Consider the following 138,121-nt stretch of genomic DNA (forward strand, 5'->3'; position numbering starts at 1 on the left):
ACTCATTTTATCGAAACATTAAAGAAGTTTTTCATACTACGTATGTTGTTTTCTTCAACATACTTGCTGTCATTTTCAGAAGAATGAAGCAGAAAACTCATCGTATCTTCGTGTTTTGACTATAAAACCCACTTGGCATTGACATGGTTTAAAAACAGTTGGATGTTTGACTGCAGTCAGGTTTGGTTTTTTTTTTTTTGTAATCAACTTAACCAGATGTGACACTTTTTTTTTTTTTTTTTTTTGCAGCGCGTTGTTAAATATAGGTGATGTGTCCACCATCCCCCTCCCCCTCAACTCCTCCTGCTCTCCCTGCCTCCATCACACTCCAATCTGGGGTTACTATCGGGCAAATCTCCCCTCCTCCTCCTTCTCCGTGCCGGGGTTACTATCGGGCAAACATGTTTCATCCTCCTTTTCTTGCTTGCCTTGGACCATCTTCTCTGCCTGCTTAATTTGTTGCATTTCGACAGTAGGTGCAGCTTACGTCCACATATGTAACGTTTTCGCCCTCGACAGTCATCGTGTCCTGAAAGAGGAAATCTGATAGACGCAGCAGTTTAATTAATTCGTGTTGCGCTCTCTTTGTCAGGGTTACTCTCGGCCAGAGGAGAAAACAAGGAGGCTGGTAATTTACACCTTTGCTCCCTTTTAACAATAAAACACATTTACTGGATTTAGGTCATGTCATGGTGGGGCTTGTTTGTGTTTTCTGCTTTAATTTGTCTTCAAAATGCAGGATGTTATAAAAAAGATACGAGCTTTAAATTCACAAAGATAAGCAGCAGTCTTCTGAGATATCTTATTTATTGACACTTTACAAGTTTGTCTTCCTCCTCCTTTCTGATGTCAAACCTGAGATGAGTCATATCGTTCATAATGCCTCCAAGGTACAAGGATGTAAGCAGTTAAAAAGTAAATACTCAGGAATTTAGAAGGAGCTATTTTACCAGATGGAGACAAGAGAGAAATTATATACTGCATGCCTGAGATTAAATAGGAGTTTGCCTGATAAGACTTGTTTGCTCCAGGACTGTTTTAGCTGAGTGCGGTTGCCCATCTCTGGTAGCTATTAGGTTCAGTTACTTTTTTATTCGTTCAAACTAAACCCAGAGGAACAGACTGTAACACATAAATTAGATTTGCAAAAGTTTCCAACCACCACCGGACAGTGATCTATGTCTCTGTTGCTGCCAGACTTCACAACATTCAGTTTTCAAAAACCAACCTTAGAGCAGTTGTTTTCTTCCCCCCAACCGCTGCTTGACAGAAAGACCCCCTGACCCCAAACATTAGGCTATCACAGAATATCCATTTTCAGAAAAGGAAGTCAGATGAAGACCATGCTACCAGCACAGATCCACTCAGCAGTCCTTCAGCAATGTCTGCACAGGGAGTTAATTGGTAGGCAGAAAGGTGGAATTAGAGACATCAGTGGCGACAGTCAAATGTCTGCCAGGGATCAGAACAGGCGACTTCAAAGCCTACCTGACTTTATGTTCTCCCTGTTTTCACTCTTTGTGTCTCACGCCCAGACAAAGCTGTTGGGTAACCCTTTGTTGAGTCTCAGAGCTTATCTGCTCAGATGTATTTCTCGCTTCTAGTGATGCTTCTGTTTCTTTTTGGAGTGTTTCTGCTCTGTTTTCTGAAACCCCCAGTCGGTTGTGGCAGAAGGCCGCTCGCATTGCGCCAGTTTCTTTTGGAGGCCCCTTCCTCTTAATTCAGAGTTTTTCTTCTGCACTATTGCTGTATGCATGTTCAGTGGGAGGGATCGCTGCAAAGTCAATGACTTTGCACAACCTGCTGGGTTTCTGTAAATAGAAAACTTTGGTAACACTTTATTTGAAGGGGTGTGCATAAAACTGACATAACACCTGTCAGGAACATGAAGGAGTCTTCATGAATGCTTATGACTATAATGACACATTTAATGCAAAGTTGATACCTTTAATGGATTTTTAATGCATATTTTAATGGAATTTTGCTTTTTAGAAAGATCATTATTTACTGAATAATGCAAAATGGACACTTTTAATGGACTTTTAATACAACTTTTAGTTCAACATTACATTAAAATTGTCATTATTTACCGAATGCCACTTCATGACAAAGACTCTTTCATGTTTATGACAGATGTCATGTCACTCTTAAGCACATCCCTTCAAATAAAGTGTTACCAAAACTTTTTAAAGCATCTTTAAAGCAAGGTGAGACATATTGTTCTTAAGGCCTAAAACTGAACCATCTTTACATAAAAAAATGCCACTGCTCTTCCTCCTGGATGGGTAAATGGCCTACACTTGTACAGCACATTATCAAGCCTACTAAAAGCAGTCATTGGCCCATTTTCACACACATTCACACACTGATGGTGGTGAGCTACATTGCCGCCACAGCTGCGTTGGGGCCGACTGACTGAGTGGCTGCCGTTCAATCGGTGCCACCCGGTCCTCTGACCTCCACCAGCAGGCAAAGCGGGTGAGCTGTCTTGCCAACAACAGCAAAGAGACTAACTGAGACAAAGCAAGGGTTTAAACTGGCAACCTACCAGCTACAGGATGAACAACTTCCTCCCCACCACCATAAAACTGCAGAAATACCCAAAGTTTGACCCTAAAAACAGAGTAAAACATTCAGAAGAATTAGGTCACCAGTCCGACATAGGCTAACAAAGAGACACACAAAGTATATAAAAAAAACATTCATTTATATCAGAGAGCTATTTAGAGTGGTCTGTACTCACACAGTAAGCACGCGTTAGTCTGTATGGTGTGATTTCTTTGCATTTAGAGTTCCACGAGAATCGAAAACTGTTTTTAACATCCTGGAAGGCATTAATCTCCTGATCCCATTATCTCTGAGTGTATAGACGTTCTCACGCTGCATCAGCCATAACTCACTATTGTTCTCCAGCCTGCTGAGATAATGGCTTCTGGGAATTTGCTTCATAAAACAATAATGTCTCGATCTGTTGAACCATTTTAATAGACTGATTTTTTTTTTCACACAATCAACAATTGTGCACATCATACATTTGTCTCGAAGTGTATTTTAGCACAGGTCTGACTTCAACCGAGCTACAATCTTAAAGTTGGACATGCATATGAAGTTGTTTTGTGACTTTTAGCGTGTTTCTTTCTGTGCTCTGTGTCAGAGAGTGGAAACTCGAGATTACCCTCGAACAGGACATTTACCAATAAATAAACACTTCTTCTCTATCCTGAATGCCTCTATGTATCGGCACGGTGGCAGATAAAGACTTAGTTAGAAAAACATGTAGCTGTTATGCAATGACGCTTCCTTTGGCAGCTTTATCTCATCAATATTACACGATGATTACTCTGTTACTCAAACCATACCCAAACCACAGTCAGGCTTTAGCTGTCCCCATAGCAACAAAAACAGACAGGAAATGTCACCAGAACAGAAATGCTGTTGTAATTTTCTTTTCTTTTGTCTTTTTTAGATTAATGCAAAAATACATGCATAACTGTTTCAAATAAACAGCTTAGGAAAGAGATATGCATTTTGTTTATGACTTGGCTAACGTTGTTTGATAAGAAACATAGTAAGCTTGTCTTAAGAAACATAACAAAAAAATGGAAATGTGTAAATATTGTGGAAATAGAAAAAAAATAAACTTGTTTTCTGTAATGTAAATAAATGACTTTTACCACGTAAAGTGCAGCTTTTAACCTGGATAATTCTAATGAAAAACAAATAAGTCTGTCACATACGTAGGCTTCTGGTTCAATTTCAGTCTTCTTCAGTTCATACTGATGTTGAGTTGAACTGAATTGGATTAATCTGGTACAGTAGATACAGCAGAGAAGTTACAAAAGGTCAACTGGGGAACAGTTGACCTTTTGTAAGTCATTAGTCAGGAGCAGAGTACTTCCAGACTAAAACAAAAGAAATTTGGTCTGATTTAACTTCAAACAGTGAAGAAAGCATGTGTGTCGTTTTTACTCAGTGTATGCAAACTTCTGGTTTTCTGGATTTTGATTCCACCACAGCAAGACCTTCTTTGGATTTTAGCCACAAAGTAATCTCCAACTGATCTTCTGTAATTTTTTTGTGTTTTTTTTAATAAGACATGTTTCACTTTTGTGAAGTCAGTGCTTGAGTGCATGACATGGATAACCACTATTATTAGCAAATGTAATCCACAGAAAGAAGCCATCAAGTTTACAATGATTTAATGCACTATATTTATATTTAAATTTTGCTCTTTTAAAAATATAGTATTTTGTTTTCATTCTCTATTCTGTTTGTATATGTTTCATATTCTATCATTGTGTGAATTTACTTGCGTTGTCATTTTGCTGCTCTTGCAACGAAATTTCCCCAATTCTATTCTATTCTATTCTATTCTATTCTATTCTATTCTATTCTATTCTATTCTAAATTAGATATTATGTAATCACTGAGTTAAGTTTACATACAAGAGGGTTTTGTAGGTGATGTACAAGTCATTCTTTCACATAACCGTCTGTAAATAATCAGTTATTGCCTTTTTGCTTTTCATAAAATGTTTAAAATCTTAGAAGGCACTCTACTGTGCGTTGCTCTTCGGGTCGACTGAAGGTTTTGGCCTCCAAAACCTTCGAAGGAAACAAAAGGAGAGATTTTAGAGCGTGTTCATGTCGGTTGATTATCATCACTCTTTATTGGTGCAGGCAGATTTGGGGGTCTTTGATGGATTAAAAAACTAATCTGTCTGATTGGGGATTGTGTTTTAATTAAGCCCCATGCTGGGAGAACTTACTGTACCCCATCCACACTGGAGAAAAGAACATTTCTTAATGAACCATGCTGCATTCCAGTTTTATCTCGTTTCAGCTGTCAGTTCCACATAGATCCCAACGTACAGAATAGTTTAAGATATCACACTTCCTTGTTTTATTTGGGTAAAGTAAAACTGTTGAAGTAGGCGCTCTAAAACAATGTTCCACGTGAATAAGAATAGCAGTTATTGTTGTTTTAATATAACATTGCTTCAGTACATTGTTTTAAAGAAATTGCCACATTTGACCATGCACACAAATAAAATAAAATATCAGAAAGATGTCTAAAATAATCGATTCAACTGGAACAATGTACTGACGTCAATGAGAAACACTAAAGTTTTTATTTTTGCTTTGAATTTAGTGACATTAATTCATATTAACTGAAGATATCACAATTAAAATGACAGTTTGGATATTTTTAATGTATTAATTGTGACTGGGTAAAAATCTGAGTTCAAGGCTAAATATTTAAAGCATTTTTCTTGCAAATTTAGAGCACAGTAATAACTTTTGCTTTAAAATGGTAGTGAAGATCACCTCCACTGGTAACTTGCAGTTCTGGTCATCAATTCAGTTAGTTGCAGCTAGTTATATCTACTATGCACATTCAAAGTCTGAAAATTTGCCCTTTTGTTTCCTTTTCATACATATTTATCTCAATTTCAAGATGGAGTGCATCTATGAAAATAAATGTTGCCACAGCTCTTTGGTTGCTTTTGGCTCTGGATTCTGACTTATGTGAATTCTTACATATTAATAAGCTCTGATCTAAGCCATTCCTTTTGGAGCTCTGGATGTATGTTTAAGGTTATTTCCTGCTAGAATGTGAACATTTGCCTGAGTTTTATGTTTTTCGTCCAGGTTTCCCATGTATTTAACTCTTCTGGCCCATCTGTTTTCTGATCAGACCACTTCTAAAGGCAGTTAATACAAATTTGTGTTTAGGATCATTATAGTTACAACGAGTACAAATGAACACCAAACTTTACTGAATCTTTTTGAAGTTTTGCATTGAGCTCTACTTTGTGTACTCCCAATAAAATCCTGTAAGATACATTGAAGTTTGTGGTTGTAATGTGACAAAAAGTGAAATAGTTCTGGGGGTGTGACTATTTTTTGCAAGGCACTGTATGTCCCTTGCAGTTTTTTTTTTTGCTGACATCATCCTCCCCTATGCAACCTTAACTCATCCTAATTTGGTCTAAGTACCTATGAGCCATTCTGACCAAAGCACACGCTGTTAAGGATCCAAACACTGATATCTGAGGACATTAAGTGTTGACAGCCGCTTCTGTACAGAGTATTTGTCGGACAATTGAGAGGTTCAGTTAAACAGTATAGTAAGTACTTGTCATTGTTTAACCTGTTGTCTCTGCACGATTTGGGACAGACTCAGTGATTAAGTAACAGAACAGTGGAGGACAGAGTGGATTTTAGAGACGACAGAGTTCAAAACAAGATGGATGAGTTACTGGGTTAAACTGTTTTCTGTTTAAAAATGCAGTAGATGAAACAGAATTAAAGGTTTTCATCAGTCAGGCTCTGATGACTTGACAAATTGATCGCAGCTGTTGCACTGATTACATTTTTTGCTGAATGATGGCATGGGCTGTAAATGACAGTAGAATATGCTATTAAACACTGTTTAATAGTATATTAAAGAGTGTTTCTGGATATTTATGTCCTGTAAATATCAGGACAGAAATGATTACATTTTGTAATCTTTTGCGGAACAAGATGTGAACGGTAGCTTTTTTAAAAATCCACCAAAATCCACACATAAATCCACCAAAAAGTAGAAAATGCAGTTTAACAACTTAGAGTTCAGACCTCTATCCATCAAGATTTTACTTCTCTTGACTGGAACCTGTTGCACAGAGGATTCTGCACAATAATCATGCAAACAAATTAGGACACCTAAGAGTAACTTTAATCTTAATATGTTCATTCAGTTAATAGATAGTCACATTTTAGCTTAAGTATGATTGTTTTTCTGATTACAACATTCAAAACAGGAATAAACTGGTAAAAAAATAAAATAAAATAAAATAAAATAAAATAAAAAAGGAATCCACCCCATAATAAAGAAATACACAGCACATAAAGGAGCTGTAAGCTATTACTTTATTATAGAATAAATAAAGTACTGGAGATAATTTTTAATAACTTCTCTATAAAAAAAAATCCATCCATCATTTAAGCCGGCTTATCTTTACAGGGTCACAAAGGGGTCATTGGGCACTGGGTGAGAGGCGGGGGGCATCAGACAGGTCATCAGTCTTCACAGAAACTGTCAAATATAATGTACATTTCAAAACAATTAAATGATGGTGTTCTCATATTCATAAGTCATCTCTTCCAATTTCTCCTGTTTTGCAGAAAATAACGTTTCAAAGAATGTATATCTTTTTACACGTGATGGGCTATATCTGAATGTGCCATTCTGAGAATACTGGAAGTATGATTGATGAAAAACAAGAAGTTAACAAAAAAAATTGTCAGGACCCTATCCTGTTTGCGATTCATTGCGAAATAGATTGCACCCATATACAGAAAAACAACTAGATGCTCTGCTATTAATTTTGGGAACAAAAAAGAGGAAAAGAGTGTCAACTTTAGACATTCAGTTGCTAATATTGTGAAACCTGTGGCAATATTGACAAAAGTGAATTATGGGTTCAAAGTTTCAATACAATAATAACGGAGCAAACCACTACGCTACATAATCAGTTCATATACTGTTAACCAGTTGTAAACCAAGCATTGATATTCTTCATCCAACAAACAAATATATAAAAACGTAATGAAATATTCATTTGCGTTATTTACATAACGTAATTACAAGGAGCAATTGAATATGTGCTCTCCTTTAATTGAAAACCAGTGCGATAAAAAATGAGGCTGGCCCTTTAAGAGATGTTTTGCTGCCGCACGTGCTTGCCTTATAAGGGAGCAGCAACAAACTGTGACCGTTAGTTACCTTTGCTGCGCTCCGCATCGAGCTGCGCTATAAAAGCCTGCCTGGGGAGAAAAAACAGTTTTCCTAGACACTGACAAAAGAACAAGGAGGACCGCGGCGTCAGAGGGACGCAGTTGTTAACCTCGTTTTTCACTTCTGTTTGAGAAAAGGACTTTCAATTGATGAGAGGCAGAAGAGCGAGTAAACACATTAAGATTAAGGTTGGTGACTTCACGTGCACTTCTGTGAGTTTTACGCAAAGATTTGGAATTTCTTTGTTAAGACGAAAATGCCGTACCACATATTTCATCGCTTTTTGTCTTGTTGTTAGCATGTTGTTAGGCTAACTGTGTAAATCTGGAACTGAGAAGAAGAAAAAACAGTTTTTTATGTTGTAAGGAAAATGTTGTACTTTAATTGAACTAATGCAATTATCTGCAACTTTTCTTCATTTTTACGTCTGTAGCTTAAACCAAGGGTGCAGTTTACTTAAAATTAAGCCGTTTTGCTAATGATAAATGTCACGTTTTTCTTTTTCTTGTACCCTCTAATTTTCTATTTCGACAGCGTCTGAGTCGGACTCGACTCTAGACGGGAGTCTGTTAGAAAGTATAAGCAAATGGCATCCGGTGAGGGATTACAAAAATAAAAGAGCTGCTGTTGCAAAGTCTTAATTTATTGCTAAATAACAACCTCATAAATGACCATAACTTGAAAAACAATTTTTGTTGCTGCTTTGTCTATTTGCATATTTAGAACAACACGGTCTAATAAGAGACAGACAGGAATAAAACGCTCATAGGACATAGTTTATGTCAGGTTTAGCTTTATTTTGTAGGTTCATTCGCCTTTTTTGTCGCTTTAGTTTGTCTGACTTGACGAAGCTGTTGGTCAGCGCCGCTAAACTGGATGACCGACAGTAACCCCAGTTCAACAGAACAATGAGATGAAGCACAAAAGTCAGTCTGGAAGGCGATTGTTTTTTTATAATCTCATATCCTATTAAATACACCTACCGAAAACATTTCGACAAAAACGTTTGGCTCATGTCTGCTTTAATTTATCTTACATTTAAGTAATTTCCATTCGACAAAAAAAAGTCATACAGTGAATGTCTCTTTGTGTTTTTTAAGAAACTTGTTTAATCCGTTCCACCCTCCAATATTTCGTTTGACATGCATGCATAATGCGATGCTGCCACGTCGTTGAAATATTGTGTTTTCAGATGTGCTACTTTGGAGCCAAAAAGTCGTTTTACATACAACATCGATGACTATATCCCCTCTTTTTTATATACAAGAAAAAGAAATAACTATGTTGATCAGTTATCATTTTGAGGCGCTTTATGAGAGCTAAAAAGACAATGGCGTTGAAGAAAGGGGAAAAAAACATTCTGTCTTAATGTGATGTAACACGTGAGCGAGGAAAGATGGTAAACAAGTATAAATGTGATTTTTGACATGTTTTATGCCACTAGAGGCGCCCTCGCTCTGCACCAGTCACTGAGCTAAAGAACCCCCATTTTTTTCTCTGCATACGACGTGTAGATTTCGACCCAGTATTTGTCTCGTTCAAATGCGTAATGGAGTCGAAAACAATTCGTCGCTGCATCAAATAAAAATGAGTCTCATGCCACAGTGGAAATTAGTAGAATGATGGCAATACATTCATCTTTGTTCTAAGGGTTTTAGTTTAAAACGGATCGGCTCATACATTGAGAAAAACAACCAAATATCCGCATTTTATCAAGACACGACGAGGGATTGTTAAATAAAAAAGACACGGTGCCTGATATGGCTTGCTTTGTTATTCATGTCAAATGACGCAGTAGGCTAAAACATGACCAGATTACTAATTTATAGAGATCTGTGGAGCAGTTTTGCTGTGATTAATATAATTTTGACTTGCTTACTTAGTAGTAGTTGCCACCAAATCAAGTGACTCATTGGGGGGTGAAACAGATGTACCCAAGCAACAGATAATGTGGCTGGATCGCTGTGTTTGTTCATGGATCCCAAAGTTCCTGTTAGTTTTTATTATGAAATGTTAAGTATTTCAGTGGATTTTGTTATACCTTGCACATTTTGTGCAAAGCAGGAACTGATTTTAGGACAAATATAGATGGACATTGTTGCATTGTTGATCTATTAGTCTTTTTTGTAGGTTGGGGGAATTTTCACATCTGTTTCCCTTCAACATATTTGTATCCAAAGTAATAAATTGAGAATGATTGAGTGCTAAAAGCAATCCTTGCATATTTTCTTTCCCTCAGTGAGTATTCATCCAACCCTGATAGTGGTTAAAAAAACAAGACCAAAGTTGTTTGATTTGGTCAAATGCCTTTGACCAAAAGTTATTTGGTCAAAGTTATTTGCTTTAAGACTATTTTTTAAAAATTGTTTTAAAGTAATAGAATGTTAGATTTTACAGCAAATCAACTAATCAGTATGACACGTTATGTTTGAACATCATCGTCCTTGACTTCGCCGTGCTATGGTCCCACTGTCCACTGCAGCCAATCAGCTTTAATCTGTATAAAGGACATTATGCGTGGAAAACAGGATGGCCTCGATTCTTCCGCCAATGAAACGTGAAGTTTCACCACCTAACTCCAAAAAATTTGGAACGTACTGAATGAAATACAGTCTTGAGTTTGTACGGAGAGAGAATTTGGATTTGCTTTATAATTTTATAAAGATTGGATCAGTGAGATGCACCATTCCTCTGGTCTAGGTGAAAGGTCAACATAATGTCAGTGCCACATACAAAGAGTTCTTACTAGAAGAGTTCACGTTTCTAGATTGATGAATAAGATCAAAATACAAATAATTTTCAAAGAAATAAGATCACATTTCACTTTAAAAAATAAAGCTGTTAAATTATTAATTCTGTAAAGAATAAACAAGGAGAAAATAATGAGTTGAAGCCATTCATAAATTTTGAATTCACATCAAAAGGATTCTGAGGTGTTATCTGTCTACTGAAAACTTTTCATGGCTCATGAAAAGTTCTCCTCCCAACACTGGCTCCCCCATCCTCTCCCCACCCACTCATCCTCACAGATGAAGTGCTTGAACTTTGGACAGAAGAGTTTACATTAAGGGGAGCTGAATTTGCAAGAGTTGGCAGCTGTTTTCCAGTCGGTTGGCTGAATTTTGTTGAGCCTCGCTGGTATTTTGGCAGCTCTGCGTTTCAGGTCAGAGGAGTTTTGTTCCAACAGGTGAATGTTCTGGCGTTTTACTATAGTTTGCATCAAATGGCTTAATTTTAAGATTATTTGCTCTTCCAAGAAATGCTTGTCATCCACTTTGAGCCTTCCTCTTGCTGTTTTTTTTCCTCTTATTGTTGCGTGTCTTTGGTCATCTTCTATAGATGTAATCACTTTCTGTTCTGTTTTCAAATCCATTTTTCTGCGTGAGAGCATCCTGTTTTCTTTCACAAGAACACAGCTAAATTAAAGAGACTTAACATGCGTCTGTCATAGCTGCATAACTGTTTCTCCATGACAAGAAAAGTGTAAATTAATGGTTTTGATATCTGTTTTTGAGTCATCTCTGTGTTTTATGCTTGTTGTATTTGACCCTGTGTTTTTTTTTGTGTGTTTTCTCAGTGAGGAGCTGGAGTTGGCTCGTTGAGGTTAGGAAGACGGCAACATGGCGGTCTCCACTCAGCTGGGTCTACTGCTATGGAAGAACTTCACCTACAGACGACGACAAACCGTAAGTAGTCTGTTAATCACTGATTTGAAAGAATCATAAACTCAGCTGAATTATGAATGTTATGAATGTCTGTTATTTTTCTAAATCCTACTCTTTCTGTGAACTTGTACATTTTTGAGCACACATTTTTAAGTATGTCTACTTATGTAACCGAGCTAATATTTAGAGATGCAACAGGGGGCAATAAATGTGGAGCCAAATTTTGCTCTGATTTATCTGTGGACAGCCGAGTCAATATGAAATAAAAAAATATTCATTTCAATACATTAAACTAAAAACTCTCAGTTGACAGTTTTTAAACTGATGCATTTTTTTTTAAAGTTTCTTACGCTTATATTAATCTGGACTACCTTAAAACCTATATTGCATTGCTTTGTGCACTTGGAGCAAACAAAAAAACCCAATACAGTTAATAATTAAAATTATAGTAACACAATTAAGATGGAAAAAAATAGGAAATGCAAAATATATTGCATAATTTAGGGACATGCTTGATATTTCTTTTTTACATCTTAAACAAATCCTTAAGATGTAAAACCTGGATTGGGCAAATCAGACTTTAAGAAATTCCCAAAAATGCACGGGGAAAGAAAAGTCAATACATCTCTACTAATATGATTTTTATTTAAATAATTATACAAAATGTTGAATAATTTCCCAACACTGCTTGGACTCATTCACGTTTCCAGCTGGTTGACTTTAAATCCAACGTCTTTTCTTTTGTGCTTACTCACACGTATTGTTCTCATAAATGGGTAGAGAGGGAGTGATGTTATTGTCCTCTGAGACGTTTGGATGGAGAAGAGTTGCAGTGTGGAGACTGACTGAGTCAGAGATAGATGTGAGGATGACACAATCATCGGTTAGATCTATTTATCTGGCTACTATCATGTGCCGGTTGATGCCCACACGCTCAAAGTTATGCAAATTAAATTCAGTCTGACAAGTTAACATAAGTGCTCCTTTATACAGAGGGGGGTGAGTTAGTCTGCATACAATTAGGTCACTTCTCAGCTCCTCGAAGTGGCAGCTGTGGCCGCGTGACTTCCTCAACAGTCTCCTCTGACAAAAGGGATACAGTGCATATTGTAGAGACAGCGACTCTGTTCTTCATCCGTCACACTGCATGTCTGACCCGCTGCTTAAAGTGGGCAGCTGAAGCTCAAAGGCCATATGGTGCGGACGGAAAATCCCATACAGATCTCCCCGTCTCTGTCTCGCTCTCTAGCAGCTTATGAAGCAATTTACTTTACGCAGATTCATGGTGAGATTCAATGTTTGTAAAGTAAAACAGTCAAATGTAGCTTTTCTTGAATCAAATACTGGAAATGAGGTAAAGGAATCTGCAACGACTGAAGAACAAATGAAAAGGATCAGTCAGGAGCTGATTAACTCATCATTTGTGATTTGTGTCTAGGAATGATTAACGCCTGCCCGTCATCCTTTGTCCCTTAGATCCAGCTGCTGATTGAAATCATTTGGCCCTTGTTCATCTTCTTCATCCTGATATCAGTCCGGATGTATTATCCTCCCTATGAACAACATGAATGTAAGTAAAAAGAAAGTTTATATGGAAACATTTCTTGAAAACTTTATTCAGAAGCTGTAAACCTTTTGAGGGAAATGCAATGTTTTGCTACCCACACAAAAGTTAAATTTTAAGTCTTTGACTCATTGAAAATTTGAGGACCTAGTATAGAAACTTGTAGTAAACCGCAGGTAACCTTCAATGAATTAGATTAAACTTTATTCGCTACCAGTATTGTACTAACAAAACACATGTTGAAGAATGTCATTTTAAAACAATAAAGAGGATGCTGTATCACTGAATTGTTCTATTATGCTATTTTTAGGCAAAACATTTGATTCTCAGAAAGATCAACATGGTAGTCATCTGAGGTCCTTGTTATTGACGCACAAGCAGCTATCTGCTTTGTCAATATTTGTTTGCACTATGTGAATCTGTGACTAAACCATCAGCTGCAGGAAAAGTGCAGCCGCTTTCTCAACCTTCTGCCACGTAACAGTTCAGCGACAGAAAGCATCTAAAAGTTATTAAAATGTGTAACACATAGCATCTCAAAAAGGCTCCAACCTGCAAAATTAAACCGAGCCGACAAAGTGAAGAAGTGTCGAACCTCTTCGACTCCCTTTCTACTATTTTATGAATAGCTTTTTATTTGTACATTTGAAACAACTGCTACTGACAAAACAAAGAAACTAAACATTGAGGTTATTTGCGAGGAATACCATGTATCTCATTATTATTTGCAGTTTGCTTACGTTTGACCTATTCTGGAATTTAACTTATCATGAAAAATGTTTGCTTTTTTTTCCCCAGGCCACTTTCCTAACAAGGCCATGCCCTCAGCAGGTACCCTGCCCTGGGTACAAGGCATTATCTGTAATGCCAACAATCCCTGCTTTCGTAATCCGACCCCTGGAGAGACTCCAGGCATAGTTGGAAATTTTAATGACTCCATGTAAGTAAAGTGGCTAAGAAATGTTTTTCTTTATGCTGTTTAGTATTAACTCTATTAACATTTGTTCAGAACTGCAGAATTTGTTTGTTTTTACTATTTAGAAGACATCTTTGTGTCTTTTTGAAGCTTCTAAGAGCGTTGTGTAATTGTGTTTTTCCTCTTGCTGTCGTCACCAGAATTTCCCGTCTGTTTAACGATGCCAAGAAGATCCTTCTGTACACCCAGAATGATAAGAGCTACGAAGGCTACAGGGGAATGCTGGGAGCCCTCAGAAATCTTCAGAAGAACCCTGCGCGTAAGGACACGCCTTTAATTATCCGCTTGTTGTGTCTTCCAGTTGAGAAGTGCCCTACTTTCAGTCTCACTGGGGACTTTTTATCGTTTTCTCACCATTCATCAGCTGCAGCACCTGTGTACTAACTCAAACTTATTGGAGCCCAAGGTTATGAGTCCAATCTAGCATTCACTGTAGGTACAAATTAATTGCAATGAATAGTGTCATATAAAAGATAAACTAAGTTTGCAGTTTAGCAGCCAGTGTTGCAAGTAATCACCGCCACACTCCATCAACATTGGTGGGCTGGTAGGGAGGGACGGTCTGCTCGTACGTGCTGTCTGTGGTACAGAACAGGAAATGTATGAAACTGTAGACTCTACCCTGGCAGACAAAATGTAATCAACGCATAGATTGGCTAGTTTGTTTTCACTACACTGTCCCTGCTTCCTGTCCCAGTTTAGTTACAGACAGTCTGCTGCAGATAACATAAACACTTTCTTCTAAGCCATTCAGGTCTTTACTGGAACAGTTAGGATTTATGATGAAAGTAAAATTAAATACATTAAACCTTTTTCGTCTCTGATTTAAATGGTTTTAGTTTTTGTTTTTTTTTATTAATTTAATCAACAACAATGAAAGGAAGAAAAACAGAACTGTGAGGATTTGGGTTTTTGTGTGTATTTTGGTGTTAATTGAGTCTCTCTGTATTCGTGTCTACCCCTTGATTTCCAGCTGTCCCTAGTTTCCCCTGATTATCCTCTGTGTGTTTAACCTCACTCGTGTCACCTGCAGCCTGTCGTGTGTCTAAGGTTCTGTATTCCCAGTGCTACCAGTGTCTCTGTGTTTCTTTGCCTCGTCGCTCACCTGTGCTGCCTGGATTTCTGTTCTCCTTCGTGTTTGGCATTAAAATGATCACTTCTCACAAATACCTGGGTCCACAACATCCTATCGTCACCATCTACAACTCCAATTCATGACGAGAACAATATGTAAAATGATCTTGTAGAAATAACATGATATAATAGAAGAAGATAAAATAATTTAAAGTGTAAGACTATTAAACAACAAGGATGGAATAGCTAATTGTTGCTTAAAACTACATTTATACCACATTCTTATGCCCATCAGTATACTTCCTCTATCTAAATGAGAGGACATCAACATTATGTCTCATAAGACATCAATTTAATTTTATACTGAGCAAATTAGATCTTCCTTTAGAAATTATGCAACTAAACTTTTTGTTGTTGTTGTTTGGGCTGCGTCTCAGTTAGCCCGGAGGTAAAGCTAATTGTATAATCACTTCTTGGAAGCTATTCTAAGTTTTAATCAAGTGAGATGTCTCTTCAAAGCAAAAGGCCAAAATAGGATTTTTCAGTCATATAGTGCTCACAAAATCTTTTTTTCATTTGTTAGTTTCCTGCTTCAAACATCGGCAGATTCCAGTTATTGATTATCTCCCACGTTTGAAATGCGTTTGGTTGTAAGATGTGAAACAAATTGAGCAGGAAGCATCTGAAATATTTTTATTGGCTCAGAAAGCTTCTGTGCACTTTACCACAAATTATTTCTAAAGTTAAACCATATTTCTTTCTGCATTTGTCTCAAATCCGCAAGGGAGAATGCACTTATGCAGAGACGTCTCTAACACGATGCATCGCTAAGCAGCTGAAATGGGAAGTTTTCTCGGAAATAGCAGCCTAGATCAAAGTGTTTTCTGCATAATCTCACTCTCTTCTGTTGCTGATAACAGCATTGAGCCACTTTGAAGATGTAAAAAAAAACAAAAAAAAAAACACATCACTTGTTGACATATACAGCACATTCCACACTTCCTAGCAGCCCTTAAAGAGATAAATGAATCTTTCATTACAGAAGCATAACCTCACACAATTTATATGTAAAATAAAGCCGTTAAACTGAAAACATTAGTCTGTAAAAAAAATTCCCCGATGACTCTCCCAGTGATTCCTATGAAATACAAGTACCTGAAATGTTTATATATATATATATATATATATATATATATATATATATATATATATATATATATATATATATATATATTTATTTATTTTGTTACGAGGGTATAACTACAACATTCTACTATTCAAAATGGGAAGTACAAGAGAACATGCAATTTAATTAAGACTGATATGTGTTAATGTTGTTAGCTGCAAGAAAGAAGCTACTTACCAAGGCTTGGAGCAAAAACTGAAATATTTTAAAATGACCAAATCTGAGGCAAGAGTTAAAGAAAGAGCTTGTTTAGTTACTGAGCATTGTGTGAAGGATGGTACAAATTGTCCAAAGCTAACATCACTGTCGTCAGTGCTAAATTATGCTTCATCAGTGAACTTCAGTGTTTTTTTTAATTATTCATTTTACACATATTTACAGAGTCACCAGTAGATGTGGAGTGCACTGTGTGGAAATAAAGTGGGAATTTTTTTTTTATTTTTTAATTTCATCAGAATTATGGTGACGTGATCTCCTGAGTAATCGTGTATTTCACTGGGAGTTGCAGCTTCCCAGTGGGACGCCGATTAGGCTCCATTAAAGCTCCCTGACTGTTAACCGCTGAGGGTTTAAGTCATTAATACTCACACAGAGCTGGCAGAGGCACACAGGGGCACATGAACAGCTATATTTGGAGAAGAAATCTGATGCCAAAATATTGACGATGCTTAATCTTAAATCAGAAATTTCAAAGGACCCACACACTTCAGGACCATTTTTTTTTCAGTCACATGTCTCTTGAAAAACACTCTGTTCTCTTTCACTTCCTCCCTTGGGTGTTTCAGTCAAAGCCAAGTGTTTCCTGTGGCTGTTGGTTTAGATGTCATTTGATCTGTATGCACAAAAGAACAACATGGAGAACCATAAGCAGTGGAGTTGGGAGACGCATATGATTTAAAGAAAAAAAACATGATTTAAAGCTAAAATATAAAATTTAATTTCATACAGTACTACAGAACATCAGAAAAGGAAGTATAAGGGTAGCAACATCTTCTTCTTTTGCGAAACTGTTGTTTATGATAAATGGCTGTTAAAAAAATCTGTTCCTCTTTTTTGTTTACAATTCTCCAAACTGTCTTCATAAGTCCACAAAAAGAAAAAAAATCACTAGAAGGGAAAATAAAAAGAAAATGGCTTCCTCAAGAAACGCTGAATGTAAGAAAAGTTAGTGAGGAAGCCAGTTTGAGACAGAAGGGATAAAGTATTTGGACTAAAGTTGGACGCCCCTTTGTAACCTCTGCAGACTATTAAATTCAGCGCTCAGTGGAAGCGGGAACACTCTGTATTTTTGTGTGCTTGGGTGCATCTCTGGTACCGCTCAGCTGACTCGGGCCGGTTTCAGGAAGGGTCCGGCTTCTTGGGAATGCAGCAAAGCACAAAGAGCTTTCAGACTGCGGGGAAGATGAATTGTGTGTGTATTAGGAGACTCATCAGTATTCAAATGCTTGAAGTGGTTCATAATCATAAGATAAAGTCAGGGATTCATTTCATATGTTGGCTCATTGTTGATGTGTTACTCCCCATTTCATTTTGCAACTTTGAATCCCTCCCCCGAAACATTTGGACAAACATTCTGCATTGTTGAATCTGGCAACTCCCTTTTATGAAATACCAATAATATTTCACTGAGCACATTTCTTTGCAACTTAAAAATGTTTGCAGCTTTCTCCTGTTCTCTCTTCTAGCGTTTCCAAGACGATTTTTAAATCTGAAAGTTTAACTCAATCACCTATGCAATTTTGTTTCCTCTCCTCCCCAGGATTCAAGCTGAAAGACTTCTTGAGAGACGACGAAACGCTTTCTCACTTTCTACACCACAACGCATCGTTCTCTCATCACACGTTGAAGCAAATTTTGGAGGCTGACGTCAATTTGGAGAAGGTAAAATATTAGGATTGTTGCAGATAAATCACAGCGGTTGTGCATAAATCTAATGACCTTGGCTTTGCAGTATCTGTTGAACTAAAGGTTTCAGCCAGAGCACAGCTAAGCCCTTAATACCCGGGGGGATGGAAGTACATTGGGTCGGGGTTGGATGGATGGATGTACAAGCTACTGAGCAGTAGTCCGTCTCCCATTTGTTTGTTTTTTTTTCCTGTATGTTTATCATTATTTTTGATATGATTTTTTCCCCTTACATCTAATTTTCTGTTGTTCCCTTAGCTGAAAAGATAAACTGTTTTTTCTTCAGCGTCCATTTCTTCTTGTTGCGTGTTAAAAGGAAATTCTTTAAACCTATCCTCTTCCATCCATATGAGCTATATCTGAATAAATCGAACCGCGTTCTCTGACCGATTCTCCGGCCCTTCCTTCGCCTCTGCTCTGTGGCTGCAGTCACATGATTGCTTCGTCTTTCATCCCTCCCCCCTCCTAGTTCCCCTCACGTGCAGAGACATAGGCTTTAAATCAAAAACACGTTACACCATCTGATTCTACACAAACCACCCCCTCTGCTCCTGCTGCCCCTTCCACCAGGCGCTCATTGATCACAGACGGGAACGTCTCATAGATCACGTAGCTCGCCATGAACATCGCTCCACCGTAGGAATGACAATTATGAGACTGTTCACATTGCTGTACCCGTTTCTGTTGACATATAATGTAATATAATATTTTATTCTGCAGCGAAAAGGTGAACACACACAGGCCGACGTTGCAGGAAAACGTGTTTTGAATTCTCTGTCTGTCAATTAGTATGATTCCCAATCCTCCCAACCGGATTTAAGCCCTGATGTTTTTTCCAGTGAACAGATTAACAGCTGTGTTATGTGTGTGTTTGTGCAATTGTGTGTGCGCGCATGTGTTATGTTGTCTAATAGATGGGATAGCACAGAGCGGTCAAGGACGTTTAGAGACAGGCGAAGGGAGCTTCTCTTGCTCACAAACACACACATCTTGACTCTGTCGCCAAAAAAAAAAAGAGCCTGTGTTCCCTGTAGGTTCCAGAAAAGGACATTTTGTTACTTCACCTTTCTGCGATTTCTCCCACTAGAACATAACACTTTTCTTTTCTCCAGAGCAGGGGGGAGATAAACAGTAACAAAACAAATGATGATGAAATTGGTTTCTTGGAAGTCTGAGTACATTGTTTGTCCCAGTATTTATATTACCAGTCCTTACTTCTTTGCTGTTTTCTGCTGGTTTTCTTCAGTCTGTTCAATCCACCGACTTTTTTTTCCTATTAGTGAAAGACAATCTCCAAGTAAGCTGCCTAGTGAAGCAAACATTTTGATGCAACATTGCTTTCTAACACATGTGACAAAATGTTATATTAAATGTTTAATATTTGTGTCTCTGAAATGTAAATTGAAATAGTAGCTGACTGTAGGCCTAGTTTAAAGCTATAAATAAGAATTTTCTGGAAAATCAACCTGACTCGCATTAGACAGATTGTCATGTTTTATGGTCAGATTTTCTTTCTGTTTTGCTATTTAGTTGTAAAACCTTAACTATTTAAAATAAAAAAAAACAACTACTCTCTTTTAAACAAGCTTCCAGGCCGAGGTGTCCCTGGTGACATCACATTAGTCAGCTGATCAGAGTTTGAGTGCCTCCATTTTTTATAATTTGTTTCATATTTGAAAATGTTTTAATCACAATTCTTAATAAAAATGTGTTTGTTTGCATTTTATAAATAGATGGAACATTGTCCAAGTCATTTTTGAGAAATTGTCTTGAATATCTGGGAAATTTCTCAACAATAAACCATACAGAGACCATTTGAAGATTATTTTGGCAGACTGGACTGGAATTTAAAACTTCAATCTGTATCTTAAAATCTCCAAAATGCATTGTAATTTGTGGAATCAAGCAGTTTTTTTGTTACTAGGTGAAAAAACACGAGTTTGTGTTGTTAGGCTTTATTTGTGTATTTTAAGAGGAATACATTGGTCTACTTTTGACCTTTTGAATTTAAATAGCTTTGTTTCTGTATTTCAGGTGCTCACGAAAGGTTTTGGATTCCATCTCAGAGATCTTTGCAACGCGACACCGCTGGAGGAGTTTGTCCACATTGCAGACCGTAACGTGTCCCACTTGACTCAAGAGATCATCTGCAAATCACCCAGTGACTGGCTGAACAAGGCTCAGAACCATTTCCTCTCCAATTTGGACTTTCTGAAACCAATTTGGGTGAGTGATGAATTTTTTGAGTTATTTTCAGTTTGAATTTTGACATCCTGATAAAACCATTTTTTCCCCCTGTTGATAATTATGAGTATTTATTCTAACAGCCAATAGTTTAATCATTTTGCTTGGTGCATTAATTTGTTTTTTGTACTTCAGAGTGTTATCATTATAAAGGATTGGTTCAAATATAAAAAAAATACTCCTGACATCTAGATGTTTGTCTTGTATAAGCAATGTTTTCTTTACAAGAATTTCCTCCCTTTCCTGTTTGGTGTTGACTCTCCTCTGTTCACAAACGGTCTCCCCCTTCCCATAAACTTTTGACCTGTATACAAATCATTATGAGGAAGGATGACAAAAGGTGAACAAAATAAGTTTGATGTTCAGAACTTAAAAGCAACAACAAAAAGTCAAGAATTTTGTCAAAAGTCATCATAAAACATAGTGATGTTCAATACGGTTTGTTCTATCAGGTTTCTTATTATTTCAGCATAGAGAAAAAAAACATGCCTTGTTGATGACATGCGAACAAGCACTGACTATATAGGATATGATTCCCAGAAAACAAACTTTGTCCTCAAAACTGAGCACAAACTTTGCAAAACCCTTTTGATGCAATCGTGGACAATCTTTTCAACATGGGCAAAAAATGTTGTATGAGGGCAAGAACTCTTGCAACACTCCCAAATTTTCTCCCATCTCTTCCCTGACTGTGAGAATCTGTAACAAGGAGGAGGAGAGAAATTATAGATTAGAAGTAAGACAAAGGCGAACAAGTCGGGGAGAGAAAGTTGAGAGTTCACTGGAGTATTGTTGGTTTTTCCCTAGAAGGCTGTTCTCTTTTCATTGACACCTGTGCTTTATCAAATGTCCGACATTCCAGCACCCTGCAGCCTAGAGTGATAGGTGAGAGCTCTCAATCACACATTCAAACACCGGCGTACCCAGACCGCACAGAAAAAAAAGAGGAGCTCAAATCCCCTTAAACATCTTTTTCCTTGCCTCCCTGTCTTTATGATTTTCATTATCACAACCTTCATTTTTTCTCACTTCTTACAATTTCGTGACACTTTATCTTGTCTAATCGAACAAACAAGGAAAAACTCCTCCTCTGGAGAATTTTGTAGTAAAAGAAAGAAAGAAGCCATTATTTAAGAAAGATGAACTGAAAACTGTTCATTGTCTTTGGCAGAAGGATGTGAGTTCAGACCCCAAAGCTGTCCAAGACGTCTCAGCTGCGACCAACAGCCTCCTGGAGAGCCTCGGCGCGCTTGGCGTTGAGGTAAATGAACCGCTGACATGTACAGAGAGCACCACCCACACAGTACCACATGCAAACACGACATCCAAATTATTTGTATCCAAAGTTCAGTTGTCATGTTTGTAACTGAAATCAATTCCTAACCACACAGATAAACTGTCAGAATTCAACCAAAGGTAATGGTGTAGCAATTTGTATGCACTGCATTTGGGTAGATTTGGTCAATATTTCTGAGTAGAAACAATGTAAAGGCCAAAAGACACGCAAGTTCATTTATCCAACCAACTGCCGTGCCCCACCCCAAACAATTTTTATGATCATTTTGATATTCTAGTTTGTAATTTACATAACTGAAATAGTGAAAAACTTGTTAAATATATTCCAACAAAGTCAAATGTTAACCTTTTGCCTCACAACCACAGCTAAGATGTCCCCTTCATATGCAATGGCTGCCTCAAATATTGGCTTTACAATTAGCCTTGTCTCTAAGCTAGCAGACCTCTAACACAGAAACTCTACCACATGACTTCCAGAAGATACTAACTATACCATATTGAGATATTTATTGTCAAAACAACCATCAAAACCTTATACCTCACCGCATAATAAAATAAATGAGACAACCAGAAGCAACATCTTACATTTTTCACACTGCTTGAGTAAAAATTAAACCCAAAATATGGTTAATATTAGTAACACCCTCTTACATCAAGAGTTAACCTGACAGAGAACAATCTACAACTGGAAATATGTTTTGTTCTTGAATAAAAGTAACCAGAGTACATGAGACTTGACCCAGTGAAACATTAAGTGTACCATCACTGATGCTGCACGTAGCAGAAAACCATGAAGAGCCACATGTCTGACCCCAGCTAGTGTAACTGAGTCTGCAGTGTTGGAGTGCAATGAGAAATCAGAGACGCAGCAATTGGTTGAGCATGCTCACCAAACGCAACACAACCCCCTTTTCTCTCAAGCTCAGGCTCTGCTGATCTGACAAAACATAAAGACCCAGCTGTCTGTGTGTGGGTGCATGTGTGTGTGTGTGTGTGTATGTTGAGGCTTCCTGTCTAAGCAGCTGACAGATCCCTAAAGAACCGCTCTTTTCTTCCTTTACCAGTGAAAATGTTGCAACTTTGAGTCAGAATTTCCTTTTTCCTCTTTGCACAATATTTAATTCCTCTTTTTGATTGGAACAGCGTAAAGGTGAAGCTTTTGACATCATTGTTAGAATAATTTGAAAATTTAAAGGTCTATGTTTTTCACAACTAAATAGCTGTTCTGTGGGCACAGTGCGGCATACTTGGTTAAAATGACAGAGCAGCTGTGATCAGCTGATATGCAAGCAATGGCATGTTGTTGCTAACAAAATGCAGGGGACCAATCTAATTTGTGGTGTGTGCTTTGGTCCAAGGTTTTTAAATTATTTGTAAAGCAAACTACAGCCTTACTGTAGTTGCAGAATGTTTTGTTGTTTTTTCAGAACTAGATCTTTCACACAGTTGGACATAAGCGAAAGAGAATGTTAAAAATATAAAATTATGGGATTATTTTCTTTTCATATTTTAAGAAAGCTGTCAGAATAAACAGAATATGAATAACAAAGATGTCATGCCACACATTCAGTTCAGTATTTTTTTAGATACACAGCATGATTAAAATCATAGGAAGCATCCTACATAATTCTGGCACATTTAGATTTGCAGTCATAATATCTAAATAATGTTCTTAGCTGATTTATATGTGACTTTTCACAATTCTACCAACAATGTTATTGAGAACAATTAAAACAATGTTTGATTAAAGACTTTTTGAGTCCTTTTTTAAGATCGTCATTCTTGAAATTTACGACTTGCAACTCTAAGTTATAATCAAAGAGATTATTGTAAATCTTTTTAACACCTTGATGAAGTCCTGGTGTATAAAAATAATACTCAACACAGCATAGATCAAATCCAGTATCAAACTGGTTGCTTTCTTGTGGTCATGTGTGTGTGTGTATTGAAAGGGCTAGGTGTGAGAACTTCATTCGAGTCATCAGGTGGACATTTTCCAGCCAGTCACCCCCTAATCAGCAGTAGAAAGGGAATCAGTGTTCAGTTTTTCTGCTGACCATTATTTTGCTTTCCTCTCTGCTCTTCTTATCAAAACAACCTCAGATAGCCTCATTTGCCATTCCTGGTGGAAAAAACAAAATTTCCCCTACACTGCATCCTTTGCAGTTTTATTCAATTTCCAGCAAAAACCAAGTCAAAAAAAGTCTTACATTCTCCAAAACACATCAAAAGTTAACTTAATATACTCTGATTTCTTGGAAAATGTGTTCAGTATCTGTTATGCTTGTTAAAATTTCATTGTGTGATCAGCCTTTGAGAAGCTCTTGTCTACATAGCTGTGTGCTGGAGTGGAAACTTGAACTTTAATAACCTCAGAGGCTGTGAGCTGAGGTTACTCTGGGACAATTCTGTTCTTCTGCCTATCTGCATCCCAGTTTTATTTTCCATGTGCGTGCAGTTCAGCACATCTACATTCTTGTATAGAGCAGATATTACTCATCGGGCCACCTCGCCAAGTTAGTGTGGGAGTTTGTCTTGAAGGGAATGACAAAATGATCTTCTTCCCAAGAAAAACGCTCATTCACACAGACCTACAAACACAGTTTTGGCGTCCAAAGTCACCTACATGCACATGGTGATATAGAGACGCATCACTCAGAAGGTTGCACTTTGTTTGTGTGAGAAAGATTGTGGCGAAGAGGATGTTGGTACTCTTAAGTGGAACGACAAATGTAAGCATCTGCCACAACACACAGAAAACCTCATGAGCAGCGAGTGTAAAATAGCATGCAGCATTTGTACACACACACACACACTCACGCCATGCACTATCTCAGATGAAACTGCAGGAAACAAGGTTACCCTGATGTAGCTGCAGACTCAGCTGCAAGGTAAACCGGGTTTAAACAGTAACAGAGAGACTGGCTCTCACTTTCTCAAGTTTTGAATATCTGTTTTAAGTGCCATGGGCAGAAATAGACCCATAAATATATGAATATGTAAACAGCACTGTTTTCTGTTATGCAACAACCAGGAAACACTGGATGTTTGCATATCATCTTGTCCATATGTGCCTGTGCGTGCATGTGTTTCTTTGTCTGCGAGTGCAGAGTTGCGAATAAATGTCAGGATAATAGCGCTCTACTTGTGGAGCCAGCAGAGGTTTGCCTGTTGGGAGAAATGACCGAGAGTAACCTCTCTTTGTTCTCAACCCTCCCTCTGGTTTCACCTCCTGCTTCTAACACAGCCACTTTATTTCTTTCTTTTACTCTTTCCTCTTTCTTTTTTCTCTTTCCTCTGTTTTTTCTTTCTCTCTTTCCTCTCTCACTCTATTTCTTTCTTTCTTTCTTATCGGGTATAGTTCTTACCCCTCAATCCTTCCACCCATACTTGCTAAATGGGTGAGATCTCCCTGTTATTCATCCTTCTTTCATTCCTTTCTTGTCACGAGTTGAATCCCTGATTGCATGTTTAGTTGAACCGCTAGGAAACATAGTTAAACCTGTGCTGACTTGTCACTTGACCTATGGTAACCTGGCTGTGCGGTGAACTCGGTGATGTCAGAACTCATATGACTGCTGAGTGCTGACGGTATAAAACCCCGCTTCCCATTTCTCACACTGAAGAAAACCAAAATGTGACAAAAACTCAAATTGCTCTCTGTTGGAGACAAACACAACTTCAGAGTTTATGCCAATTTCAGACAAAGACTGCAATTCAGACATAAGTTCTTTTCACGCATTATCAAGAAATCCCCGAACAAAGAGGAGAGCTGTGTGCTGTTTTGTTCCAAACATCAGGATTCTTTCCAGTTTTTAACGCACATATTTCTGCCTCTGCGTTGGCCTACAAGTATCAGTTTGTGAGTTGTTGATTTGCTGCAGAGCAACAACATTGTTGCTGTGGCATAAACACTCGGCATGATGGTTGTTTCTGATGAAAGACACTGTGCTGACTCGCATTACGTGTTATCTAAGCTCTTCCCTTAAAAGCAGCGCAGACCCTCTCTCACACACGCACGCTCGGAGGACTGGGAACAGCAGTTAAATTTATCTTAGTCGGGCAGACGGTCAAGTGTTAAGTGTCTCCACCCCTCAGAGCTGCGCTTCTCTACATGTATCGAATGTACACGCACTGTGCGCATGATGACTGTTTTAAACCGAGCTGTGGCAAACGAGAACCTGCCAGATGTGGATTTTTATGTCTCGCATCTTGACTGCCAACTCAGTACAGGAGAAACTGAGACTTTTGAGGTTTCCTGAAGGTGTGAAAAAAGGTGTGAAAAACTGGGGGAAACTGAAACCGTAAGCACAGAGAAAAAAATAAAACAATGAGATAATCTTTTTTTATGCCTAAAGGGACTAATTTTGGGCATAATTTTTGACTAAAATCATCTATTTTTAAAAACATCGGAAAAAACAACAACTCACAGATATTGAAAAAAGCAAACTTTGAGTGTTCTATCAGTTGTCCATATAGCTCTATGGGGTGCAAAGACTGACCAGAAAAATATCTGATCTCTGAATTTCCAACTGGTCGGTCACCAATAAGCTCCAATTGTGTTGAAAATGACCAACTTATAATCACAAGTAAAATACAGCACAAGTAAAAACATGACTAAACTATGCTTTCTAAGTGAATCCATCCGGTTTAATATTTGGAATTAGCTTTACTCTCTCCCTAAGCTTAATGTTTGCGTCTCTCTCTCGACAGCTTGCCAGCATGAAGAGCTGGAAAGACATGAGGAAGGAGATCCTGTACCTGACTGCAAACTCAACAGGTTCTCCGAAGCAGATGTACCAGGCCGTGTCACGTATCGTTTGCGGACATCCAGAGGGAGGCGGCCTGAAGATCAAATCCCTCAACTGGTACGAAGACAACAATTACAAGGCTCTGTTTGGACACCACGGCAACGACAGCGACAGTGAGCCCATGTCCACCTATGACAACTCTTCAAGTAAGCATCCTGGTATTTGTTTTAAATATAAAATAGTTGTTTTTGTTCAATACTCAAACTGCGGTTTGTGTTTCTCTTTTAGCTCCTTACTGTAACAACCTAATGAAGAACCTGGAGTCCAGCCCCATTTCCAGGATGATCTGGAGAGCCCTCAAACCTCTTCTGATGGGGAAGATCCTGTACACCCCAGACACTCCAGCAACACAGAGGATCATCCACGAGGTACAACAGATCCCTCACAGTAAAGCTCATTATCAGAATACCTCCAGTAAGAAAAAGTTGACCTAAAAGCTTTAATTTTGCAGGTCAACAAGACCTTCCAGGAGCTGGGGGTGCTGAGAGATCTGGGCGGCATGTGGGAAGAAATGAAACCTAAATTTTGGAGCTTCATGGAGAACAGCGACGAGATGGACTTGGTCAGGGTGAGTATGTACACTGACATCATTTTTGTAGACAAAACATGGCTGTGTTCCTAGTGTTCCTTCCTGTTCAGCCCCAAATAAAATTCAGGCAACTTGAGGGCATGTATGTAATTATTTATCCTGAGTGACCCACACAGAGAGTTTGTTTTCTTTTTGGGTCACTTTCAAGTTCTAGGGCAGCAAAGAAAGATGGATAATAATAAAAAAAATAATACAACCAATCCTAAAAACAGACATGTTCCAAGTACAAAATCAAACCCTACATTCTCTGAACACATTAATATCAGAGAGTCAACCACACAGAGCTATTGCTCCACTTCCTCAATTTAGATGAGCAGTTTTTAGTGGGCATAGAGCTCATAATGTGGTTGTTTTATTGATGGGAACTTTTACCCAATTTTCGCCGCCTTCTTTCCTTAACAAACTGCTTAAACACCACCTCCATCTAGTGGTGTATGCTTGTAAAATACCTTGTACATTTTTCTAGGAGTTAAAGATAAACTTCTATTATTTTTGTTTTTGTCCGTAATGTATTTATTGTAGAAGCCCCCACCCCTGGGGTACTTTATTTAACAAAGATGTTTTCTCAATAAAAAAAAAGATGAACTTGTGAAAAATACTTTTTTATTATATTTATCAGAAGAACATGTATCAGAACAATTAATTTGCAATTGGTAGAAAATAGAGCACAAAGCAGCTGCTCTCTGAAACCAGAAGGAATGCAGTAACCATTCAGAGGTTTTCCTTTTTTACACAGTTGCTAGACATAAATCATCTAAACTGTTCTGTTTTTCTTCCAGTCCCTGCTCCAAAGCAACACCGGCGCCGCTTTCCTGGACGCTCAGCTCAGTGAGACCGAGTGGAGTGTGTCCGATGTGGCGGACTTCCTCACAAAAGTCTCAGAGGACCGCAGGCCTTCAGGGTCAGCTTACACATGGAGAGACGCGTTCAATGAAACCGACCGTGCCATAAAGACTATTTCACAGTTCATGGAGGTTAGTGACTTACGGATTTTATTTTACTTTTCCATTGCAAGGCAACAAAACAGAAATCTAGACCATTAAACTACATTTTTACATAATCTTGTTTTTTTACCCCCAGGGTTTACATGGGAAATTATATTACTGTTAGTTTAAGATCCTATCAGTAAATCAGAGATTCATGACTCTTGAAGTAGTCTGAAAAACTTTATCTGTCTTTGGATAAAACCAATAAGAAAACCAACGACTGGGGAAAAGGGCGTTAAATGCCGATTATGTTTTTAGGTCATCTCCCTGTGAAATCGTCATTAATTTTTCCAACGATTTTGCTTGACCTCAAATACCAGCACAGCTGTTAATACAAACCTTGAAATTAAATGTTCTTCTGCTTCACATGCTTCATCAAACTCAAAGCCATGTGATCTGTATCACTTAAATAAAACAAGGTCAGCCATAAATCCTCCCACTGTTAGTCAGCGCTTATTCTCTGTACTTGTTTTGGTCTCAGGAAAGTTCCTTAAATATCCGCTTCCACCTTCATAATGATCTGATTTCTATTATTTCTTTTCATGTCATGTTTGATCACGTATATTTTAAGTTTTATTAGTCTTCCATTTCCTTCTAACATTGTAGATTAAAAACAAATATAATCAAATCCATTTCCAACTTTTACAACCTCTGACTAATGTTCCACTCCAAACAACCCAGTGACCTACTGACTTTCTTTAAGGAGATCCTATAATGCGGTCATTTGTTGCAGTAAAATCAATATTACAGCTCATGAAACTTCACCCTTTAGTGGTTTCTATGTTGTATTTCTCTGAATTTGCTCTTCTGAATGTTTAATGTTTATGAAAGTTGGAATGAAAAAATGTGGTAAAATTCAGCTCATGTTAGATAAACAAATGAAGGGTTGATCTGTGGGAGGGCTGAACAGATCAGGTAAAAAATTCTGTGGTTACTCTGTTTTAAACTCAGAATGAACTTTGTGAACTGTAAAAGGTTCATAAACTGTTTTATCATTAACAAGATAACAAGGATAACTCAATAAAATAGATTAAATGGTAATAACAGTCAATCACCTAACAGTTAATTGGACCTCTTATAGTTTTATTGGCACAACAATATAACAATAAAATCTCTGAATCACTGCAGCGACATTTTCTCATTATATCCTTTCCCTACTTGCCTGATTTCTTCGGCTCTTTTTCTAACTCCCTCCTCTTTTAGTGTGTGAACTTGGACAAACTGGAGTCGGTCCCCAACGAGGAACGCCTGGTCAACAAGTCCATGGGTCTTCTGGATAACCAGAAGTTCTGGGCGGGAATCGTGTTTCCCGACATCGCTCCCAATAGCACCGACCTGCCGCCCAACATCAACTACAAAATCCGCATGGACATCGATAACGTGGAGAGGACCAACAAGATCAAAGACGGGTGAGTGGCGACGGGAAATAGTTTTTTTTAATTTTTTTATCTTAGATTGTTTGTTTGTTTGACAGTTTTCACATTTGCTTTCTTCGTCACTTTGCAGATACTGGGATCCTGGTCCCAGAGCGGACCCCTTTGAGGACCTGCGCTACGTCTGGGGCGGATTTTCTTACCTGCAGGACGTCATTGAGCAAGGAATCATCCGAGCCATCACTGGTATTGAGGAGAAGACGGGCATTTACATCCAGCAGATGCCCTACCCTTGCTACGTTGATGATATGTAAGTGATTGTACTAAAAAAAACTTTTCATCTACAAAGATCTGGCAGGATTGTACCTTAAACATTTCACTCCCTTTTTTTTTTTTAAGATTCCTGCGAGTTATGAGCCGGTCGATGCCTCTGTTCATGACGTTAGCCTGGATGTACTCTGTGGCCATCATCATCAAAGGCGTGGTGTATGAGAAGGAGGCGCGGCTGAAGGAGACCATGAGGATCATGGGACTGAACAACGGCACCCTGTGGCTGAGCTGGTTCATCAGCAGTTTAATCCCCCTGCTGATCAGCTCCGGCTTACTGGTGATGTTGCTGAAGGTGTGTGTTGATGAAGACAAGCACATGCATCATTTCTATCATTTAAAATAGTGGAAAACGTGAGATTATTATTATTTTTTTACTCTTTTCTCAGATGGGAAACCTTTTGCCGTACAGCGACTCAGGCGTTGTGTTTCTTTTCCTGGGATCCTTCGGTGTTGTAACCATCATGCAGTGTTTTCTGATCAGCACTCTGTTTTCTCGTGCCAACCTGGCGGCGGCCTGCGGAGGAATAATATACTTCACCCTCTACCTGCCCTACGTTCTGTGTGTTGCTTGGCAGGATTATGTGGGATTTGGAGCAAAACTTGTAGTGGTGAGTGAGATAGATTTCATTACACCTGAATAAATGCAGTCCCATGCGTTCCAGTGATACCACTGGTAAGGACATGTAAAAAGTAAATTAATATTTTACAGAGCACATGGTTCTAGGTGTTGCTTCAGTGTGATCTTAAACTACTGCAGTAAAAATGATTGTTACACAACGTTTACTTGTGTTTCCAATAAAAGTTGTTGGCACCGTACATCCATATCTTAAACCTAGCGTGATACACAGGGATCCCAGGAATTCCTGCTATGTAAACTGTGGATATTGTGTTTCTCTCTCAGAGTCTTCTGTCCCCTGTGGCTTTTGGCTTCGGCTGCGAGTACTTTGCCCTGTTTGAGGAGCAAGGTGTGGGAATCCAGTGGTCTAACCTTCTAGCGAGCCCCCTGGAGGAGGACAGCTACAACCTGACCACCTCCATATGCCTCATGCTGTTCGACGCAGTGCTGTACGGAATAATGACTTGGTACATCGAAGCCGTTTTTCCTGGTAAGACGCACAAAAAATTTTGATTTTTCTTAAAAAAATCTGATGTAATCTGTGCAATATAAGTCATTTTAAAAACGCATAATTCTGTTGCAGGTCAGTACGGGATCCCCAGGCCTTGGTATTTCCCTTTCACAAGAACATATTGGTGCGGAGAGAAGGAGAATCAAAACATTAATACTCCTCTGTCCAAGAAGGGCAATGCTGACGGTACAGCAAATACAATCCTAAGTAATACCAAACTGCAAGAGAAGCCTTTGCTTATCGCTAATATGTTGTTCTTGATTTCATCACATCTACAGCTGTGTGCATCGAGGAGGACCCAAGCCACATCGACCCGGGTGTTTACATTGAAAACCTGGTGAAGATCTACAGCCATGGAAACAAGCTGGCTGTGGACGGATTGACCCTTAAGTTCTACGAAGGCCAGATCACCTCCTTCCTCGGCCACAATGGAGCTGGCAAGACTACAACCATGTAAGTTCACAAGTTCAGTGCATTTACCAACTGGGAAAAATGCAAACAACTCATTTCAAAGTGGTGACCACGTTCTGTTTGCGATAGGTCAATCCTGACCGGACTGTTCCCACCCACCTCTGGCACCGCCTACATCCTCGGCAAGGACATCCGCTCCGAGCTCAGCACCATCAGGCAGAACCTGGGGGTCTGCCCGCAGCACAATGTGCTTTTCAGCATGTATGTATGCACTTTAACTGGAAAACACTTTAGCACACTTGGGGCCCCCTTTATCGTATTTCAAGCGTTTGTGCTGTTTGTTGATTTGCCGTGAATCAGGTTGACCGTTGAGGAGCACATCTGGTTCTACGCTCGCCTGAAAGGTCTGCCCGAGGAGAAGGTGAAGGCTGAAATGGAACAGATCGTCAACGATGTCGGACTGCCACACAAGAGAAAGTCTCGCACCAGCACTCTGTCAGGTCGGTTCCTAGTTTCAGGTTTCATCACTTATTTTCATCACTTAAATTGTTTGTTTTGCACATGTTTAAATTTGGAACACATGTTTTTTGTGCAGGTGGAATGCAGAGGAAGTTGTCGGTAGCGCTGGCGTTTGTCGGAGGTTCTAAGGTTGTCATTCTGGACGAGCCTACGGCTGGTGTCGACCCGTACGCACGCAGGGGAATCTGGGATCTGCTCCTCAAATACAGACAAGGTAAATGAAACAAATGTTATTTTTGTGTGTCATATATGTAAAAGTCGGCCAAAAGCCTTTAGTACGGCAGTGTTGTAGTGAGCGACCTTGCGTTTTTATGCACGTTTTAGCCCGCACCATCATCCTGTCCACCCACCACATGGATGAGGCTGACATCCTGGGCGACCGTATTGCTATCATTTCCCATGGCAAGCTGTGCTGCGTGGGCTCCTCTCTCTTCCTGAAGACTCACCTGGGAACCGGCTACTATCTGACGCTGGTCAAGAGAGACTACGACCTGTCTCTACAGTCCTGCAGGAATTCTGCCAGCACCGTCTCCTACATGAAAAAGACAGAGAAGGTAACCGAAAAGACATTTTTATGCTTACTAGCCTGCTTTAACAAAACATAAAGATGAATTTATTAAGGTTTTTTTACCCCCACTTTTTTCAGGAGGACAGCGTATCAGAGAGCAGTTCAGATGCTGGCCTTGGCAGCGAACCTGAAAGTGAGACTACCACTATTGGTAAGAACTGGAAGATTAATTTTTCTATATAAGAATTCAAAAATGATATTCACCCACCTTTCTCTCTCTCTCTCTTTTTTTCCTGCTCATCTTTCCCATTAGACGTCTCCCTCATCTCCAGTGTGATTTTCAAGCACGTCTCAGAGGCTCGTCTGGTGGAAGATCTCGGACATGAGCTCACCTACGTCCTGCCATACCAGTCGGCTAAAGACGGCGCCTTTGTTGAGCTTTTCCATGAGCTTGATGATCGACTTACTGACTTAGGAATCTCAAGCTACGGAATTTCTGACACCACCTTGGAAGAGGTAGGGGCTGCTTTCTTAACCCTTTAATCCATTTTTAGCTAACATTCATTGAATCTCAAGTGAACCCTTAAACTGACCTTGTTTCTTTTTGATGTGGCAGATTTTCCTGAAAGTGGCAGAAGATAGCGGTGTTGATTCTGTTGAGCTTTCAGGTGAGATTTACGATGTTTTAAATGCAGCAACTGCAAATGAAAACAAGAATGAAAAACAAATACAAGCACTGAGTAGAGTGAAAATAAGCAAGTATACTTTGGTGTTTTTGTAGATGGAGTGGTACCAACCAGAACCCGACGGCGACATGCTTTTGGAGACCACCAGAGCTGCCTGAAGCCCTTCACCGAGGATGACTTTGACTGCAATGACTCTGAAGGTGACCCAGGTAGAATTTAATTGCCTGCCACGCAGAGCAATGACGAATCTTTCAGTTTTAATACGGAGGGGCATTGTGCATTTGAAAAATATGCCAAAAATCTGAAACATTGCACAGAAACCCAGGCAACCTGAGGCTCATGTGCTGCTGTTACAACACTGGAACAGATGCATGCTTTTAGCAATAACTACAAGTTTCATTGCTGTTGCAAAACCAGAGAACACATTTATCTTGTTTGTACGTTTGCTGACAATGTGTCTTTTCTGTGCAGAATCTCGTGAGACTGACTGGCTCGGTGGAACAGATGGCAAAGGTTCATATCAGGTCAAAGGCTGGAGTCTGAAGAGACAGCAGTTTGTCGCGCTCCTGTGGAAACGGTTCCTGTACGCTCGCCGCTCTAGGAAAGGCTTTTTCGCTCAGGTGTGCTGTGGTTAAAGTTGTGGTGCTCTTATCATTAATACAACTTACTAAGTTAATTATTTTACACCATGCCCATTTTACTGCACTGAAGTTTAAATGCATTGTTCTGGTTCATGTTTTTCAGATTGTTCTGCCAGCAGTGTTTGTGTGCATTGCCCTTGTGTTCAGCCTCATTGTTCCTCCGTTTGGGAAATACCCGAGTCTGCCTCTGCATCCCAGCATGTATGGAGAGCAGTTTACCTTCATCAGGTGGGGCGTCACTCCCATGTTATCAACCTCTGTCCTGATATCTGGCATTCTTTTGGAAAAAATGTAAACCTTCTTTGTGTAATTCTCGATAGCATTTTGTCACAGCGGTGTTTAAGCTTTCGTTTCTGAGAACAAAAGAGGGGAAAAAAGAAAAAAGAAACAGTATGAATGAGTGAATAATGTTTTTCTATTAAGAGGTGTACATAGATGTAAAGGATTACATGGTAAGAATTATTTAAACAAGTGCCGCTAAAAGATGTAGATGATGAAGAAATTATATGAAGGATTTTATAGTGAGCTATTTCTTGTATATTAAATGTAAGAAATGCCATTAGTTAAAGTGTTCTGACTCTGCCTTTGCAGCAATGACATGCCTGAAGAACCCCACAACCACAAACTACTGGCAGCTTTGATGGACAAACCAGGATTTGGAACACGATGCATGGAAGGAGAGCCCATACCGTAAGTGGGAAAAGAGTAACTTTATTCATGGAGATTTTATATCCAGAAAATGTTAATTTCAGTAAAACAAAAATCAAAACGATGTAGTAATTAGAAATGTAAAAGTTGAGCTAAAAATTAAAATGTTGTTCTCTCTGCATGCTCCAGGGACACTCCCTGTGTGGAGGTGGAGGATGATTGGACGCTCCCTCCAGTTCCTCAAAGTGTCAGTGATATATTCGACAAAGGCAACTGGACCATGGAGAACCCGTCTCCACTGTGTGAGTGCAGCTGTGAAGGCCGTAAGAGGATGCTGCCCGAGTGTCCCGCCGGGGCCGGTGGACTTCCACCACCACAGGTCAGTAGAACCAACAAAAATCTGAACACAGACTCAGCTATGGCATCAAAAGTGCAACACGCACAAACTCAACTTGGCACACAGTAATGAAGTACCATGATTTGTCTTTGTATCCAGATGATGATCAGTGACAAAGACACCCTGCAGAATTTGACTGGTAGAAACGTGTCGGACTACCTGGTCAAAACCTACGCTCAGATCATCGGCAAGAGGTAAAGACTCTTACCGTTCTTTCCTCTGATGTCACATTTCTAACTTATAAGTTATAGCCTTTCATTATATCGTTTCCCCTTTTACAGCTTGAATAACAAGATCTGGGTCAACGAGTTCAGGTACATTCTAAGACGTCATGAGTCTTTAAAAAAAAAAAGAAAACATTGATCTGAGTGCTTCTCTGCTGTGAGCAGCACTGATGTAAAAATGTTTGCTCTCCATAACAGATACGGTGGATTCTCTCTGGGCGCCCGAGGTTCCCATGTTTTGTCCCATACAGGTGATATTGATGAAGCTGTTGTGCAACTGAGGCAACTCTTCCAACCTGAAGAGGTAAGAATTAGATTAGAATAATGACATTATTCTAATTATAAAGAACCAGCTTGGTTTTACTGAAGGACATTTCTATTTCGGTCTTTGTTACTGAGGTAAAACAAAATATGCATGGATCCTAGATAATTTTGGTTTATGATTATAGAGATGTAGTAAATCTTGAAATTTAAGCCAACTATGTCAGTTTACATATTTTCTAAACACAACTCTCTGTCTCTCTCCTTTCCTTTCTGCCTCATCCATCTTTTAGGGAACGGCAGCCTTTCGTTTTTTCAGCAGTCTCTCTGGTTTTATCCAAGGATTGGACACAAAGAATAATGTTAAGGTTAGAAACTCTATATGTTTTTGTATTTCACACTTCATTATATTTTGATTGGTGCTGTTTATATAATTATTGGTTATAAACAGTTCATCTCTAAGACAATGGTTTTAAATCCAAGTTTAAAATCCCCTCTTTCCTTTAGATTTGGTTTAACAACAAGGGCTGGCACAGCATCGGCTCCTTCCTCAACGTGATGAACAACGCCATTTTACGGTCAAGTCTCAAACCTGGTCAAGACCCGACGAAGTTTGGCATCACCGCTTACAACCATCCACTAAACCTCACCAAGGAGCAACTCTCACAAGTCGCACTGTGAGCATCATGATCAATTTGCCACATGAACGCAAGCGGAAATTTTCCCGACCTAGAATTCTTACTTCTTGGGTTTTAGGATGACGACGTCTGTGGACGTGTTGGTGTCCATTTGCGTCATCTTCGCCATGTCCTTCGTCCCTGCCAGTTTTGTGGTCTTCCTCATCCAGGAGAGAGTAACAAAGGCCAAGCATATGCAGTTCATCAGTGGGGTGCAACCCTTGCTCTACTGGCTGGCCAACTTTATTTGGGATATGGTGAGACATTACAAAGTCAACACCACTCGAGTGGCAAAATATTCCAAGTGGAAATACTGAAAGGTCCTCCTCTTCCTTTTCCTTCTCGCAGTGTAACTACGTCGTTCCAGCTACGCTAGTGATCATCATATTTGTCTGTTTCCAACAAGAAGCCTATGTTTCTTCCACCAATCTACCAGTACTGGCTCTGCTGCTTCTCCTCTATGGGTAATTTGGACAAACTTTCTACACTGGGGCTTTTCACTTCAACCACATTCAAGGACTTCATGTAAATTTACGTTTTGTTTCTTTTACCAGGTGGTCAATCACCCCTCTGATGTACCCAGCCTCTTTCTTCTTTAAGATCCCCAGCACTGCCTACGTAGTTCTAACCAGTGTCAACATACTGATTGGAATCAATGGCAGTGTGTCCACGTTTGTCCTGGAGTTGTTTGGAAGTAATGTAAGTAAATGTTATGAGTTTCAGACTATAGTTTTTTTTTAAAACATTAGGAAGTTAAATTGGCATTAATTGCATTCCTCTCTCAGGAGATCGGTGGTATTAATGACATCTTGAAGAATGTGTTCCTCATCTTCCCTCACTTCTGCCTGGGTAGAGGACTGATTGACATGGTGAAGAATCAAGCCATGGCTGATGCTTTGGAGAGATTTGGTGAGTCTTTACTTTGACCTGTTATCAATTTTATAGTCATATCATTGACTAGGACAAGAAAAGTCTCATGAAAGGCCACGTTAAAGAGACGAAATGTCTGTTATAGGTGAAAACCGGTTTCGCTCTCCTCTGGCTTGGGACATGGTGGGAAAGAACCTGTTCGCCATGGCAATAGAGGGGGTTATTTTCTTCTGCATCACCGTCCTCATCCAGTACCGTTTCTGCTTTAAAGCCAGGTTGGTAAAACATGTCATCAGTCGAGTTCACCTACCACTTACCCAGACATCACGAATGAAAACATTAGTTGTGGGTTTATATTTCAGGCTGTGAAGCTCAAGTCCGCTGAAATTTGAACTCTCCTATTTTAAAACTCCGCAGATCCTCCACTGGCCATCTGAAACCAATTGGAGAAGAGGATGAAGACGTTGCCAGAGAGCGACAGAGGATCCTGAGCGGCGGTGGACAGTTGGACATTCTCGAGCTGAGGCAGCTCACCAAGATTTACAAGCGGAAACAGAAGCCGGCCGTGGACCGGCTGTGTGTTGGCATCCCTCCCGGAGAGGTATGCTCCAGTTTACAGAAAATAATACAGAGGAACATGCAAGAATATTTGTATTTTCTTATGAGATTAAGCAAGTGTGGAAATAATCGTAGCAGATATACTCAATGATGCACATTTTCCCTTGTAGTGTTTTGGTTTGCTTGGGGTCAACGGAGCAGGAAAGACCAGCACCTTCAAAATGTTGACTGGAGACTCAGATGTGACCAGCGGTGAGGCCTACTTAGCTGGCAAGAGGTATGAAACAAGACAAGCATTCTTATTTCATTTAAAACTAAAATAACATTTGGAGACTAATGTTCTTGTGCGTTTTCTCTCCTTTCAGTGTAAACACAGAAATAAACGAGGTGCATCAGAACATGGGCTACTGTCCTCAGTTTGATGCCATCAACGACCTTCTGACTGGAAGAGAGCACCTCGAGTTCTACGCCATCTTGAGAGGAGTACCTGAGAAGGAAGTCTGCGAGGTCAGCAGCAATACACATCATTGGTCTTTCATGTCCAACCTTCTCCGATAACATGTATATCAAACAAAGAAAAGTTAAGCTTGTCCAAACATTTAGCAAAACTCTTTTTTCCCCACTAGGTGGCAGAGTGGGGGATACGGAAACTGGGATTGATCAAGTATGTGGACAAAGCAGCAGGGAGCTATAGTGGAGGAAACATGAGGAAACTCTCCACTGCCATTGCACTCATAGGAGGACCACCTGTTGTGTTTTTGGTCAGTGAAACTACATATTAATCATAAAACATAAAGATGACAATGTTCATAGTGGCACTAACTGATGTGTTGCTAAACGTATGTTATCACCTTTGTAACAGGATGAACCAACAACAGGAATGGACCCCAAGGCACGTCGGGCCCTCTGGAACGCCATCCTGAGCATCATCAAAGAGGGACGATCCGTGGTTCTCACCTCCCACAGGTCAGTCGAAGCATCTCTTTGAACTATTGGAATCAATGAACAATTTCTGTAGCCTCCCTATGTCTGTGTATTGAATACATGTTTTCTCTCTTTGTTTGTCGCAGTATGGAGGAGTGTGAAGCACTCTGCACCAGAATGGCTATCATGGTGAACGGCAGGTTCCGCTGTCTGGGCAGTGTGCAGCACCTTAAAAACCGGTAGGCATGCACAAATGAAACATTTCATTACAAAAAAATGCCGTTTCGGTAACAAAATAAGGGGTGAAACCTGTAAACCCAAAGCATTTTTTTCATACTCAAATTTCTTTTTCCACCGTTATTCACACTTAAAACAATAAATGTCTTCCATCAGGTTTGGAGACGGCTACACCATCATCTTGCGCGTGGCGGGGCCGGACCCGGACCTACGGCTGGTGATGGAGTTCATAGAACAGGAACTGCCGGGGAGCACGTTGAAGGAGAAACACCGCAACATGCTGCAGTACCAGCTCCCCTCTTCGCTCACCTCCCTCGCCCGAATCTTCTCCCTTCTCTCCAAAAACAAGGAGGCACTCAGCATAGAGGACTATTCTGTCTCTCAGACTACTTTAGACCAAGTAAGCAAGCGAACACAAAGTCAGTGGCTGTTCTTGAATTAACGGGTCCCTCTGCCAGCCATGTTCAACATTCTGAAATTGGATAAAATATGGCGCTGTTCTGCAAAAGAATCAATGAGAAGCAACAGAAAACTTGTTCAAGTTACATTTTTATCTTGTGCCTGTGCTGCTAACCCACACTTTTTTACTGACACCCTCAGAAGCTCACTATAGAAATCAAAAACAGCCTCTGCAAAAAATTCAGATTAGTCTAGCAATATCTAATTGTATTTAATTTTTCATTTCCCCTCTCTCAGGTGTTTGTTAATTTCGCCAAGGACCAAAGTGACGAGGACCACTTGAAAGACATCCACCTGAGCAAGCGGGATGCAGTCGTGGTGGACCTTTCCCAGTTGAACTCTTTCCTCACAGACAGCAAGACAAGAGAGAGCTGTGTCTGATTTCTGAATCATGCTTCACCCTCTCTCCCTGCTAAAAAAAAAAAAAGAAAAAAAAAACGTGGACCATTGACTTGTGGGGGAGACGACCTATGGTCATTTTTTTATTTCTATTTTTTAGTCTTTTTTAATTGTCATCGTGTCTCAGTGAACCTGCGTCTCATCGCACAGCCTCCGACGGAGGCAACGACGGCAGGTTTTTGACAGACGCTGAAACGATGAAAAACTCAATGCAAATCAATGCAAGTAAAATAAACGTATATATATTTAAGATTAGAAGGTAGCTGTGTAGAGGTTGGAGACTGGTGCTTCTCCTCTTCACGACGTGGACTGGAAGAAAGAAGACACTTGAAGTGACGGCAGGATCTGAATTTCTCTGTTCAACTGGAAAGTCCAGGTTACTGACTTCACGGATAAGACACTTTGGTAGGGGATAACGCGAAACGAAATCTGGAAGGTTTTCGTCCCCATTCCTTGGAGCAGACGGCAGCAGTCTGCAGGACTGCCTGTAAGCACGCGACAGCAGAGTTTATGACGTTGTAAAAACAAAGTCATTCGAATCATTCACTGCCAACTGTTGAAAGATGGACTGACTCATTTTTTTTATTCAGGGTCAAACCTTTTCTCAATTTCTATTCGTTACCAAGCGCAGTTGTTTTATAATCCAAGAGATGGTTGAAGGTAAGCATCTAAAAATCCCGTTTTAGTCTCAAATGTGCAATCATCTGTGTTTTAACTTTTGCTAATCTGAAAAAAGAAAAATCCTTTTAGCCAAGCATGGTTAAGTTGTTTCTCATGGTTGTCTAATAATTCAAACTGCTAACCAATGTGGGGTTTTCTTTTTTTTTTTTGTATTTGGTGTCCTTAACATTGTCCAGCACAGTGCCTATTCTGGTGGAGCGTCAAGCTTGAGCACTCCATTAAAAACAACAATGTATGTAGGCTGCCAAGGAATGTATAAGACCAATACCAACATGCAACAAAGCATATGGAAAATAGTTTTGTTATAGGTTATTGTGAAATGTTGTGTGTGTGGGTGGGTTTTTTTAACTGTTGTCCTTCATTGTCAAAATCAAAACAAAAAAATAGTGGTTCCCTTATGTTTGGTTAAGACGTGCATTCTGCTCTTCTGGCTTTACTCATCCTGCCCTCTCTCTCTTTTTTTTTTTTTTTGCACGGCCACAAGGTGGAGTCATCAGCAGCTCTATTTGTGTGAACCTTAGATCTGAAATATGTAAATGTTTTGGATGTGGCCTTTGAGAGGGTATGGTGGGAGCACTTCAGATCTGAGCCGGTGCTGCATGGATAATATGTACAGTTGCAATTTTGTGATGTTAACACTGGAGTGAACTAACTGTCTGTGTGCCAAACAAAGCTAAACTTTAAACCCTGACCGATCAGCAAAAGCAAACGAGTGTTTTATAACGTTTATCCATCAGGTCAGTTTGAAATATATTCCTGTTTCTCTTATCAACTGGGGTTGTTGTAAAAAAAAAAAATAGTGTGCACTCTCCTTCTTTTCTTAACTAGACTGCAAGTTACATTCATCCTGTGGAAATATTGCCAAAGTCTGCCCACATCTATTAACTGCAACTGAGGATGAGACAACAGTTTTTAGCAGCTAAACAACCAGCCAGACTAAAAATGAGGACCATGTAAATTAAATTGTGCTTTTAATACTTTATAGTTAAAAAAAAAAAAAAAGAATCATCCAGGATTTTAATTGATGGTGGATTGTAATTACAGGTGCTCTGTCTTGTATAAAATCTTGGAAGGGGTTTCAATTATCTCTGGGATCCACTAACTACGAACTGAGGATTTTATCCTCTTCCTTGAAACCCCTGATTTTTAAAGAATTTGAGCACTTTACAGGCTTAGCGGGCCTTAGTTTCCATTTTTTTAGACTTGGAGATGTAAAAGTAGAAAAAAAATCTCTCCACTGGAAAACAGACACAACAAACAACAAAGCTACGCCACCCCAGTGAGATGTTTGCTAGAAACTTGAAGTAGAGAACAAAGGCTTGTGTATTTAAGAGAAATGTGATGAAAATAAGTGAAGAAATTGAGAAGCAGAAATAGTTGTGAGAAATGCAGGACAGAATGAGGGTGGTGATTCTTCTCTTTTCATTCTCAATATTATTCTTTGTTTACATTTTTAAGTATTACAGCTGTTTGAGTCTGTTACCCATTGTGAATAGTTATTCTTTACATTAATAAAAAAAATCATGTTTTGACAACAAATTTCTCCCGACTGTAGTTTTTGTTTATTTTATTCACTTTGTTTTTCTGTACGGCTGGCACATCAACATTTTTCTCAGTAGTTATGTTTTCAGTCGGATTACTGATATAAAATTGACATAGCATCTATGTAACAACGCATGTAATTCACACACAAAAAGTGTAAATAAATCAGTCCATGAATTAAGTTAAAGTGGAAAAGCACAAGGAATAACAACTGTATTAAATACTTAGGACACTTTTTGTTGCTTATGACAGCTTCTAGACATTTTCTGTATGGAGAATATTGCCTTTTTTAATTGCTAGGCAATTGAAAAAGCTGTTTGAGGTAACCTTTAAATTAATTTCAAGCAATGCTGCACATGTGCCCTCACAGGCATTCAGGGGTTGCTGCAGTTTAAGCATTTTTAAAAGATGTAAAAGAGATTGCGAACAGTAGTGTGAACAAGTTTTAGTTGTGCTTAAGCATATTCTCCCTTAGTATTTACTGTTCTGCAAATTGGATTTGTACAACAATGTAATGCTAGTGGAGGAAGTGTCATCAATAACCCATAAAATACTGCAATTTTTAAGTAATTTCAGAGTATAGTTTTACAATTGTTGAAAGTAAACAATAATAATATTTTAGTAATTTTTTATTGAACAGATGCTATCTTAGAAATAAAACTTTTAATTTGAACTCGTATTGTTCATATTAAACAATACAGGTTTAATTTGAACACACACATATACTGGTATATGTGGCATCATCTGACTTTTTCGCCAAACAGGCCCAGAGGTGGTTTAAATGGACTACCCTTTCACAAGTACCTAGAGCAATGGAAAATAGTTTAAAACACTGCAAAAATGTGAGAAAAAAAATTAGCTCACCTTAGGTTTCAGATATTTAAAAATCCCCATATACATTTTTCATTTCATCCTTCTTTCGGTCATATGAAATATGTCGGTATGACCTGCCGAGAAACCACAACTGCTCTGCAGAAAATTTTAATTTTGTGCAGTAAAAATGCTCAAAGGTCATGGTAGTTTATTGTATTGCTAAGTGTGTTACTAAATGTTTTTATTAAAAACTAAAGTATATTTGTCAATTTCAGGATTTATGAAGCTTTCTGGGACTTCTAATAATACTCTGTCCTTAGCCCAGAGCCTCTCTAGTTAAATGTTCTACTTTTGTTCTTGTCATCTGTTCTCACTGTACTGGTCTATTCTATTTATGCCTACATCTGTATTTCTGTAAAATCCTTTTTTTAATCTGTGAAAGTGCAATACATATAAAGTTTATTTACTTAGTAACTCTTTAGCCTCTTCGTTGTTAACCTAGCATACAGCATAAATTGTATAATACCAAGAAAAACAACCAGAAGGTCACAAGATTGAAGACATTTAGACTTTATTACAATGTGACTAGAGTAGATATCATTTTTCCAGTTTGCTTCATAGTGTTGATTTTATCAACTGCACAGATCAACAGCGTCCCTCCCTGACGAACATGATGTCCTTTCTGGTTTCCATGAGGAGAGAATTGAGACATGGCATAGCTGTGATTCACTCATTCAGATGCAATGTTATTTATAAAACCAAACAAAACAAAGTAACAATTTTTTATGAACAATTAAAAGTTATTTTTCTTAGGCTTAAAATATATCTAAGGTGAACACTTGTGTGAATGCAGGATAAGAATTGCTATTTTTTCCTTCATTGTAGAAAAACACTAGAAAAACCTTCCTGTCCCTCTCAGGGGTTGATTCACACGTATCCTGTTGTATTTCCAAAGATAAAACCAGAGATTTCTTTACACTTAAAAATATAAATGCAACAATTGTTTTTTCTCCTTTTTGTCATGAGTTGAACCCAAACATCCAAGCTTTTTTTTATACGCAATATACATTGTTCTCTCAAACATTTTTCACAAATCTGTCTAAATCTGGGCTAGAGAGCTCTGCCTCTTTGCCAAGATAATTCATCTCATCTTGCAGGTGTGGCATATCAAGATGCTGATTAGACAGCATGAGTGCACACTGTGTGCTTTAGACTGGCCACAATAAGAGGACATTCTGAAATGTGCAGATTTGTTTTACTGCAGGGTGTGCTAAAAGGTCAGAAAGTCACTCAGTAGCTGTCATTCCATTACAAATGTGTACAAAACCTTGTCTGATATTCTGCAAATGTAAAAAAAAAAACACACACACACAATTTAGCAAATAAGAAATACAATTAAAATCACATGCAAGTTTGTTTATGTGATAAACATGTAAAAAAACATGGCACATTTTTCTCCTCCTGCTAGTTCCTGTCGTGTTTTTTGTTAAATTGGCATGTTTATATTAAGCAAATTTATTTTCTAAATGTCAAATTACATAGCCAGTGGAAGCGCAGCTACTAACACAAATTTAGAACAGTTATGAACTATATTTAAGAGGAATAGTTCTATTGTATACATGGAAAACATTTTGGATGCTTGAGTTCAGCTCACAATCAAACGGGAACAAAAACAAAAATGGCACGTTTAGGTTTTTGTTCACGGTAGAACACCTTTTGGTTTCGTATTAGTTGATCACTAAGTGGTGACTAATGCATTTTCCTCTCCAAAGAGACAGACTAGTTGACAAAATTAATGTGTGAATCCTTCAAGTGTGGAGCGGCTGTGTGTACTCACTTTGTGCATAGGACACACATATTGGAGTAAGTGTTTCCGTCACTGCCACACACAGGGGCAAAGTTCATTGGGCAAATCCTGTTCACCCTTTGAGTAGGACAAGAAGTCTATCCAACATATGAACACAACATCACATCAAATTTTGTTCAGTTATAGTAAGTTTTATACATAGATAATAGTTTAATTCTAAAATGTGTATTACCTTTCTCAAGAGTCCCGACTTTCCAGCAGAATCTATAGAAAATAATAAAGTACGTTTTCTTTTCTTTAATAATCCAACTGACATATAACAGTGCTGGCATCACAGTTCGTATATGATGTCAAGGTTTTAGCTCTCAGGGTCAGTGTGAATTAACCTAAAGTGTATTATGCATTATAAAATGGAATCTAGATCATTTTGTATGTTTTTGTTTGTACTGTAGAATTTGACCTTAACATAGTGATCAGCAAAACAATTTATCAAAGCTGGTTTCATTGTAAATAGAAATGAAATAGTTACAGCTGTACTTTGTAAAGAAACTACTTTCAAAATATACCTTCAAAACAAATGAAACAAGAAAAACTTTCATTTTCCCACCTGCTGCGACACAGATAAGCAGAAACCCCAGCACAAAGAGTGTTCGAGTCATGATGTTGGTGGATGAATAACTCAGAACGGACAAATACTTCTCTGTTTAAAGGTTATTTATCTGTTTGTATATGCGTGCGTGCGTGCGTGCGTGCGTGTGTGCGCGTTTGTTTGTATACCTTGTGGGGACGATTTTCCTGACACATACTATGTTGTGGGGACCAATTGCTCCTTGTGGGGACCGAACCCTGGTCCCCACAAGGGAAAACCCCGTTTTTGGGTCAAGGGTCAGATTTAGGGCTAAGGTATGAATTGAGTTTTGGTTAGGGATGGGGTTAGGTATGTGATGGTTAGGAAAAGGGTAAAGGTAAGGTTTACATCTGTTAACTGCAACTGAGGAGGAGACAATTGTTTTTAGCAGATAAATAACCATCCAACCATCCATCCATCTTCTTCCGCTTATCTGGAGTTGGGTCGCGAGTGTAGCAGCCTAAGTTAGGAGGCCCAGACTTCCCTCTCCCAAACCACTTGGTCCAGCTCCTACATTTCTACACTTAAACAGTTTTCTAAAGTGGATTTTCAATTGAAGCAGGAAATAATACTAAAGGAAGATCAACACCGGAGCTGAAAGGTTTGCTTCCAACTACGAGACATAAGGATACCCTCTGTTTTCAAATGGAAAGAAAAGACAGGCTTTGTGGATGTCCTGCTAGAAACTGCCTTTTCTGTTAAAACTGCCAAAGAAAATGATATAAAGCTTCAGATATCTCACAAATGAGATATTAACATAAATGGAAAAGCCTTACGAGAAACTTGCATCATAGCAAAATGTACGGTGGCCCCTGTGACAAAGATTTCCAGTATTCAATTATGCCACATGAACTGATCACTACATTATTGTGCAAGAACACAAAAGCATTGTGAGGTAACGCAAAAGTATTGCTGGAGAATGCTATATTTTTTAGTGGTTACACAAAAGAATAAAATCCTATTATATTTTAACATGAATGTTAGAATGTTTCAGAAGTGGCGCTCGGTTCACCCAGGCGTTTTGCACAGCTGAGTGGTTTCCATGCAGGACTAAGGGATTTCTCTGACTTGCATGAAGGAATCAAAGGAAAACTCCAGGTATGTTTTTGATGAGGGAAAAACAGTCTGACATGATGTAAAGCTCAAAAAGGTTGATTTTAGATAACAATACTGCCCCTTCGATATTCATTTTAAAATGTACCTGTTAGAGATGTTTTGGTATTATCATTTTGTTTTTACTTTAGTTCATATTCAGTCTAATGTTAATCAATAGTTAATCAACATTCAGTATTACTGTGATTTTCAGTTTAAAGTGTTCTCTTCCTTATGTGTTTATAAACTGACCTGGAGGTCATATCTGCCTGTTCGTCTTCATGTGAAACAGTTAACTGTGTGTTTCCCAGACCTTAAATCAGAGGTTCCCAAACTGTGGGGCGCGCCCCCTACTGGGGGCGCCGTGTCATTGCAGGGGGGGCGCGGGTCTGGATGAAAAAAAAAACATGAACACATGTAATGCGCTGGGATTTTACCTTAGAATGGCCAACTCTCTCTTATTCCTATGTCAATTTGATACAGTAGAGCAGGGATTCCCAAGCTATGGCCTGAGGGCTGGATCTGGCCAGACCTCATTTGGTCTGGCCCCCTGAACAATGCCAGAGAGCATTCACTGTTTTTTTTTCATATATATGTGGATTTTTCTTCAACCACCAGGGGGGCTCTTGAGCAGATATGAAACTTAGTTTCCCTCAATGGAATATATACTAGTCAGTACCAGTCACCGTGTCGCTCACGGTTTTTTTCCATTTGCATTCTGGGTAAAAATCTATCTACAAACGCGAATATGTCGTTGGCAGTAATCCAGCCTCCCCCCGATGCCCCTCCCCCCCCGCCCCTCACACGCGTTGTGTCAACCAGACAGCTATTTGTAATCCATAGGGGGGGCGCAGAAAATGTTTGGAAACCACTGGGGGGGCGCAGAAGAAAAAGTTTGGGAACCACTGCCTTAAATTATGTTTCCACAGGTGCCTTCTTATCAACCGGAATACTCCCTACCTTAGAAACTGTCTGTGTGCAGTAGTATTTTGTCTCTGCTGTCTTCCTTACCTATCCTCCCTCTTTTTACTTGATAATAAAAAACAGCTGTAACAAAGGCCTTTAGAACGCTCAGTGAACGGCTCGGAGGAGCAGTGTGCTAGACTTCTTTTGCAAAAGCTTGGTCATAAAATTCATATACGTTGTCTGTGGTTCTTTTAATGAAGATACCTAACAGTACCAGTCCAACTGGCATTTTTTTGTAAAAAACAAAAATAAAGTCTTATGATTTAGAAAAAAAAAATCTGCCAGTGGAACTTGTACTTTATCAATATTAAGACATTATTGACTTAAAACTAGCTCCTACATATTGGAGAGAAGTTGCTTGTAACATAGTTTTGTCAAGTGTTGTCAGATATTTGCACTAGTAAGACTTTTGTTTTTTCAGTGTGGTGAACCTAATATGCATCACAAATTGATGCATAATATTGAGAAAAACAACCAGAAGGTCACAGTTTGATCAAACTTAGACTTTATTACAATGAGATTTATTTCTGGGCTGCCTCATACTGTTGATTTTATCAACCATACAGGTCAACACGTTCCATCTTTGGCGACCAAGATTTCCTTGTTGGTTTCACTGAGGAGAGAATTGTGACATGACATAGTATTGATTCAGTCATTCAACTCAGATGGTATTTATAGTAACAAATAAAACAAAGTAAGTCACTTTTTCTGGACAATTAGAAGACAAAATGTGTCTAGGGTGAAAACTTGTGTTAAGGAAAGACAAGAATTCATACTTTCTACTATATTCTCTAAAGAATAAAAACATTCAATGGTTGATTTGCACTTTTTTGCTGTATTTTTAAAGAGAAAACTGGAGACATTCTTTTGTATAAACGGTTTTCAATGTTACATTCGGTGACTAGCAGGTCGGGACAAAGGTTTTTTTTTTTATTTTCCAAAGAATCAGCTTAGGTGACTTAAAATTATTATGTGAATTGTGAGTGTAGAGCAGCTAAGTGTACTCACCGCATCTCCCTGCAGAGGAGACACTCATTGCCATAACTCTGTCCATTGCTTCCACACACAGGGATCACATTGAATGTGCATGCAAAGATCTTTGGATCAGGACATTTAGCCTAGTAGATGTATAAAAACCAAACATTACATAAAATTCTGCTCAAACATAAGTTTTATTCATTCAGGAAAAAAATATTTGATTCTAAAATTCATATCACCTTTCTTGATCCAGCCTTGCTTACAGCACCTTTAGAAAAAACAAAGCAAGTTCATTTTTATAATCCAAATTGCATTCACCATGTTGACTTCACAGTTGAAATAACCAGCTTTAGATGACTGCTTTCAGCCATTACTATCAGTATGAATCAAGCTGTAAGGTGTCTATTCTGCATTCAAAAAAAGAATCTAGATAATTTAATATGTGTAGTATTATTATAAGACTTCACCATAACGCAGTGAACAGCATTAACAATTTAAAATATTCTTTGTAAAATGAAATGAAAAAACTTCTTGGAAAAATACTTTCAGAGCAAATTAAACAAGAAATATAAATAAGATTTTTTTTTTTACCTGCTGCAACATAGATGATCAGAAGCCCCAGCAAAAGTCTTCCAGTCATGGTGTTCGTTGGTGAATAACTGAGTGGACAGATCGGTGGGTGTATATATACAGGTCTACTGTCAGTCACCGCCTCTCATTATATGTAGCTGTTTGCTAGGAGTGAGCGACACAAGGACTCACTGATCCACACCTCCAGGATGTACAGCAGGGACGCCAGAATGTAATTTGGTCTGGATGATGACAAAATAGTTAAGATCATAAATGTAGAAGTAATAACAGAGGGGAGAACAGCAGATGCTAGAGAACTCAACCAAGAAACTCATGGGGCGATGAAGTAGGAGTTTGCCCTGTAATTGCTGGGTTGCCGGTTTGAGCATCTCTTCTGTCCAGTAGAATCCAGTAGATAGCTTCCATCAGTGTGTGAATGTAGTGTGAAGTGCTATGGGGTCCTCTTGGCTTGATAAAGCACCAATCAACCACAGGCCATTTACCAATTACCAAAACTATAAGTACCTTGGAATACCATAAACAAATGGCAACCACAAAGAGACCACAAGGAAGGCAGCAACAGACGAAACAAGTAGCTGCACCGAGTAAGGCAAATCCTGAGAAGCCGGCTAAGTGGCAACAGCAAGAGCAAGAGCCGGGTAACTGATATGCCTTGCCGGTGATAAGTTGCCCAAAGAATGAGATTTAGACCTGTGATGTTAAACATGAATGTTACTCAGCACTGCACCCCAAATCCAGTATCTACAGGTTATCCACTAACAGCACAGGAGGGAAAAGAACGCAAAACCCATTGTGAGGTAACGCAAAAGTATTGCTAGACAATGCAATGCTTTGCGAGGTTGCAGAAAATTAAAAAATCCCTTATGTCCAATAGAGAGATACCAAATTTGACTTAAGAGAAATTTGACTTCTTTGTCTTGAAATTTGGGTTTCTGTCTCTTTAATAACTCCTGCTCTTTCTGAAACCCCGCCTTCAGGAAGTCATCGCAACGTTGCTCCCCTGTCAATCCTTTTAACAAAATATTTCCCAGTGTTTCTCTAGCAGGTAGCTCTCATAATGAGCTCAGTAGATGCACACTTCCACCAGGTGTTTGCTAAGTGAATCTTCTGAAGGAGCTGAGTGGAGGAGTGGTGGTGGAGGTTTGCTCTAAGAGGAGGAAACTCAGCTTAAAGTTTCTGATTATATTTTAACATGAATGTTAGAATGTTTCAGAAGTGGCGCTCGGTTCACCCAGGTGTTTTGCACAGCTGAGTGGTTTCCATGCAGGACTAAAGGATTTCTCTGACTTGCATGAAAGAATCAAAGCAAAACTCCAGGTATGTTTGTGATGAGGGAAAAACATCCTAACATGATGTAAAGCTCAAAAAGGTTGATTTGAGATAACAATACTGCCTCTTAAATATTCATTTTAAAATGTACCATTTCCACTGGCAGTTTTTTGTAAAAAAAAAAAAAAAAAAGTCTTATGATTTAGAAATAAAATCTACCAGTGGAACTTGTACTTTATCAATATTAAGACATTATTGACTTAAAACTAGCTCCTACATCTTGGAGAGAAGTTGCTTGTAACATCGTTTTGTCAAGTGTTGTCAGATATTTGCACTATAACTACACAAAAATACTTGGTAAGATTTTTGTTTTTTTAGTGTGGTGAACCTAATATGCATCACAAATTGATGCATAATATTGAGAAAAACAACCAGAAGGTCACAGTTTGATCAAACTTAGACTTTATTACAATGAGACAACAGTGGATATCATTTTTCTGGGCTGCCTCATACTGTTGATTTTATCATCCATACAGGTCAGCAGTGTCCCTCTTTGACGACATAAATTCTCCTCTTGGTTTCACTGAGGAGAGAATTGTGACATGACAAAGCAGTGATTCAGTCATTCAGCTAATATTTATTTATAGCAACAAATAAAACAAAGTCAGACATTTTTTCTAGACAATTAGAAGTCAAAATGTGTCTAAGGTGAAAACTTGTGTCAAGGAAAGACAGGAAGTTGTACTTTCTACTATATTCTCTAAAGAATAAAAACATTCAATGGTTGATATGAATTTTTTTGCTGCATTTTTATAGAGGAAAAACTGGAGACATCCTTTAGTATAAACAGCTTTCAATTTTGTCACGTTCGGTGACTAGCAGGCTGGGACAACAGTACTTTTCTGTTTTCCAAAGAATCAGCTTAGGTGACTTTAAATTAATATGTGAATCATTGAGTGTCTAGGAGCTGTGTGTACTCACTACATCTTCTTGCAGAGGAGACAATTATTGGCATAAGTGACTCCATCAGTGCCGCACACAGGGCGCATAATCTTTGTGCATCCGTAGATCTTTTTTGTAGGACATATGACCTGTGAAAAACGCAACATTACATAAAATTCTTCTGAATCAGTTCATTTTATTCATACATTTAATTCAACTTTCATTTTACCTTATGGTATCGCTGAGGATACATGGCTGCAGCGTCTTAAAAAAAAAGAAAGCAAGTGTCTTTTCAATGCAACTTACTTTTAACAATGTTGACTTCAAAGTTGATATAACCGGCTATAGATGACTACTTTTAGCTCTGATTATCAGTACGAATCGAGCTGTAAGGCATCTGTTATGCATTCAAAGAAGAATGTTGACAATTTTGGATGTGTTTTTTTTTTTCATAATCAGCATACATAGTTAAAATATCCTTTGTAAAAAAAAAAAAGAATAAAATTAAATCTAAAAAAATACCTTGAAAAAATGCCTTCAAAACAAACAAGAAAATACTTAATTTTTTACCTGCTGCAATACAGATGATCAGAAGCCCCAACACAATAAGTCTTCCGTTCATGATTTTTGTTAATGAATAACTCCGAATAAGCAGATATGGGGGTGTATATATACAGGTCTCCTATCAGTCACCGCCTCTCATTGTATCCTCCTGACTACCAGAAGTTCATTCTTGTCCTCTGTAGAGGACATTTCTAAACTTGAATATCTCCCACTCCCTGCATTCTACTGAATTAATTCCTTTTGGTATCTGGAGAGGACGTTTAGGGCTTTTCAATGATACCACATATGAAGGGGTGGGACTTTTGTTCATATCTTTTTCTAATACATAAAAATTGCGTTCATCAGTAATAACACATTTTATGGGAAGAGACAAAGTAAGTGCATAAAACCTTTTATTACCTTACAAAGAATGTGGGATTAAAAAAACATGGTGATTGGACAATATTTTTTTTCCTGGTAGTCAAGAGGATATGTAGCTGTTTGCTAGGAGTGAGCGACACAAGGACTCACTGATCCACACCGAAAGGATTTTTTTTAGCAGGACATCAGACTGTTATTCGGTCTGGAGGGAAGGTAATACATGTACACTCTAGAAAGTGTATTTGGGCTGCAGTTCATCTTATGGACTTTTTTTTTTTTTTACATTAATCTCACTTGATTTGTTTGGTTAGTGATAACAACTTGCTTTTTGGTGTTAAATTAACTTAAAAGTTGCACATTTTAACTTAAAAGAAACTTTTGATTGCGACTGCAACGGCTACAACCGTTGCAGTCGCGTGTGGCAAAGGGATTACATGACCTTTGCCACATGTAATCCCCTTCTTCCGTTACCTACTTTCCTGCCCAACTACTCTTAAATAATAAAGGCCACCACAGCAAATAAAACCTTTTTTTTTTTTAATAAAATAAAATGAGCCTTTCTTAGTTTACTTCTTCATTTGAAGTAAACTACATGACTTGAGTAAGACTGACTTAAATTTGTTAAGTTAAACCAAATGAATAAATTAAGTTGGATAAATTTAATTGAATTAATACTAACTGAAGCAATTCAATTAAGTTGTTTCAATTATTTTCTTTTTTCTGGTGGTGGCCAGAGGGACCAGTGGCACCAGTCAGACTACTTTAGCAACAACTTTTCAGCAAGATATAGGAGTTTGTTTCAACTCACCAATATCTTAAAGGAGGACCTTTAAATACTAATTGAGTGCCCTGAGATCCAAAATGGGATGAAACCCGCCTCTTTTTTGGCATGAGGAAATATCCTTGGTCATCAGCGCAAATGCCTTAAGTGTTGCATTGCTAAAGCCAATAGTTGTATCTGTCCCACTAGTGGCAAACATGAGATGCGCCAAGAAACTGCCAAGGCAGTCGGCACATGCTCCGGCATCGTACGCTTTACAGAGGGAGTCATCTGTAACACAACATTGAGCCCGCGGGCATCGAACATCATCATCGGATCATTTTTGACACTTTATCAGTGTCAACTCAGAGCCTGGAGCAGCTAGAAACTGCTAAAGCTAGGTTTATTGTCGACGCAATGAACCGAGCGCGCAGCAGCGCGGGTTGAAGCGGACACGCAGCGGGACGCGCCGACCCCTCACCGAGCAGATAGAGCAGAGATTACGTTCAAGCCTCAGGGGAATCAACACAAAAAAACAAACATGTCCCACACACAAAAAAAGTACGCAAAAACACCAAAACATAACATTCAGTCTGTTACATTATGTTGTCAGACTTGCTGTCCATATTATGATTATACATTTTCGCTGAACACAGTGGCGGTTGATTAGCTGATTTAAACACCTGCTCTACTGATGACTGGGTGTATGGCCTGCCCTGTTTTAGTGCTAACAGCACATGTTGCCAAAGTCAATGGCAGGGTAGCAACAGTTAGGCTAGCATAACTAACTCACTGCTCACTTTTTCAATATTTTCTTTAAATTAAAACTTTAAAGAAAATAAAACCTGTTAAATGTGAAACCCTTGGACCTTGTTGTCTATGGCTGTCATAGGGTTGAATTAACCGCTAAACATTTCGTCCGTTTTTCAGATTCTTTCCGTGATTGTGGTATTTTCCTGACCACCGATATTCATGACTCAATGGACAGCAATGGCGCATGTCTGGCGCACGATAAGTCACGTAATGTCTAATCCTGTAATATATACCTATTATATATATTATATCCACCCATATATACCAATGCTGCTGCCTCGCGCTCCGTCCTCTCGCACTTGCAGCTATTTAGCAGTAGGTGTCAGATTGCACTGTGTTGCATTCAATGTTGTCGGGAAAAAATATATTCATGTTCTTAATGTCAGTTTTGCCATCACTATTTCTTGAATTCATAGTCGCCAGCTGGAGTGGCAACAGGGGTGGCAAGGCTCTCAGTTGAGGTGGCAACTGCCACCCCCAGTAGATCTGCCCCTGTTTGAAAGAGAGCAGAAGCTTTGAGCACAAGCACTACAAGTTTTGAGAAGAAAGACATGAAGTCCTGCTTTCAATCTGAAAATGTTAGCACAGATATTATAAGTTTTGAGAACAACACTTTTCAGACTGAAAATGTGTGAAAATTTCCCCCATAGTACAGTTGAAAAGTTACCACGGTGCATTAAAGGATTCCTCAAACATCCATGTAAGAATCAAAGAAACATGCCAGGTATGTTTTTGATGAGGGAATAACATTCTAACATGATGTAAAGCTCAAAAAAGTAGATTTTATAATGCTGCACCGTTAATAATTTTAAAAAGTACTAGTTCCACTGGCAGTTTTTTTCACTTAAAACATGGAAAAAATGTTTCATGTGTTAAAAAAAATCTGCCCATAGAATATTAAGAAATTATTTACAAGCTCCTATATCTTAGAGAGAAGTTGCATGTTACTTAGTTTTGTCTACTATGTACTATGATATTTGCACTATAATACAAACAAATACTTGGTAAGATTTTTGTTTCTTCAGGGTTGTGAACCTAATATGCATCACAAATTGATGGACATTATTGAGAAAAACAACCAGAAGGTCACAGGTTGATGAAACTTAACTTTATTTCAATGAGACAACAGTGGATATCATTTTCTGGGCTGCCTCATGGTGTTGACTTTATCAACCACAGGTCAGCAGCGTCCCTGTTTGGTGATCCAGATGTCCCTTTTGGTTTCACTGAGGAGAGAATTGTGACATGACATAGCAGTGATTCAGTCATTCAGCTCAAATGGTATTTATAGCAACAATAAAAACAAATTAAATCATTTTTCTGGGCAATTAGAAGACAAAATGTGTCTAAGTTGAAAACTTGTGTCAAGAAAAGACAGGAATTCCTTTTAAAATAAGAACAACAACAAAGCACTCCATGTTTGATTTACATCTACATATACTACCAGGTTGTGACTAAAGCACATTCTTTTCCAAAGAATCAGCTTGGGTGACTTAAAATTAACATGTGAACTGTGAGTGTGGAGCAGCTGTGTGTACTTACTGCATCTCACTGCAGAGGAGACACTCATTGTCATAAGTGACTCCATTGCTGCCGCACACAGGGTCCAAAATCTTTGTGCATCTCCCAATATTTCCATCAGGACAAGCAGGCTGTCGGACATATGAAAGACCAACATTATGTAAAATTATGCTTAAACTTAGTAAGTTTTATTCATACAGGAATGAATGTTTAATTCTAAAATTCATATCACCTTTCTTGTGGATCCAGACATGTTTGTAGCATCTTTAGAAAAAGAAAAAAAAAACAGTCTTTTTTCAAAATCCAACTTACATTTAACCATGTTGAGTTCAGAGTTGAAATAACCAGCTTTAGATGACTACTTTCAGCCATTAGTATCAGTAATACTAATTATTGATACTGTAAGGTGTCTATTATACATTCAAAAGATAATTTATATAATTTAATGTGTATTTTTATCATAAGACGTCACCATAAAGCAGTGATTAGCATAAACAGTTAAAAATCTCCTTTGTAAAAAATAAATAAAAACTCATTTGAAAAACTGCCTTCAGAACAAATTAAACAAGAAAATACTTAATGTTTTTACCTGCTACAACACAGATGATCAGAAGCCCCAGCACAACAAGTCTTCCAGTCATGGTGTTCGTTGATGAATAACTAAATAAGCAGATATGCGGGTTGTGTACATATACAGGTTTCCTATCAGTCACCGCCTCTGATTATATTTAGCTGTTTAAGTGTGAGTGACACAGTGACTCAATGATCCAGGACATAGAACAGCAACAAGCAAATACCTGCAACGGTAAGACAAATTTTGCGAAGTCAGCTGAATTGCAAGAGCAACGTCCGGAAAACTTTTGTGCCTTGCTGGTATTAAGTTTCCCAAAGAATGAAATTTAGACCCGTGATGTTAAAAAAAAATGGTACTCAGCACTACACACCAAATCCAGTACCCACAGGCTATCCACTAACAGCACAGGAGGCAGATGTATCTACCATACCAGTGAAGAACATTCGTGCAGAATATGAACCAGAAACCACTGGGTCAAAGTGCACATCATCCTCTCAGGTAGTGGGGAAAGACTGAGCTAAGATCCCCTGGGACAGTGGTAGAAGTCAGTGGGTTGCCATGTTGGTCACCGCTCTGTCCGCCACCATCAATGTGTCCTTGTTCAAGACACACCATCTGCCTTCCCATGTAAGATTGCCTCGTACTATATGGTGAATGACAGTAAAGACCAAAAGAACGGACGTTGTGATCATTGATAAGCAGCAGAGGACAGCTGCTGTGGCCATCCCTTTTGATGGCAACACTTTGAACTGGAGATATACCAATGGGTTAGGGAAGAGCATGTGGTACTTGAAGGGTCTTTGGGGAAGTGGTCACATCCAGATACCTGGAGAAATCCCAGTCCCGAAGTCCAAGGAAACATGATAACATGCTGCGAAGAACCCTCAAAGTCTTCTACCAAGGACCCGTTAGTAGAGGACCAGAGCTAGAGATACATCTGGAAAGTATTCTCTGCACTTCACTTTTCCCACATTTTAAGTTACAACCTTGTTTTAATTGAAGTATCAAATAAGTCTCTTTTTTTTACTTTTTCTTTGGTTTTGTCACATGTTTTGCAGTATCTTTATGACAATGCAAGATATGATGGTGACTATTTTACGAGGGAGCCTGAACAGCTGTCAGTCTCCCACACACACACGCCCATGTAAACACAGTTGAGGAACTTGTAAAGAGAGAAGTATTTGTCCAGTCTGAGTTATTCATCCACCAACATCATGGCTGGGAGACTTGTTGTACTCGGGCTTTTGCTCATCTGTGTCGCAGCAGGTAAAAAAAGAAAACAACTAAGTATTTTCGTGGTTAATGTGCTTCGAAAGTGCTCTGAAGACGTTTTGTAGCAAAGAAGAGTTGTAACTATTTTATCTCTGTTCACAACGAGTCCTGCTGTGATAAAAGTTGCTTTATGCTGTTCACTATGTTAAGGTCAAATGCTACAGTACAAACAAAAAAGATACAAAATGATCTAGATTTTCCATGATAGGCACTTTACTGGCACGCAGTGCTGAAAGAAGTTAGTCAACTAAAGCCTTAAAGTTACATGATCTCTGACGTCAACACTTAAATTTATGTTGGATGATACAAAAGGCACTTGCTTTCTTTTATTTTTCTAAAGATGCTGCAGACAAGTCTGGACTTATGAGAAAGGTGATTTCAGGATTAAACATTTATTTGAACTCCCTGTAATTGAGCAGAATTTAATATTGTGCTGTTTTAATGTCTGTCAGCCTACTTGCCCTGCTTTGGAGAAGATCATGGCATGCCCCATGAACTTTGCCCCTGTGTGCGGCAGCGATGGAAACACTTATGCCAATGAGTGTCTCCTCTGCGTCCAGAGACAGTGAGTACACACAGCTACTCCACACTTCTGGGTTTCACAGATTCATTTTGGGTCACCCTACCTGATTCTTTGGAAAACAAAATACTTTAGTCGCCACCTGGTGTCCTGCAAAGTCAAAAGTTTTCTTTGCAGGACAGTTTTAGCTATGTCTATTTTTAAATACAGAAAATTTAAGTGTAAATCAACCATTGAACAGGAATGGGAAGTTTTTCTATAGTGGTTTTGAAAATAAGGGGTGGGAATCCTTCCTTGACACAAGTTTTCACCTTACACACATTTTTAGTTTAGGAAAAATAACTCCAAATCTTAGATGAGAGCATAAATCACTGCAGTCATGTGTCACAATTCTTTCCTCAGAGAAACCAAGATGGACATCTTGATAGTGAAGGAACAAGGCTGCTGACCTGTACGGCTGATAAAGTCAACGCCAGGACGCAAGCCGGAAATCGACAACATCTGCTGTCATTTTGCAATAAAGTATCAAAATTTGTGAGCTTCTTGTTGTTTTCCTCAATATTGTCCAACATTGTGGCTGCATACAAGGTTCATGAGGAAGGCTAAAGAGATACTAGAGAAAAATTTAGCAGAAACCGGATAGAAAAATACATCTTCATTACAAAAGTATTTATAGTTGTTTAAACATTTTGTCATCGTTTGTTGGATTTTATTAAATACCAACACAAAGCAGCACATTACTGTGAAGCAGACAGAAAATGATATAGTGATTTTAAAATGTTATTACAATTAAAAGTCTAAGGTGCGTAGCATGTAGTTTTGCATTCAGCCCAGATTTACTGATTGATTATTTGATCGACTGAACCAACCTCTGACCGGTTTTACTCCTGGTCTGACCTGTATTTAACTCCATCTTCCCATCAGCTCTGACTAGCTCGTCTTTTGCTAACCCTAACCCTTTGCATGATGCTTCCGCCACCATGTTTTAAGATGAGTTGCTGTTTTCAGGGTACCATGAAGTGACAAATTACTTTTATTCTAACAGCCTTTACGTTACATTTTGGTTCCATTTGTTCAGGCGATCTTTTTCCTCATGTTTGTCGTTAAAAACCGGAAACAGGAATTACTATGAGATGCTACTTGAACAGGAACTGCCCTTTTTTGAGGACACTATCATGTCTGTCAGTTTAGGTAAATGTCTTTCCATTTGTAGTAGTGCTGTGCTCTTTCAGTTTTCAGAAGACGCACTGAACAGATCACACACAGCTTTAGTTATTGTATGATTTAACTATTACTTCTTCACAACTTTAACCTAGTTTGTGCCTCTTAATCTCTGTCATGTGTGCTCACTCATGTGTTTAAACAAACCTATAAGGATTTTCTAACCTTTTAAGTTAGCTGACTTTGAAGGGAGTTGGTTGCACTTGATTTTATTTAGGCATTTAAATGAAGAAATTTATTTTTACCTGTAAGAAACATTTTGAAATCATTCGTTCTTGTCATTTCACCTCGTAACTGAGCACTGCTTTGCATTAGTCCGTCACCTAAAATACTAATGACACACTGCAAAATTTGTAATAGGATGTGAAAGTGGGATATGGCTGCATGAGACCCGGTTCTATAAATTAGCCTAAGTCATGAAACCAGCTTCCTCTTCAGAACTTCATTACAGAAATCTTTTGTGTAATGAAGTCTGGCATATTGATCTGTTAAGGCAAAGCAGCTGGTGAATGATTTGCTGGTTATCTCGGTGGCTTAGCTCACTGTTTACATTCCTCATACTGAGAAACACCGCGGTCAATATCTGCTGCGTGTGTCAGAGGAGACACATCTGTGGACAGAATGGGGAAGTGTCACCAAATACTTTGGCATGTGAAAACGCAAACGGGACATCAAAAGAAAAGATGGGACGGGAAAAAAAAAAATCTATCTGTTGAATCCTAAGGTCAAAGGTCAGATCTGTCACGTGGTTGACACCAGGAAGCTGAGATGCGGTTTCTATCCCCGGTCACTTCCCTTCTCTGTACAGTCGAGCAGAAACGAGGATCTCTCGACTTCAATGAGCGGCGTTATCAAGGATGATAAGAATCACAGAGGAGCAAGAGTAAGTACAGAGATCCAGTTCAGAGACTAGAAAGAGTTTTATGATAATGTTTTTCACTTTGCCACGAAAAGCTCCCATTTGATTTAGCTTAAGGTCCACAAAAGCAGAGCTTTATTGGGTGACTCTGAGCTTTAAACAATAATTTTGAACATTGTTAAAAAAATGAGGTCGCCCGATGCGTCTTCAACCATCGATCTACGACGATCAGCTCCACTTATTTTAGTACGCCTGGGATCTGTTTATTTTTGCAATGTCTGCTATAATGCATTACATGTTTATATTTCTACAGATTTCCCAGTGTCACTGCAGTTGTGGTGGACTGTCAAAATAAAATCTCACTGGGCCTCTTCCTGCATCTTTCTCTCATTCCAGCAGTAAGTTATTGGTTACTTTTCCTACAGTACATAAAACAAGAAACAGCAAAACAACAAGCCCTTTTTGAATCACTAGAAAGTTGCACAAAGATCTTTTTTTAAGGCAATTTGTCACAAATAGCTATGACTTTTGTCAGTACAAAAACGGTGCATATTTTTATTCTTTTTGCAGTAAAAATCAAATTAATTATAGGTTTTCAGAAATTTCTAACCTACATTTTTCACTGCACGACCAACCAAGAGACCCAGTTATCTAGAACATGTAGGAGGAGCCTGTTATCTGGTTCAAGAAAATATTAATCCAGCTCAGCATGTCACAAATGATCTTCAGCCTGAGCACATGAAACCAAGGCAGCATCAAAAATCATAAAGTAAAATAAAATTATAATATAATCAGATCTCTGCTGCACGGTGGCGTTGTTGGTTGTTCTGTGCATGTTCTCCCTGTGCATGTGTGGGTTCTCTCTGGGTACTCCAGCTTAGTCAGCTGGTCCTGCAAGGATAACCGAGTACAGACAATGGATGGCTGACTAGTCAAAGGCTAACAGAATTTTACAAAGAATTTAGTGCTTTTTCTTATCTAGGGATGTCCCAATCTGGGTTTTGTCTGTGATGTCAATCACACCACTTAAAGACAAGGTGTTTGATGGTAAAAAGCTCCAATTGTGACATTAAAATTTCTAATATCAATCGCATATGCTTGAAAATACTCAATAACCTTAGTAACAATTCTACATTTCTTTGGTATCCCAAGGAATGCTTACAATCATGAATGTTGAAGGTTCTTCTTTTCTTGCCAGCAACAGATATTTTGTCCCATCTGAGTTTCTACAAGACGCCCTTAACATGCTGCTTAAATATGAGGCAAACAAGAAAACTGCAAAACGCAATCAATTTATTAAAGATAAATCAAACTCAACGGATAGAGATACAATAAACCCCATTGTAGCTCAGAGTTTGAAGAGTTAGCTTAAGTTTGGCTCGTTTCCTTGGTGTCGTCATCTGATGTGTAGATCATTTGGCTCGTAGCATATTTCAGCGTGGCTATCAGTTAGTCATGTGAGCTTTGCTTTGAATGCTAGAAAGTGTTTTAGTTGCTCTCTGTGCAGGTCTAAATTACACTGATGCCTTCAGTAGCCAATACAGTCTCTCATTGTGTTCTGTTTAGTTAAGGGAAATGGAAATTCATTTAAATCAATGTGTTTGTGCTAAGATAAAGTCTTACAAGGTGTTTGCACAAGATGAGTTGATCATCATTGGAAATGGGTCGATCAAAACCTGTGTGGTCAGTCAGCTGACCTCACAGACACACCTCACCGACGATGGTCAGATGTTCCAATATTGATCGTTTAAAAATGCCTTGATCAAAATCTGACCTGGAATTAAGGAGTGGATTCTGGATGTTCTCTTTTAAAACATCTATCTCACTTTTATTTTTTTAGCTTTGTCCCCATACATGACATTCACTTTCAAAACAACAGCAAATGAGAACATGTGCATTCTGTGGAAATGTAAAGCAAACATTTTTTTACAAGCTACTTTTGAAATTTGTTTTTATCATAATAGTCATTTTAATTAGTTGCACTAATTAAGTGTCATCTTGCCTTCCAGGTCCTGATTACAGGAGCGTTGTCATTTCTTCAGAGACGAGCACAGAGACTGGCCATTGACCACAGACTGCCGTTTCTAAAGGGCCGTTTTGGTATTGTGGTGTAAGTCAAAATGAGACTCCTATAATTCAGTGTGCTACTTTGTTAGTAACATACTTCTCTTATATTAATAATACCTTTTCACAGACCTTTGGATACAATAGGCAGCCTCAGTAACCGCTGGTCCTATGGCTTTGCGTTTGGCGCAGTGTCCAGCAGCGTTCTGTTGCTTTTTTCTGAGCGTTACATCCCCTTTACAGTCCCACCGTGGGCCAGAGGTACTTCCTGTTACTGTTCTATGTCATCACCATGTTCTGCATGCAGTGTTCAATTAAAATCCCTGACCCATTGCTGTCTGCTTACCCTCAGCGATAGTGTACCTTGTCGGAGCTTTGGAAGTGGGTCTGGTGTATTTCCCATTTTTCGCCTGCCTGTCCACACCATTCAGAACAGTCGGTGCAGTGCTGGGGATACTCTACTCTATAACCTGGTAGGCATTCAGTACTGTGTAGTAGTAAGATAGATTATGGTAATACTTCGTATTTAATGTCCCAGCTGCTGTTTCTAGGATTGTGATCACCGTCTGGGATACAGCCACCTGTCCTCATGGAAAGGTTGGTAGCTAATAAAACGTAAGACGCTGCAGTGGACCAAACATCCAGCTTCCACTGGGCTTCACACAAACATACACTACCTGCTCCATGGTTGTTCAAAGATATCTGACAAATAGTTTGGCTGTTTATTCTGTGTGATTTCAAAGGTTTTGGGTAAATACCAGAAGATAATTTTCCAGTGGCCCTGCATCCTCTCGCTTGTCTTCCTCTTGGGACGATTTATTTACATGCTGGTTAAAGATGTGCGCATACATCTGCAACTGGAAACAGCGGTGAGTGTGACGAGCTTGTAAACTGAAATCAGTCCATGAAAAACTGTGTGTTTGCTGTGGAGAAAAGAAAACCCAATATAAGACTTCACACGAGTCAGAACACGATGTGATTTCAGGGCATTGTTTTTATTTTTGCATAATTCTGTTTTAAATGTTCTTTTTAAAAATTATTTCTTGTTACAAGAAAGCTCATTTTTTGAAACGGTAACAAACAGTTTTGTGCGTAACTGTGCCTTATCTGTCGCTAGGATTCGGAAGAGCTGATTGATCAACACCAGGTAAACCACATTAAGAGGCTTCTGAGAACACCACAACAAAGGTAAATCGCACATACGGATACCATCTTTACCCTTAATGTTCATTCTCATACGCACAGAAGCAAAACAGAAGCACATTATGAGTAAGAGGCGTGGCAGAACTTTAATGTTTTACAAAATTTGTCTAAACTGTCTACATTAAGTGCAACTTGAAACAAGTTTCAATGTTTGTTAAGAAACAGCACAACAGGTCTTAGTTATCTCTTAGTTCTCTCCCAGAAGAAATCACTCAGACTGCAAACAAATCAATCAGAAAAAAAAACTGTGAACGTTTCACATTGACTTGTTCACACTCCATTTTCAAACCTACTTTCTGTTTTTCAGTAAACCCCTCAGCTGGTTCCAAAAACGAGTGTATGACTGGGACCCGTACTTCAAGTTTCCAAACAGGATCATTGGCACATCCATTATATCCCTCATAGGCCTATATATGGTACAGAAGGAAAAAAAAGAACAATAAAATTTGTAAAAGATGCTCATTTGATCTTGCGATCACCTTCACCAACAAGTTATTTCCGCTTTTATGTGTCTTCTTGGCTATTTTTCTAGATGACGCTAGCAGACTACAGCCTCAGTGACGTTGTCTTTGACCAAGTAGAGTACTGGAAGAATACATTAAGAAACATTACTGACTCTTGCAGCCAGACACAAGAGTTGGGATACATGATAACGCAGATGGAAGAGTTTATCTACGTGGCCAGGAGTGAGTTCCTCTATCGTCATGTCAGAAGAGTGAATTTAATTAAGGACTCTTAAAATGTTTTGTTTTAACATCAAAATCGTTCTGTTGGTGCTTAACTCTACCAGTGTTAATACTGGAAATAAATTGGGAATGACAGTTTGATTAGATTAAATTAATGCTAACTAATAGAGCACAGACACTTTATATTTGTGACTAAATTAGTTGATCATTTTGGTCTGTTGTAGAGTGCTGGCTTGCCACCACCATCTTTGCCAGTTTGAACTCGGTTGCATACACCTTCCATATATTAGAATGTTACAGGTAAGATGGAAACACTTCAATAAAACATTTCCAATTAGAAATAATTAAGCAAAAAATGTCAAGGTAAGTGAATTAATTTGATCAGTCTGAGCCTTGGGAGGTAAATTCATCTATTTGCTGGATCTGTGGTTATTCTCAGTATGATCTTCTGCCTTAGGAAACACTTAAAGAGACTTTGGAGGGGTCAGAAAGGTTTTCTTCCAGAGAAGTTCCACAATCCTAAGTCTGCTGTCAGCGTTGTGAGTAAAACACACATAAACATGAACATTCAATGCCATTTTAACAATAAGGGTCACAGTAATGGTTTGGTTGAGGAACATTTTTTTATTTTGTACAACACAAACAGACTAGAAAGCAAATGATTTGTTGATTTGAGCAGCTCAACTTTGTTTATGTATCTTTTGAGTGTTTTTAAGCTGGTTGCCATTGTTAGATGTGAACTTATTCCAGTCTGGTGCAAAGTGACTTTGGTTTCAGTTCACATGTGTTAGGACATTAAGACTACTTGAGCATGTGGCACACATAAGGTCACTTAGCCTTTTGGAAAAACTTGATTTTTAAGTGTGAACAAGACATTTTGAGCGAGAGTTTATTTAAATGTTTAAGATGGAGAGCTCATTCTTCTCAAAATGCCAAATGTTTAAATTCACAGGCGTCCATTGCGAGATACTCTGGATGGCAAATAGCTTTCACGTTATGGGGTAAGCCTTTATTTGTTTTATAAAAATGGAGACAACTCATGGGTTTTAGACCAAAATCAAAAATATTTCTGTGAATCCTCAGAGCCAATGTTTGTGTTGTGTAATAAGCAAATGATGAGAAAGCCATTATTTTTTTTAAAAGAAAAATCTGTAGGATTTAAATTTGCAGTTTGACAATAAAACTATTCTTAAAAGTTTATATCCCTCATATTTCCCTTTAGGCTACCTGATTGTCCATTTTGTCTACTTCCTGTTTGCCCTTCTGTTTGCCTACTTGCTCGTTCTTCCCATACAAAATGGGAAAGTACTGACCATGCTGTCAAACCTGGGACTCATTCTGTAAGGCCACTTCCCCTGTGGTTATCTGTGCATAATGATGGATTCTCTCACTGACTCTTTTCTCATGTGTCTCTCAGTCTGACCATCGGAATGGTGGTCGGCTTGGTGATTCTCCAGGTAGTTCTGGTTCACATCTTCTTTCTTCAGGACAAAATGTCCCCCAATGATAAGGAGAAACCTCTGGCTCTCAACAACAGGTATGCATGTTTTGGGAAAAAGGGGGGAAATAGTAGCTAAACCAGGATACTTTATTCAACAGTGAATAATAAGTCGGAGGACTGGGAGCGGTTGTTGACAAAGGGCAAACGCTGATTAGATAAACTCCAATGAAGTGAACATGTCAGACGCCATAAAACAAAGACTTCCCCGTTATTGGTTCCCTAGAAAAACTAGATAACTAAAAAGAAAATTCCAGAGTGCCATTGTATATCAATTACATTATGTAATCATCTTGTACAGTCAAACATGTCTTGTTCATCCTAACCAGATTTACAAAACTTTTAATCTAAATGTAATGGCTAGTTATTTTCAATAGCAACAGTAATCTCAAAATCAACTTTTTTTTAGCTTTTTCATCTGAATCATACCTGGAGAGTAAATGTATAACCTCACAAAGTGCTGACTAATTCAACAAAGCTCCACTTTGGAGCTGCAATCTCCAGCTAAGTTTCCACTTCACAGAGCACCTCTGCGATTTGCCCACACTGCTCCTCCAGACTAGCGGCAGCAGCAATTAGCAAACACCTGGTGGAACTGCATATCTGTGACGGAAATAGTAGGAAATTCTTAAAGAGAATTTGCAAAATCAAATTTCTTTTAAGTCTTGTTAATATATACAGGACTTGTATGAAAACTGAACAAAACATAGTTACTTGGTGGTGCTTTAAAATGGCACCAAGTGTTTGGAAAATGCATAATACCACCTCTTTAATACCAACAACCAAAAATGTGGGAGAACGAAAAAAGGCAAAACAATCAAAAATCTGACCTTTCTCTCACTGTGCTTTCCAGGAAGGCGTTCCACTGCTTCAACTACTTCTTCTTTTTCTACAATGTGGTGATGGGGATCAGCACCTGCATAATCCGCCTGCTGTTTAGCATAGTGGTTGGAACGTGGTTGGTGTCCCGCATTGACCGAACCATAATGCAGAGAGGATATGAAAACCTGGATGCCGGTGAGCTTAACTTTTACTAGAAACAAGAGGTAAAATCATGTACGTTGACTTCAGGTTTTTAAGTATATTTAGCTGTCAAATCTAAGTCTAGACGTATTTCATGTTTAAGATTCATTTCCTAGCCTGGTTGGCTGTTGAAGAAAATTATTTCCGATCAAATTCACGTTTTGTATTTGAAATCAATAACTATTTTTGCAAGTTTAAATTTGATCAGAATCAAACACTGAATCATTTCACAGGAAATGAATGCTGGTTGACCCACTTATGGAAACTTGGGGTGGTAATGCAAAAATGTTGAGTTTGTTAAATTTATTAGAGGTAAGATCAACTTTGGGGTGACATCAGTAAAACATGTTTTGAGTGATTAGCTGTAACATGAACTAACAACTTTAAAAAAAAAATTAAAAATAGCAAGAAAGCAACCTCACTGGGTTATTTTTGACCTGCTCAACCATGATTAACCCAGAAAATACTCTAAATTATTTGAAGAACATATATTTCTCTGTATTTAATCCTCACTCTCGCTCGTTTTCTGTGGATGTAACTTTTTGCTTCAGGCTACAGTACATGGATAGGGATGATCTTTGCAGATCATTACCACAACAACCCAGTCATGGTGTGTTTCTGCCAGCTTCTGGTTTCAAGCACAATAGAGAAACACAATGCGACTGCTTACGCCACATTTGACAACGCTCAATCAGGTTGGAAAAGCACCTTTTCGCATCATGGCAGGCCAACATATTTGTACCTAAACTTCATAATCATTTTTGGCGTATTTGCTCTTCAGCATCCCCACTCAACAGCCGAGCCAGGAGGCGTTGGGCGTTGCTTTACACCCTGTTGAAGAACCCTCCTCTGATCCTGCGCAGGAAACAGCATCTTTCCACAGCATCGTCATCATCGCCCACCCAGATGGAGACAGAAGTCCGGGCTTGGGTCATGGCATCACAAATACAGAACCAGCAATCGGCGCCACAGGGAATACCGGAAATAATAATCACAGCAGAAGAAGACTGTTGAAAAAACAAAACAAAAAAAAAACTGTGTGGCTCAACAGAATTTTAAGCTGTTGAACAAATTGGATCAAATTACTTAAAACTGTGGCAGATTCTGACTTATAACGGGGAGTAGGTGTTTTCACGGGCATTTGAATTGCTAATTTATTGCAATTTCTTTTGAGCCAGCGATGACACAAGTTAACACGGCTGCAGAAGTGAGCCGACTCGTTTTAATAATTAACTGTGGGAGATTTCAGAGATGTTATGTTGTTGTCTAAAATGCATGTGTTTGTTCACGGTTGTTGAAAGTATGTCACTTAATTGTCAATGCAAAAATAATTGTGAGGTACAAAAACAGTTTACAGTGGTTTTAAACAGCTTTAACATTTTTCTCTTGTTTGCTACATGAAAAACTTGTCAAATGTGTGGAATTGTGGATTCGTCTGAAACAATCCTGTTTGTAGAGCTGCTTCCTTTGTTAGCCCAGTACTTATAGAAAGGGTCCCACGGTTCTTCCTGGATGTCTTGCAAAATCCATGAAGGAACATTCTTACAAAGGCCCTGCCTTTTGCTAGTTGTAAATAAGAAATTGTTCTTAATCTCTCCTAACTGCAGTTTCATTAAAAAAATGTTTAATAAAAAAATATAAATAAATACAGAATGACAGTTACTTATTAAACTGACAAGGTGAGTAACCTTCTCAGAGAGAGAACCAGGCCTTCAGGGAATAAAATGGAAATAAGAATCCAATGTAAGAATACCATAAGTAGTGCTCTGATTAAATAAGACCAATGTGATCTCTTTTTTTTTTTGGCATCTATGAGCTATGAAATGTGTGACAGAACCAACATGAATGCCGAGACTTACAGATGCATTTAATCTGACTGAATGCAAGTTATTTTGGCCAAAAATGTCAGTCTCTAAATGAACAAAGTATGGCAGAGAAATACCTCAAAAAAAGACTTCCAGCTGTGATACCATAGATGGTGCTGAATAAAACGTGCACGCTGGATGTTCCAGATTTTTACTTGCAATTTTTTTTTTTTTATGTATCTCTCTTCTCTTGATTATTAGCCACAGCTTTGTTCTGGTCCGTCACAAGAAATCCCGAAATAGTAGAAGCTCGTGTTCCATGTGACACATGAAAAGATTTAATTTAGCTAAACCCTGTATCTAAATGTTACTGATAGTTCCCAGAAAGTCACACTGTGAATGGTGAAGCAAACTTTCACAGAATGTTCAGAGAACATTTCCGGAAAATGGGAAAATATGTAATTTTCAGACAATGTTTATTCCAATGAGAGTTGCTTATAGAAGCTATGACAAAGCTTTTATATATAGATATAGTCAATGTTTTTACTTTCAAAATAAGCACAGTAAATGCATTGAAACGCAATAGTAAAACTAAAAGTGGGCTTTGACAAATGTAAAAAAAAAAACATTAGCACATTTTTACATATTAGGAAAATAATACTGTGGTAATGGTGTGTTTTTAACAAGGCATAAAAAGTTAAAGCAAGTGTTTGTTTTTTATGTAAAAAATTATAATAATTTCTTTTAAAATTAAAGTTTAAAATTTTCACATTTAGGGTTGTTTAAAAAAGCAGACCAATCAGGCGCCGCGTCTTTGAACTTTAGGATGTCAACCTTTCCTTCCGAGAAGAGAGACAACCGTTCGGCTTGCTAACCTAAATTAAAACAGGTAATTTTCACATTTAAAATAGGAAATTGCCGCTTTACTGTAATGTTTTGAGTTTCATATTGTAAAACAGTCGGGTACGTTTGTTTAAAATTATCTGTAGTTCGAGATGAAGAAGTTAGTTCCATTATAAGATTGAAACTAAAAATGAGAATTAGCCGCTAAGGAGCTAATACAGCTAGCTAACATTAGCAAACTGCGACGCTATTCACGTGGCAAGCTGTTTTCCCTCAGTAAACCAAGTTTGCTCTGGTTTTGGAGCCGTGATAACGCTAACATCATATATCTTATACACAAATAAGGAGTCTTAAACGTTTTTAAAATAAAATATAAAAATTTGTAATTCCCCGAAAAATAGGTTTTGATGCTAATAAACTACCGCGTTTCTTTCAGGTAGAAACTCTACATAATTATGAAGATCGAGGGTATTTTTGAATAGATTTGTCATTTTCTAAGACTTTCCCTAAAACCTGCAGTGTTCGAAAAGTGTGACAGGTTCTAAATTAATAATTAAAAGCTTTTGGCAGAAATGGCTTAAACCAGTAATGTTAGTCAATTTATGCAAATACAACTCTGTCTGATTGAATTGCCACTGCTTGCATTTCATCTAACAGGGCTGTTGTGTTGCATGTTCATGATGGAAACAAAAATTCAATAGGGTCCAGAGTTTGTTTTTTTTTTTACTGTTGTGTTCGTATACTTTACAATATTTTAGCCTTGTCTTGTTTTTGTGTTTCAGACTTTGCCAATTAAGATGTCAGACAGTGAATCCATAAAGAAAATGTTAATGGCTGTCCTCCAGTCTAGTAAGACTGGTGTGTCAGTCAGTAACCTCCAGTCTGAGTATCGCGCACTATGTGGAGAGTTCATCCCACTGAAAAAACTCGGCTTTTCAAAGCTAGAGGACTACCTCCGAAGCATTCCCTCAGTGGTGAGGCTGGAGAACCGCATGGGAGAGGTACTGGCTCATTTTGCTTTGTTCATAAACAAAGCAAACTTGAACCACTGCAATTGCCAGAAACGTCATAGCCTTATTTTACTGTCCTAATTTTTTACAGTCCAAGTAAATCCAGTACCTAAAAATGTGTTCAAAACACTTTGCAAAGTTACTTGACAACTTTTGGGTAAACCTGTTATTGCATCTGTTCTGTAGCTGAGATGCTTTGCTACTGTGTTGGAGGAAACGGCTCACATTGCTGAGCTGGTTGCCAGGCAGAAGAACTCAAAGAAATCCGGACGCTCACAGTTCGTCAACTGCAAGATGAGATACAAACCCTTCAATCCCTACATGCTTAATGGTATGGGACATTTGTTTTCATTACCTAAATTACAAGAAGTAAAAGCTTGCAATATTTTTTCTCTGCGTAATGAAATATTTGTTTCACTCTTTACCATGATATTATTTTTATTTATCTTATATTTAAGCCACAGTTCTACTATTTTGCTTGCATTATGCATTAGAGTCCACACTCCACAAAAATGTGAACTATTGTTGAATTTTGTATTAATTTTATTTTTTGAGGCCTTTTGAAGACAACTTGTATTTTATATACATTTTACAAGGTTTCCACCAGAAAACTTGCTAAGCCCTGTGGTTGGGCGCTTGGCAGTCATTCATCCAGCCGCTCGTCGTGTTTTTGAGCTAAAAAATGTTTAAAGTTGACAGGAAATTTGAAAATATCACAAGGTAAGTATGCCTTATTGAACGATTAGAAGATTAATACCTGAACACAACTATAAAATCTTTAAAAAATGCAAACATTTTAAAAAGACTTTAATAAATAACCAATGCTCAGCCTGGTGGGGTCACAAGTAAAGTCTGGTGGCCTGCCAGGCTTATAATACACTGGGGGAAACCCTGTTTTATTTCAAGATGAGCTGATCAGGCTCAGTGCGGCTGATGACAAAAAAAATTCTCAAAGGACTACAAAGCACACAAACTAATTTTGTTTGAGCCAATCAGTGCAGAGTTGCCCAGCTTTAATCACCGTCCTTTTTCTCAGTAACTCTTTGCTCCTTTAATTGTTCTAGTGACTCCACGGTCCTCTCTTCGCCAGCCGTCTGCTGGAAGATATTCGAATTGGGCGGGAAACCATTTTGGAGCGCATGGCGGACACACAATGGAACGTAGAGTGACGTCTCCGTCACCAGCTTCGAGGGAAAATGTCGTCCATAGCAGGTGAACCTGTTGCAGCACATTTGAACCTGTTTAATTACTTTTTAAGCAATTGTGCATCCAGATATATAAATGGTCATTATCTTAAATAAAAAAAATGTAGTTTATATGCATACCGGTCTGAATTTATACTAAAGGCTAAAACAATTTATGTAAAGACAATTAATGGTTTTCAAACTATAAAATAACGGGATGAATATGAATATTCCTGTATTTGTAAGCTTGTACTTAAACGACTGTTTCAACAGGAGAGAAAATTCTTCTACGAGCCCCACAAACAAGAATCCCAGAGGTAGAATTATTTTATTTCCCTCCCTCCCAATTTAATTCTTTTAAGTTCTCTCCATTTTAACATTCATACTGTTTTCGGACCAGCCATGTGACTGCCTCTTTCATATAGGTTTCCAGTTTTACACTCTTGCCCAGCAGGTGGTGATGCTATGCTGATTTAACACCTGAATATTTGAGGAAAGTTTGAGCTCTCCCCTGGAATTTCACATCTTTTGTGTGAAAGTGAACAATGGCAAATTCCTTTACTCTGTTCTCCTTTTCTTTCATCTTCTTGTGGTTGATCTCACGATCTTGTTTGACTTCTGTTTTGTTGCTGAGCACTGCTGACCTTTACAGGCCTTAACAGAATACAGGATAGTATAGGAGTAGTTAGAAAATTGCAAAATACTACAGAACTTGTTGGTTTATTCAAATTTTTTTTCTTGTAGCTTTTTGTCTAAAAACAAAACTGTTTAGAGTTTCTTTTGGTTAATAACTGGAACATTGATTGATACATTTGATGATTATTCTTGATTTGACAAAATGTAAGGTTTATCTCTTGTTTCATAATTGGTTATGGTACTATGTTTATATCATGTAAAGAACTATTGCTGAAACAAAGGTAAAGCTCACAAGACGAGTTCATGAGAACGAGATTGGACTAAATGTTAAGACTTTCAAGGAAAATTCAAAGATGAAGTTTAAGCTGCAAAATGACTTTATTTATGTAGTTTTTGCCACAAACTCTTTTCTGATTTCTTTGAGTCTTAGGACAATTAATGGTTTAATGGTTTAATTAATGGAACTACACTCGATTTGCAGTAAACTTAACTGTTAATAATAGAGAGCGCTGTGATTGTACATGCAGGCTGGTTGCAGAACTTTTGACTCGTTTTGTCCCATTTTCAGCAGGTCCTCCGAAAGACGTCTTGGTCCCCAGTAAACCCCAGGTACTTTATTTACCTGCTCAGGAGTTTCTTCCTTATATTTAAGCGCTGTTGCACATTGTGTTGAATTTTCTGGTAGTTAACCAACATGGCCAGTGAGATTAGGTGTATCAGAAACTGTCCACCTATATGTAGGAGCACATGCAATATTAAGCCACATTCCATCGGTCATATTGACATTGACTTTCTTCATGCAGACTGATCTGGATCGGTATGACGCGGAACTAGTGCAGAGTCGAGTAAAGCAGCTTCTGGAGAAATGGCCTAGTGGAGTGTGGATGTCCAAGCTGTCGGATAAGTACAGTGAAATGTTCAGTCAGAAGCTCCATCCTCAGGCACTCGTCGATCTGGAGAAGTGGTCGCATATCTGTTCGGTGAGCCACTTGGGATGAATTTATGCAGCATTATAACTACAATGGTCCTTATGGTAGTCCTTAGATTGAAACATCCACACATTGTAGGCAATGTGTCAGTGTCATAAGGATGCTAAAATAATGAAGTAAATTTCCAAGTGGATGGATGGACTTATTTCATGTTGTAAAACAGGAAGATGTGCGATTTCTTTTTTCCACGAGACAGGAATGTTAACGAATGTCTGAGCAATCTAAACAGAGAATCCACATCGTGCCCTCACACATCAAGCAGATGAATACATGTAACTGTTTTTCCACAATGACAAAAAACAGACAGATAATGAAGTTAAGACACTTAAAATTTCTCTTAATTTATGGACGATTCAGCTGTTGTGTCCAGAACGCAGTGTGACAGGCTCTTCCTGGTCCACATGGATCTCAATTGTTCTGAAGGCTGAATCTGCTCTTTGTTCCCACACTGGAGACTCGAATTACAAGCCCCAGTTCAACCAAAGTTTTGAAATCAGGGAACATTTCTTTTCTTGAAGTGATCACAAGGTGGCAAAACTCTGAACAAGTGTTGTTTTTTTTTTTCCCCAATTGATTAAATAGGAGGAAATCCCACAGCTAGCAATCAGTCCTTCTGTACCAGTTTGTGACCTGTAGTGGTCAGACTGGTACAAAGCCTCCATAACTCTTCAAAATGCTGTCAGCTCCTGTATAGCGAGACGCATTACAATGTTCAGGTCAGAGATTATGCTCTTATGGGAATTTTTTTATTGATTTAGTTACTTCAATGTTGAACTTTGTGCGTGAAGTTGAAAATGTCTGCGTGTCTGCACCAACTGGTCAGGTGTGTCAATTGTACCGTCTCAAAATGATGGTTGAAATATTGCTTTAACTCATCTCCTGCATGCACCACTAATTTCACTATTAGGAGTTTTGATTTGTTGTGGCGTGTCACCCTGGCACCGCGGCCTTTGAACCAAATCATAACAGCACTGAAAAATTCTTGGGATTTTTATTTATTTATTTTAAACTTCTGTGTTGCGTCAATTCACCACCATTTTCACTGAGTTATGTGTGTAGGGTTTGATATTGTCCCTCCTACTAGTTTTGTACATTTTTATTTTTTAAGGTTTTGTCTGATTTCAGTCTTTGGGTTTTGTTTCCTTTCAGGTGGAGAAAACTTTCACCAGTAACCGTAGCGACCAACTCATCTACCCTCCTCTCTCTTTAACCCCCCCAGTCAAGCCCGTCATCAATATCAACCGTTCCTCTCCAGGGTCAGATCTGGATTCAACACATGTTTCTTCTCGTCCGTCTACACCTCTTCAACGGTCTCCATCTAAAACTGGAGATTCCCCCAGAAGCCCCTTGGCTGAGCCCACCTTCATTTTCCCTCCACAGTCTTCCCCCACTGCTTCGAGCAAAGCACTGCCTTCAGTGACTTTACGCAGCCCTGCCCCAAACCCAGCTCTGAGTTCCCGACTTCCCCGGAGTGGTAATCACACAATGTCTTTTGACGGCGACTCTAAAATTCACGTTTCTCCCAAACAAAGCACTCCTCCTTTAGCTCCCACCTGGACTGCCCTCTCATCAACCAACACTTCCCCCGACCGTGATGTGTTGCCTCTCTTGAAAGCCACGTTCTCTTCACCTTCCAGTTCGGTTTCTACTCCTCCATCGACACCTGGTCCTGCTGTAGTGTCCGATGACATGCGTGAAAAAATAAAGGAGCTCCTTTCCAAGTCTAGTCAAGGTCTGTGGGCCGATGCACTGCCCAGATGTTTCATGGATGTGTACAAGACCCCCTTCCCTGAAGAGATCCTGGAGAACTTGTCGTCGTTGTGTGATATATGCACTGTGGAGTACCCTTTCCCACACAACAAGAAGAGGGTAAGAAAATGAGACAGATTTAGCATCCTTTGTGGCAACCTCCCATTGGTTTCCTGCTTACTTTGTTGCGTTATTAATACCATTTTTGTTCTTTCTGGGACTTCCATTTCTTTTAAGGCCATTTTGTACTACTCGTGTCAAGTTAATATGGACCTGACAAACAGCCAGCAGACTCTAATCAGCCCCCTCCCTTCTGGGTTGGAGGCACTTGGTCCTGTGGTTCCACCGCCTCTGACCCCGCTACCCGAAGACTGTCCCTCTGTGTTGGTTACTGAGGCTAAGAGCACCAGTGCTCTCACCATCCGGTATAGTGCATTATTTCTAATTACTTTTTCAGACTTTAGTGCAGTTGGAATTGCAGCTGTGCTTCACTTTTTATTTCATCTTAATAGAGTAAAGCTTACTTTTAAGAAAAGTAATTTGGCCCGACAAGCATTAATCACAAGTCTTAAATGGTGTTGTGGCAAGACTATATAGTCTTATATGTAGTTGTTTTTCTCTGTTGATTTTTTTTTCTGCCAGACTAAAGTTTATCATGCAGACATCTTTGTTGTGTTCTGTGACTAGCACTAATTAGCTGCTAATGTTTCCTTGCTAGCTTGTTTGCATCTATCATGGGTAAGTGCAAATTTATTGTCAGTTGGCTGCATGATGTTCTTCTTCACCATTGGCTCGCTTCTGTTGCCATTGGCAACCCAGAGTATGCTACGTCCATTCTGTTCAAAAAAGCTTGACACTGCGGGGTTTAAGGCTTTAGAGAGCCATAATGACAAAGCTGGTTCACAATACAGACCCCAGGAATGTCGCACTTTTCCTCCCATGGCATGGCTAAAGCTCCCCTGAAAACAGTCAGCGCTGCTACTATTAGCACTGCTCTAAGAACGGCACTTACCTGCTTACCTGCTGAAGAATTTTTGATATAAAAAGTTATGATGGAGGGAAATAAACCTGAGAAAAGGAGTAGCGTATGAAACCAAATGTGAGTAGAGGCTTTTATCTCTCTTCAGGTATGTTGGTAACAACTACTCAGATGCTCAGGAAGCCATGGAGGACATCATGCAGACCTTCTACAGCCGAAACTCGATGAAACGTCCCGTGTCTAACCCAGCTGTTGGTCAGCTGGTAGCAGTCAGAGGGGAGGACGGAGATGAGGTGGCCAGAGCGCAGGTGACAGAGATCTTGGACTCCAACAAGGTCAAGGTAACTGGCTTAGTTTTCAAGACGTCTCTCAAGTCACCTCGGCAAAAGTAGTTTTTCATATTTAACTTTTTCTATTTGTTATATAAAAGCCAAAGCTTCAACTTCCTTGCATTTTTTGCAAAAGCAGAAAAAGGTATATTTTCAAGAATGTTTTTCAAATGATTCATACATCCTGCTCTTTTAAGGCAGTGTCTAGATGTCCATTCTTATCCTGCAACTTGAAAGAAAAGCCCACTAATCCTTCAACTCCTAAAAACGCTGCTTTAACCTAATTGTTTCTGTCTATTCTTAGAAAAGTGAAATGATTTCAACATTGTTGCCACAAATATGCTGTTATCTATAAAAATCTGACTCACTGCTGTGTTTGTTGCCCAAATAGAAATGTTGTTTTCTCCCCGTTTTTCTGCCAGGTGTTCTACATGGACTATGGCTTCTCTTTAGAGATCAGTCAGAACAGTCTGCTGGAGCTCCATCAGGACTTTCTCTCGCTGCCTTTCCAAGCTACAAACGTCAGGCTAGCAGGTGCAAACATGGTGGAAATGAACCAAAAACTCAAACACCTTGCGCATTTTAAGTCACTTGTAAATATTAGTCGTTCATTCTGCATCACATCCTCGTTGTCTTCCTCCTGCTAGAGTTGGAAGCGTTCAGCTCCCACCCACAGGTGCTGTCCACCTTGGATAAACTGGCGGTTGGAAAGATCCTGCGGATGGAAACCTTGAAGCCAAGGCAACACAACGAAGTGCCCACGGCGCTGCTTTTTGACACCTCGCTAGATGATGATGTGAACATCAACGCCATGTGCCTGAAGGCTCTGCAGGACAGTACGATGAATAACCCTCTGTCTGTATGTTCACAAACCAAAATCACTCTCGTACAAGCTTTTTTTTTTAGAACTCAGTCACACAAAATGTCTAATATAAAGTCTTTTGTTTCCTCCAGGTAAACGTCGTCCTTAAAGATGTGTTTGTAACAAGTGTGTGCGCAGATGGGACCATTTTCTGCCAACTCCCCTGCAGAGGAACAGTCAGATTGAGAAGGTTACTGGAGAACGTGGAAGCATTTTTCACCTCCCAGGTAGACGGTGTTTTCATCTAATGTCTAATTTCCATGAGATAAAAAAGTTTTGGAGTAAATTGGAGTGAGTTGGACTGAATCGTGTCTTGATTTAATGAAAAGAACCTGTGATGGCAAGTTTGAATTGTGGCTAAATTCTCTGCATTGTTGTCAGCCTGTGAATAATTACATTATTAAATGTTCCTAAAAGGTCACATCAGAGTCCCTGGTTTCCAGTCCCTTCTGCGGAAAGTTCTGTTTAGGCCGTTACGAAGACAAATGGGCCAGAGCGGAAGTAAGAGCTGGACTATTAACATGCTTACAGAGAAAAAGCTGACTTTTTTTGTTGTTGTTGTTGTTGCAATGATTTTTATTCAAATTGCAGATTACGTACATGCATGAGAACCGCGTGATGGAGATTCTCTTCACTGACTTGGGCATCACAGCAACTGTCACATTCACTGATGTTCGAGAGATTCCTCGACATTTTCTGAAGGATTTCATCATCATCCCGCCACAGGTTTGATATTTAATAAAAAAAAAAATAGGGCTCCTCATAGATCTGCTTTAAAACCATATTTTTAGTCCATCTGCTTCCTGTTGGGTAAATTTTCATATTTGTCCTTTTTTTGTAGGCTGTTAAATGTCGACTGGCTGACCTCACCGTTCCAAAAGAAGGCTGGAGCCAGGAACCCTTTTTGCTGCTAAATGAGACTCTTCTTGCAGCAAAAGAGCTCAAAATGAAGGTAGTGTCTGTCTCAGTTGCAGAAAATGTCCTCAAAGAGTTTAGGATTTCAGGTTTAAAAATTCAAATTAAGTCATTAATTAATATATGTGACTGGTGAGATCTAAATCATCTTCTGGTATCTTTTGGTTTTTATGAAATGCATAAAATAAATAAAAATGCACATTTGGCTTTAACCTTGATTTATTATTATTTTCCCCTTGCTATTATTTCAGATATCCAAATTAGAAGAGTACAAAGGAGACAGAGTGGTATTTATGTACCTCTTCGAAGGTGGTGACGGTCAGAAGCTTGACGAAAGCATCAACCATCACCTGGCTCAGTCAGAGGTGTGGCAGAAAGTTGTGTCACGGAACAACACCACAGTCACCAGCACTCGCAGCAACATTGTGGACACAGGTAACGTTAGACATTAACGGTGTTGTCACACCTCATAGTCCGGTAGACTCGGTTCGATTGGGAAGCAAAATTGCAACATTTGTTAAACTTTCAGCTGGTGTGGTTTGCTTCCACACTGCAGTGTCAAACAAACCAAACCTTTTCACAAACCTGTTCTTGTATTTACCCAGAATGTCCTGCCCTGTACTTCGCTTCATGCTTTTTGAGCAGTCTCTAGCCCACTAGGCATCTACATATTCATTCAAACCGCACCAAGGTTTGAGGGCACTTTTTAGGTCCGCATCAGAGTTCGATCTGGCATTCGCACCCTCCCTAAACGAACCAGAGTTTGATTAAAGCAGAACAAACAGAGCAAATGTGAATGCACCCTGAAAAGAAATCCTTCTGATGCAGATTTTTTGTTGTTGTCGTCTTGTAGATCTCAGTTCTCTTGTGGAGAAGTGGACGCTGGGAAACCCGGTCCCAAGTCCCCCCATGAAGACCTCATCTGTGCCACGTGGCAAAGACGATGCAGCCGTAAAGGCAGGAACGCAGCCACTCCCATTACCCCCTCCACTAGACCTTCCACAGGTGTGTAGCATTGATTGTTTTCAGCATGTGAGCAAGTTAAATATACAAACGTATAATGTCTTTTAATAAAGTAACACTTAACTCGTTTGCTTTGGTTGCCTGTCTGGTTTAGCTAGTCAGGGCTAAATGTGAGTTTGCCATGGGAAGGCATTTTTACTTCAGTGGTTTAAGGGGTTGAGTTTTGCACTTTGAGGTTCAATATATGTTGAATAAAACCATGTTAAACACAAACCATTGCTGTTCATATTATACTAGGATTCCAAACACTCCAACATGCTGCTCCGCTCTTCTGTTGGCTCTTACATTAGTTGTGAATGCTTTTGGGCGTCAGGAACATTTTGTTGACCATTGAAGGTAGTTTACCTTCTTTTTCTCATTTTCTATCAACCTCCAGGTCAAAGTATAAAAAGTCAATCAAAATATTAAAAACTTGGGATTTGCCGTCCCATTTTTTTTTCTTAATGTTACGTATTTTTTTCTTCCCTTCATGCTACATTTGGCATTGACTCTGCAAAAGGTGATTTCAAAACAAATTGAGGGAAGATAAGGCAGTGGACTTTTTATTCTAATATTTTGTCATTGTAGCATTGTACCTTCCTGTTTTAAATTGGACTAAAAGAAAATAATGAAACTTTTGAAGATTTAAATGTAGTGCTCAAAGTGTTTTGATTGAGCAACTCCAGCTTCTGGAAAGTTTAGTACTTTCCTCTGCTTCAGCAGCTTTTTCAGACAGAAAAAGTTATCAAAAAATCTTTTGCTATTTAAAGATTCTCCATTTTTGAAATATGGAAAGTTACGCATGTAACTGTGATTCTATGAACCCGTACTGACCACCAGAGGGCGGTGCTGAAAGCACTGGATGATTGGATCATTGATTCAGTGCTTTCAGCACCATCCTCTGGCAGTTAGTAGGAATGAAATGGACCTACCATACATTCATTGTACTTTAGTACCAACTTACCCATTGCCCGGTGCCGGTTCGGAGCCTGTGGACCTCCCCCTGTTGTAGTAGAAGCACAAAATGATTACAGACACAGATTTACACAGTTTTCTTCCAAATCCACATCTTATTGTCTCCTTCCTTTCTTTTCAGCCTGGTCAGAACATGGATGTCTTTGTGCCAATGGCTTGCCACCCAGGTTACTTTGTGGTACAGCCTTGGCAGGACCTTCATAAACTTGAGGTGTTGAGGGGAGAAATGGTCCTTTACTACAACCAGAGCGGAAATACAAGCACAACAATGGACATCCAGAAAGGACAAGTCTACGCTGCCAAATTTGACAAGAAGTAAGTAAACCTAAACCCCAGGAAGAGAAAAAAAAAAAAAGATGTTAAACGCAATTGTATGAATCAACAACCAGATCTGAAATATAGGATGTTCTTCTGCTGTTGTGAGGTTAGTTGATTTATTGATGTCAATCTCTGCTCAGTTGGCACCGCGTGCAGGTGAAAGGGGTTCTGTCCAACGGCTTGGTTTCTGTCTATGATTTGGACTACGGTAAGCACGAACTGGTCCCTCGCAGTCTAATCCAGCCTCTGATAGAGGAGTTCAGACAGCTGCCCTTCCAGGCTATTGCTGCACAACTAGCAGGTGAGTTATCAACTTTCTTTTAGGTAAATTATTTACAATATCACAATCAATCATCAGAATAATCTATTGAAAAATCGATTACCAAAATAATTGTTGGTTGCAGACCTAAAAGTCATGTTGTAATACTGTTTACATTTTAAAATCCTAACCATTTGAGCTATTTTCAGGACAATTATTGATTTTTTTTTCTCATGAATAATTGAGCGCCAATAAACAAAGAAATCATTGAATAATAAAGTCCTAAGGAGTTTTAAATCTACTTGGAGTTGGAAAGATTAAAAAAAAACCATTGTATCTGTATAATCCTCCAGGTGTGGCACAGCGTCAGTGGTCAGAGGAGACGTCTTCGTTGTTCAGGAATCACGTGGAGCGGCGAGCGCTGGTAGCGCAGGTGGAGAGCGTTCAGGAAGCATCAGAAGTCAAAGGTGAGCTGTCGGCTCGCAGGTTGACGGTTTACCTGGTGGACACCTCATCGGAGGAGAAGGACATTTGGATTCACAGCATCATGGCCGACATCGAGAACGAGCTGTCTTCTGCTGCGAGCTAGATGTCCACACAGACAGTGGTAAAGTAAGCAGACTTTTGGGCTCTTAGACAGTTGTATGAACACACAAACTACTTTTGTTTTGATTCTTTCTAAAGTAAAATGCACGGAACGACTTTTACTTTGGAAGGAAAAATTGTACTTCCTCTGCGTTTGCTTGTTCATGTTGTTTTGTAGGTGGCTTATAATCAGGCTTGATTTACATATGTGTGAGTAATTTTCTAATATTTGTGATATGTTATGGTCAGTAAAATTTGTTCAGGGAAGGATTTACATTTCCATTATTTAAGAACATGGATATTGAATTGTCAAATATGTCAGATTAATGTGTGTTTCTGTTTGCTGTGGTTTATGCATGCAATACTCTACCTTTTGGGGAATATGTGTCTTACAAACTACTTCAGTATACTGCATGTGTGTACATAGTTGTTGAATTGTCATTATGGTTCATATCTCTAATGTTTTACTTTGCTTGAAAAAATGTATTCACCGTGATTTTTGTTAAGTGCGAGTTAGTGATTGCAAAGAAATGACAGAATACAGTTTCTGTAAAAACAAAATTTTCAATAAACTTTGGTGATGCATCAGCGAAGGACTGCAGCTCTGTTAGTCTAATTTACCCACTTCACAACTACTCACCAACTCTGCTCTGGAACGGCTGTCCATGCCTGCTCGGAGACGCAAATGTAGTTTTTCTAGTTTGAGTCGAGTGAAGAAGCATTGTAACAGTGGTAGGGATAAGCATATGGACTTAAAATGTTAATCTGACCTGGCATTTTTGGAATTACGAAAAATATTTAAATTTCATCAGTGGTGGTGGTAACAAAACTATCACTGCATACTGTCTGACTCTTTACAGACACAAACACTGTGTGAAAAAATGCTAAATAAATAGTGAAAATAGGAAATATCAATGGTTTTTGATGTTTGCAAAATATCACCGGATGCCTTAGTAAGTTTTGTGTTCTCATGGACAAAATGCCATTGGAAAATCTAGAAAATTGTGTGTGGTAAAGTGAAGTTTTTTATTTTTTTTACTTTTTTGGTTAGGGGAGGATTACCCTGTAATTTTTTTCCAACATATTTTGGTTTTTGGCCCTTTTCAACAGATTATTTCTTATGAAATTGGAGCAGATTATTATCCTTAATCCAACCAATTTTAGCCCAGAACTACCACCTATTGGTAAATATTCACCTGGATCCTCTAACCATTTACTTTCTGCGGATTTTTTTTTTTTTTAAATACAAAGAACATACTTGTGGCCAAAGCGGGTACGAAACGCCCCTTGACGTTTCAAGACATCGAAAAGTTCAGTACGAGAAAACCGTAAAAACAATTGTGTCCGATAATGAACGCAGCGCCTCTTCATGACATCACTGGAGTGACAGGGCAGCCGCGTGTTGGGGGAGGAAGAAAGAGGAGGAGGAGGAGGATCACCTCTCCCTAAGTTGACTTTGCCGTTTTAGGGAGATTAGACTCAGCTTTCCGAAAACCCACTAAGAGCTGAGCAAAGACGGGAGAGGAGAGGGTACGCCTCGACTTCTGCTGAATTCAGTAACCAATCTGTCCACGGGTCATGGCCGGTTCCGTGTAGCGGAGCGGGTTTTTATTTCGGGCGGATTCCCCCCGGTTTGTGCGCCTGCAGCCGAGCGCAGCTCTCACTGCGGCTCCAAAGGGAAACCATATCTGGTCAAAGTATTCGTTGCTGTCACCCAGTAGAGCCGGACCGTCTATTAATAGCACCGGAGGAGGTACGTAAATTAATGCAAAAGTTACTGTCTGCGAGCAATAAAGTAGTCAGATAGGTGACGATGCTTTTCTACTTGACGGTGTTGATTTTGCATGGAGAAAGTTTTATTCAAAAGCAGCAGCGCTTTAAGAGAGCGTCTTCTTGAAAATGTGTGAAAAACTTTCACTTTATATGCCGGAAGTATATTTTTCTGCTTATCCGACAGGTTTGCAGGGTTTATAGAAATTAAATATATCTCTTCACAACAAACTAGTTCATGAGCAGCCATGATTTTTCTTTTGAGTTTGGATAAGCATATTGTTTCTTGTATATGGAGGAATATTCTTCTCATTCTCAATGTTTCATATTGGTTCACCGTCAATATTCACCATGCTTATTCCTAAATAATGTACATTTCAAAATGCAAACCTAACCACATGCATACACCCAGCGGCGTGAGGTAACCTTCATGAAACATATTTTGAGCTTTCTTGGACTTGAATGCAGTCAAGTCCAAGAAAGCTCAGAGTACGTTTACATTTCACTCACCACACAAGTTATGACACATGAGCCTTCTCAGGTCTCCAAAATTAACAAAATGCTGCCATAAATGAGTTTAACGTTTTCAGAAACAAAAACTGACAACTTTGACAAAAGTTGGTGAAGTGTACAGATATCTCAATCTATCCACACTGTCATTATGTCACGTATTGTTTTAATACCCACCGTTTATCTGTGAAATAGACACTTTAATGCAGAAGATAAGCTCTTTTATGCATGTTACGACATGCAGCTAACATAGGCAGACCAGTTGTCCCTCGGCTGTTTTCTACTGAGCCATTTGAGAAATCTGTACAATTCAACAGCTGAAGTAATGCAGCATACTGATATAACGTTGCTCCTTAATATGTTCAGCTACTATTTAGGTGACTAAATTCCAGTTTTCCTGAGCATTTAATGATCTACTTAAGATATTTTAGTGATTGACCTCAATCGCAGCTTTTTTAAAAGCAGAGTTCACAAATGGCTTGTTTCCACCGGACGGTACACCATGGGTCAGTGTGGTTCGATACGCTATTTTATCCGTTTTCCATTGGAAAAGCGACCCAAACAACTGACACGTACCGCACCATACCTCTTCTGTTGTAGGTCAGCAGAACAACGGTACAGTTATGGTAGATCTACTGGTGTCGCACAACACAATTCATTGCTTGGGTTACCGGAAAACCCCACTGGTTGCGACAAGCGTGAGAAATACTTGTGCGTCATGTTTGCCGTCGCACTAATATGACACCATGTTAGGCATTTTGGTTTCGACTCCACCTGCCCAGAGAAAATCCAACTGATGGTGGAAACGCTCTTCTGAACGTGGCGGAGAAGGGCTTAGAAAATAATGTTTTTGGGATCAATGTGCTGTTGACACAACTCAACTGTCTCCAAGGTTCAACCATCTGACTCTCTCACTCTCAGACTAAAACATGTTGGTGTTCAGCTCAGAAGCAACACCAGCTCTTGCCTGATGTAAGCTAAAATCTGCTCCAACACTTCAGTCATAACCCACAGAGTAGCTAGTTTTACATCACTGAGGGGTCCCTGAAGAAGAAGGAAGCTTCTTCTCTAAAATAAACATAATCAAACATCGACACTCTGAAGGCTTCTCCAAGGTTTTATTGTCAGATGACAGCGCTGTTTGTCCACCAGGACAAAGAGTGTTCGTCAATGAGGCTTTCAATGTTGAGCATGGTGGTGGTTATATCATGCTGGGGGTTAGTGCAGCTGCCAGTAGTAGTGGTACGTTGCACAAAGTGGGTTGATAATCAAGATGAAGGACTGCTTCCGTATATTTAACTTCACCTCAAATAACAGCTTCATGAACAGACATAGTTGGTGGTTTCTAACAGTTCAAAATTTGCTCGTAGTGCATAAAAGACAAGACCTTGCTAGGAGAAAATTAAGTAAACTCTTCTAGTTCTGAAAAAACAAGTGGGCAAAATATCCAGCCAAAATTATACCAAAAGACTTGATGGTTACAAAATGTGGTAACACTTTATTTGATGGGGTGTGCATAAAACTGACACGACACCGTCATTAACATGATATAACACCTGTCATAAACATGATGGAGTCTTTATGAATGTCTATGACTGTCGTCATGAAGTGTCATTTGGTAAATAATGACACTTTTAATGCATAGTTGCTCTAAAGGTTGCATTGAAAGTCCATTAAAAGGGTCAACTTTGCACTAAAGTGACACTGTTTGCAAAATCATTCAAAGATGACACTTTTAATGCCGCTTTGCATTAAAAGTGTCATTATTTACCAACTGAAATTTCATGACAACAGTCACAGACATTCATAAAGTCTCCTTCATGTTCATGACAGATGGTATGTCAGTCTTATGCACACCCCGTCAAATACAGTGTTACCCAAAATGTATATTTTCTTTGCAACTTGCTAAATGACACCTAACTAAAAATGTGATGTGGGTTTATGTATTCATTTGAGCTTGAATATGTAATTCTAGAGCTAGCATGCCATTCATACTGATGTATTTAAACATTTCCACTACGCTGCACCAAAGACGCAGCTCTAGGAACGCCATTAAGAGCCACTTCACACAAAGACCACGATGAAACGGATCAACACAGCATTTTTCAGTTGAATCTGTCAACTAACAGAACTCCTTCACTGTTAGTTGACAGTCTTATGACATTTAAATTCGCTTCCTGTCCAGTTTTCCTGCTAATTGAAAGTTTGCAAAAGCTTTTAACCCCTCTGACTACTGAAACGTATCAGTATTTCATGCAAGAAGAAAAATACTTCTGCTGTTGAAACCGTTTCAGACGGATCAGTCTATTCCAGTTTGGGTTTTGAGTTTGTACGTCCTGTTTTGAAGCAGAGGCTTGTAGAAACTCAGATACAGGAGAGTGGTCTGTTTGATATCACCAGTGTCTTCCAGTAGAGTTACAGACAGTGTTATTTGGACTCCAGCCCAGTTCTTGATCTTATGTTTTGGTAACGTGTCCTCTCACTGATCTTGCAGAAAGCAGAACAAAATAAAGGTGGGTTTGACCCAGCTTCTCCTGACCATGGAAAAACACCTGCTGGCAGACAGAGAAAAATGAGCAGCTTGCATCATATCTATGCTCATTTAATGCAAAAAAAAAGTGATTAATAATTTACTGCAGACTCCAACATTATCATGCAGGGACATATTTGTCAACTGCATCTAAACACATCTCCCTTGCTGTAGCGTTTGAAGGAACTTTTGAAGACAGAAACAAATTAGTGGGTCTCCAAAGTCATCTTGGCAGGAAACACACTTTCACTTAGTGTGCTGTCTCTGGTTCAGCAAAGGAATAATTAGTAAACTCTCATTTGTTATAAATCCAGATTAGCTGGGCCAGGACGTTGGAGCTGGATTGGATATTTGTCATACTTAAAGCTACAGTTTGTGACTCTTATTAGAAAAAAAAAAGAAGTTTTTTACATATTTGTTAAAACAGTCAATATGGTGTGACTGTTATAAGACAGATACTCAGATAATCAAGCTGCTGCTACTCCTCCCTGAGCTATACAGAAATGCACCACTGTTGATCAAAAACAACCAATCACAGCTAGGAGGAAGGTCTTCGCGCTGTCAATTATGCTTGTGTATGTGCTGCTCCATGTGCTAATGGCAGAGAAACAACTTACCATTTCAGGAAAGCTGTTTATGCACAGTCATGTTAACTAGCCTTAGCATTCATGACATTGCTAGCTGTCTAGTACACTATAGTACAGCAGAGAGAAAGAGGGAGTGTGTGAGCAGCGTGTTCCCAATCTTGATTGACAGCGCTAAGGCCCTCCTCCTGGTTCTGATTGGTTGTTTCAAACTGAGGCGTGTATTTCTGCAGTTAGAACTGGGAGAGGCAGGCCATGGGATTTACTTCAAAGATTACCTGCCTCATGACAAAGTCATTGTTTTTAAAATATGTAAAAAAAAAAAAAAAAGAAAGAAAGAAAGAATCCATATTCTTCATAAAAGTTATACACTGTAGCTTTAATAAGTAATGCAGTTATTTACCTGAAGATGTTGCGACCCTTTAAGTGTAATCATATACACGAGTGCTTTACACTGGATTCACACTCACAGATACAGGAGAAGGAAACTTGTGGCTACGTGCCGTTCCCAGGTTGGGCATCACTACTCAACTGGGGAAGACTGGAATCGAACCTGCAACCTTTGAATTGCAAGATGGCTATAGGCTTCCCATTGTGTCGCAGTTGCCTCAATTCTTTATAGTGTCTGTTTACGGTGTGTTTCAGGAGGGAGCACCATCTCAGTTTTCCATTTTCTGTGTAGATTTTTATCAGTTACTCAGTAAATAACGAGCTCCTGCAGATGCGATGATGATTAAAAGTATCCAAAACACCGTTCTCCTGAACCTTCTTGCCTCTGCTGCTTACAGCTGCTACGCCATCCCAGTTTGGACACCTGGCTGCCTTTAGTGCAGTGAATGAGCGTCACTCAGGTGAATGTAAATTATCATTGTTGTTTTTGGTGTTCTTTCCAAATTCCAGGTACTTGATCTGTATTTTTTGCCTCTTTTCAGTCCACTGCCTCCATCATTCTAGATATTTTCAAATTAAGTCCACATTCTCCAGCTCGGTTGTCTTTTTCGTCTCGTCTTTCTGGTCCGGGGAGGTCGTGGAGGTGAGGATGCAGTTCGAATATGTTTCACCAATAACGTCAAGATGAACTCTTATATAATTTCCAAATGCTTATATGTGAGATCATCTCGTATTGACACCGACTGTGTTTGTTTCCAGGTGTGCGGCTCATCATGTCGCTGTTGAAGAAGGAGATGGACAAGTACAGGGACGTAGACGAGGACGAGCTGCTGAAGAAGCTGTCAGAGGAGGAGCTGCAGCGGCTAGAGGACGAGCTGGAGGAGCTCGATCCTGACGTGAGTTTATAACGCTTTGGTCCACAACGAAGAGAGTCACATTACTTTCTCTTCACTGCAAATTTATGGGGTCACGCTGTCTTAGAGGAACTGTTAACGTGACGCACGGCAACTTTTTTTTTTTTTTTAATTAGAATACTGTGAAGCTAGTTATTTTGATTTCTACCAGATGAACTACACACACACACACACACAGAGCAGTAATATGAAAATGTACAAACTTTATTCCTCCTTTTATTCTTAAGTTTGTGGTTGAAATGTTAAAAAAAGTGAAAAAGATGTATATATACTTTTGCCAGAGTTGTTGTTGAAAATTGTTCTTATTGTCGTGTGTACAGCCACAGAAAAGACAATGCATCATGGGTAACTGTGTTGTCTTTGCGCTAATAGCATTTCTGCATGCACTGACAGCACACTGTTACTTATCGTGAGCTATGGCTGTGAGGGGAGCTATATTAGCTTTAGGATGGATGTCTCGCTGCTTGTGAAGAGACAGGAGCCCCGGCTCCATGCCAAGGGAATGACTGGTGGGGCTCAGCGTGGAGGACTGTGCATGTGTGTTAGTGAGAAGGATGCCAGCGGTGAGCAGCTGCAGGGGCTTCCATGACGTAAACAGGACGACGCGCGCCTGGATTTTGTTTGTGCCCGTTCGGGCCGACGGTCAGGGGCGCACACATTACTTTGTGCGCTGAAGTGTGATGTGTGTGTGATGTGATGTCCGTTTGATGTGACGTAGAGAGACACGTCCTGCATCACTTCTGGTAAAGACTCTGAAAAAGTCCCACGTAGGACAAAAAAAAAAACAACTCTGCCAGCTGTTTTGACTGAACATGAGCGCAATAATACTGTCATCAGGAGAACATTGAGTACACGTGTTGTCTTACTGTTGGATGTCTAGACTTGGCTCGGCTCTTTGTGTTTATAGCTATTGAAACATGCTGGTTTATTTACTGCTGCGGATACTTGGTGTTCTTTGGTTAGTGCTCAAGGCAAAAGCAACTTTTATTTGCCGGCTAACATGGGTGATTTTGTTGACGTAAAAATTTAAGCTATAGTTTTCATCAACATTCTTGCCTGTGGGGTGGATTCATAAAGTTACACAGTCAAAAATTAGCATCAATGATTTGAGTTATTTAGCCTGTGATAATGGGTTTGTCTTTTAAAGTCATATTATTAATTCATTTATGTGTCACAGTTAAATATGTAGCTAAAATCATAAATATATAGTTCCAAACTAAATGTTTAGTTAGCATGTTAAATCTTTAGCTCCAAATTAAATGTTTAGTTAGCATGTTACATATTTATCTTCAAACCAAATATTTGGTTGGCAAGTTAAATATTTAGCTCCAAACTGAATGTTTAGTTAGCATGTTAAATATTTAGCTCCAAACTGAATGTTTAGTTAGCATGTTAAATATTTAGCTCCAAACTGAATGTTTAGTTAGCATGTTAAATATTTAGCTCCAAACTGAATGTTTAGTTAGCATGTTAAATATTTAGCTCCAAACTAAATATTTAGTTAGCATGTTAAATATTTAGCTCCAAACTAAATATTTAGTTAGCTTGTTAAATGTTTTACTTCAAACTAAATGTTTAGTTAGCATGCTACATATTTATCTTCAAACCAAATATTTGGTTGGCAAGTTAAATATTTAGCTCCAAACTAAATATTTAGTTAGCATATTAAATATTTATCTTAAAACTGAATGTTTCGCCAACATGAAAATTCACTTGCTGATAACAGGAAGTGGATAGTTGCTAAGGGGGACGCACCTACCTGTCTCTACCTGTTTTCCATACGATTTAGAAAAAGTCTGTTCATTCCAGCATTCTCTCTGGAATCTTATTAAAGAGATCGTTATTGGTTTATAAGCCATCCTGTTTTTTTGTTTGTTTTTTTAAACCTTGATACCGGGAACTGGCCCATGCCTGTTGCTGGCTGGCTCGGCGAAGGATTTAGCTGTGTAAGATGAGAGAAACAGATTCTACTGTTGTTAAAAATAAGTTGGCACCGAGGCTCGTCATCCGGAGCCGAGAACACCAAAGAGAGGTCGGCAGGAACAGTGTGCCTCTCACCGACTGCGCATTGCTCAGGAAGTTCTTGAAAATCTTTTGCCGCAGTATTGTTGCTCCACATCGACTTTTATTTAGAGGAATAACCCCGAGGGTAGACTGACAACGGGCAGAGAGAGAGAGAGAGGCAGACCGGGCTGCGTGGAGGCTTGGGAGTGCTGAGAACCCTGATAAGATACAGAGCTATAAGTAGAGCCTCCAAGAGATCTGGTTTTCACTCCTGGTCCATCATGAGAAAAACTGATGTGCTGCAACGGTGTGGGAAACTCCTTGATCCCTCCGCTGGGCAGAGGAAAGATAAGAGGAAGATTGATGAGGGAGTTATATTTACTAGCAGTATCTGTTTTGCGTCCTACTTTTCTGGCAGTTAGATTTTCTTTTGATTTGTGGATGGATGAGGTTGTGGCTGTTTTTTGTTTTGTTTTGTTTTTTTTAGCCTTTCCGGCGTGAGTGGTCATTTTTATTTATATCTGTTATCATGCCAAGAGTGTGAGAGCGGTTGCTGTTAGAGCTTTTTCTTTTCTGTCATCATGTATACAGTATATAATATGAGACGGATAATCTGAGAAAATGTCAAGCTCCTCTTCCAATAAGAAGAAAAAACAATAAGAGCCAGGAGGAGGAGGGTTTTGCGCTGACAATCAGTTTTGGGTAAGCGTTCCTAAATGTGCTAATGGCGGAGAAACAACTTAACGTTACAGGAAAACTGTTTTTCTGCCGTAGCCTAGCACAGAGTAAGGGTCAGGGTGTACACAAGTATGGTTGACAGCGTTAAGACCCTCCTCCTGGCTCTGATTGGTTGTTTCTGACCAGGATTGGTGTATTTCTGCAGATGTCAATAGGACCACGGAGAAGATGAGGAGCTAGATTATCCAACAGATTGTCACGACATAGCGACAGCTTTAACAAATATGTAAAAATAAAAACATTGTCCATAAAGGTTACATACTGCTACTTTTAACACCTCAGCAAAACTAAGAAAAAAACAAGAAAACCGTCTTCTTCTCTCAGAAGACGAAAAAAGACAAGTTTTAAAACGATCTAAATTTCCTTTCCTGCCTAGAATGCATTGCTGCCTGCCGGCCTTCGACAGAAGGACCAGACCAAGAAAGCACCAACAGGAACGTTTCAGAGAGACAACCTGCTGGCCCATCTGGAGAAGCAGGCCAAGGAGCATCCTGACAGAGAAGACCTGGTGCCGTTCACCGGCGAGAAGAGAGGTAGGAACCAGCGTTTCCTCTAAAGAAACAACTAATCCTTTTACAACAGCAAAGCAGATTTCTTTGAACTTTGGATTTTCATCAGAAGAAATAAAACATCTTAGGATCTCAACCTGTTGGAATATTTCATGTCTTCTTTTGCAACCAAAATCTGCTTAAGTATCAGTAAAACACTTACTGTGCAGCTACAGCTTCACGTCGGTTCAGGCCAACATGTGACCTTCTTTCAGACGGTATGATACGGTTGTTTTGTTCTGGTGCCACAGTGCAGCAAATGGCTTTGTCTGAAACTCTTTCCCACCGACCACAGGAAAGGCGTGGGTGCCAAAACAGAGGGTGGACCCCATCATAGAGAACGTGACCCTGGAGCCGGAGCTGGAGGAAGCCCTGGCCAGTGCCTCCGATGCAGAACTCTGCGACATTGCAGGTAGTTCATCCCGACACGGATCCCCTCTAATGCAACACCTCAGAAATGTCCTCCACATGCTGACTCTGTAATGAGTAATGAAGACGTCTTTGGCCTTTCCAGCCCTTGTTTCCCCTCATATTAACTCTTCATTTCTCCATTTCCTTTAGCATTCCTTCCATCTTCCCTCCTCATTCTCCCCTTCATCTCTCCATCGGTTTCACCATTTTCTCCTATCCTACTTCTGCTGGATCTCTGTCCATTAACTGAGCCGCGTCCCGGGTATCTAATGACACCGCTCTGTGTTTGCATGGAATATTTGAGGATCCCTCTCCTGTTAATGAGGTTTTTCTGTTAACAAAGATACTGCGTCCTAGTAAACATTGGTACTATGTTTACTAAACGTGACACATTTGTTGATGCATGGGCGAACAATGTTTGGCATGAAAAATTGTGATTATTTTCATACCCCTGCAGTCACATTTAATCTCAATCTGCATTTCATACCGATAGTTAAGCCCAAACCTACTCACACCCCTGATAGATTTAGGTTCAAGCTAATGTTTTGATTTTTTGGAAGATGTTTCTTCTGGTTGGAAGTGATGTTGAAATTAAACCTGATCTGTGGAAGTGGCTAAAGATTAGGGTGATGGCAAAGACGCCTTCCAACATCAAGGACCTGCAGGTTCACCATCGAGGATTAATCATCAAAAATAAACAAGGAAAAGTGCACAAAGCTATGAGCCATTAAAAAACAGGTTTGATTGTTTTGATAACATAAAAAAAAATCTATTTATGATTGAGGACGGCATAAATAATTTGCGGCCAGCATTTCTGAATTGAAAACGTTGTGTTTTGTCGGTATACAGTTTTGGATTAAATTCTGATTAGTTAATAACAATAAATTGCAATTAACAGCATTTTTTACACTAAAATTGAGTTTTTAGTGACTTAAAATTTGTGACTTTAGCTGCTGACAGCTTTTTGCATATATTTAGTTATACATTTTTTTAATTGACTGAAGAAAAAACACTAGTCAGTACGACTTAATTTGTTTTAGTGAGTCCTACGTTTCAGTTTTTTCTCCAAGTTCTTTTCATGCTAAAAATGATTTAACACATTTTTTTTTTTTTTGTTCGTGCATGCACTTATCAACCTCATCAGTCTGCCATTCACATTTTTGTCTCTTGTCTTCAGACAAACAAAAACCAAAAGCTCCAAAAATTTATTTTAAAAGGATTTGAAAACATTTTACATTTGAATCTGGAAAAGAATGTAAAAGTAAATAAGTGCTTTTGGTCTTTTCATCTGTCAGATTTAACCATCGATTGATTTTTATTTTGGCTTCTTCTGCTTTTTCAGCTATCCTGGGCATGCACACCCTGATGAGCAACCAGCAGTACTACGAAGCGCTGGCCAGCAGCACCATAGTCAACAAGCAAGGCCTCAACAGTATGTAAAACACACACACACACACACACACACACGCACACACACACACACACACACACACACACACACACACACACACACATCTGCTCACACTGTACGTACAAACTCACTTGAAGTTTATAGGATTGTATGGAAACATTTGCGCCAGCACCAGCTTTCATCTGACACAAACACGTTAATGTGGCGCCAGGCAGAGAAACGCTGACGAGAGCAGGCCTGGATTTAAATGAAACAATCAGTCAGTCAGTCAGAACGACAACACCAACTTTAAAATAGACAATTATCTTTAGCTCTTTGGGGGCTTTTTGCCTTTGTTTCAGGCTCAAATCCCACATGTTTTCTCCTGGAAAAGAGAAAAGACTCTACTGAGTCATCTGTTTACATTGAATTTTATAAACTATTGTACAGATTTTCTTCGTCATTTGGACCCGAACACGCTTCGAAACCCGTTGTATATCTTCTGAGGAGAACGCTTTGTGTTGGTCTTCCTCAGCTTTAAGCTGTGTGAGAGCTTACCACTTCCAAATTTATTCAGCAGATAAACAAATACGTATCCGAACCGCCATCTGAAAGTGTTGGTCACGAAGGTTTTCAAATGAACAGTGATAAATGGGAGGGAACAGGAGAATTATTGACTTATTTTAGCCTGGTAATCCCAATGTGTTTGTTATAAACTTAACTGTAATAAAGAAATTTAAAAATGGCTTTGTGGTTTGGATTTGGCCCTCTTCCCAAAGCATAATGAATTACTTGAATAAAGAATATCTTATTCTTTGTGTAACAAAAACAGTTTTTAATTTCTTCACAGCGACAGCAGCTAATCTCGTGTTGCCTCCCAGGTGTGATCCAGTGTACCCAGTATAAACCAGTCCCCGACGAGGAGCCCAACTCCACTGACGTCGAGGAAACGCTGATGAGGGTAAAGAGGAACGATCCTGACCTGGTGGAGGTCAACCTCAACAACATAAAGGTGGGAAGGTTTCATCACACGCAATAACAACAACAACGGGCCATGGAAAAATCCATGTGCAACATTTACAGACAGTTTGAAAAGAATAAAGAAGAAAAAGACCAAATATATTCTGTACATTGTTCTCCAAATTAGAGAATTTTTCATTTGAAAAAACACCGAGTCCTACAATTGTCCTATCAAAATGAAATATTATTTGATTTTATATCCATCTGCACAAAAATAGGATACAAATGATTTTCCAAAATAATGGATTTAAACTATTTAAATAAACATTTTGCTGTTTCGTATTGTCTCATCAATGCATTCTTAGAGTTAATTAATCTAAAACAAAGACAGAAACCTGGTCAAATTTAAACATTTTAAACTGAAATCATTTCAGTTTTAATGTATATGTGTCGTAATTTTAATGTTTTCTTTTTAATTAATGTCTCAGGCTTATAGCTGAATCATTGTAAATGTCCATTTGTGACAAAACCTGTATTTTGGAAAACGAAAATTCTGCTAGAATTCGGGTAGACGCCGCAACTTCTGTAGGCCTCACTGTCCTCCACATGGTCGGTGTTTTTAAATTGGTTTAACTGCACGGCTGTAACGTGACTGTCAAAGTGTAGACCCAGTTTTTATGTCGGAAAAGTGTTTTAAATTCAAACCGGTGGATAGGCTGGTTGTAAATCTATTTGTGTTTGAAACGTCTTGCTCAAAAGTGCAACATGTTGCAGTTTCACCGTGTTCTCCTTGTTACCCAGAATATCCCCATCCCAACACTGAAGGCTTATGCCGAAGCACTGATGAAGAACACCGTGGTGGAGAGGTTCAGCATTGTTGGAACAAGGAGCAACGACCCTGTAGCATTTGTAAGCCTTCGGGGATTTCACCGAAACAGACACAAAGTAACATCCCTTCACAGCAAAAGGTTAACAGAGTTCCTGCTCCGTTTCTCCTCAGGCACTGGCAGAGATGCTGAAGGTGAACTCAACTCTGAAGAGTCTGAATGTCGAGTCAAACTTCATCACCGGGGCTGGAATCCTGTCCCTGATCGAATCACTGCAGAATAACACCACACTACTGGAGATTAAAATCGACAATCAGGTACCAGCCGACCAGCCGTGGGCGGATTCACTTTACACAAGCCATTTGTACCACTTCAGTCTAATGCCTTTTAGATTACAAAGTGATGTGTCACGCTGCACACTTATGCATCAGTGACTCACTCGTGGACGATTTTTCATAACATGCCTCGGCATTTGTTCTTTTTCCATATTTATCACTTAGGAAGGAGACAAAGGGAAACGCTACCTTTTTCTGCCATCTCTGCGTTTGTAGCAGACAAACACAGAAAATTGAAGGGAAGATGGGAAAAAAAAATCAAAAAATTAAAAAGAAAAATTGGGTAACACTTTATTTGACGTGGTGTGCATAAGATTGACACAACACCATCATAAATTACATAACATAGCTGTCATGAACATGAAGAAGCCTTTATGAATGTCTATGACAGTTGTCATGAAGTGTCATTCGGTAAATAATAACTCTTTAATGCAAAGTTGCTTTAAAAGTTGCACTAAAACTCAATTAAAAGTGCCAACTCTGCATTAAAAGTGTCATTATTTACCAAATGACACTGCATGACAACAGTCATAACCATTCATAAAGACTCCTTCACGTTCATAACAGGTGTTATGTCATATTTATGACAGTGTCATGTCAGTCTTATGAACAGCCCTTCAAATAAAGTGTTACCAAACATTTATTATTTTTCAATTCAATTTTTTTTTTTATTCAAATCTAATCTGTTTTTCAAAAATTATTATAAAACATAAGTTGCTCAGATGTATAAAGTAATGTTGTGAAATGTTATTTGCCATGTTCTTCTCTCTGATACATTTAACAAATCCAGTTAAATTTATCAAACTATTTTGTTCCTCAAGCTAGCATAGCTAGCATAGTTAGCAAAGCTAGCATAGTTATCAAAGCTAGCAAGCGTGAAATGAACAAGTTTCTGAGAAGCTGTAAATGGTCTAATGGTGTGTTCACACCAAACGCATTTTGAGCGTCAGGCACGTTTGGTTTACACTCAAAGTCGATGTAGACAGTTTGGAGCGTTGGACGCGTTGAGGGCGTCCAACGCTCCAAACTGTTCAAATCGTGCCTGACGAGACGCTCTAAACTCACCTCTGCGGGCCCTCGATGTGCGTCCACATAGACTATGAATGCAAACCACACACAAAACGCGTTTGTGAACGCCCCATAGGAACTGTGGGGGTGTGTTTAATATAACTTATTACACATTTTCTTATAATTAAAAGACGGGATTGTGATGAACAAAATTATACTCAAAAATCAGATTAACAATGTCATTATATCACCTGATAATAAAAATCTTTCACCATAGAACTCATTGCTAACTAAAATCAGAAGGTAGAATTTATGCTGAATGAAAGTAATAATTATTGAATAGTGAATAAAAGTGGAAATAAAAAAGTTCTAAAAGTTGATGATTACATAATTTGAAGCATTGAGTTTGTGAGTTTGTAAAGGGAATTCCCAATCAGAAACTAGTGCTTGCTTTGGATGCCAGTGGTTTCTTAACTCTTCTTCTTTTGCTTCTTCTTCTTCTCTCTTTACGTTGCTCCCTCCCTCCAGAGCCAGCCGCTGGGAAACAAAGTGGAGATGGAGATAGCCAGCATCCTGGAGAAAAACACCACCTTGTTAAAGTTCGGCTATCATTTCACTCAACAGGGCCCGCGCCTGCGAGGCTCCAACGCCATGATGAACAACAACGACTTGGGTGGGTTTTACACAAACATCGCATGTAGGATCCATCACCGCACTATGCAAACATGGGCGTTTCAGGGAAAGTAAAAGTTGTGATGCAGATGCCGGACTTGGCAGACCCTTAAAACCCGAGCTGCTTGTGTAACCCTGTTCAGTCTGTCAGCAGTGTGTTGCATTTGGCAGCGTTGGCTGATGCGTGTGTCAGTGCCGCTGACACCTTATCTCCACTCTATCTGCTGGAGTCCTACTTCAGAGCCCAATAGGAGAGCTGCAGTGATATCATCAGTTGATAACTCGGTTGGGTCGGCCAATGAAAACAGAGCCTTCCCAAGTCGTGACATAAGAACTAAGAAAAGACAGAAGAGAACAAAATGTAACAAGGGCAGGAAGTGTTTTCTGCCCTCTTGCATGTCCAAGTCATTTGACGGATTACTTTATATAAACACTTGGATTTAAACTTCATGGTGTCAGTCAGCAAACATCCTTTTTAGGTTTGTAATGTGAATCTTTAAGTGTTTCCGTCTGCCATAATTAATGTTGTTTTTCCTCCGCCGCCACCACGTCGCCGTCATCTTAAAGCCCGGGTCGTCAGGTCAGAATCGGACGGCTCCTTCACCTTCACTCTGTCCGTTCCTGAGCTGGAGAGAGCCTTTGGAAAAAAGTTCAAGTGCAAGACTAAGTAAAACCAAAAACACCCAAATGAGACACAGACGCCACGGTGTGCAGTCACTCAGCTTTCCCTTTCTTCAACTCCTCTCGCTTTTTTTTTCTTTTTTACGCAGCCAGTTCCTCTGCCACCTTCTGAGCTTTTCTGCTTCGCCTTCCCACAGCGCCTCCCATTGATTCTTTTCTCTTTAATGATCCTGTTGTTCCTGGCTTTTCAAGAGCGTCAGAACAATCCCACTTAATGATGCAGCTTCTGGATGCCTCGTCTTCTCGGGCTTCATTGCTGATCTGCATCACTTTTTTACTTAGCTTTTCTGCAGAAATCTAAAGACGTCTCTTCTGTTCTGCTGTGGGTTTGTCCCACCTTTCTGTTTTCTTGATGTGCTCGGGTCTCTCTGTTCATTTACATTCCTGGTGCGCTCGGTACCCTAAAACTGGATCACCCTTTGGATAGTAGTTCTTCTTCTTTGATGTTTCTTTGGCGGTTGGCAAACAACAAAATTGACCTTTGGATAGTTATTTCTGGGTGCTGTCATCTGTTTTTGTAATAAAAATTGTGTAAATGAGTCATTGGTCTTGTGTTTAGCGTCAAGCATACAAACTCTTACCCACTCACACTGACATCCATCTATAATCCGAGATTGGGTCGCAGTCTACTCAGTCTGCCACACTACTCAGATCATTGTGGTAGATCCCTCTCCACCCCGACCTATTGAATTCTGGGTATTTTGCTGGTGGAGATGTTTGTAAAGCTTTCAAACAGAGGAAACCTGGAAGTAGTCTGATCAAATGCCTTCCATCTATGGCAATCACCAACGTCTCTGTTACCGAAGTGACCGTACCTGGAGCCAAATCCCCAAAAATTAAATTTTAATAATGATAATAATATAATACAATTTTTATACCAAGTAGAAATGTTGCAAAATGTATATTGTCGCTTTCTTCGTGCAAAATGACAGTAAATGAAGTTCTGAGTCATTAGCACTACATTGGATATTCATTTGCTGGTATGTAACCCTGAGGATTTTCATGGCACCGGTTGTTCAAAGGGTGTTCAACTTTCAGCTCCTTTCAAAATAAAACCTTTTGTTCGTGTTTTTTTTCTCTATATTTCCTGGTCAGTATCTCGAATTTCTCTTCTTTTTTTTTCAACATTTCTATTCCTTTGTTTCTCTGTTTTCCCACTGCCCAGTTTCAGAGATTTTTTTTTATTTCTTTGAAAGACTCTCTCTGCTTTTCAGCTGTTTCTTTTCTGTAAATGACTAAATGCAATTTGAAATGTCTCTGCTTTAATATAAGACCTATCTTGATGCTCTTTCAAACTTTACTCTTCCATGTGTTTTACAGAAGGCATGGTTTATTCAGAATGAGGTGCACTCATCACTTTGTACATTTTCTCATTCATTTGGTCCCATCTGATCAGAGCAGCTTCTACAAAACGCTTGCTGTGTCCTCTACATAACCTGTGGCAAACTGCAAATAACACTTATCATGTTTTTTCTTCTAAACAAAATGGCTTTCTTCTTCCCTCCTTTCCATACAGGCCAGATTTGTGAAATTCACATCTGATCAAATTCTTGTTAGTTTTGTGCTTGTCTTATCTTTGTAACTCTGAGTTGTTCTCTCCGTCTGCAGTAAGAAAGAGAAGGCTTGAGGGAGGACCCATCTTCCCAAAGTGTCGGACAAATGTGTAAAAAACAAACAAACAAACAATGGCTACCTTCATCCTCCTCCAATCGTCCTTGACCTCCATCATCAGCCTCCTCATCGTTTGGTAAATCTTGTGAAAATTATTATTTTGTGCATCTGGATTGGCTAAGACCTTAAAAGCAGCAGCTCTCTGCTCACCAACCAGGAGATGCACGCTTTGTGTCAGTAATAAGAGTCTACTTTTGAAAATAAATGGTCTTTTTTTTCTGGTTTGTGACATCAGTGTTATGTTTTGTAAAAGGGATGTGATGCCATTAATGTTACTTCCCTTCAGTTTTCTTGTCAACTTAATAGTATATTTTTTAAAGACAACGATGAAGTTCAGACTCAAAAGATAATAAAATATACAGAAGAATTGTTCTAAAACTCTGAGGTGGCGCATCATTTTTGTGTCAGATGCTCCGTTATGCACATATTTCTGCGGTTTTAAAGCTTTCTATTTTGAGACGTGTCACTTTATATGTACCATATTTATTTGAGAAAGACCTGGTAAAACATTTAAAGCTTTAAAAACAACTTGTCGCTTTTTAACGAAAAGAATCGCTTTCTTAAATTTGTCTGGAAGGCGACACAACTTTCTATCCTTAACGATATAAAAAATGCTTCAGGAGAAAAAAAATGCATATCTGAATGGATTCAGGTTACTCTTTTGGTTTGGTGAATAACTTTTTTTTTGTTTGTTTTTAGTACTCCCTGTTGCAAAAGATATTTACTGTATTTAAATGCATCTATAACTGATTAGCTGTAATTTTCAGGAATTTTACCATCATAAACTATAGTTCCCTCTATTTCAATTATAAAAAGTACAGAGCAACTCTAAATCAGTGGGAATGTCTCGTTGTGACATAGGATGGAAATTGGTGGGGTTATCGACCCAACTAATAATTTGTAAAGCTCTAGTAAAACCCACAGATGAATGTGATCATAAATGACAAGCTGTGTTTATAATTCATGTTTTAGATTCAAACAGATCCTAAGGAAGATAATCCATGTATTCTCAAATTCACATTACTGCTTTGTTACCAGCTTGTCTGATTCAACAAATGTTAAAAATGGATGTAAACATTTGTAACCGAGTGCAAAAAGCACTCGACTTTGAACACTTTACTACTCTGTTCTTCTCTTTTTTTCTTTTTTTTTTTGTGGTTTCGTGCTTGACTGTTTTTTTTTTCTTTTTTTAATGTAGAACGCACAGTTGTTAGTTGAAAGTGTTTATGAGTTTAATAAAGTTTGAGACTTAGTTTTGTTGCATGTTCATTATTTAATTCAGAAAAGTCTTTGTCCTCCCCATGTAAGCTGCTGCGGTCTGACATTAAGACCAGAGTAACACCTGGTGGCAGAATGGAGCAATAGCACTGTTATGTTTTTTCTCTCTTCATTAGTTTATCATGACCTCATCAAACTCATCTGCTCTACACTGTTATAAACTAATAAAACTGCAACAGATTTCTGCACAAGTTCTCAAATCCACTGTGCTTAAAAATGAGACTCTTATCCTGAAATTACATTCAGGAAGCTTAGTGCTTTGAAAAATGTCTAAACTTTTTCATTCGGACAGTATTAGCCGTAGGAAACTGGTCCAGTCTTTTTTCAGTGTTGCAAAACCAAAGGCTTTGCAGACTTTTCAAGTAAGTTGTACACGGTCAGTGTTTTTTTATGTATTTATTTTCTTATTGCGACTCCCATAAATTTAAAAAACAAGACAGCCTAAAATGATCTTTTTATGAACCCCAATAAGCCCCTGTAAATCTTTAAATCAGTCTTTTAAAACCATGTAAAGCATGCTTTTGAAATACTTGAAAGCAAACGCTGAACTCAATTATAGTCTGATGCATGATCATTTGAAATTATTACATTTTGGTTAGTTGCATATTTATTGGCATAGAGTGATTCACAGAAACTAAGTTGGACCTATTTATATTTAGCTTTAATTGTTCTGTTTTTTTTTTTTTTTTACCCATTTCTCATTCACCCAGATCTATATGTTTTTTTAACTTGCTCCAAATGACATGATATTTTAATTGAAATATTCCTTTAAGTCGCTGGAAAAGACGGGAGACGTTCAAGACCAGGCCCCTGAAAGAGACAGTGTTTGACTTTGCTCTTTTTAAACCAAATTTCCCTACAGTCACAAAACCTAAATGATCCTTAATGAAAAGATAGAAGTGAGAACAGTTGCCAAAAACTTTACTGAAGAGTAGCATTACCTCAACATATTTTACTGGAACAGTAAAAGATAAATTTCCTCACAAAAGATTATACCTTTCCATTTTCTTAAGGAAGTAGAGCTAACTAAATGACATAAACAAGACCTGAAAGTCATTCCAGTTTCTCTCGATGGCCAACCTGTTGAAACTGGCAAATTTTAAAATCCTTGTGTCATTCCTGGACAGTCAGCTCAACTTGCTGAAAACACTGACTATCTTTAAGAACTGTTCTCAGAGACTCTGTCTTTTAAGAAGTCCCAGTGATCTTGGGGTTACCCAACTTGAGGTTGTGTACAACCTAGTTACACAATTAGAGGTTGTTGAGTTAAAATGTTAAAACTTAACATTCTAACTAGAGTTTTAACTTAACTCAAGTTAAAACAACATTTTAACTCAAGTTTTAACTTTTCATCTTCTCAGCTGGTTTGGTCACATGAGCTGCAGATTAACAGACAATCTTTTAAGAATATTTTGAATGGCAAGTAACAGCAGGTAAATAGTGGTGAAACCAAAAACAACTCTGTCTCAACTGTTTGCTGAAAGAACACGGAAGAGATGGCAAGAAATATTTTAGCAGAGAGCATCCATCCTCTTTATTCATCAGTTTGACCCTCTGAGCTCATGAAGATGTTACTGTGTTCTTTTGGCAACTAAGAACATAGAAGTCATTTATTGACAGTGCAATAATTATTCTTAACCAAACTAAATAACATTTACCTGTAGCGTGCTAAGTGTTTTGCTCTATTCACAAATTGTTGATAATGTGATTCTATGAATATGATTTATCATTTTAGAGCCGAAAGAAAATTTCCACCTTGATAGATTAAATAGTTTTATCTTATTTTTTCCTATATATAAGACTCTACCAATAAAAAGTCTCTCAAAATAATATACATGGCACCGTAAAAACAAAAATGTGAATTTTTGCTTATATCTGTTTAACAACCCTGGTGGTAACAACCTAGGTTGTTATTCCTAATTTGTTTATTGTTGACTTTTGCTGAATTAAATTTCTTACGTATACGTTGCACCTGGTAGTTTTATTATAGTTGATCATGTTGTTTTTCATGTCTCTTTATTTCTTTTCTTCCTCCTATAATTGATGGAGATATACAGATATTATTTATAATGTGTATAAGTATTGTTTGTCATTTAATTAGCTCTACATCCTTAAGAAAATGAAAAAAATATGGTGTTTTATGAGGTAATTTATCTTTTACGGTGCCAGTAATGCCGAAATTAATAGTAAATAAAGACGTTGTGGTATTCTGATTTAGGAACGTGATTATGTTAGTTGTGTTACCACCGCCAGGCCACTAGAGGCAGTAGTAGGCCCGAAAAGATGCGACTAAGGAGCAGATTTAGAAGTACACCGAAAGCTACGGATTTTGTTAAAAAACTGTGAGCTCTGCTTAAGTAAATAAAAGATTGAAATTCAAATACATTCTGAGAGTGAAAATCCTTATCACATATTTCAAAAGAAAATAAAAACGGGAGGCCGCGGATAATACAGGAAACAGCCCCCCCTTCACTTCCGGAGTGCAATGGTCCCATTTCCAAATAAGGTATGAGACTGACAGTGGTTCGTCTCCGCCCCTTTTTGTTTGCTGCAGCTAGGTCCTTCTCAAACTCTCCCACGTGAAGTCAGCTTTTCCAGGTGAGGTTTTAATACGTCTATTACCGGCTTTGCAACGACAATGATTTCAGAGAGCGTTAGCATATTTCCCCATTTAGGTTTGTTAGCAAAAAAAACCCCACAAGAACAGTTCATGAATGGTTAAAATATGAAAAATGTTCGAGGTTGAAGTTTTGCCGTCGACTATATCATTATTACAGAATAACAGCCACTTCAGATAGAAAATGACAAAAAACAAACAAACAAAAAAAAAACATGTATGTTTTGTCTGTAACATGTCCATTCAGTAAAGTTACTCGCAGGTAGCTGAAGATTCAAGAATTGAAGACTCGAGTTGCTGTGCTCCATTATATGACCGAAATAAAAGTAAAAAGTACAGTTCAGTAAAACTACTCCTACTCTGTGCGCAGGATTTTAAGTCTTTATTGAACCTCCCAGAGCCCTTCCAAAAATATTTCAAGTACCGTAAATTAATATCCACCTCTGAAAAATGGCTAGTTTTATTAAACAACTAGCGCACAGAAATCTCTTTTCTTGATTTTTTTTCTTCTGCTTTTGGCAGGAAGTGTCCAATTAATTCCTTTCTATTTTATGGAAAATTTAAAGAAAAAGAAAATAATCCCATTGCTGGTAGTCAAATAAATAAATAAAATATGACAATGAATCAAGCTGCTGACGTTTTGTTTACATTTAATGGGAGCAGATGTGGCCAAAAATGTAGAAAGCTAATTCAAATCCAAAAAGGCCATAAAACATCATTAAGACACAAAAAAATAACTTTACAGATTTCCTTCCGCTGTTTTTTAAGTCTGATCACAGAAAAAAAAAACACATTTCTCGTGTCTGTGAGCAGGATTTGAAGTCTTTATTGAATCTCAGGCAGAAACATATATTTAATCCTTTATTGCTCTTGTCATTCTGCATAACCTCCATCCAGAACAGTAACACTGAACCCTTCAAAACACTTATTTCTGTTATTTTCTGTAAAACAAAATCAGCAGGCTGTGATTGTGTATTGAAGGAAAGTGGCCTCTCTCCAACAAGACTTGGTCTCTTTGATATAATTTCTAAAACAAAGAAGAAGAAAAAACCCTCATCTCATTCACATGTCATGTATTCCTTCCCATTGATCCTGACTGTAGCAGTATAGATACTGTAATTTCTGGTCTTATGGCTGATAGCTTAAGGTTTTGGCTGTTGTGTAAAACAGCTACAGCAGTCATTCTTCCTCAAAATGACAACAAAAACAAACAAACTAATAAAAAGAGAGACACCAAGCAAATCAAAATTATTTTTCCTGAATACATACATATCTAACTGCTTTTTTTTAAACTACTGATATTATTATTATAGTTGTTGTTATAATTATTATTATTTTTATTAACGGTTATATCAACATGGAAGTAAACACAGTCAAACTTAAGTTATTGCCTCGATATTTTTTGCATGATAAGAAATAAGATGGACAGCAATCAGGTGGATTTTAATACATACCGACACAACAAACTCTCCAGACAAATGGCATGCAGGACATGACACTGAGCAAGGAAGTAGAAACATTTCTGAACACCGTACAATATGAGCGCGTTGCGCTTTGAGGGAGTGTCTGGAAGACAGACGAAAAGGTTTTACAGATTACGTGTAACACTGTGTGCAAAAGGTTTTACATAAATATCAGACAGAACACACGTAACATAAACTTTAGGAACACACAACAGTAGTCTTTAAATTGTTCTTAAAATATGGCTTATCCAGATACATCTTTTCTTTTTTTTTCTTCTTTTAAATAGCCACTCGTGTATTCTTTTATATGTGATATATATGATTGTTTTGCCCACCTTGATGGTATGCGTTACATTTTTTTATTTTTTTTTTTATGTACAAACTGAGTGAAGGTGGTGGACAGATATATTTTTCCATACTGCAGCTAACGCAGAGGAGAAAACAAAAAGTTCAAAATGTCTCAAACTAGAAGGGTAACGCATCTGAAATGTGACTTTAGCCCTCCACGTGTTGTTAGCTTTGAAATCTAACATGGCTGAAGCTAACATCAATCCAGCTAACATTAACCCGGTTGTAGAGTCGGTGTCGTCTGTTTGTTCACATCTGAGAAGTTTCCCTACTACAAAATTGTGATTTGACACCGAAACACTCCTCTAATTTCTATGTTGGATCTACGTTGACAATAAAAACCCGATTCAAGCCAACCTTGTGAATGTAGCCTGCAAATTCAGCCAGACAGTGTTAGCTTTAGTTAGCTGGCTAAGCTACTTCTTTAGCATGTCTTGCAGAGGGCCTGGCAGGTATTTCATCACTGTGTCCATGATGCTTTCTTCTTCCTCCTCATCCCCACAACCGGCCGGCACGGCTTTCTTGGGTCGGGTCAAGCTGCCGGCTGCGGGCTCCTCCGCAGCAGCCGCTGCCTCAGCCTCGGCCTCCTCTTTCTTCTTCAACCCGTACTGGCATTAAAACACAGAACAAGAGTGGTGAGTAATGCAAAGACGAAATACATATAAAAAAGAGAAGAGGATTGAGTAGCTATGTGACACATTGGATCCTTATTCAATGTGCACCCCCATTTTGGACCCTGACGTTGCCATTTCGCCTCAAAAATAAGATTCTATTTTGTTCAATGAACCAGTTGGTACCCTTAAACTTTACCACCGTACCCTATATATAAATTCCCGGGCAAATTATACGACGATAATCACAAAAATGCTTGAATCTCAATGAATTACACAATTGACTATAAACTAATGTAGATTTAATATTACACACCAAAGCATTGTTCAAGGTATTGAACCCTTTTTGGGACAATTAACTCTTACAGAATATGAGAAATGGACACCTGATCCAAATGAAATAGCAATAAAACACTTTATGCTGGTAGATTATAATTTTTTGAAGTCACATAGCTTTCTTATAATGGGCAAGAAGTAGACTGTAGGAAATTTGAATCATCAATTTTTAACTATGTTCGGTATTATTGCCAAAAATCGACATGAATTAGTCAGTACAAAGTTTCTAGTAAGAAAAAACCTCCTTATCTTACCTGAGAAAGTGAAGTTTAAAACTATCAAAATGACAAATGACCAGAGTTGATGCAATTGTTTTAGTACCTGCAGAAAAACTACTGAATAGTCTTTTGAGAGTGAGGATTTGTTTATCCAGTCACCTGATGTCTGTTTTTGCTATTATTTCTCGGTTTGGGCAAAAGAAGCTTTAAAAGGGAATTATTTTTAGGAAACTAATCAACACAAATCCACTTTGTCTCACTTTAAGGCCAGTTCTGATTTGGGTGGAACATTTTTAAGGAGATACTCTGCTGTAAGCCACATAAACATTAACAATCAGAAAATGTGCATCATCTTCTGATTTAGTTGTATTTGCTCCTCAGCTCTCTATCTGATAAATCCCAGTCCTTTTTCTCGCCCTTATGTCTCTTTTTGTTCTGCACAGCTTCCTGATCCATGTCTGGTGTATTTTAAACAGCAAGTTAAAAATAAGTCAAAAAGAAGAGGAAAAAAAGGCTGCCACTAAAAATAGCAAACTTCAATAAAGCAGGTCAAAATTTAGCTTTAAGGAGAAACACAAATGATCACGTCGTGCATTATTTTTGGATTGTTACACTTTTCAGGAGCTGTTCTATCAAGTCATTTTTGTTTAAAATGATTGACTTTCCCCTTAATGAGCTAGCGTGTTAATTAAAAACTTCTCTGGGAAATTGGCATTCTTTGTTTTCCTAATAATGGTAATCTATTTCCATTTCCTGTTCTTTCCCTTTGGTTAATGACTCGCTACATTCAGACGGCAGATGTGGTTTACATCATACCTTATCCCTGATGCCTTGCCTCATCTGTTCCCTCTCAGCCTCCATCTTGGCGTATTTGGCCTTCCTCTCCTCCTCCTGCTGCCTCAGCGCTTCCTGTCGCTCCTCCTCTTTCTTTGCTGCATCGGGGTCCTCCTCCTTCTCCTCCCCGCCCAGCATCTTGCCCACATCAGGGGGGCCTCCTGAGAAACAAAAAGACGGCAGCGTAAAAGAGAGACATCAGGTACAGTAACAGCTCCAGCTGGTCTCTGAGACCGGAGTGTCGGAAAATTCAAGCTAGACTGTGGGATGGAGTGAATTAAACGGAGGCAGACACAGGATGAGACAGAAAAGTAAAAGATTTTTGACAGAACAGATTGCACACACAGAGTATTCCAGGTAAAGATTTTATGGACGTCATGACATTTGAACAAGCTGTTTTGATAAAGTGAGCATGAATTTCATTTTTCCTCCAGTTCTGCCTCGATAGAAACTTTTGGAGCATCTGTTGTGCGAGACTTTGGCTTCTGATAGGTTCTCTCTGGCAAAATGGCCTCAGGGGAGGAAAAGACTAATAGCTATTAGATGATCATTGCAAATGGCAACTGGAGGGAGGCTTGCTGGTGATTGAGCCTTCAATCCTGTAGCTTAGTTTTTTTCCTCATGCAGATTGTTATTCTCAGGGAATTTCTGAGAATTTCATGGGTTTGTTTGTTCAGGCCACATGCAGCTTGTGAATCTAGAGAAGACTTTCCACCATATCCATTAGCGTGATGTATTGGGGCGTCCTTCAGGAATAGAGTATTGAGGTTGCTTAAATAAAAAGCAACCTCAATGTCATGCAAGCAGCTGTGTCTGCTTGCATGACATTGAGACTATCTTCTACAGTGGGTTTAGTGGCTGAGCTAATCCTTAGCTTGAAGGTGTTTAGTTTATGGACAATATTACAAGACACAATCTCTCTTTGTCTTCATTTACAGCTGAGCAGTGAGGTCTACTGTCACAGACAAATTAACTCGACTTGAACAAGTAGAACCCATGACTGTAATGGTAAAAACAACTTGGGAAAACAATCACGGTCGCTCGGTTCACTACTCCCGTCCCTCATTTCCGACGTCTGTCACGGCGCCTCGCTGATTAATTGACGTAGATGTAAGGAGTCAGTTGCCTGTGAGTGATGGTAGGATATGTTATGTGGCCTCTGCTCTGTCTGTACCAAAAAACACCAACTGGTTTGTCCCAAATCCAACCCTCTCCTATGATCGTGAGATATGGATTTTGACCCAATGCTTCAGATCCCAGATTAACCCGGCCGAGACGAGCCTTCCCTGACAGGGCCGCTGATTCTCTACCATGAAAGAAGTCATTTCAGGTAAACAAAATAACTCCTGGTTGACTCAGGCACATCCCAACGGGAGCAGACCACCAGGCAGATCCAGAACCTGGGGAAAGGACAATATATCCCTTCTGGGCTTTGAGAAGCTTTCGTTTACCTGGAGTGGATCTGGAGAACTGGAGTATTTCTAGGGAGAAGAACATCTGTAGGCAGAAGACCTAAAAACAAAAAACGGTGAACGAATGAACCTAACAGAAAGCTTTGGTCACGTAGAGGGCTTTAGGAGCTTTGTTCTTTATTCTAATGGCAAAGAATACAAAAACTAAAGTTACCTAAAATGGTAAAGAGAAAAATCCACGAATCACCTGCTTTGTTTAATTTCTTTATATTTTGTTTTACGCAGTAGAGGTAATCATTTATTTTTCAACCTGTTTTCATCCAGGGTAAACTGAACCGAGAAGGTCAAGCCTACTAGACTTTTCGTAACAAAGCTGATATTTTATTCTACAAATACAGGAAAAAAATCATTTTTGGGGATTTTTTTTTAGACATTGACAAAATAATTAACTATTTTAATTATTAACCAAGTGAAGAGCATGAATTTTTCTCCGTCTCTTCTCGAACGCCTCAACCTCAGTCGCACTTACATAAAAGTTTAAAGAAGCTCATTTCCTAGAAGAGAACTCAGGAATATTTATAGCTGCTTGAAGCAAAATGATTCGTCCAAATCTGACGTTTAGAAAGATTTATGTCGTGCGACAAACCAAGGAAGATCTAATGCCCTTTCGAATTCTTCCTCAGTATTATTTGAAATGGAAGTCCCTTCATTTGAGCAAATATATTGCTGTAAAAAGGGGGAGATAGTCGTATAAAAAGAGAGAACTAGTTTTCCTGCCTGTCTGAACTATCCATTTCCATCACTGGAAATCTGCTGAACGTAAAAATAAAAATAAGTCTGTCTAAAGGCATCTTTGTAAACACAATGAACAGAAATGCCAGTGGTGGGAGAAATTTAGTTGAAGACCAGAGTAGACAAATGAACAGAAGAAATGAGGCGGGGGGGAAAGGAACAAGATAATTTCAATGTTGTGTTACCAACAGACTAATTTTGGGAAACAAAACGGGGAAGCGGGCTATCTCTTTGAGGCTTTATCGTCCAATTAGCTGAGCTGCTCCAGTCAGCAGGATTACCCTTCAGTTTATGAGCGGCCACACAGAGACTGGTGAGCGTGTGACGGCCGAGGAAGATGACGAGGAAGAAAACAACACAAGCAGAGAGGGGACGACTGGAACGAGATGGAGAGAAGAGGAGGAGGAGAGGAAGGGAAGAGGCATTTGAGGGGAAAAAATAAACAGCCGAGAAGTCTGCAGCTGCCCGCGGTACCGTTGGAGTTTCGACTCATTCAGCATAATAAAATCAGACTTCAGCATGTTGAGGGAGAGAGAGGCAAAGCATCCTAATAAGCCTAATAAATCAGACAACTACTTGAATGGGCCGTCCTTCAAATAGTTCTATTAAGTAGCTTTTTATGGCAAAAACAGAACAAAAAACACTATTGAGATTCCTTTTCTACCAGGAAACGGAGAACAATGTTGTAGTGCTACGCAGCTGTAGCTTAGTGCTCAAATACCTGGGCTTAACCCTGTATAAAAGTGCCACCTTGAAATTAGTGCCTGCAGCTGAAGTCCACTTGCTCCTTTTTACAGACGCTGTAGATCAGCTCCGACCCTCAGAAAAGCCTCCAGCCATAACGAGGAGCATCGATTTCTCCATAAATCAAACTTCTTAAGTTGCAGAAGGAAGAAGAGACTTTGGCATTCGCTCCTCGAAAACCAGTAGATGGAAATAAAATGACTAAATACCTAAATAAATATATTTAGAGACCATTGCCTTAACGGTCCATTTAAAGGGAATGTGACATCTTTTTTAATATATATATATTCATTATTTAATTGACTAGACTTCCTAGGATCTTCTAATGAGTTTCTGTTTCCCTGGGATATAAATAAGATGTGACACAGACACACATTTCTAGTCAAGAACCCATACTCATATTCCAAGCACACAGTAAGGATAACAAAGGTTTTTTAAAAACGAAAAGCTAACTATACCAACTATAGAGTGTCTTTTTGTTTAAGTCTGATGTCAGTACCGTTTTGGGTTCTACCAGCAAAGCGTTTCTCCAATTGTCTTGCAAATTTTCATCAAAGTTTTAAAATGTCACAAGAAAAATAAAGTGAATTATGGGTGCTTCATCAGATAAAGAGGAGCAAAGCTAGCATGGACCAAACATCTCAGAAAAATGGAGAGAACCTTACTAAATTTAGAGTTTTTCAGAGTTTCATGCCTCTGGTAAGGCACAAACTTGAGTCTAAAACCACCTCTTGAAAACTTAATCCAACTTGCTTCTGTGAATATACTGGACCTGAATCCAGTATAAACCCTTTGGGATGGTGGACATTCAAAGAGGTGTCACTGTGTGTTAGAAGTTTGTGAAAGGTTATGGTTGAAGACTAATTGCTGTTTTTTTTTGTTTTGTTTTTTTTGTTGGTCAAAGAAAGTCTCACAAAGTAACAGCAGTACCAATAATTGTTCCCCTGGTGAGTTTGTTAAAAACACTTACTTTCAAGAAGGGATGTTTACACCATGAATGCATAGGTACTTTATATGACATCAATGGAAATACAATAAAATAATAATAAAAAAAAATTAAGCTTTGTTGAAAAGGACAAATTAATGTGACAAGCACAGAAAAATATTGCGTAAAAAGAAAATTAATTTAAATCTAAAGCTAATTTTTCATTTGAATTTCAATAATCTCATTTTTCAGTCACTCATCAGTGATCAGACAGTTCAGTAGTGAGATTCTTTGATCTAAAAAGTCTGTAAACAGAAATGTTTTAAACGTTTCCTGCACACATCAGGTTTGCAGGGATTTGAAGAGCTTATAACTAAATGTTGTCTAACTCAGAAATGCATTTTGGCCTGAGATCATTTAGTGCTTTATAAACCAACAATCAGATAACAAACATTTTCTGAAATTTTCAATGTAAGATTATGTTAAAATAAAAAACGCCACATTTATTCTGAGCCTTTTTCCACATCTTTGCCAAAGGAGGCCAGTAAATAGCTTTGTACTTTAAATGGAGAACAACAATAGACTGAAGTATTTTGACAACGAGGGGTAAAAATTCAATGAGGTCACAGATTTTCCTGCTGGAGGAGAGATTACCACAGATTTGACACTTCTGCTATGGGAAGGAAAAGATGTAAACGGAGCGAAGGAGACGTGTGTGCACATAAATTGTTTACTTTCATTTCTGGCTTATATCCATAAGCTCTGGTGGGGTTTAGCTTTTCTTGCCCCGCGTGTTTAAATGAACATATCGTGTAAATTCTCGTGAAGAGCAAAATGCAAACGCATAAACTGAATATAGAGTATCTGGTGTGAGTCTCAGTCACTGGCTGTATTTACATATTCTATATGTGCTCTTAAACCTGTTGCAGTGTGCCTCTTGACAGCTTTTGCATACATTCACTCTGCATTCATGCAGGAGAGAATGACTGTATAACCTGAAGTGGGTTAAAGTCGCAGCAAATAATGCATTCATAGGAAAACATGAAACGTTTCAAGTGGTGCTAGCAGAGAAACGGAGTACTATATTACCCAGCATGCCTCTTTTTTTCTGCAGATATTGAAATGAACAGTCTTTGAAACTCAAATTAATCTCCACATAATGTTTTTAACCTTGAATATGCAGATTAGGATCCATACACGTAACCCTAAGTGAAGCTAATTTAGTCTAAGTGAACAAAATGCTCAAATTCAGCAGATTAAGATAATCTGTTCAAACCTGATTATTGTTTTTCGTTAATACTCCAAATATATGCTTTTCAACTATTTCACATTTGCATAAAATCTGCATAGGAGGTTATGTGTTCAGATTAGATGTCCTGCATGTGCACATTGTTGCCAAAAACACAGAGAATACAAAAACTAACAAAGGTTTTAACAGAAAAAAAAACATTTAATTTCAGCCTCTCTTGGTGCCAGTTTTATACAAACTGCACTGAACATACGTGGAGATGCCTCACACCAGCGCCATTAAAATTAAGTCATCATTATGGGCTAAACCCGAGTGTCCAGATAGCTGTTTTGGCCTAATTGCACCACGATTCATTTCAATAATACTTGAACTCAGCAGCGAGACAAAGGGTGTCATTTCTTAAATCCTCTCTGCTAAATTGCCTCTTTGCTAAGTCTTTGTTAAATCCAAAGCCTCCAGGGAAAGTGGGAAAGATCGCTAACCTCAGCCAACTTTCCCAGTGCTTGAACTTTTAGCAGCATCAGATAAACAGCTCCTTAATCTGCCCTCTTCTCAGAGGAAGGCTCTTTAAATCCAGCGCCTGGTTGGACGGACCGGGTCCGCGGGTATTAACGACGGCAGAAATGTGGCGGTAACAAAGAAGAGCAGCAGCACTTTTTCCTCAGCATTTTTATGCTTTGGATTCATTTTAGTTTCCTCCCAGAAGCAGAATAACAATCGGTGCCGTGGTTGTTTTGCACTAAATCCTGGTGTCATATGCACAGCTTAATGGCTTGTCTGTCTGCATGGCATTTTTGTAAACACATTTAAGGAAGTTTTATGCAAGAAATTCACTAAATTCAACTCTAATAGGCAACAACTTCATTCAAGGAAGACACATCTGTCAGATTCTCTGCTCTGTAACACTTGGTTTTGATTTATTTTGATGGTATTGAAGATATGTCGTAAATAAAATCGCTTTCTACCGACTTATTCATTTGAACAGCTTGTTTTTGCGATATTTTCTTCAGATGAACCATAAAAAGTTTCACCAAAGCTGCTACACAATCAGGTTTTGTGTAAATTATTTCTAAACATAAAAAAGTCTCGGCATGAAGATGACAATGCAATTATCTGTGGGTAAAAATATTTGTTCACTTTTTTACTTTTCATTGTTTCCTTGTTTTATCAAACTAATCTTTCTTTTTTTTTTACTGCAAGTTTTTATTGCCTTTAACTTCCCCTTAACTTAGATTTGACCAAAGTTACAAAACAACGAACTTCTGCTCGGAGAGAACCGTTTATCCAAACTCTTTATCACGTTATGATGATGTGAACACAAGACGCTCATCTCTTAAAGCCGATTTTAAGAGACTAAATGTGAACTGATGTAATTACTTCACAGGTTAGCTAAAAAAAAAACTTATTGTTTTTTTTCTCTATGCTGTTGGAAGTAGGTCTGTCACAAGAAGCAATAAATCAATTAATCTCATGATGGATTTAAATGATTTCCATTCGGGCAACAGTCGTTAAAGAGAGGCTCGCCTTTAGTATCATTGAAGTCTCCATTTTGAGAAACAAACATTTCATCCCCCGTAGGAAGTAGTTAGCCTGCACTTCCTGTCTCTTTTGCCTGGCTGTTAATGACTTTTTAAAATTCAATTTAATTGTTGTTTTATTTGTTTATTTTGGATATTTTTAAATGTTTTCCACTTTCAGTGTTAAATGTTTCTTTGAAATTATTATTATTTTTTTTTTTATCTTTGAGTTGGTGTTCTCACGTTATTGTGCCATTTTTATATAATATTAGTTGAAATATTAGTTGAAACTGATCTCAAAATGACAGGATTATCATTTATTGCAATAAGTTCTGAGACAATTTATTGTCCAGCAGGATTTATTACAGCGAAAGGCCTCATCTGGACTAAAGTTGTTTGGTCTTAACTAATATTCATTCATTTTCATCAAAGTCTGAACATTATAGTTTTGGTCAAAATTAAAAAAGGAGTGGCCTGATAAAGGACAAGTTATCTAGATTACCTAACTTACACATGATAGATGATAAACAGTGATTATCAATTAATATAATTTATTATATTCACCTCATTCATTTCTCACAAGACAAAAGTAAATGCATTTTAACGTTAAATTTGTCATAAATTTCTCTTTAGATCTGCGTGCCTTACCTCCATTCTCCTGCTATTAGGATATTGATTATATAAATGAAACCATCATTTCTTTTGTAAGGATCAATTGTCATGAGAAAAGCTTTTTTGTTCAGTACAAAAATATCTTCAAAATCAAATCAAAACAAAAGAAACTCAATAAGGAGATTAAAGACACTTTAAACGCATAATTTTGTTTTTGCCGACGTAACAGAGAATCTTTGTGTGTGTGTGTGTGTGTGTGTGTGTGTGTGTGTGTGTGTGTGTGTGTGTGTGTGGGTGTGTGCGTGTGTGTGTGTGTAGGTTTGCCTGTCATGTACTGAAGATCCGATCCATCAGCCAATCGTGTTACAGAGCCATTTAACGAAATTATCTCCACTTTCAGGGAATCGGGGAGGAAGGAGTCTCTCAAGGTGTCTCTTGTTTCATTTCCCCTGAAATGGCTTCACTTACATGTGATTCCCTCTTTGGTAGTGAAGAGTGTAAAACTGGATCCACATACGTTAGAATTTAGGACCAAATAAATAATAGCTGGTAATAATTGCTCCGAAATAGCAATAGAAGAAGAAGACATTTTACGATTAATGTAAATTATGTCCATAAGAAAGACTGTGATGAGCCAATATGGTTTAAAACAAAATAATTGTGGTGGGCTAGTGCGAGAACAGAATCACTGTAAAGCCTCTCAGCATGTTTCATTTTTCTTGGTGTTCTGCAGAGTATTGACTTTTCTGGAGGCATTTTCTCTTATTAAAGCTCTCCTTCCCTGGCCTGTCAGTTTAGGACAGGCCATTTTCTGTGAGATCTTCAAGTATTGGGAAATTATTTGAGAAGTCAATTCATCTTTAAGCTTCTTCAAACTTTACCCTCGGCCATTCATTTACAGAAATGGCAACTCTGTTTATTAAATTTATTAAATTTCTGAAGCCAATCTGTTGAACAGAATTTAATTTGGGGTTGTCAGAGGAAAGGGGACTGATCCCATTTGCACATCACGCTTTTTAGATTTTTATCTGCTTGAAATTAACGTATCGGTTTCCTTCCACTTCATTCCTTACTCTCTACAAATGGCTAAGAGTTGGGTGCCATTTTCCCTAAGGCAGTCATATTGCTGCTTGAGGCCTTTGTAGTTTGACTGAACTCATGTCATTTGCCTCTGGGATTAACAGAGTAGTGTTTTAAATTGAATTTGAACGTTGGCGCTCATTAAAATGTCTTTTATAACAATGATCCAATCTGTCACAGTGGGTTGGTAAAACCAAATGGAAAACCCCCCTTTGGATTTCCCACTCGGAAAATCAGAGAATCAAACAATCCAATATGGCCGCTTCTCCCATCAACAGTTGTAAGCTGTGAAGGAAACATGTCTATTTTGAAGGACACACTTAGTGGTGTTTGGATGTGCAAAGTAGAGTTTAAAACAATGTTTGTAAGTCATGCTACGCATAATAGCTACTTGGTGGAATCCTGATTTCTCCAACTACATTAACGGGAAAACCTGTGAAGTCATTCCCAGCCCCAAATTCCAACTTCTAAGGTAAAGGGAACACGACATAACTTCAGATTTTCTGAGTATTGGAAGTGCTGGGTCAGTTCTTGAGCACTCTGCAGCGGGAACAAATATTTAACTGTGGCTTTAAGTTCCTCAGCAGAAGCTGTTTGCCAGCCTGTTTAATTCCTTTCAAACAAACAATGACCCATCACTAATTAAAATGTGTTCCAGTGGTTTGGTACGTTCATTTAGAGGAGACTCATGAATTAAACGTCTGGGGAAAATAAGGTTTTTGGGAAGCTTCATTGCTGTGTCCGTAATGGTTAATCTTAGCTTAAGCTCTAGCTTTTTGGCTAGCGGTCGAACACAAAGTGGGATTTTTCTCCTGTCCAAAAGGTGTTGCGTCATTAGTCTCTCTTTATAGTGACAGGTTTGCAGCTCTTGACTGTTTTGGGCATCAGGTGACATACAGTTTTCAGCTGTGGTTGCTCATGGCAGAGCCAAGCAAGCCAGGCGAGTATCAAATTATAACCCTGCTGAGTCATTTCAGTTCAACTATGCTCCGTCTTCCTCTCCGTATCTGTAACTAGAGCCGCCTTAGAGGATTACTTAATGCACTGGAAGCATTCTCGCAGTCACGAAGACTCATCCTCACAGTGCCGCAGCTTTGGAAAACACAGTTGAAACTAAATAGGCAAAAAAAAAAAAAAAAACTGACCCGGGAAGTTTGCAGCTGAAAATCTGACTTCTACAACTTGGAAAATGTAGACTGTAAAATGCAGCCTGGTTTATTTTATTTCCCATCTTTCAAGGTTATCGGGCAGACATAAAATTTCAAACCACCGTCTCAGCAAATATCATTGTGATGAGGTATAAACTGTCCAGTTAGTTTGGCGAAGCAACATTTTCCTGACCCAAACCAAGTATGATGTCTAAACAGAGTCCGACAGAAAGAAGAGAGAATGAAAAAACAGTTCAACTCAACTCTCGCGGTTGAATAAATCGTTGTTTTGCTCCATCGTCATCATCCTGAAAACCAGTAGATTTTTTTAAGACTTTCAAGTCCCTAAAACTAAACAAGGCAATCCATGTTTTGACCTTGACAAATACATCTTTGCACCTACCACAAAATGTCTGTGTTACTGTTATTTCAAAAGGGATTTTCAGTCTACTCCGTTTTATGTTTGTGCCGTTATCAATTGACGCTGTCGCTGTGGAGAAACGTCAAGTTTGGCCAGCTTATTCCACTACCTGATAAATGAGTCTTCTTCCTGATTTAAATGCTCAAAAAAATCTACTTTTAATATAAGAAACTAAAACAACTAAAACATGTAGAGTAGTTTACAAAAAACTGTAGTTACAACAGTTTTAATATGTTAAATTAAAACTGGCTTGGTAAAAATACTGGTTAAGTATGAAAATTCAGTTCGACATTTCTGTTGGATTAGTCAGCTTGCTGTTTTACAAATTCTTTTGGTGGAAAAAATGATGCACCATTTTTGACCATAACCTTGGGTAAATGTAATTTTGGTGCACAGTGTGAATTCCTTCCACTTGAAATATACCATCCAAATTATTGCGTCCAGCAGTCTTATGTAAGAGCAAAATCGAACACGTAGAGATTGCGAGAACCCCAAGTTCATTTAAAATTGTAAAATGATGTGAATTAAAGGAAGCATGTTTTATTTGAACTGTAACTGCTGGTGTGTGTGAATGGCTTTCTGTCTTAGCCTTGTGGACTGGAGACATGAAGCTCTCTGCATCTCCCCTGATGCATGCTGGGATATAATCTCCAGCCTCCTTGCATCCGTCAACAGAAATATGTGAGATGGATGGATGGTTACATTTGCATATATATATATATATATATATATATATATTTATGTGTGTGTGTGTGTGCATGAAAACCACTAATATCACAATGGCAAATAATTGCAATATATATATAAACATCAGGTGCACGTGTTTTGTTTACACCATAAATGCTAATGGAGGTTCAGCTTCACTAAAGTGTGAAGAGGAAAACACAATTTCATACAATGTGTGAAAATGACTGTCACAGCAACTGATTTCATTGTTGTTGTTTTTTCTCTATGGTTTCTATGATTATCCTGACGATGTCTATGAAATTCTAAATTTCAAACAATCTTTTAGACTTTCTTTGTGATGTACAGCTAACTTTAAAAGAAGAAAAAATGTGCGTAGCTCATTATGCGTGACAGCCGATTGCATTCTGGTTTCTGTTGGACTCCCCAGAAGCGGACCTCGTTCTGCTTAATGAGGTACTATGAAGGTCAACACCAGAACCCAACAGCAATGTGTGATACTGGTGGAGACCGAACTGAAACACATTCATTAATCTAGTAAATATTCGATTCTGGTCTCTTAATTAGCTCAAAAAATCTAACTTATGTTGCTTGAAAAATTAATATGAATGTTTTGTGTTTTAGTCTGAAAACACAACTTTGTGTTATTGTTGCCAACTCAAAATGAAGTTTGTTTTTGTTTTTTTTTTATTTTGGGTGAATGATTGGAGTCCAGATACTTAACAAAGTATCGAATGTGTCTAGCAGTTAATAAAAGAACTTTAATTAAACTTGGAAACACGTTTGTTTCAACAAACATTGCACGTCTATTGCATGTGCAGACGTGTCTACATTATTGTTGAATTAAAACTAAAATCACAATTTAAACTAGAACTGCAAGCAGTTATAATGGCTTTCTCGCCCGACCCAGCAGGTTAAAAAAAATCAAGTTAACAAAAACTTTTATTTCAGATGTTTAGATAAACTGAACTGGTCCAGCTTTAAAGTGCTTATCCTAAAGTAAAATCACAGTAACTGGTCATTTTGAAATGTTCAGAGCTCAATTTTGTCCTGATTCACTTTTAAATAAGTTAAAAGAATGTTATCAAGCAAATATATTGCAATATTTTACCTCTGTTAAATATCTGACGGCAAAAACAGTGAAATATGTGAGTGTAATGAAATGAAATTAGAGCTGAAAAATGCCCTGATAAGCAATGACCATTGATGCTGTGTGGATCTTAACTAACATGTACTGACAGACTCTGAGCAGCAGATCAATAGATCCCTGGATTGATTATCTGACTGATTGGTTTGCTTCATTATCAGACCACCTCTACCCTCTCATAAGGATTTATAGTCCGACCTTTATGCTGAGTCGGTCGTTTTGTTGACATTCCGCTACATAAGGTCAATCAATCTAAATTGGAAAGGAACTGTAGGTTGAAAGAGAGAAAAAAAAGCTTCATCCCACAGAGAATTGGTGTTGCACATCAAACTCTACGACTTTCTAAAGTTTCCCCCACCCACTGGAGCCGACCCGCTCACAAAGACAGGCACAAGCGCCCCTTTGCAGCAGACGTGAGGCACTGAACCCACCCACTCTCTCGAAATCTGGCATCTGCAGCTCGGACTTAAAACCTGCCTCCAACTCAATGCAGTTGATTTAAGAATTCACAGTGCGGCTGCAGGGCACGCAGCGGCTTATGCAGAGTGAGGCAGCGGCTGCCTCTCCTGCATCCCAATGAGATGACGGAGTGGGTGGGGGGGTAGAAGAGGGGGCTACACGTCAGCCCCTGCCGTTCAACCGTAGCTGGCTAACTGCTGCAACCTGGAGAGCGGCGGCTCGACGGCACGCACGACTGAGCCGAATGGGAGAGATCCCTGCATTAAAACGGCCGGTGCCACTTTCCTGATCTTTGCCTTGGAGCTAAAGCTGACAAGGTGGTTCAGTTGCAGAGCTATTATTAGGACTAATTAGAGGCAAATATTATCCAAGAGGATAGAGCTTGAAGGATGTAAAGGACAAAAACTCATTTTTTTTTTTTGCTCTAATTCTCTCCTGTCTTTATCGCTTGCTTTCAAGGACTTTGACTTTTCTTTCCACATAAGTTACTCTGTGTGCGTGTGTGAGAGAGAGTGAGGTCTTTAGTTTGGTGCAGGATGCAAAAACAGCCCAACGTCCCACCAACAACTACAAAGCAAGCGCCGCTCGACAGCGTCCCTTTAAATCCTGAGCACTGCAGTGCTGTTAAATCAACCTCGCGCCAAGGCAGACGACTCACCTCCCAGCGCAGCTTTCATTACAAAATTCATGATGAGGCAGTTCTGCGTTCTCTTCCCTCAGTCGTCGACGTTATCAAGGACAGACCTGGAGCCAGGGGACAAAACACAGGAGTTTTAAACGGGATGGGGATCAAAGAAAGAGAGAGAGAATATATACACCATAAGCACCCAAAACCCAGTTTTACTACTGAATTGCTATAAATGTCCATCCACAGACTCGAGATTGTGTTTACTTTAGACTAACCCGGGCTCTTTCTGGAGCAGCGGTGAGTTTAGACGAGGCACCTGCGCCCTCGATTTACAACCTCACTCCATCTTGAGAGGATTTATGCTGACACCGCCTGACTTCAGAGTAATTCATCCTCATAAAAACGACGACCAGAAACGAGGGAAGGAAGGTGAAAACAAAGGCAGGGTCGCGCTCATCCAGAGGCGGCTGCGTTCTGCATCCACTGGACCCTGAAGGAGCTTCACTTTGCACAACAAGGGAAAAAGCTTTGCAGAAATGTTTAGGACACTCTCATTCTCCTCCACTTCAGCATCCCTTATACCATCCTAACGTTGTTGTAAGACTTTTTATGAAACCAAATTTTTAGTAATCATTTTTTTCACAATATGGAAGTTTATTCCTGTGAGATTCAAAACTCACGTTAGCTGTATGACACTGAGTTTCACGGAGGTTAAACAATCTAATTAAAGCTTGACTCCTGATTTGTGTACTCTCTCTCTATGTATAATTCAAAGGTAATCTGTGCAGTCCTGCTGCATTCTCCTGCATACCCTTGACACTGCAGCACAGGCAGATGCGTTCATAACTTCCTGCATCAGAGTCATTGTGCAGCAGTTGGAACGTCTTCCGATTGTTTCCTGATTTCGTCCCACTGCACCAGGACCCCCAGTTCCTCCTGGCTCAAACCCGTCCGGTCGTAACTAAGTGTTCTCATCCGCTCTCACTTCACCTCCCGCTATTACCGCGTATGACGGACAAAACCCAGCGCTGGAAAACATAAGTTACGTAAAAGAGAAGGGCACGCGAGCACAAGCATCCTCTGGTGAGAGGTGCAGAGACCTGCCACCGTCCCGTCCCGTCATCCAACATTCTCCCCGCATCATTTACCTGCTTTTTCTATGCTCCCCCTTTCCTTGGCGCTCCTTGAATCAGCCGTCTTCCTTCGTCTCCTCGCCGGGAAGAAACAAAACGAGCGATTTACGCGTCTCAAGCGAAGCGACGTGCCCCTCTTTGTGCAAGCAGCACTCAGTTTGCAGTCATGCCGGCTGTGTCAGAGTCAAGGCTGCAGCGGAGGAGGAGGAGGAGGAGAAAGAGGAGGATGGGGAGAGTCTATTCCTGCAGGACGAGGGGGAGAACATGCACAAAAAGACGGAGGGGGAGGGGGATCTACACGGATGATATGCCCTACCTCTTCAGTGTAGTTCAACTTCTACAGTGAGCACGAAACATTTAATTTGGTGCGTTCTCTGTTTTACTCGTGAATGCATGTGATTTGTACGATAAACGTACTTAAATCTTTTTTGTTTAGTCCTCCTTGTGCAGATCTTAGCTGTTCAGAAACACCTTGTGTCTCCTTGTGTCTTGCCAGTGGAAAGCCATTTGCATCGCTCCACTCTTAACTACCACCAGTTGTACTTTTATCCCTGCCAGGATTTGAGACCGTGCATTGGATAAACTGACGGACTATCAGAAGGACTCGATCAGCCTGGTTCTTACTTCACTTTCTTTCACCCAGCAGCCTCACTGACCTGAATAACGAGTCCACCTGCTCGCCTGTCCCCAAACACACTCATCGCTGCCCTGACATCAAGGACAAATAATGTGTTTGTCGCCTGACCTGGATTCTGACTCTAAACTCTAAAATGAACTCATCTGGAGTTGTAAGTGCTTAAGTCGTTCCCCTTTTTTCTCATTTTCATGGTGACATTTGGGCACGTGGTGAAGAAGACAACGAAAGAGCCCAGAAAGCTGTTAAACATCTCCCTCTGCCTGCAGCTAGTGTTCAAGATAAAGTTTTAACTGTTTTTTTTTTTTCATTTCATCCTCAGGAAATCTATGGATGAGAACGAACTCTCATTTTTATTGGTTGCTAAGTGAACACCATGCAGTGAAACACATGATATAACTGCTACAGATCAATACCAATGCCTGTTTAAATCAGTAAAATTGGTGATTAACATCAATTTATAACTTTATCGTGTTTAAAGTGTAAGGTCCATCTTACCAACCTTGAAAATTCTGGACAAAATATCTTTTTTAAAAAGCTATTTAAGGAGTTTGTGGTCCATAGGTTTCATTCTGCCTCCCTCACATTCTTCTTATCAAGGAAGCTCTTAATATAACCAGAATAGGGGGCAAGATGTTATAAATTTATTCTTCATTTTTATTCATGATTTCTCTTACTTGCTATATGAGCTATTCATATTTATTATGGAGTGAATCAAATAAAGTAGATTAAATTAAATTAAACATTAAAGTACATATTTTAGATTATCAGGCTTCAGCAGTTTAAGGTAAACCAGATGTAAAATGTATCTGCCTGAACATGGAATCAGCTCAGCTTTTTAATGATCATATTTCATGTTTTTCATTTGTTTGAAGAAGTTTAGTGTTGCTTCAGTTGTGAACAACTGCATGTAAAATGATGCTTTGAGAATTTTTTATTTTAATTTTTTTTGTCTGCAGCAGTAGATTATTTCCGTCTCCCTCTCAGCCGGTATTGAGCAGCGTTCACAGCTGCATCCTGCCGCTGCTTCCACTCTTTTTCTTTTTCCCGGCTTCACTTGATGCCTTTTCAAGTCTGTGTCCAAACACAGATGTGAGATTGGGGCATAATCAATAGGCTACATCCTTTTTTTTTGTTATTTTTGTATTTCTTGTATCTAATAACACTCTTTACACATTTTTTTATTTTTATTTTATTTTATTTTTTTCATTTTAAATGGGTCATTATTATGATTGGCATAGATATGATTTTTTTTATGACCCTGACTTTCTGGTACCCTTCCTTTGTAAATTTGGAACAGTCAAAATATAGCAAATGCACATTGTTGCATTAAAATGGCAGCATGAGAAAGATTCAGGTAAAACGATGAGAACGTATTCTTCATCAGCAATTACGATGAAAGAGTTTTACTACACGCTAATCAACAAAACTATATTCAAAACATGTCCCTATCACTCTTTTGTTTCAGCAAAAAGAGAAATTTGTTCAGGTTTCACAGGCATAACTGAGGTTATAGAACGGTGAGAGGGAAACAAGTCTCCTAAGATCTCTGTACATCGTGGATTACATCCACATGTGTAAGACACGGTGTCAGACAGCCCGTCTATACAGAAACAATCTGTGCATCCTCTGATTCATTAGTCATGAAGTGCTGAGCCTGGCAGGGTTAGAGCAGCTCTCGCTACAATGCAAAGGTAGATGGGAATCGATAAAAATCCTTAGGGGACACAGTCGGATTTATGGATTAGGACTTCTCATCAAAATGGAAGAAGAAGAAAAAAACATCTGTAGAGAATAACTTAACCAGTCAAAAACATAATTAGTTTGCTATGAAGAGTACATCTCCAGAATCTGCCTTTTAACTCTAATATCAGAAAAATTATTAGGTATTGATGCACATCAATGACTGTGTGAGTGTGATTGTAAAGTTTATTTATTTTAGTAACTCAGATCCAAACAAGACACATAAAGGCACATTGTTTATTTCTGCTGTTTTTGATCATTAAGGTGCTTTGCCACTAATGAAATCCCCCGAACTGAATCGCTCACTTCTGCTGAAGTGTAAATGTTGCAAAGGGCCAACAAAGAAAGATGCTTAATGCAGAAGCTTTACGTTACGGCCCACACACTCCTGGGGGAAAGACTGTGCAGACTTGGCAGTTGTCCTGCAGACAGTCACTTCCACCGTCCACAAGAAATTAAGCCAAAAAAAAGAAAAGGAAACCGCTAAAGAAGCTGGCTAATCAAGCAGCGCTACATCCAAGCATATCATTTTTAAGCTTGGTTGAAGAAAAAGTGTGTTAGTGCAGCAGAAACAAAATGTTCATGTGGCTTCTTTTTATGACTGCTTCTATGCAAAAATATTACTTTGAGCAACTTTCACTGCGTTTTACACACGAGAGGCGTTTGGTGTTTAACGTGGGGTCGTTGAGGAAGTTTGATTATTCCAACTTCAGGGCGTATTCTTGATCATTTTTACAGTGTGCTAAAGAATCTGGCTTTTCAGAGTTCTTTATGCAAGAATACAACTGGAAATGTTAAGGGGGACGCATGTATTTTTGTAGCACAAAAATACATGTCTTTTGCATTCCTTGTTCATGTGTTTGATTTTATACTGATGTCATGTTTGAAATAAAATAAATAAAGTCAAGCGAAAGGATAAGGTATGTTGTACAAGTGTAGGAGAATTAGTTCCATTTATTAATAAAAAAAAACTTTTCTCGTGTCTTCTAAGCGCTACTACCTTTGACATTTCAGTAATTAACTTTAACTTTCTCCATTTATGCAAACTGAAGTGAAAGAAATACTGCTGTATACACAGCAGCACACATTACAAAATAATTTTGGTGTTGTTTTTAATTCATTACTCTATTTTGAAAATCTGAAGACGCACAAACATTCGTTGATGTTTACCTGCGTGCGATCCAAGTGAGCTCAGTTTCCAGCTCCAGAGATAAAACCTTTTTCTCCTTTTAATCATATTTTGAGCTCATTTTCACATATTAGGTGTTTTAAATATTAATGCTAGTCGTTTCCTGCCTCATACAACCCATCATTGACTAACCGACCACACACAGGGCTGGCTAGCTATTATTATTATTATTATTAGAAAACCCCTTGAAACCACACTGAGAAAGTTGTAATTTTCCGGCATAATGGACTTGCTTTATCATTTGTTGCAAGTGTGGGGATAAAAGCCTGACAGAACAGAATAAATATAGAAATTCTCGATGATCTACCGCTAGCTATCCTGAAACAACAGTGCTGCTCTCACCTGATCTCCTCACAGACCTCTTCAAATCTCTATGTAGTTAAAATCCCCAAAATAGCTCTGTGGATTCATAACTCGCCTCCTGTGTGCTGTGAAAGGTTCCTGTAATGATCTGCACTGTGATGAGGAGACAGTTTGATTTATGTGAGGATTTTTTTTTTTTTTTTTTAGCTTCTTCTTGCGTAAAAATGCAAAAAATAACCACAGAAAAAAAGAAGTATAATCAACCTTGTTTTACTTGTATAAATCCACATGCCTCTAAAGCGGAAGCCCCTCATATTTTAAAGATCGGGGTTATATTATTAATGTTTCCTCTGCAGTGTCCTTTGTGCCGGTGCCAGCATCTTCTTCTGTGATGTTGTAGGTCATATCCCTCTTTGTGAAGGGCACAGTGGCCTCCGAAGCGATTCTCCTAAGTCCGACGGGAGGGGCGGGTTTTCTTTGGATATTAGGCTGCTGTCCATCATCTGTGCTGCACTCTGAGGTCCCCGGAGACACTGAAGGAGGGGAAAGGAGGAGCTGGAGGGAGGATGGAGAGTGGGGGAGAAGCGGAGGAGTTGCATGTAATTCTGTGTGTGCATGTCTATCAGCCGCTGAAGCCCCCAGACGTGGGGAGGTGTGCTCTGCTGCAATGCGTAAAGACATAACAGCTTCATCCAGACAACAGACACGCTGACTGAAATGCCAAATGACTGACTGGTTGACAGAAGAGCATTACACGGCGCTTGTGAACTGACAGGACAGCTGATTGCCTTGCTGACTTCGATTTTTTCACAAAAAATTTCATTATTTGGAGAGTCAAGCTTAGAGGAAAACGATTAGAAAGAATTTTGGGAAATTTATTTTATCATAGTAAATAAAACTACTGCAGTTGAAACAAACTTGAAGCGGAGTTTGTGGTGTGTTGGATTTATCTCAAATGCTGGCGCTCCAATCTGGGAACGATGCGACATCCAAGCTGACGGTTTTTAGTATTTTTGACTTGGAAAATCGGGTCAAGTTTCAAACCATAATTTCCCCCTGGAAGTCATAATTCTGATGTGTAAAGTTAGCGGTCGGCTAGCAGTTACATGTTTGGTATCCAATATGGCTGCCATGTGGAGAAAAGATTATAGGGACTTTATCAACACAACAGTTTGTGTCTCATCAAATGATTGTCGAGCATAATGCTGTTCAATAGTTATTTGCGAACATGTTATTTCAGATTAGATGTAGAGTTAAATTCATTAGCGCTGGTCAGTTAGCATCGCAACAACAGATTCCTCTGTTTTTCAAACTTACTCTCTACTTGAGCACGACATCGTTAGAAAATCCCAGCTTAAACCTCTCTGTGGATAGCATCAGACCTCCTCTGACACTCAGTGCTGTTTGTGATGCTAGCTGCTACTAGCAACAAAAAGTAGACAGCAACCTACTTCTCTCTGTTTTATGCATCAAAACACTGCAGGAACATACTCATGTGTGAGTATGTGAGCGTGTAATTGGTCAGAATTTCATCGGTGTGTTTGTTTATACAGAAAACATCACGGCTCAACCTCCAGGAGCTGGATTTACAGCTAGAGATCACAACGGATAGTTTTTAGGATCGATTGTCTGAGACTGTGTTGGACTAAAACATAAAGAAACAATTACATGCAAGTTGATTTACTGTATAATCGAAATTTATTTTTACCAAAACTTTTGATTGATTTTTGTAAAAAAAAAAATAAAAAAATCTTGCACCACATTACATTTAGCCCCCAAAATTTAAAGTAACAAATCCTTTGTACAGTTTTATCATTAAACAGCTTAAAGTTCTTTATCTTGGCAGTCTGAGTGTCTGGCCTTAACAGAAGAACCTCAATAAAAAAAACAAAACTCTCCATCAACAGAGTGACTGGGTTTCCACCCAAGCATGACATCATCAGAGCCATATTGTGGTGTCAAGAGGTCCTTCGCTCCCGGAGGTCCAACAGGAGGACAAGAGACTGGGGAAGGAAGCTGCTCAGTGTGTCAACTGGAAAACCTCCAGTGACACCGAAAGACATACAGGTGCTGGTCATAAAATTAGAATATTGTGATAAAGTTCATTATTTTCCATAATGTCATGATAAAAATTAAATTGTCATATATTTTAGATTCATTGCACACCAACTGAAATATTTCAGGTCTTTTATTGTTTTAATTTTGATGATTTTGGCAAACAGCTCTTGAAAACCCAAAATCCCTGTCTCAAAAAATTAGAATATTATGAAAAGGTTCTCTGAACGAGCAATAAAAATAATCATCTGAATCAACAAAGTAACTCTAAACACCTGAAAAAGTTTCCTGAGGCCTTTAAAAACTCCCAGCCTGGTTCGTTACTCAAAACCGCAATCATGGGTCAGACTGCTGACCTGACTGCTGTCCAGAAGGCCATCACTGACATCCTCAAGCAAGAGGGTGAGAAACAGAAAGAAATTTCTGAACGAATCGGCTGTTTGCAGAGTGTTATATCAAGGCACCTCAGTGGGAAGTCAGTAGGAAGGAAAAAGTGTGGCAGAAAACGCTGCACAACGAGAAGAGGTGACCGGACCCTGAGGAAGATTGTGGAGAAGGGCCGATTCCAGACCAAATTAAATTTTCATCTCCATAAAACTTTTCAGCAGATGGAAGCATGAAGTGCTCCAAAATCTTCTGATAGCTGCTGCGTTGATCCTGCCCTTGATAAAACACAGTGGACCAACACCAGCAGCTGACATGGCACCCAGACCATCACTGACTGTGGGTACTTGACACTGGACTTCTGGCATTTTGGCATTTCCTTCTCCCCAGTCTTCCTCCAGAGTCTGGCACTTTGATTTCCGAATGACATGCAAAGTTTGCTTTCATCCGAAAAAAGTACTTTGGACCACTGAACAACAGTGGTCCAAAGTGCTGCTTCTCTGTAGCCCAGTTCAGGCGCTTCTGCCGCTGTTTCTGGTTCAAAAGTGGCTTGACCTTTGACCTGGGGAATGCGGCACCTGTAGCCCATTTCCTGCACACGCCTGTGCACAATGGCTCTGGATGTTTCTACTCCAGACTCAGTCCACTGCTTCCCCCAAGGTCTGGAATCGGCCCTTCTCCACAATCTTCCTCAGGGTCCGGTCACCTCTTCTCGTTGTGTAGCGTTTTCTGCCACACTTTTTCCTTCCTACTGACTTCCCACTGAGGTGCCTTGATATAACACTCTGCAAACAGCCGATTCGTTCAGAAATTTCTTTCTGTTTCTCACCCTCTTGCTTGAGGATGTCAGTGATGGCCTTCTGGACAGCAGTCAGGTCAGCAGTCTGACCCATGATTGCGGTTTTGAGTAACGAACCAGGCTGGGAGTTTTTAAAGGCCTCAGGAATCTTTTTCAGGTGTTTAGAGTTACTTTGTTGATTCAGATGATTATTTTTATTGCTCGTTCAGAGAACCTTTTCATAATATTCTAATTTTTTGAGACAGGGATTTTGGGTTTTCATGAGCTGTTTGCCAAAATCATCAAAATTAAAACAATAAAAGACCTGAAATATTTCAGTTGGTGTGCAATGAATCTAAAATATATGACAATTTAATTTTTATCATGACATTATGGAAAATAATGAACTTTATCACAATATTCTAATTTTATGACCAGCACCTGTAAACAAGTGTGAAACTGTGAGGATGTCATGTCTCCTCGGGAAGAGCTTCCTGACTTACAAGAGAAGCAAAAGAAAATCTTGCAAAGTAAATGAGAGTGAAAGGACAGATGATGATGATGCAGTCTCTCAAAACTCTCAGCTACTGTGCAGCTCCTTTTCAGGTCCTGTTGACGCCGATCACCGGGCAACAGAACCGCCCCCCTGCATCGCCCGCATCCCTTAGCAGCCGGGCGCAGGCCGAGCAAATCCTCCCGCTGCCTCGGCTCTGATTTATACTCGTCCTCTCTGCACCTGCCTGTGAGGGGAGAAATAAAATACCGCAGGAGGCAGGGCTCCCCCTTTCTCCTCCACAACAACGGCTGGAAAGCGTCCAGACTGGAGTGCATCGTGCCCTAGAAAGCAAGTGCAGTGGAACTGTCACGGAGCAATGCGGAGTGGAGGGCAGGGGGAGAGTGGAAGAGCGCCGGCGGCCGGATTCACGCCCACCGCTCTGACAGCTACGAGCTCGCAGGTCGTGGTGCAAGTAGGTGGTGAAACCAAGAGATTTGGAAAATGGTTTTCTGCATAAGCTGCTGCACTCTCGTCATTATGTAAAACGTGCAAACAAGAGAACTGTTTTATAAAGAAAAAGTGCAAAAAAGTGGATGCTTTAAGATATTCCGACTCATCAAATCAAACTAACAAAAATAAATTTTTAAAGACTTAAAAATGTCTCTTAGCAAAAATATTCACACCCTTTGAACATTTTGTCACATTACAACCCGAGATCAGCATAAAAAATGCGCATCATTTGCATATTCGAATGAAATTCGATTCAAATTCAGTTTTTCAAACATGAAAATGGAAAAACCTCAATCCTTTCATCCGTAGTGGACAGCCATCTAAAAGCCATTTTTTTGTGTTTCTTGTGGGTTTTTATGTTATAAAGGCACACAGACCACTGAAGTGGACCATACATGGTCCATCATTCAATATATTGCCAACTACTGGCCATCCACTGCAAGTGCAAGATTTATTTATTTTTGTTAAATCCAATATGGCACGCAGATAAAAAGCATGCCGACCAACTCAAGGTTGTCCAGTCCGCCCTTCTACTGTAGAAATCTCTTCCAGAAAAAAATGTTGTAACATCAAGTAACGTTACTTGATGTTATTTTCCAAATAACAACTTTGTATTTAGAGATTATAACTGATCACCTAGAAAAAAAAATCCTAGATTTTTTTTTTCCTACCCTATTTTATGCCTTAAGAAAATTCAAAATAATTTGGAAAAAAAATTGTGACATAAAGAATCCTTTTTCATGCATGAAAGGGTTAATTTCGAAAGGTAACCAATAGATTCTCAATTAGATTTTGGCCTGGACTTTGACTATGCCACATGGACATTCTTTCATCTGAACGATTCTAGTTCAGGTAGATGTATTTATTTATTTTTTTCATGTATTAAGTCTTTTGCTGCCTCTAACATATTTTCTTCTATTAACACAGTTATTGAACTCCACCCATATTTCATAATGATTGCTGTGCATGAAGCCTTCACAGACACTAAACATCACACAAATGGACTCGGTTTACTTATAAGGAGACTTCGTGATATCGAGTCAAAGTGAATTTTATTTAGAGAAGCTGGTGAACAGAAAAAGAAGGTTTACGTTGGCCGTTCGTTGCGACTGTCTTGTTATTCAGCCCTGCAGGAACAGAGGCTCAGAGAGCTGAATGTGCTCTATAGAGGGGCATTTCCATCTGAGGAGGCAATTTGCACTCCAGGCAATTCCTGGCATAGTACGTCTGACTGGACGTTGATGTTTAATGGATGCTCCTTTCAAAAAAAAAAAACAGAAAATCTTTTATCAGAGATTTAGATGTTTTAATCTTTGTTAGGAACAAAGTGTTTTGCAGAAGAAGAAGAAAAAAGGCTAAATGTCTTCCTAAATTATCCTGCTTGGTGTTCTTTGAGTTAATCTCACCAGATTTCATCAAAGTGATTTTAAAAAAAGAAAACAAGAACAGCCTCGACCCGGAGAGAGCGAGGCAGGGAGATACGAGACTCGGCATCGTCAACCTTGTGTTGTGCAAGGAAGGCGTAGATGCGGGTAGAAATGAATTTGGGTGTGCAGTTTTTTTTGGGTTTTTTTGTCACAGCAGGAGAAGCCAGTCTGTGTGTTCGTGTGTGTGTTCGCTGGCTGCTCACAGAAGTCATCCTAATTAATAGCAGTGTGTGTTTGGCTTAAAGCAACATTCCTTAAATTAGAAAGCACAATGTTGTCCAACTTGGCCAGATGAACGACACACATTAGTGCCCGTGTTTCTGTGAATATCACTAATGTTGAATCAATTATCTCTGTCTGTCTAATCTGTCAACATTCATGCTTTATGAGCTGCAGTCGTCACGTTTTTATTTTTGTCATCTTTCTTTTTGCGTAGTTCATTTCTTCCTCTTTGCCGCCACCACACACACACACACACACACACACACACACACACACACACACACACACACACACACACACACACTCCATGGATTGATGGCGTTGATGAGGACGATTGTGCTGACACAGCAGTCTGGCAGTAACCAGTTCTAATGTCTGGAGACAGTGAGAGTATGTTGGGGTGTAATGGCAGCTTTTTGGTCAGCAGAAACTATTAGTTTTTTATATACAGTATCTCCTTTCAAGAATTTTTTTAAAAATTAAATCATACGATAGTGGATTTGTTATGTCTATTGGTAGCATATCAGGAAATAATTCACCTTCTCTTATGGATGGATTAAACAGCTCTTAGTCTTGCATTCACACCCCCTTTTCCACATTTTGCATGGTTACAACCACAAAACCTCAGTGGTTTTTCTTTTGAGTTTATATATAAAACGTCAACATGAGTTTATTCTTTTTTTAAAGTAAAGGAAATTACAAATTATTTCTTTCTCCCCCTTTTTTCTGTCTTTGTGTTCATTAAATTTGAAATAAACCAAAAGCCATTTCTAATAAAGTGGCGAAAGCCGTAATGATAATAGTTGTGAGCGCGGCACCGTCGGACACGTTGAGAGAGATTAAATGACATCTGAATCACTGATGAGGTGAATTTAAAAAAAAAAATAAAGGTTGCCCTGGGGTTTTATTACCAGGAAATCTAAGTAAAGGGGTCTGAAAAAAAAATGCTCACCACACTTTTCAGATTTTTATTTGCGAAAAGGAAGCAAAAATGTGCCTGGTTCTTTTCCACTTCGCAATCATGTGCTGCTTTGTGTTAATCTATAAAATACACTGAAGTTTCTGGCCATAAACACACAAAACATGAGGAACTTCAAGAGGTTTGAATGTTTTTGCAAGGAACTCTGTCCTTTACTCCAGGAAAGCATTTTAATTTCAGTTGTTTCATTTTAAAGTGACACACAAACGCAAAAAGACTCCCTCTGAATTGTGTTACTGTTTCCTTTCAGAATATTGATCGCGTTGCCCGCCTCGGTCTGGAGACATAAACACACTAACGGCGAAGCGCTGATGGCGAGCTTTCCGGCGCCGCGGCCATCTGTGAATTCATTGCATGCATTCAGAGGGGCCCATGCATATTTGATGGCTATGAAAAGGTAAGGCTTTGGTAGAGTGTAGTTTTGATAGTTTGCTTATTACTGTTTCTACCTTGTAAAAATAAATGAATAAATGTTTTCAGGGTTGCACAAAAAAAAAGAGCAAAAGGTTTGGGTAAAAATTCAAATCAAGGGACGTTTGGGTTTGATCGAAAGCCCCCTTCTCCTGATGCAGTCCTGTACTTATGATTCATGCTCTCTCCTATTTGAAGTTTCACCTTTGAAAATGTGCAAGGGCAGCTTTTTAAAGGGTCCCGCTGCTGTTTTCTGCTGATGTCTAGACAACACTTTAGCCTTTTTTTTATTATTATTTTCCTCCCCCTTACCGTCCAGCCCTGCATGAATGCTGAGGCTAAAAACGCGCGCACAGCCTCTCCCTTCCTCACATGTGACTTTGCAGATATGATGGGTGCCCTTGAAAGGAACCTTGGCTTGCATTGCAGTCATGATGATGGCTATGAGTGCAGAACTTTGGCTACGCTGCTGCCCCCCTGTGGACAACGAGAGGAATTGTGACTCGGGCAGTGATTTGCCTTGTTAGCCGGAGCTATTTTAAGTCATTTGATCTGGGAATTCCCCTGAATGACTGCAAAGACAACATCAGCAGCCTGACCTGCAAGGAAAAAGAGTTTAAAACAAATAAATGAAACCTATTGCAAATTTAAAATGCAAGAACATTTGTTGGAACATGGCACAAGTGCTATGAACAAACTGCTTTCAATATTTATCTCCAGATCTGCTTTTGTTTGTCACCCTTATGTCTTTCAGATCCTTAAACAGATTTTAATATGGGATAAACACAGCCAGATAACACATAAGATATACATTTCAAATGATGGTTTCATTTATTTAGAGGGGAAAAGCTTTGCAAACCATCTTGACCCTGTTTGAAAATATGATTGCTGTCTTGTTCAATTATGAATTTTCTGCTATAAATGCATTTATTTTTTGTTCAGTTTCACTATTTTACAGCTTAATCCTGATTACTGCCTCACCTGTAAAATCAAAAATTTATTTAAATAGAAAAAAATAATAGAAAACATCAACATTTGTGGACAGGGCCGGATTTACCAGGATGTGGGCCCCTGGACAGGAGCCACTTTCTGGTGCCCTATTCAATAAGGAAAAATTTATTTACTAATACAAATTACAGTATTTTAGTCCTGTACATCAGCAGGTATGAAGTGAAACACTAGCTTTAACACGTCCTCTAGCCAATAACTCCATGTTGTTTCCAAATAAATCGGAAACATCATGTTCTTCATCATGAAATGATGTTTTATGACTTCATCATTTTCAAATATTTGAATATTGTTTTTTTTTTTGTTTTTTTATGATACAATAGTGTAACTCACATGATTTGGGTTCATGAGTTTTATATAAAGTACAGTGTGTGTAGTGCGAACACTACACACACTTACTAAAAAAGACAAATTTTTGGGGCCATGCAAAAAAATGACGCCCTGGGCTACTGCCCCTTTAAGAGCTCTGTAAAGTCTGGCCCGGGTTGTGGTGGTGGTGTGATGGTCTGGGGCTGCCTTGCTACGTCAGCAGCTGGACGATCTGCTTTAATTAATGGAACCAAACATTCTGCTGTCTGGTAGAAATTGCTACCTCAAGCTCAAGCAACAGCACAAATGATCCAAAACACACCAGTTTGCAAGTCCAACTGGTTTTGGAGTGGCCCGTTCAAAGTCTGGAGAAACGTTATTAAGATTCTTGGGTGTGACTATAAACAAGCCATTAATGCTAGAAAATGTTAAAATGTGTCTGTTTGGCAAATAAATAAATAAATCAAAAGGAAGACATATCACTACCTTCCTAAAATGATGGCCTAAGGTATTTTTTGCCAAAAGTAACTTTGGCCCCAATGAAAAAGACTATTAAAGACATAGACTATTATTTTATTTACGATATTGAAGGAGAGGAATGCCTTTCAATACACTACGTTTACCATTAGACACATACTGATAAGCTATTGAACTATTGTGTTTAATGTCATGTTGTTAGCGTCTTACTGCTAAACCTAATCAGCAGGAAACACCAGATATTGCCGTTTATCTGTGTTTGGTTAGTGGTGGAATGCTGTGAAAAAGTATTTGCTTCTTTTTATAGTTCTTCTGTTTTTGGCTTGTTTGTCACACGGATACATTGGAGGGTTTTCCAGCAAGTCTCTGCTCCAGGCCATGTTCCAGTGTGTCAGTCGGATTCCAGTCTAAACTTTTACTATTCCACTCCAAAAACCAGCAGAATGGACAGTGTTGTGAGAAAATTGTTGCCCCCCCGCTACTTAAAAAATTAAAAATCTGACAAATATAATCTGAGTGAACAGAAAAAAAGAACGATAATAAAGCAACTTAAAACAAAGTGTGTTTAGGTTGCTTTATTATCATCCTTTGTTTCCTCTGGCTTTAAAAGAGTTTACTTTGAGTCTTCCCTTCCACACTGAAGAGTGTTTTTGTAGCTGCGACCTGGGTAGCGCTCAGTTAAAGTGCGTTAGCAGATCAGAAGAAAAGATTTCAGAGTTTGTGTCCAGCTGCTGAAGCTAAAACACCAACTGATCCTGAAAACCTGAAACATTCCCTCATGGGGGTGAAAACAAATCACACAGATCAAAGATGGTATTCCTTTTTGAATAAAAACGCAAACAAGACACTTAGGCGTCACCCCTTAAATTTCTTTCTTTTTTTATTTTTTTTATTTTAACTAATCCTGTCGAAGTGTTTTATCACTTCGGAGATAACGACCCAGAGAAAGCAGAAGGATTCTCCTTTCCTGAGCCTGAGCAACTGCACAACAAACAAAGCAGATAATCAAGCTGTACCTGGAGTCACACACCGTCGGTCGTCACTGATAAGTCCTGCAACACGGTTTTGTTAACATGGTTGTCTGACCAGTTGAATCAGATTGTAGTTAGGAAGTGAAAGGCAGCAGTTTGTCACTCAAGAGCATGATAACTTTCCCCGTCTGCTCACCAACTACATCTGTTTATCTGCAGGACTGACTTTCTCGCTCAGCGATTGCCATGCATATGTTAAATAAAATAAAAGTACAATGAAATATAAACGGATCAAGATGAAGGAAAAAGTGCTTTAGAGGTGTTCTGCTTCAAGACAATTGTTGGTTCTTCCACTTCTTTTTCAGAAAACATGAAATGGTCAAAGTGTGTTTTTTTTGTGTGTTTTTTTTTATCTGTGTTTATTAGAGCCAATCATCTTGCTTTATAAGAAGGAAAATGTGCAAAACATGAAATCACAAGGCCTACACATGAGCTGCATCTGTTCTGCAGCAGATACTTTCTCACTGCGAGAAACCATCTTTCTGCAAGGCAACGGTGCTAACAGACCATAAACTACATGTCAGTCAGAGAATCCATTTAACTTGAAAACAAAAGCATTTAGCTTAACGGATCCAGTGAGTTGTCTTCCATTGATGATTAAGAATGAATGAATTGAGGAGGATTTCTTTTTCACAGGGCACCTTCAGAGTTTCGATTCAATTTCACAATTGCACTTCAACTTTAAAGGTTCAACGCTTACATAAAAACTACTAAATAAGACAGCAAATAACAACTCACACTGCAAAAATGAAATGGAAACAAAGGCATGTGGAATATCATCTCATCTTCCACGTAACTGTGAAGTCGGAAGATAATGGGGCATGATTTTTTTTTTTTGGCAAAAAGATATGAACAGTAATTTACTGATGCTCTTGTGGAAAAAAAAAACTATGGAGGAAAATAGTATCATTTTAGTCTGTAATTTTTAACATTAACGGACTTATCAGAAAAACGATACATCAAAAATTTGTTTTCACGATAAAACATAGACGACACGATAAATGCCCACCCCGTAGAGTTGAGGTATAAAACAACATCCTGATGAAGGACCCATTGTTTGAAAAAGGAAAAGCGTATGGCACAACTACAAACCTACCAAACAAATACAGGAAACTGAATAAACGTTGTTAAATGCTGCCCAAGAATGGGGCGCAGCTTCACCCTCAAGGAGTGGGAATAGAATACTTTTGCAGTCGCACAGTGCAGGGGGTCAGAGAGTTGCTGCCGGTTCATTCGATAAGAATCGTCCACTTCCCCTGAATACTGATGCTCGTGTCAATAAGCTGAACACATCGTTAGAGGCAGCGGCCAGTCCTGCAGAGCAGCACTGCTGATGGAGCTGAGAATCAGACCCAGGCTGAGAAAATCCCCTCAGAATCACGTCACTCGCTTACAAGGAACACAGACCCCACAGATTTATAAAAAGCGAAGCTTTTTTTTGTGTGTGTGTGTGAAATCCATGAAAGAAGAAACAAAGCGGAGGAGCTGTAGCAGAGAAATTTTCTCCCTGTGCATGTCCCACTGCGTCACACTCTCCCTCACTGTGACTCACTCTCACACCACCTCGCCCAGCCTCCACGCCCAGCTATCGATCTGCCAGGGACCCTCTTTATCCTCCGTGACTTCCTGCTCCCGCTTCAGGCCCTTGATCCTGAAAACTTTTTTTTTTTTTTTCCAAGCCCTTTCTTTTCAAAAAACTTTCATTCTTTGTCATCCCACCGCCCTGGCCTCCTGTTCCCGGCCTCGCTCCCAGATAACGCCCTAAACTGCAGGAGGGAGAGTTCTTATGCAACCCCAGCCCAGGTTGAGGAGGGGGAAACAGCCCTGCAATGCAGCAGAGTAATAAAATAAACAGCAGCGTGTGAGGGCGGCAGCTTAGACAAAGCACTGCAACCGTGACAGGTGCTGTTTGCTGTGCACTGGTTGCTGCTATGAAGCCAGCTTTAAAAAGCTTTTATTCACACAAGGTTCTTCAGGATCTGTTTTTTTATTTGTTTCTCCTCATTTTTGCCTGTACAGGAAAAAAAACTTTTTTTTTTATTAACGCTATTCCATCACCTTGTATGTCTTTATCAAAACACATACGTAGGCATTTCATATCTTTTTACAGATTCAGGTTGTCATACGTTATGCTTCCCTGGACAGAGCCCACACCTGTCGGATGCGGAAATGCATCAATGTTTACATTAGCTATGCAGATGCAGATATACCACGTGACTGCATTTCCTGCAGTGCATTTGTGACCATAGACATAATATAAGCATAGACGCCTCATGGACCGCTCCGGCGCAGGAAATACGGCGGCCATCTTGGAGCGGTATACCCTCCTACTTTGCTCAATCAAAACAGCTGAAGATGCCTCAGCACTGAGGGATATTGTTGTTCGGATCGATGGATTATTGATGTGAGGGCTCCACAGACAACGTTTCACAAGTAAGATGGACATATTATTGTGTATATATTGTGATTAGAATATTACTTTACTGTATTTATGTCCACCGGCGAGATACCAGCTAATATTAGCTACAGTGCTTGGTGTAATACGGGTTCAGCCCCGCTATGAAGGCTAACTGAGATTCTGTTAATCTAAAAAAAAAAATTATTCTCTAACATTGACTTAGACTATCTGACACAAGGGCCTATATTAGAAATGAAACAATATAACACATATTATAAAACTTATATTATGTGTTATAACATTCACCGGCAAAGTTTACACAGGTGGTAAAGACTATTATTTATATTCTTTCACTCTGTCAAAAGTAAGATACATCCTAAATCTTCCGTTTTTGTTTTGAAAATTTCCTAAAGACACGATGTGAGGAAGAAGAGGGAGATATCTATAAAGAGAGACGGATTCACTGCAGCACGGATGAATCTCGCATCGGATTTTGGACTCGTCGGCTGAAAAACATATTTTAGTTTATATATATATAAAATTCAGTATTAATCATTTATTTGTGCCATTATTAATCTTTATTTATTAGTGTTTGTATAGTTATATAAATATATATTGATATTACTAAATAATTTATTAAATAAATTATGAACGGTTGTGTGCTTTTTAATATGCTCTTCATACATCGATATCAGAATATTCCATTCCTATTCTATTGTTATAGCCACTAAGCATATTTAAATATGATGAACTATGTATTAAAAACATACTTAAAAAAATATAATTGTTTATAAATGTTGCTTTGATAGATGTTTCAATATGGTTTACAGTAACAAAAAAGTGTTATGATCGATTAAATCCGCTGATACGTCATTGTGCCTGCTAAACACATAAGGCTGAGTGGAGTGGAGTACCGCTCCAAGATGGCCGCCCTAAATCTCGTCAGCGACAATAGGCGAGAACGGTCCATGAGGCGTCTATCCTTATATTATGTCTATGTTTGTGACAACCTTTATCTATGCACGCCGTGTGCGCGCGCATTCACGTTCCCTGTTGCCAGGCTTTCAGACGTAGCAGAGCGCTGGCCTTGCATGCGCAACTAGTAGAAGTAACCACGAACACTTCCGGTTGCTGGTCCAACAAAATAAAAGCTTTGACAACAGATTCAGGTTTTTAGCTTAGGTTGTAGTGCGTGAAATGCTAAATCTCTTTTTAATCATAAATTATTTTTAAATAGGAAGCTAATTAATATTTTCAAAACAAAAAAACAAAAACTATTATTTATTGATTTATTTATTTCTAACAAATATACAAATGTTGTTTGCTTATTTATTTCAGTTATGACAGAAATGGACAAAATTGAATAATTGCAACAATTTTAGAAAATATGCAATAATCTAAAAATATATGTAGCTTTATTACCGATTCAGACTTGTTTTTATTAAATTTTTCGGAATCTTTTCTTCTCCACATATAACAGGAATTTGTACGTTTTCACAACACTAATTTTAACAATAAATTCAAACCTTTAGCAATTTTATAATTCAGACTGTTCTGTATATATACTCATTATACATAATTATAGTTTATCTCTTACAGGAGGCTTTTTAAATATAAGTACTATTTTTTCTCAAATAATATTTTTATATTTACATGATGTTTGCTTTATGCATAATATTTGGAATAATTAATAATGTACAAAGTTATATAACTATAATGTATTTAAATAACAAAAATAAATTAGGTTCCTCTACTTATGACCTTACTAATAATCAAAATGGCTCATTTTCAAGAATGACAACGGTATTAGTAGTGTTTTTGTTTGCCTTCCTCATCAAACAGTAGGTCATAAATGAAAGTAAAAAGAACTGTTTACAGTTCACTTTATAGACTGAAATGGCTGACTTTTTGATTAATTAATGTATGACTAATTATATATATATATATATATATATATATATATATATATATATATATATATATATATATACTGCTCAAAAAAATAAAGGGAACACTCAAATAACACATCCTAGATCTGAATGAATGAAGTATTCTCATTGAATACTTTGTTCTGTACAAAGTTGAATGTGCTGACAACAAAATCACACAAAAATCATCAATGGAAATCAAATTTATTAACCAATGGAGGCCTGG

General features: G+C 38.8%; 7 protein-coding genes and 1 long non-coding RNA gene across 11 annotated transcripts; 5 read left to right on the forward strand and 3 right to left on the reverse strand.

Annotated features, from left to right (window-relative positions):
- Nucleotides 1–7,795: 7,795 nt before the first annotated feature.
- Nucleotides 7,796–41,547, forward strand: LOC106904934 (phospholipid-transporting ATPase ABCA1-like). Of its 2 annotated transcripts, none has more exons than XM_014969478.2 (49): nt 7,796–7,970; nt 11,360–11,468; nt 12,924–13,017; nt 13,810–13,951; nt 14,128–14,246; nt 18,007–18,128; nt 20,187–20,378; nt 21,568–21,657; nt 26,406–26,649; nt 26,732–26,871; nt 26,955–27,071; nt 27,872–28,066; nt 29,282–29,487; nt 29,585–29,761; nt 29,851–30,073; nt 30,168–30,389; nt 30,683–30,887; nt 30,981–31,094; nt 31,187–31,361; nt 31,449–31,580; nt 31,680–31,819; nt 31,915–32,052; nt 32,163–32,392; nt 32,485–32,557; nt 32,660–32,862; nt 32,963–33,014; nt 33,128–33,232; nt 33,504–33,652; nt 33,777–33,901; nt 34,265–34,363; nt 34,511–34,700; nt 34,818–34,912; nt 35,000–35,032; nt 35,141–35,246; nt 35,497–35,571; nt 35,711–35,880; nt 35,960–36,137; nt 36,229–36,344; nt 36,435–36,579; nt 36,666–36,789; nt 36,896–37,025; nt 37,168–37,351; nt 37,479–37,585; nt 37,674–37,815; nt 37,935–38,069; nt 38,171–38,274; nt 38,379–38,471; nt 38,626–38,869; nt 39,166–41,547. In XM_014969478.2, exons 2-49 carry the CDS (start codon nt 11,403–11,405, stop codon nt 39,307–39,309), a joined length of 6,804 nt encoding a protein of 2,267 aa, XP_014824964.2. In that variant the 5' UTR covers nt 7,796–7,970; nt 11,360–11,402; the 3' UTR covers nt 39,310–41,547. The 2 variants fall into 2 exon arrangements, with proteins under 2 accessions (XP_014824964.2, XP_014824961.2); XM_014969475.2 differs by having other exon boundaries at nt 7,797–7,970; nt 33,128–33,241.
- A 5,815-nt stretch (nt 41,548–47,362) lies between these two features.
- Nucleotides 47,363–48,853, reverse strand: LOC148160366 (uncharacterized). The gene is made up of 3 exons (XR_015762370.1): nt 48,426–48,853; nt 48,074–48,102; nt 47,363–47,974 (listed from the first exon to the last, which is right to left on the reverse strand). It is a non-coding gene; the product is annotated as an uncharacterized LOC148160366 (long non-coding RNA).
- A 5,373-nt stretch (nt 48,854–54,226) lies between these two features.
- LOC106904940 (serine protease inhibitor Kazal-type 1-like) lies at nt 54,227–55,350 on the reverse strand. Its single transcript, XM_014969486.2, has 4 exons — nt 55,244–55,350; nt 54,887–54,918; nt 54,676–54,785; nt 54,227–54,359 (listed from the first exon to the last, which is right to left on the reverse strand). Exons 1-4 carry the CDS (start codon nt 55,293–55,295, stop codon nt 54,314–54,316), a joined length of 240 nt encoding a protein of 79 aa, XP_014824972.2. The 5' UTR covers nt 55,296–55,350; the 3' UTR covers nt 54,227–54,313.
- A 1,018-nt stretch (nt 55,351–56,368) lies between these two features.
- On the forward strand, nt 56,369–57,558 carry LOC106904939 (putative pancreatic secretory proteinase inhibitor). The gene is made up of 4 exons (XM_014969484.2): nt 56,369–56,494; nt 56,841–56,872; nt 56,953–57,065; nt 57,423–57,558. The coding sequence occupies exons 1-4, from the start codon at nt 56,443–56,445 to the stop codon at nt 57,466–57,468; spliced, it is 243 nt and encodes an 80-aa protein (XP_014824970.1). The 5' UTR covers nt 56,369–56,442; the 3' UTR covers nt 57,469–57,558.
- Nucleotides 57,559–58,585: 1,027 nt separating this feature from the next.
- On the forward strand, nt 58,586–67,587 carry stra6l (STRA6-like). Its single transcript, XM_014969483.2, has 18 exons — nt 58,586–59,124; nt 59,414–59,498; nt 61,110–61,210; nt 61,295–61,425; nt 61,517–61,637; nt 61,716–61,761; nt 61,908–62,033; nt 62,282–62,352; nt 62,675–62,783; nt 62,900–63,053; nt 63,278–63,353; nt 63,511–63,592; nt 64,006–64,054; nt 64,276–64,393; nt 64,471–64,590; nt 65,405–65,568; nt 66,126–66,269; nt 66,356–67,587. The coding sequence occupies exons 1-18, from the start codon at nt 59,099–59,101 to the stop codon at nt 66,586–66,588; spliced, it is 1,956 nt and encodes a 651-aa protein (XP_014824969.1). The 5' UTR covers nt 58,586–59,098; the 3' UTR covers nt 66,589–67,587.
- A 599-nt stretch (nt 67,588–68,186) lies between these two features.
- Nucleotides 68,187–80,607, forward strand: tdrd7a (tudor domain containing 7 a). Its single transcript, XM_014969481.2, has 21 exons — nt 68,187–68,268; nt 69,005–69,223; nt 69,419–69,563; nt 70,297–70,444; nt 70,690–70,733; nt 71,621–71,661; nt 71,856–72,032; nt 73,191–73,910; nt 74,028–74,215; nt 74,918–75,110; nt 75,521–75,632; nt 75,746–75,957; nt 76,053–76,187; nt 76,378–76,461; nt 76,552–76,686; nt 76,802–76,912; nt 77,127–77,310; nt 77,729–77,880; nt 78,974–79,167; nt 79,311–79,471; nt 79,783–80,607. Exons 2-21 carry the CDS (start codon nt 69,020–69,022, stop codon nt 80,016–80,018), a joined length of 3,576 nt encoding a protein of 1,191 aa, XP_014824967.2. The 5' UTR covers nt 68,187–68,268; nt 69,005–69,019; the 3' UTR covers nt 80,019–80,607.
- A 249-nt stretch (nt 80,608–80,856) lies between these two features.
- tmod1 (tropomodulin 1) lies at nt 80,857–99,209 on the forward strand. 3 transcript variants are annotated; one of them, XM_088009820.1, is made up of 13 exons: nt 80,857–81,767; nt 86,197–86,259; nt 86,341–86,441; nt 86,558–86,694; nt 89,831–89,987; nt 90,298–90,414; nt 91,756–91,845; nt 92,685–92,815; nt 93,565–93,672; nt 93,764–93,907; nt 95,462–95,606; nt 96,173–96,272; nt 97,895–99,209. In XM_088009820.1, the coding sequence occupies exons 4-13, from the start codon at nt 86,572–86,574 to the stop codon at nt 97,911–97,913; spliced, it is 1,134 nt and encodes a 377-aa protein (XP_087865946.1). In that variant the 5' UTR covers nt 80,857–81,767; nt 86,197–86,259; nt 86,341–86,441; nt 86,558–86,571; the 3' UTR covers nt 97,914–99,209. The 3 variants fall into 3 exon arrangements, with proteins under 3 accessions (XP_087865946.1, XP_014824965.1, XP_014824966.1); XM_014969479.2 differs by having other exon boundaries at nt 80,858–81,767; nt 96,173–96,311; XM_014969480.2 differs by lacking the exon at nt 96,173–96,272 and having other exon boundaries at nt 80,865–81,767.
- A 3,276-nt stretch (nt 99,210–102,485) lies between these two features.
- cplx2a (complexin 2a) lies at nt 102,486–119,780 on the reverse strand. The gene is made up of 4 exons (XM_088009821.1): nt 119,629–119,780; nt 118,511–118,596; nt 105,645–105,823; nt 102,486–104,271 (listed from the first exon to the last, which is right to left on the reverse strand). The coding sequence occupies exons 2-4, from the start codon at nt 118,539–118,541 to the stop codon at nt 104,080–104,082; spliced, it is 402 nt and encodes a 133-aa protein (XP_087865947.1). The 5' UTR covers nt 118,542–118,596; nt 119,629–119,780; the 3' UTR covers nt 102,486–104,079.
- Between the last annotated feature and the right edge of the window lie 18,341 nt (nt 119,781–138,121).

Source organism: Poecilia mexicana, unplaced genomic scaffold, assembly GCF_051168715.1.
Source record: "Poecilia mexicana isolate PSO_F unplaced genomic scaffold, ASM5116871v1 scaffold_2, whole genome shotgun sequence".
Taxonomy (NCBI): domain Eukaryota; kingdom Metazoa; phylum Chordata; class Actinopteri; order Cyprinodontiformes; family Poeciliidae; genus Poecilia; species Poecilia mexicana.

Excerpts from the sequence above, each read along its gene's own strand:
- LOC106904934 (XM_014969475.2), top strand. The coding sequence starts at position 11,403 with ATGGCGGTCTCCACTCAGCTGGGTCTACTGCTATGGAAGAACTTCACC. Across the intron at positions 21,658-26,405 it reads TCGGCGCGCTTGGCGTTGAG|CTTGCCAGCATGAAGAGCTG; the intron begins GTAAATGAACCG and ends CTCTCTCGACAG. Across the intron at positions 34,913-34,999 it reads GCTCAGATCATCGGCAAGAG|CTTGAATAACAAGATCTGGG; the intron begins GTAAAGACTCTT and ends CCCCTTTTACAG.
- LOC106904940 (XM_014969486.2), bottom strand. The coding sequence starts at position 55,295 with ATGACTGGAAGACTTGTTGTGCTGGGGCTTCTGATCATCTGTGTTGTA. Across the intron at positions 54,919-55,243 it reads GATCATCTGTGTTGTAGCAG|ATGCTACAAACATGTCTGGA; the intron begins GTAAAAACATTA and ends CTTTTTCTAAAG. Across the intron at positions 54,360-54,675 it reads CTCCTCTGCAGTGAGATGCA|TGAAACCAAAAGGGACATCT; the intron begins GTAAGTACACAC and ends TTCTCTCCTCAG.
- stra6l (XM_014969483.2), top strand. The coding sequence starts at position 59,099 with ATGATAAGAATCACAGAGGAGCAAGA. Across the intron at positions 63,054-63,277 it reads GTTTATCTACGTGGCCAGGA|AGTGCTGGCTTGCCACCACC; the intron begins GTGAGTTCCTCT and ends GGTCTGTTGTAG. Across the intron at positions 63,354-63,510 it reads CATATATTAGAATGTTACAG|GAAACACTTAAAGAGACTTT; the intron begins GTAAGATGGAAA and ends CTTCTGCCTTAG.
- LOC106904939 (XM_014969484.2), top strand. The coding sequence starts at position 56,443 with ATGGCTGGGAGACTTGTTGTACTCGGGCTTTTGCTCATCTGTGTCGCA. Across the intron at positions 56,495-56,840 it reads GCTCATCTGTGTCGCAGCAG|ATGCTGCAGACAAGTCTGGA; the intron begins GTAAAAAAAGAA and ends ATTTTTCTAAAG. Across the intron at positions 56,873-56,952 it reads AGTCTGGACTTATGAGAAAG|CCTACTTGCCCTGCTTTGGA; the intron begins GTGATTTCAGGA and ends AATGTCTGTCAG.
- tmod1 (XM_088009820.1), top strand. The coding sequence starts at position 86,572 with ATGTCGCTGTTGAAGAAGGAGATGGACAAGTACAGGGACGTAGACGAG. Across the intron at positions 89,988-90,297 it reads GTTCACCGGCGAGAAGAGAG|GAAAGGCGTGGGTGCCAAAA; the intron begins GTAGGAACCAGC and ends CACCGACCACAG. Across the intron at positions 92,816-93,564 it reads TCAACCTCAACAACATAAAG|AATATCCCCATCCCAACACT; the intron begins GTGGGAAGGTTT and ends CTTGTTACCCAG.
- cplx2a (XM_088009821.1), bottom strand. The coding sequence starts at position 118,541 with ATGAATTTTGTAATGAAAGCTGCGCTGGGAG. Across the intron at positions 105,824-118,510 it reads AATGAAAGCTGCGCTGGGAG|GAGGCCCCCCTGATGTGGGC; the intron begins GTGAGTCGTCTG and ends TTTGTTTCTCAG. Across the intron at positions 104,272-105,644 it reads GGCAAGGCATCAGGGATAAG|TACGGGTTGAAGAAGAAAGA; the intron begins GTATGATGTAAA and ends TTTTAATGCCAG.
- tdrd7a (XM_014969481.2), top strand. The coding sequence starts at position 69,020 with ATGTCAGACAGTGAATCCATAAAGAAAATGTTAATGGCTGTCCTCCAG. Across the intron at positions 75,111-75,520 it reads TGGACTCCAACAAGGTCAAG|GTGTTCTACATGGACTATGG; the intron begins GTAACTGGCTTA and ends TTTTTCTGCCAG. Across the intron at positions 77,881-78,973 it reads CTCCACTAGACCTTCCACAG|CCTGGTCAGAACATGGATGT; the intron begins GTGTGTAGCATT and ends CTTTCTTTTCAG.